The 134,745-nt window shown below is 33.8% G+C and overlaps 13 protein-coding genes and 2 pseudogenes across 17 annotated transcripts in view; 7 read left to right on the top strand and 8 right to left on the bottom strand.

The window, feature by feature from the left end:
* The first annotated feature begins 669 nt into the window (after positions 1-669).
* Positions 670-2,132, top strand: LOC110640793 (uncharacterized). The gene has a single exon (XM_021792284.2). It carries the CDS (start codon positions 795-797, stop codon positions 1,902-1,904), a length of 1,110 nt encoding a protein of 369 aa, XP_021647976.2. The 5' UTR covers positions 670-794; the 3' UTR covers positions 1,905-2,132.
* Positions 2,133-15,714: 13,582 nt separating this feature from the next.
* LOC110640795 (uncharacterized) lies at positions 15,715-24,984 on the bottom strand. 2 transcript variants are annotated; one of them, XM_058130859.1, is made up of 20 exons: positions 24,555-24,984; positions 24,062-24,325; positions 23,792-23,979; positions 23,612-23,716; positions 23,413-23,484; positions 23,038-23,185; positions 22,120-22,202; positions 21,776-21,831; positions 21,181-21,317; positions 20,968-21,058; positions 20,805-20,870; positions 20,466-20,688; positions 19,496-19,597; positions 19,094-19,179; positions 18,877-18,999; positions 17,995-18,064; positions 17,812-17,903; positions 16,411-16,515; positions 16,202-16,327; positions 15,715-16,091 (listed from the first exon to the last, which is right to left on the bottom strand). In XM_058130859.1, exons 1-19 carry the CDS (start codon positions 24,605-24,607, stop codon positions 16,214-16,216), a joined length of 2,178 nt encoding a protein of 725 aa, XP_057986842.1. In that variant the 5' UTR covers positions 24,608-24,984; the 3' UTR covers positions 15,715-16,091; positions 16,202-16,213. The 2 variants fall into 2 exon arrangements, with proteins under 2 accessions (XP_057986842.1, XP_057986840.1); XM_058130857.1 differs by lacking the exon at positions 24,555-24,984 and having other exon boundaries at positions 24,062-24,504.
* Positions 24,679-27,321, top strand: LOC131171469 (uncharacterized; annotated as a pseudogene).
* A 2,772-nt stretch (positions 27,322-30,093) lies between these two features.
* LOC131169212 (uncharacterized) lies at positions 30,094-39,004 on the bottom strand. Its single transcript, XM_058130860.1, has 19 exons — positions 38,049-39,004; positions 37,779-37,966; positions 37,599-37,703; positions 37,400-37,471; positions 37,025-37,172; positions 36,106-36,188; positions 35,773-35,828; positions 35,180-35,316; positions 34,967-35,057; positions 34,804-34,869; positions 34,465-34,687; positions 33,411-33,512; positions 33,009-33,094; positions 32,792-32,914; positions 31,908-31,977; positions 31,725-31,816; positions 30,737-30,841; positions 30,528-30,653; positions 30,094-30,417 (listed from the first exon to the last, which is right to left on the bottom strand). The coding sequence occupies exons 1-18, from the start codon at positions 38,231-38,233 to the stop codon at positions 30,540-30,542; spliced, it is 2,046 nt and encodes a 681-aa protein (XP_057986843.1). The 5' UTR covers positions 38,234-39,004; the 3' UTR covers positions 30,094-30,417; positions 30,528-30,539.
* Positions 39,005-41,457: 2,453 nt separating this feature from the next.
* LOC110640791 (protein MIZU-KUSSEI 1) lies at positions 41,458-42,968 on the top strand. The gene has a single exon (XM_021792282.2). It carries the CDS (start codon positions 41,994-41,996, stop codon positions 42,684-42,686), a length of 693 nt encoding a protein of 230 aa, XP_021647974.1. The 5' UTR covers positions 41,458-41,993; the 3' UTR covers positions 42,687-42,968.
* Positions 42,969-49,024: 6,056 nt separating this feature from the next.
* Positions 49,025-50,189, top strand: LOC110640792 (transcription factor MYB73). The gene has a single exon (XM_021792283.2). It carries the CDS (start codon positions 49,349-49,351, stop codon positions 50,087-50,089), a length of 741 nt encoding a protein of 246 aa, XP_021647975.2. The 5' UTR covers positions 49,025-49,348; the 3' UTR covers positions 50,090-50,189.
* Positions 50,190-54,100: 3,911 nt separating this feature from the next.
* LOC110640794 (uncharacterized) lies at positions 54,101-54,436 on the bottom strand. Its single transcript, XM_021792286.1, has one exon. The coding sequence runs from the start codon at positions 54,434-54,436 to the stop codon at positions 54,101-54,103; it is 336 nt and encodes a 111-aa protein (XP_021647978.1).
* Positions 54,437-56,502: 2,066 nt separating this feature from the next.
* On the bottom strand, positions 56,503-68,426 carry LOC110640796 (CST complex subunit CTC1). 3 transcript variants are annotated; one of them, XM_021792289.2, is made up of 16 exons: positions 67,249-68,426; positions 66,988-67,106; positions 66,627-66,701; positions 66,442-66,520; positions 66,241-66,303; positions 66,072-66,149; positions 65,719-65,919; positions 65,084-65,188; positions 64,695-64,973; positions 64,111-64,539; positions 63,332-63,973; positions 63,145-63,236; positions 58,758-58,965; positions 58,479-58,590; positions 57,415-57,746; positions 56,503-57,121 (listed from the first exon to the last, which is right to left on the bottom strand). In XM_021792289.2, the coding sequence occupies exons 1-16, from the start codon at positions 68,365-68,367 to the stop codon at positions 56,948-56,950; spliced, it is 4,107 nt and encodes a 1,368-aa protein (XP_021647981.2). In that variant the 5' UTR covers positions 68,368-68,426; the 3' UTR covers positions 56,503-56,947. The 3 variants fall into 3 exon arrangements, with proteins under 3 accessions (XP_021647981.2, XP_021647982.2, XP_021647984.2); XM_021792290.2 differs by lacking the exon at positions 66,627-66,701; XM_021792292.2 differs by lacking the exons at positions 56,503-57,121; positions 57,415-57,746; positions 58,479-58,590 and adding an exon at positions 62,478-62,524 and having other exon boundaries at positions 58,864-58,965.
* A 319-nt stretch (positions 68,427-68,745) lies between these two features.
* LOC110640812 (mitogen-activated protein kinase kinase kinase 5) lies at positions 68,746-75,204 on the bottom strand. Of its 2 annotated transcripts, XM_021792316.2 has the most exons (12): positions 74,361-75,200; positions 73,253-73,689; positions 72,877-73,027; positions 72,705-72,792; positions 71,996-72,058; positions 71,730-71,893; positions 71,353-71,428; positions 71,171-71,230; positions 70,955-71,080; positions 69,895-70,104; positions 69,644-69,744; positions 68,746-69,517 (listed from the first exon to the last, which is right to left on the bottom strand). In XM_021792316.2, the coding sequence occupies exons 1-12, from the start codon at positions 74,759-74,761 to the stop codon at positions 69,286-69,288; spliced, it is 2,109 nt and encodes a 702-aa protein (XP_021648008.2). In that variant the 5' UTR covers positions 74,762-75,200; the 3' UTR covers positions 68,746-69,285. The 2 variants fall into 2 exon arrangements, with proteins under 2 accessions (XP_021648008.2, XP_021648007.2); XM_021792315.2 differs by having other exon boundaries at positions 72,877-73,689; positions 74,361-75,204.
* A 13,992-nt stretch (positions 75,205-89,196) lies between these two features.
* On the top strand, positions 89,197-91,900 carry LOC110640813 (protein OSB1, mitochondrial). The gene is made up of 4 exons (XM_021792317.2): positions 89,197-89,877; positions 89,968-90,106; positions 90,489-90,639; positions 91,182-91,900. The coding sequence occupies exons 1-4, from the start codon at positions 89,525-89,527 to the stop codon at positions 91,685-91,687; spliced, it is 1,149 nt and encodes a 382-aa protein (XP_021648009.1). The 5' UTR covers positions 89,197-89,524; the 3' UTR covers positions 91,688-91,900.
* A 4,116-nt stretch (positions 91,901-96,016) lies between these two features.
* LOC110640808 (probable disease resistance protein At4g33300) lies at positions 96,017-99,221 on the top strand. Its single transcript, XM_021792307.2, has 5 exons — positions 96,017-96,831; positions 97,047-97,447; positions 97,560-97,915; positions 98,003-98,208; positions 98,331-99,221. The coding sequence occupies exons 1-5, from the start codon at positions 96,144-96,146 to the stop codon at positions 99,155-99,157; spliced, it is 2,478 nt and encodes an 825-aa protein (XP_021647999.2). The 5' UTR covers positions 96,017-96,143; the 3' UTR covers positions 99,158-99,221.
* Positions 99,222-101,305: 2,084 nt separating this feature from the next.
* Positions 101,306-106,377, bottom strand: LOC110640800 (nucleobase-ascorbate transporter 3). Its single transcript, XM_021792297.2, has 14 exons — positions 105,642-106,377; positions 104,959-105,056; positions 104,686-104,862; positions 104,384-104,484; positions 104,185-104,260; positions 104,042-104,098; positions 103,777-103,961; positions 103,579-103,675; positions 103,244-103,330; positions 103,100-103,158; positions 102,304-102,395; positions 102,143-102,220; positions 101,872-102,032; positions 101,306-101,674 (listed from the first exon to the last, which is right to left on the bottom strand). The coding sequence occupies exons 1-14, from the start codon at positions 105,796-105,798 to the stop codon at positions 101,456-101,458; spliced, it is 1,644 nt and encodes a 547-aa protein (XP_021647989.1). The 5' UTR covers positions 105,799-106,377; the 3' UTR covers positions 101,306-101,455.
* A 10,111-nt stretch (positions 106,378-116,488) lies between these two features.
* LOC110640811 (serpin-ZX) lies at positions 116,489-118,851 on the bottom strand. The gene is made up of 2 exons (XM_021792314.2): positions 118,370-118,851; positions 116,489-117,485 (listed from the first exon to the last, which is right to left on the bottom strand). Exons 1-2 carry the CDS (start codon positions 118,757-118,759, stop codon positions 116,700-116,702), a joined length of 1,176 nt encoding a protein of 391 aa, XP_021648006.2. The 5' UTR covers positions 118,760-118,851; the 3' UTR covers positions 116,489-116,699.
* Positions 118,852-129,266: 10,415 nt separating this feature from the next.
* On the bottom strand, positions 129,267-131,667 carry LOC110636188 (serpin-ZX-like; annotated as a pseudogene).
* A 2,310-nt stretch (positions 131,668-133,977) lies between these two features.
* Positions 133,978-134,745, top strand: part of LOC110636228 (protein NRT1/ PTR FAMILY 4.5) — a 3,134-nt gene continuing 2,366 nt past the window's right edge. The window contains exons 1-2 of the mRNA XM_021785843.2: positions 133,978-134,088; positions 134,270-134,487. Of these exons, the coding sequence (XP_021641535.2) occupies positions 133,980-134,088; positions 134,270-134,487 (327 nt within the window). The 5' untranslated portion in view covers positions 133,978-133,979. The remainder of the gene's footprint in view (positions 134,089-134,269; positions 134,488-134,745) is intronic.

Here is a 134,745-nt window from a genome sequence, read left to right as displayed (position 1 = left end):
TATACAATTATTCACCAACTTTATAAATTAAACATAATTTCAATTTCATAAAATTATATCAATTCATCTAAAAATTTGATTTTTAATTGGGAAAGGAGAACTTAAATCACCCAGTCAATTAAGCAAAATTATAATACATTTGAGAGAATGAAAATTCAAAAAGAATTAGCTAAATTAAGCAAAAATTATAAATATAGAGAATTATTTTGATCTATTTGCTCCTGATTTTATAATATATTTGAGAAGTAGCTTTGTCTAAAAAAACCCATTAGCTTGCATAACAAATCATTGATGAAAAAAGAACCAAAAGGTTGACCGCAAGCCAATAATTAATTTTATTCTATAATCGAACGTGGGGTGGTCAAGAAATTATTAATTAACATTTAATTATAATTTAAAATATGACATAACAAGCGACGTTCACAGCTCTTAAATCTTACAATATTACCTAATTAGATATGTCAGCCTGTTCCACATTCTTCTCCTCCAAGGAAAATGGACACCTTGGGTGGCTCACCTTAACACTCAACCTACTAAAATACAAATTATCAACAAAAAAAAGCCCATGTGAAATAAGAAAAAAACAGTAAGAAAATTACATTAATCTTTTTATTAGAAGGCGGCTGCTCCTATCTTATATGACTTCAAATGGTCAACATTATCATCTTGCCCCATCTCTTTTCTGCTCTTTCCCTCTCCTTTCCTTGCTCTCTTCTTCTCTATATATTTATATTTATATTTCCCTCCTTCCAAACACAAATCTGCCTCTCCCCCATTTCTAAATAGTATCAAACATGTTGAAGATGGAAGTGTTAGTACCTCCACCTACCATGGATTTCGACTTCAATGATGCAAGACCTATGCCATTCTTGAGCGCTCCTTCTACTCCCAAACGTTTTGGCGATTGCTCCCTCAGTGCTCCCACTAGTCCTTCACGGGTCGCCGACTTCTATCGTCGTTTTGATGAATTCGCCTCGGATGCAAACTCTACACCTGTATCGCCCAAGGCTGCTGCTGCGCCTAATAATAGTGGTGGAGATGATTTCGCTTTTGATTTCAGGTCTGAACTGGAAGAGAATTCTCTCTCCGCTGAAGAACTTTTTGACGGTGGCAAAATCCGGCCCTTGAAGCCTCCTCCTAGATTACAGACGGAGGAGAGAAGTCCGCTTTTATCACCGAGGTCACCCAGATCACCTATAGCTCAAGGGAAAAGGATTATAAGTGAGGTTTTTTCTCCGAGAAAGAAGAAAGATTCAGATCCGTTTGCTATTGCTGTTAAAAATACTCGAAAGAGAACCGAGAATGATGGTCGAAGGAGAACTGAAAATGATAGAGGTAGAGAGAGAGGTCCAGCGTTAGCATCGAGTTCCAGCCGCAGAGCTACAAGATCGCTTTCTCCATATAGAGTTTCAGAATATCCGTGGGAAGAAGAAGAAAGAACGCTACGAGAAACCACCAAACAAACAGCAGCTCCCAATTCAAAAGCTTCACTGTCATCAAATTCTTCTTCTTCTTCTTCTTCTTCCTCTTCGTCTTCCTCATCTACAAAGAGTGCTTCTAGAAAGTGGAGGTTGAGGGATTTCTTGCTGTTCAGAAGCGCATCTGAGGGAAGAGCAGCGGATAAAGATCCTTTGAGGACCAAGTATCCATCTTTCTTCAGGAAACCCGAAGATGCAAAGAACACGAGCTTCCGGTCCACAGACAGCTCGGGTTCAGTGTCGGCAGCATCGAGGAGAAAGGGGCCAGTGTCGGCTCACGAGTTGCATTACACGAAGAATAAAGCAGCATCAGAGGATTTGAAAAAGAAAACTTTCTTGCCATATAAACAAGGTATATTGGGGAGACTGGCCTTTAATCCCACAGCTCATGCGCTTGTCAATGGCTTTGGATCTCTTGCCCGTTAACCAAACAATCTTGCTTGTTCTTTCATTGATATCGACGAAAAAGCTGTAGAGCCATATGAATTCTTTCGTTTTGTTTCGATTCTTGCAATTGTAAAAGGATAGTAAATATAATGATAGCCATATTCGATCAAAGCTCGGATGTACGCAATTATCATTTCATTCAGTTATTTATATCAATTTCCCTTCATTTGTAGACATCTCTTTGCCAATATATCAAATTTTTGTTAATTTGCAGACAGGTTTGGAAGCTATGATCAGCACAAATTAATTTCAAGAAAAAATATATATATTAAAGCATATGTTCTGAAAGCACCTAATCATTTCTTGTTTTCTTCCAGTTATTAGTGGAAGAATAAAGAGTTTAACAACTGGATTGTGATAAATAAAAATGATTAGAGAAATAGTATTAAAATAGGCAAAAATTAAAACAAAAAAAAGGGGATAATTTATCACGCAGTTGATACCTGATAATACAAAACTTTATTCAGGAAATGAAATTTGATAAAGAGCGCTAGTGGTAGATGAACAATGGAAAAGTCATAGCTAGTGCAACAAGACAACTGTTAAGCCTTTTTAAAATTGTTGACATCTGTCGTGGACCTTGTGGAGGAAACAGCTAAATGAGTCATTTATACAGAATAATATATATTGCAATTTACAAATGCATAATTCATTCTCTGTGAAAATAAAATAGAAAATTTATTATTTAATTTTTATATGTAATAAAAATATTTAATTTTAATATTTTAAAAAATAAATTTTTTAAAAAGTACTTAAATAATTTTTTTAAAAATATAAATTTAAATTTAATCTCTATTTAATAAAATTTTTATTTTTTTATTAAAAAATATATTTTATAAAATATTATATATTTCATAATATATAATTAACTAATAGTTAAATTAAATAGTAATATTTTTTAAAATATATAAATTAATTAATTAATTTTTTTAAAATAAAAAATAAATAATAATTTGACTATATCAATTAATAAAAAAATTTAGTGAATAAATTAAATAATTTAATAAAAATAAAATATAAATATTATATAATATATATTTTAAAATATAAAAATTAAATAATTAATTTTATTAAAATATAAAAATTAAATAATAATTTTTTTAATAAAATAAAGTACTAATAATTTTCTCAATAAAATAAAATACAGACAGTCAGTCAGAAACAGGAAAAGAAGTTGTCAACATCGAGAAGAGAGGAGAGGTTACAGGCGTAATTAAATACTTGACATCTGATGTTGCAAAGCGAACTATTTTTCTGAACAAAAATGCTACACACCTCAAATATTAGAAATTAAATTAAAATTTATTATTATTTTATTTTTTTAATATATGAATTATTTATAATGACTTGTGAACCATTTATCTCATTTATAAGCTATTTGACTATAAAATTTTTTCATTTAATATTTACTCATCAAACAATATTTTCTAATGTCAAATTAAGATACTAGCAGTTTTTGAAACTCTAAAAATTAATACTATGAAAAATATACAAATTTAGAGATATTGTATACTATAAGTTATTACATATAATATATTTATTATAAGATAAGATATATTGATTTTTAATGATAAGTTATACTATAAGTTATATATTTTTTTTTAACTTGAAATATGATATAAATTTGATATATATTAATTGAAATAAAGTAAGTAGCATTTCAAAAATAAAATTAAATATTATAACAATAAATATTGATATTAAAGTAAGTATCATATTAAAATTGATTTGAAATTTGATAGTAGTGTTAGAGTGATAATGATGGCGGTAGTTGATTAGTGTAAGTAGGGTGACAGTCAAACTAGTTATATTTATATTTTTTCAGTATATAAAATATTAAAATATGATATAAATTTCACTATATATATTTTAAATCATATATACTCCATAAACAATCAAATCACCACGGTTTACAATCACCACTATTATCGTTATTTAAATCATTTACTTACAAATTATATGAATATAGATAGATATAAATGTAAAAATAAATATTACTTAACATGATATACACTTTAACAAATAAAATTTATATTTTAGAAAAAAATATTTTACATATATATATATATATATATATATATATATATATATATATATACAAACACACACATTAGAGCTTGTTTAATATATATATTTCATGCAATAAAATGTTGGATGAGGGCAAGTAGCCTGATTGGCATAGAAGCATGCATCTCAGCGTGGTTCAAGGTTTGAGTCCTCTCTATATTAGATATTATTTTTTTCCATTTATAAGCACACCTAACGCAATACGTTCTTTATATATGTATATATATATTTTCGTTGATTTAAAAAGTGGATGAGGGCTAATAGCCCGATTGCACATGCTCCCAAGCATAAGGTAGAGGGTTCAGGATTCGAATCTTTCCTTTGCCCTTTTTTTTATTTATGATTCTTTATAATTCTTTTCATTAAAAAAATATAATATTAAACTGTAATAATTGAAAGTATTTTTAAACCCTAATTAACACTTTTCCTTAAAATTATAATATAACAAGTGTTTTGATTTTAAATTATAAGATATATATAAATCATTTACTTATATACATCTAGTTTTATAATATTAACATCACTTCACTACTATTAGAATAATCACCTATACAACGATCAATAGTTAAATCAGCACCACCGCTATAATCACCACGTATATAATATTACCACAATTATTATCATTAAATCATTGTTTTTAATTTAAATATAGAGGGAGATAGTCAAAGATATTTAGAGAATGATAGAAATAAAATGAATTATAGATAGAGATATTAAGATTATCATATATATATATAAAGATAAATAGAGGGAGAGAGAGATAAAGATGTGGAAAGAAATATATAGAAATGCATAAATCAATATATGTATTGATTTCAAAATCAACACATATATTGATTTATACATTTCTATATATCATATATATAAAGATAAATAGAGGAAGAGAGAGATAAAGATGTGAAGAGAAATATATAGAAATGCATAAATCAATATATGTTAATTTATTGATTTATGCATTTCTATATATATCTCTCTACATCTTTATCTCTCTCCCTCTATTTATTTTTATATATATGATAATCTTAATATATCTATCTATAACTCATTTTATTTCTATCATTCTCTAAATATCTTTAACTATCTCCCTCTATATTTAAATTAAAAGCAATGATTTAATGATGATAATGGTGGTAATATTGTACACGTGGTGATTATAGCGGTGGTGCTGATTTAACTATTGATAGTTGTATATGTGACTATTCTAATAGTAGTGAAGTGTTGTTAATACTATAAAACTAGATGTATATAAGTAAATGATTTATATATATATATATATATTATAATTTTAAATTTAAATATTTGTTATATTATAATTTTAAGGAAAAGTGTTAATTAGGGTTTAAAAATACTTCCAATTATTATAGTTTAATATTATATTTTTTAATGAAAAGAATTATAAAGAATCACAAAAGAGAAAAAAAAAAAAGGGACAAATGAAGGGATCGAATCCTAAACCCTCTACCTTATGCTTGGGAGCATGTGCCAATCGGACTATTAGCTCTCATCCGATAAATTTTTGTATATACACACACACACAAGAGTTATTTCAAAATTAACACATATTGATTTATACATTTCTATATATCTCTCTCCCTCTATTTATCTTTATATATATGATAATCTTAATATCTTTATCTATAACTCTTTTTATTTCTATCATTCTCTAAATATCTTTAACTAGCTCCCTCTATATTTAAATTAAAAACAATAATTTAGTGATGATAATCGTGGTAATATTATACACGTGGTGATTGTAGCAGTGATGTTGATTTAACGATTGATCGTTGTATAGGTGATTATTCCAATAGTAGTGAAGTGGTGTTAATACTGTAAAACTAGATATATATAAATAAATGATTTATATATATCTTATAATTTTAAATCTAAAAATTTGTTATCTTATAATTTTAAATCTAAAATTTGTTATATTATAATTTTAAGGAAAAATATTAATTAGGATTTAAAAATACTTACAATCATCATAATTTAATATTATATTTTGGAATGAAAATAATTATAAAGAATCACAAAAGAAAAAAAAAGGGACAAATTGTCACGACCCAACCTATGGGCCGGACCGGCACTAGGATTTGAGCCAGCCTAAAGCCCCCGAGACCCGTAGTAAGCCTAACTTTTCATTAACTCAACTCTAAGGCCCATTTGGGCCCAGTTTCAAGAAATCAACCGGACAGAGTCCGACCATAAAATGGACATTTCAACGGGGAGTTTTTGACTCACCTAACCTGTAAACACAATATATAGTAAATTGGGGAGCCCAGCTCACCCTCCACATACTCATATCATCATAAAAATAAATGGGAGCTCAGCTCCTTCATCCAGTCCATCAACATGCATGTGATAATAATTTTACAGGTCAAAACTAACAATTTATATTACAAACTCAAATTAATTAAATACTTCTAACACATTCGGAAATTCTAGGAGTAAATAAAATTACACAAATATTGATAAACAACCTACGAAGGAGAAAAGCAGGTTAACCACAATAAAATCCTCCTGTAGCCTGAAAAAATATTGAACAGGAGTGAGCGTTCGACTCAGAGAGTAAAATATCAATTTTAACCATAATCTCTATAACTATCTAAAACTAATGCACCCTGTAGAGTGAAATGCAATAACAGCAATAATTTCACATCACAACAGCAAAAAGGTAATTTGGAGCACTCACACACCTAGTAATAGCAATCATAATATATGGAGTGATCCCTATCTGACTCTCTTAAATCCAACCTGTGCCAGAGAAGAACTCAGCTCGGACTTCCACTTAATAACCAAATCGGGGTCCCAGCGAAGAACTCAAGCCGTGTCTACCCCGAAGGACTGGGTCCCAGAGAAGATCTCAAGCCGTGTCTACCCGTCCTATCCATAGTCCACACACATCACACGCACGCCAACACACGCACACTGCTCCAAATTACCATAACAACATACATGGCACTTTCACAGTTATGAATGCAACATAAATCGTGCCTAGAGTTTATCTACATAGATATATGCATATAAGTGATGCATGGGCATGCTTGAACATATAATAATATCGAAATTACAATTAAAATTAATATTTTACTCACAGACTTGACAACAATCACTGTGACGGCTGGGCGGAGGAAGAAGGCTGTCCCGACTCACCTGACATTTACATTACAATTATTTAATACAATTGACTCAATACAAATCAAGAAAAGACCAAATACGTCCTAAGTCGTGCCCAAAATCCGGCAGAGTCTCCCCTATACCTAGGACCTACCCAACCTGCAAAAGGGCTCAAAACACACTTCTATATTCGCAACTCATATATCCACAATTCAATCACATCACCCAGCCCCTCCTGGGCCCATAAAAACAGTCATTCATCACAATATGTAAAATTTCAATTTAGTCCTTATAATTGATCATTTTTGCAAAAACTGCCCAAATAAGCTCTAAAAATTCTAAAACTTTGCCCCGCGGTCCTTAGCAATATTACTAGGCTATTGCAAAAAGAATCATAATTTTCTAAGCTATCATGAATATTTTATGAATTTTTAATCCTATTTAAGCACTAGAAAATTATGAAAAAGCAAGGTTCGGGTTTACCTTTGCCGATTCCGACTCCTGGGACGCGCTCGGGACGTCTGACAATATGGGGGTAGCCACAACCTCGGTCCAATTCGGAGACTTTTTCCGGTAGCCAGTCTGTCTAGCTGGAAATTCACAGACCTGGACAACTGTCGAATTTCCGCGAATTGAAGATACCTACACGAAGCCCATAACACGGGGGTTAGTACATAAATTTTACGAAATTTTCTAAGCTCATTAAATACTCGAAAAAATACTGCGAAGTTCCGTGGGACCCACCGAAAAATAGTGTCCGAAAAATTTGAAATTTATTTCGCCGCGAAGCTCTCGACGAGTGGAGCGCTCTGGTACTCTCGGTTTTCTCATGGGTTTCACGGTTTGCGAGAAATCTAGCCCAAAAGTCAAAATGGGCTAAAACTTCTCGGGCAAAAATTGCACAAACCGCTAGATTGATTTCGGTGTTCTTGGTGTCTGTGGAAAGCCCTCGACGAGTAGATGAGTTTAGATACAAGACCCGGTCTGATTGGTGGCCGGATCGGCAGGATTTCTGCCGGGAAGACGAAGCGACGAGCGGCGCGGCTTGCTGCGTCGCCGCTCGAGCGCCGCTTTCGGCATTCCGTGGCGCGTGGCTGGGACGGCTGGGGATGGGCGCCGGCGAGCTGGGGTGGCAGGGGAGGCAGCGACGCGGCAAGGGGAGGAGGGAGGAGAGAGAAAAAGGGAGAGAAGGAGAGAGGGGTCGGGACGCGCGCGGGGAGGAAGAAGAAAAAGGAAGAAGCCGGTCCGATCCGATCCGGTTCGATTCGATTGGTTCGATTCAGAATACAAAATTTTTGAATTTTTACTCTGCCTCGGGACCGAAAACGAGGTCCAAAAATTCTGAAAAAAATTCAGAAAACTCAGAAAAATTCATCAACTCCAAATATATTTTTAGTTTTGCCACGTGGTCTTTAAATTAATTTTTAAAAATCATCAAAGTTTATATTTTGGAAAAATCGAACCCGATTTTTAAAATCCGAAAAATCTCAAATAATTTCTTAAAATTTAAATAAAATTAAAATATCAATATTACTCATAAAATAATGAATTTAAAATTTTTGGGGTGTTACATTCTTCCTCCCTTACAGAAAATTCGTCCTCGAATTTTTACACAAGGCAGAATAAAGTACATGATTATACATTGGACAGATAAGGGTACTTGCTACGCATTTCCCGTTCTGACTCCTAGGTGCACTCTTCCACTGACTGGCTCCTCCACAAAACCTTCACCATACGGATCTGTTTTGATCTTAGCTGTCTCACTTGGTAGTCCACTATGGCTACAGGTTGCTCCTCAAATGTCAAGTTTTCTTTTAGCTCTATTACATCCTGCTGTAGTACATGAGAAGGATTTGGAATGTATTTCCTGAGCATGGAGATGTGAAATACGGGATAAACGTGAGAAAGGTTGGGTGGTAGCTCCAACCGGTAGGCAACTGCTCCAACTCTATCAGTAACCTCAAAAGGTCCAATATACCGAGGTGCCAACTTGCCTTTCTTTCCAAATCTCATGACTCCCTTCATTGGAGAAACCTTCAGGAATACATAGTCGCCTACTGCAAACTCCACATCCCTCCGTCTAGGGTCTGCATAACTCTTCTGCCTATTGAAAGTCGTTTTTAGTCATTCCCTGATTAAGGGAACCATCTCTGAAGTGTACTGTACCAGGTCTACATCATGCACCTTCGCTTCTCCCATTTCCGTCCAACACAGAGGAGACCTACACTTTCTTCCATATAGTGCCTCATAGGGTGCCATCCCTATGCTGGAGTGATAACTGTTGTTATAGGCAAACTCTACCAAAGTCAGCTGATCATCCCATTGACCTCCAAAATCCAAAACACTCATGCGAAGCATGTCCTCCAGTGTTTGGATTGTCCTTTCGGGCTGTCCGTCTGTTTGAGGGTGAAAAGCAGTACTAAAGTTCAACTGTGTGCCAAGTGCCTCCTGCAACTTTCTCCAAAACCGAGAAGTGAACTGGGGTCCTCTGTCAGATATTATGGAAGCAGGAACTGCATGCAATCTGACTAGGGCGTACTGTGCAACAGAATATATGATCTTCACTGGCAAGAAGTGAGATGATTTAGTTAAGCGGTCTAAAATTACCCATATGGAATCATATCCTTGCGTGGTACGAGGCAACCCAGTCACAAAATCCATAGTAATCATTTCCCACTTCCATTCTGGGATAGGGAGCTCTTACAGCTTCCCTGACGGCCTTTGGTGTTCAAACTTCACATTCTGACAAGTCAAGCACTTGGACACAAAATCTGCTATGTCTCTTTTCATGCCATTCCACCAATAGCTATCTTTCACATCATGGTACATCTTGATGGAACCTGGGTGGACACTGTACAGTGTATAGTGTGCCTCTCACATGATTTCATTCCTGAGGTTGTCCACATCGGGCACACATATCCTAGAACCTTGCACTAGGGCGCTATCATTGGCAAATCCAAACTCACCACCTTCACCCTGCTGTACTCTTTCTATGATCTTCATCAATTGTTGATCTCTGTGCTGGGAAACTCTAACTCTGTCTCGCAAGTCTGGCCTCACTGAAAAATGAGCCAACAATACCCCTCATCTGAAAGATCTAGGATTAAACCTTGATCCATCAACTCCTGTACTTCCTGAATCAACGGTCTCTTCTCTTCTTTACTGAAATGTGCGCCAAACTGCCAGAAGATTTTCTACTCAAAGCATCTGTTACAACATTGGCCTTCCCAGGGTGGTACTGGATGGTGCAATCATAGTCTTTCAGAAGCTCCATCTATCTCCTCTGTCTCAAGTTTAAATCCCTCTGTTGGAAGATGTACTTCAAACTCTTATGGTCGGTGTATATCTCGCACACTTCACCATACAGGTAGTGTCTCCAGATTTTTAGTGCAAAGACCACAGCCACCATTTCCAAATCATGGGTGGGATAGTTCTGTTCATGCCTCTTCAGCTGTCTTGAAGCGTAAGCCACTACTTTTCTATTCTGCATCAAAACACACCCTAAGCCAACTCTGGAGGCGTCACAGTACACGGTGTATCCTTCACCACTCATAGGTAGTGTCAACACAGGGGCAGTGGTTAAACACTCCTTAAGTGTATGGAAACTCTTCTCACAGTCATCTGTCCAAATGAATGGAACGTTCTTCCGAGTCAACTTAGTTAGGGGAGCCGCTATCTTGGAAAAATCTTGTACAAAACGCCTATAGTAGCTAGTTAGACCCAGAAAACTTTGCACCTCAGTGACTGTTGTAGGCCTAAGCCAATCAGTTACAGCTTCAATTTTCTTAAGATCCATTTTAATACCGTCACTAGAAACCACGTGTCCCAAGAATGAGATGCATTCTAGCCAAAAATCACATTTTAAAAATTTGGCATATAGCTGGTGCTCCCTCAAAGTCTGCAACACCATTCTCAAGTGCCACACGTGTTCTTCCTCGGTCCGAGAGTATACCAAAATGTCATCTATGAATACGATGACAAAACAGTCCAAAAATGGCTTGAACACCCAGTTCATCAAGTCCATGAAGGCTGCTGGTGCATTAGTGAGTCCAAAAGACATCACTAAGAACTCATAATGACCATATCTTGTCCTGAATGCCGTTTTGGACACGTCCTCATTCCTGATTCTCAACTGATGGTAGCCTGATCGCAAGTCTATCTTAGAAAAGAATCTAGCCCCTTGGAGCTGATCAAACAGATCATCGATCCGAGGAAGTGGATACTTGTTCTTCATAGTCACCTTGTTCAGCTGTCTGTAGTCGATACACAACCTCAATGACCCATCCTTCTTTCTCACAAATAGAACAGGAGAACCCCATGGTGAAGTACTCGGACGTATGAAACCCTTGTCCAAAAGCTCCTGTAGTTGCTCCTTCAGCTCTTTCAATTCTGCTGGTGCCATCCTGTAAGGCGGTATTGATATGGGGTTTGTACCCGGCACAACATCAATGCAGAACTCTATTTCCCTTCCTGGTGGCAATCCTGGAAACTCCTCAGGGAAGACATCCATGAATTCTCTGACAACAGGAACATTTTCCACGTTGACACCTTCTACAGATGTATCTCTCACCAATGCCAAATACCCTTGACATCCACGCCTCAACATTTTTCTAGTACTAATTGCTGACACCAAGTTATATGGAGCCACGCTCCTGTCACCATCAAAGCTAAACTCTTCCACACTAGGTATGTGGAAATACACCTTTTTGTTCCTGCAGTCTAAAGTGGCATAATGAGTTGCCAACCAATCCATCCCCAAAATTACATCAAAATCCATTACTGGTAGAGGAACCAAGTCTGCTGGGAGGATCTTTCCATCCACTACTACTGGGCTACCCGGAAAAAACTATATCTACATCTATGTTGTCACTAAGCGGGGTAGCTACAGACAAAGGGCATTCTAACGTTGTAGGGTTTCTACCCAACCTCATGGCAAACACAGGGGAGACAAATGAGTGCGTAGCACCCGGATCTATTAAAACACGAGCCTCATAGGAACAGACCAGAAGAATACCTGCCACAACTGCATTGGAAGCCTGTGCATCCTGGTGGGTCAGGGTGAAAACCCAAGCTTGACCCCTACCCTGAGTGGCAGAACCCTGATATTGACTTCTACCTCCTGATCTGCCTCCAAATCCACGTCCCCCTTGTCCTCGGCCCTGTTGGCCACTGAACTGACTACCTGCCATGCTGGAAGTACCCGGATACAACTGACGAGGAACATTTGCAACAGAACCCTGTGACCCCATCTGTGGCTCGCTGAACACGGGGCATTCCCTAGCAAAATGACCTGGTTGGCCACACCTGAAACATACTCCTGAACCCATCAAACAAGGTCCTAAATGTCCTCTTCCACACTGTGCATAAGGTGCCAAGGAGGATCCTGAACCAGACTCAGAACTGTTGTACCCCGAACTGTGACCACTGCTGGATCCGTACCCTGGTCTGAACCCTCGGGATTTGTGTCTAAAACCACTCCTCTTATTTCTGCTTCTTCCTCTGTAATTAGTTTGGCCACCACTATCCGTAGTACCCATGTGGGGAACACCTGAAGAACCCTCTGCTCTATTTTTCTTTGCTCTTCCGCTGTCATCCACAGCATAGCTAATCTCTATCTGTCTGGCTCGATCAACTACCACATCAAAAGACTGATTAGACATCATGGCCAGGTTTGCATACCTCCTGTCAAGCCCCTTTAGGAACCTCTTCACCTTCATAGTTTTTGTAGCTACTGCTGTAGGGGCATATCTGCTCAATTCCAGAAATTCTGTAGCATATTCATCTACAGACCTGCCATTCTGTCTTAAGGCCTCAAAGGCCCACTGCTTTTGATCTCTGAAGCTTTCTGGCACAAACCGATTGATGAATAGTTCCACAAACTGAGTCCACAACAAACCCTCCATCCGAGGTAATATGTAGTCATTCATCCATTGTCTAGGCATAGGCCCCATGACATGCTGCATACACTCTATAAGTCTTCTATCACCAATCAGTAACTCGCTCTGTTCTGCACATGTAGGAATCCAAAAACCGATATGCATCGTCTGACACATCATAAGTACCAGGCACCAACTTCTTGAAATTAATTATCTATTTGTAAGGTTCCCCTCTTGGTGTGGTGGACTGCTGTTGCTGTGGAGGGTGAACCATATACTGCGCCATCATGTCGATGGTTCTCTGCAACCCAGCTAGAGTAGCTGCCATTGGGTCCATGGGACCCTGTGCCATAAAAGACTGATCATGAACTAGCGACAGCTGCTCTTCTACTTGAGCAGCTTTAGGCCTCTTACCCCGCCTCCTCGGGGCAGGCGTCTCATCCTGTGCTGACACCTCGTCAGGCACATCTGGTTCTGATGCAGTGGCAGCTCTCCTGCTTCTACGCATTTTCCTGAAATTCAGCAGCATTAGCCCACAAAATTCAAAACTGCACATTACACAGCTCTATAGACTCATATTTATACACAATATATGAAGTAGAGACTAGAAGCAAAGATAACAATGCAAGACGAATGTAGACCCTTTTTTCCGCATGTGGACCCTGATTGGGTTAGTATATAAATTTTACGAAATTTTCTAAGCTTATTAAATACTCGAAAAAATACTGCGAAGTTTCGTGGGACCCACCGAAAAACAGTGTCGAAAAAATTCAAAATTTATATTGCCGCGAAGCTCTCGACGAGTGGAGCGCTCTGGTACTCTTGGTTTTCTCGTGGGTTTCACGGTTTGCGAGAAATCTAGCCCAAAAGTTAAAATGGGCTAAAAATTTTCGGGCAAAAATTGGACAAACCGCTCGATAGATTTCTGTGTTCTTGGTGTCTATGGAAAGCCCTCGATGAGTATATGAGTTTAGACACAAGACCCGGTTCGATTGGTGGCCGGATCGGCAGGATTTCGGTCGGGAAGATGAAGCGGCGTGCTTGCACATCGCGTCGCTTCGGGCGCCGTTTTCCGGCATTCCAGGTGGCGATCGGTGGGCTGGGACTGCTGGGGATGGGCTCCGGCGAGCTGGGGTGGCAAGGGTGGCGGCGGCGCGGCAAGGGGAGGAGGGAGGAGAGAGAAAAAGGGAGAGAAGGAGAGAGGGGTCGGGACGCGCGTGGGGAGGAAGAAGAAAAAGGAAGAAGCCGGTCCGATTCACCAGTCCGATCAGGTCCGATTCGATTCGGCCAGTTCGATTCGAAATACAAAATTTTTGAATTTTTACTCTGCCTCGGGATCGAAAACGTGGTCCAAAAATTTCGAAAAAATTTCAGAAAACTCAGAAAAATTCTTCGACTCCAAATATATTTTTAGTTTTGCCACGTGGTCTTTAAATTAATTTTTAAAAATCATCAAAGTTTATATTTTCGAAAAATCGAACCCGATTTTTAAAATCCGAAAAATCTCAAATAATTTCTTAAAATTTAAATAAAATTAAAATATCAATATTACTCATAAAATAATAAATTTAAAATTTTTGGGGTGTTACACAAATATAGGGATCGAACCCCAAAACCTCTATCTTATGCTTGGGAGCATGTGCTAATCGAACTATTAGCCCTCATCCACTTTTTAAATCAACGAAAATATATATATACATATATAAAGAATGTATTGTGTTAGGTGCGCTTATAAATGGAAAAAAATGACATTTGACATAAGAGGGCTCAAACCCTGAACCACGCTAGAATGCTTACTTCTATGCCAGTCGAGCTACTTACCCTCATTTAACATTTTATTGCATGAAATATATATATTATACAAGCTCTAATGTATATATATATATATTATTTTTTTCAAAAATATAAATTTTATTTGTCAAAATTATATATCATATCTAGTAATATTTATTTTTATATTTATATCTAATTCTTCTCCGCAATCTAATTCATTATACTAGCTCATCACTGCTGCATGTAGTAGCTCATATGTGCATGCATTAATGCGATAGACACACTTCTCGAATCATCAGTTCTTAAATGGTGTGCATAGCTATAAGCAATAATAACTTATTACATGCACACTTTCCTTTGTATATATGCCATTAAATAAGCTACCTCACCAACTCTAAGCTTTGAAGTTATTTTTAAACTGTTTTCTCTCTTTCTTTTAAAGGTATAATAGTAAAACTATATACATTAGTGCTATTTGAGCTAGCTCAAATTGAACTATTTAGCAGTGCACTTTCCTGAAATGGGATAATAACAGCGGCCACGCTATGCAGCCAAAACTTAAAAGCTGGGAAGTAGGAACCAAGGCACCTGGCAGAGAGAGACTGTTAAACATGTCACGCATGACAAATCCCACCACCTAACCAAAGACATTATACCGTGCATAACACACACAATCTGCATGAAGCGGACATTAAGGTTGAAATTTAGGTTCCCTCGTCCTGATGATAGCATTCAGGGAAGAGGCCAAGGAGCACCGTGAAATGGAACTCCTCCAATCAAGCCAAACAGCCATTACAATATTCTATTCGAGATGGCCAAATGGTATTGTAATTGACCAAATGACGCGTGTTAGCCCTTCAAAACTCAAAGCATCCAACACCAAACAAGAAATTAGACCGTCGATTAATTCGTTCAACGATAGATATAAGTCTACGATTACTCGATTGCACAGGAAAACATACAAACTTGCAAGAATCAATAATGACTTGCGCAAGAATTGATAAACATGGCTGCAACACAAACTATTTCTAACACGAGTCTTTTCCTGTCGGCCAACAAAAAAGCAATACATCATGAGGTGACTGTAATCCTAGTACAGTGTATGTAAGCTCTTATGGTAAATATCACACAGATAATTTGGCTGGGAGTAGAGTAGTAGTGTCTAATCTGGTTGTTGACAACAGAAAACATAAAATAAAAATAAAAATAAAAATAAAAATAAAAATAAGCGCTCAAGAAAAGAAAATGTAAGATATTGCCCAAGCTAGTGGCCATGAACCCGTCAAGTTCATTCAATTTATTGCTGTCAAATTATAAGAGCAAATCCCTTAAGTTCCTGCAAAGGAGCAAATTAATTTCCCTTGTCAGATAGCAGAAAATATTCTTTACCAATAACAAGCAATACTCACAAAATATCAGATACTGAAAATCCCAGAAACCAGATACCTTGATACATGATCAGTCAAAATTGTCAATTTTGATTGGATTAATCTCATCTGCAACATTGAAGTTTCCAACCAATCGTGCAAAAAACACCATTTCTTGTTCCAGCGTAAATTTAATATTTTCAGCCTGTAGACAATCAGATATCAAGCCGATGTAACCTTCTCCAATACAAATCCCGTGGTCAGGTGTTGCATAAAATTAGTGCATACCTTACGAAAACCATGCTGTTCCCCTTCATACTCAACAAGAGCAACTGGCAAACCCTTCTTCTTCAGTGCCTGGTATATTGTACGAGCTTGATCAGGGGGTACAACCTGCAGCACACCGAGAAGATGTGTTGAACTCACCTTGGAAATTACAAAATATAGGATGACATATACTAAGATATAAAGAAAAACAAAATGAATTGCATCGTTATTTTATGCATCAATCCAAAAAGTGAAATCCTACTTTCGCATTAAAACAAATGGTCTGCTGCTCAACTTGGAAGCATGAATTATATCTCTGTTCTGTAAAAAAAAATTCTCTAAATCCTAAAGGCTAATATAAAAACCTAAATGCTTAAAAACAATAAAGCATTCATCATATCAAAGATAATTTAGAGTTATCTTCAAATGGATGCACTCAATTCCAAGGGTTAATCAATAACTGCAAGACTAACAAAGGAGTCAACAACTACCCCATGTGCAAGGTTTCCAACATAATCAAAGAACAGTTAAATGGATGTAAAAGAAGCGGCCACCAAAACACATCACTTCAGATGACACTGACACAATAACCACATTGTTTCAGGAAAAAGAATAACCTAAAATTTATAAATTCAGATTCCCTGTATAAATGGTATTTGATCATAGATATTAAAGGCTCAAGGCGCATTAAGGCGCCAAGGAGTCCTAGAGCCTAGGCGCAAGGCGCAAGGCTCAGGCGCAAGGCGCAAGGCTCAGGCGCGCGCCTGAGCGAGGTGAGGCGCAAAAGTAAAATTTTTAAAAAGTTCATAAAAATCAAATAAATGTGATGCTTTTCTTTTTTTTCCTTTGGCATATATATTGAATTGGGTTTGCTGGTTTGAGTTTAAGTGGTTGTCCTTTTTGCCAATAAAAGTGCTCGCTAAAGATAGAAATAAAGAAAGTATGCCTTTCTAGAATCTTGTGCCTGGAACAAAGGCGCACACCTAGGCGCATAAGGCGCTAGGGTTCGAGCCTGGTGAGCCTTGAGCCTGAGGCGAGCCTGAGGCGCGCCTTTAATAACTATGTATTTGATGATGAAGAATTCAGATTAAGTACCTGTCTTAAGTTTGCTAAAGATATACCACGTAATTTAATCAAATAGCCACATTACATTGACCAAGAAAAAGAAAAAAGTAAAATGACCAAGGCACCCAAGTAAATAACAGATGATAACAAATATTTCTAAGTAAAGTTGAACTAGGAAAGCAACTGCTATTTTTCATCTATTAATAATGGATTATCACTAGTTCCATGTATAACAGCACTCACAAAAGTACTAACAACTTCAACAATACATTTCTTGTTTTTGGTCCAAAGCTTATTAATATCATTCAACACAATTCTTACATCCAAAGAACACGAAATAAAAAATGGTATTTGTACCTTATCTTCTAATCCTTGGAACAAAATTATGGGGCAAGAAAATCTATCAACAAAATTTATTGGAGACCTCTCATAGTAATCCTTTTCATCACCTGCACTCAATTAAGGATTTCCACACCACTAAATGAAATAAATGGAATGTATACAAACTACTACATAAATGAGACATTTTATTGAATTTACCAATAAGATTATCAAGGTAATGAGACTCAAATTTGTGAGTTTCTGCTCTTAACATGCTTAAGTCAGCCACCTGTTCATAAACCAACACAGCATGAAAATATGTCAGGTCCCAGTATTGCGGAGAAGGAACTTATATTCTAAACTTTAAATCTATATAAATTAATATTTTATGAAAGACCAAAGAAAACGAGTTTTGGGAAAGAATAACACAAGGAATGGGAGAACACTCAAAATTTTCATAAGCATAAGGAAAGAAGCTTCAAAGATGTTCTTAAATTGCCGCAGAAAAAAAAAATAATAACAATAAAAATGTGCAAATCTTTTATATATATTGGCATACTTCAGATAATTATATAACCATTCCCTAAAAGGACCTATCATATGCTCAAAGTCAACTTCAGCAAATGATTAACAAACTCAAGGCTCCAACAGCAGTTGACATCTGATTTTCAATCATTCTTAAATAAGATGATGGCATAATTCTACATCGCCATTGATACCAAAAACAAAGCTGACAATAATAGCATCAATGAGTAGTAACAGTTTGATTCACCTAAAAGCATATATCTTCTATTTCATCTGCAAATGATCTCAACCAGTATACCATGTCACTTCTAGTACGTAAGAAACTCATAGAAATCTTTCTTCACTAGAAATACACAATAATTCTCCACAACTAATAATAGAGAAAATTTGGGATGAAAACTAAATGCAAGGATTACTCCAAGAACCGCATTAATTTCTTGAAACAAATATCAGATACATCCATTCAGCGAGCTGCATTCAGTAACCAAAAGAACAGCCAAAGGCTTCTACCAATATCTTTTGACCATACTCGAGTCCATTTGAATTAAGTATAGGATCAAACAGACAGGCACTCACACCATACAATGAAGCTCCAGCCTTAAATGTTTCTTTAAAAGCAAGGGCAGCTAAGGTTGTATAACCGCCGGCTGAGCCACCAGTTATACACAGTCGGCCACCATCTGCCTTTCCACTATCCACCTTAAAGAAAATAGTGTACATTATTATGACTTGGTAAATATTATTGCAAGCATATCCAACATAGAAAGCACAGAAAGAAAGGATAAACATTTACCAAAAATTTTGCACAACTGCAACAGTCATTAACATCAACAATTCCCCAGTTTCCTAATAAGCGTTCTCGATATTCTCTACCATAACCTTCAAAACAACATCCACGCAAATTTTAGCAAACAAATGTAATCATATAAATCTAATGTTGCTGTCCAACAGGTAACCACAACAGTAACAAGGCCCAGATTCTTACTTTTTTCCTGATAATTCATTCAGAAAGAAAGGTGCAGAATGGGCCAAATGTATTTGTGAACTGATACCAAATTCCTTTGAGTAAGGAAGCACAAGCTAGATCTTAGATCAATGAACATGAACAGGTCTTTCCCCAATTTATGCATTCTATTGTTGAGATTGTATGAAAATGGAATTCAGAATATAAACTATAGACAAGTAGAGGATGTACCAGTGCTTCCACCATAATTTACATCCACAAAAGCCCATCCACGACTTGTCCAATACTGGATACTCAGATTCAAAATTCCGCGCGTTTCACTTGTAGGTCCTCCTGCAAAATATCACACACCTCAGAAATTATTATATTTCTACTAGTAAAGCAAGTTATTTATTCAATGGAAAGCACAAAGTAAAAGGCAGTCCATCACTTAACAAGTTCAGCAACTAGCAACTTGGTCCAACTACTTCCAACTTCTGAGAATTATTCCACTGAAATGTTCTCTCATCTTATCAACATGATAATGGATTTATACAAGTTATTAATTACACAATTCCTACTTCTCAATGATTTGTGATTTATTTGAACACAAAAAAAAAAAGGTTTGATGCACAAGACAAACTGTTGCATACTATCACCACAAAAATATCCTGAATAGAAATCCATAAGTGTCAAATTTTGATATTTTCTTTCATGCCACTTTTTGATATTTCATATTTTGCTCAAACATTATCTACTAAGGGGCTTCTTTTAAACCTTTTCTACTTTTTATGTCTGTTGGCCGGAGGAACAAAGATCTGAGAGGCAAGTTCCAAACCTAAGCCAGGTACTTGATAAAACTTTTAAATTTAGAGCCAATTAATCTACCTGTTTTTCATTTTTGGGTCTACTAATTGGTAGGATTATAGCCTTGGAATAATAGGATTAATTCTTTCTAAAACCAATGCAGATACCATGTCACAAATTATTGGTTGCTTAAAATAAACCCTAATTTATTTTAAGAAGGCTATAATATATCACCATTGGAAGTGATTAATTTGGAGAGATTTGGCCCACTCAATGTAGTCAATCCCTAAATCAATTTTCTATTTTTCTTTAATTTTTATCAACCGATAAAATGTCATATCACTATTCTGTGGTACACATCAATTAGGCAAACAAGACATGCATACAGCCAGTGAGATCAATAACCATAACATACCATGACTTTTCAACAACAATGGAGGCTTTTCTTCTGGACTAGCATGGTAAATGGGATTCAAAGGTGGATAAAAGTATGCATATGCATTTTGACCAGGAACTCCAGTAGGGAATTCAATCAGCTCTGGCAAGCTGAAATATGACGTATACTTTAAACTATCGGGTGATGATGACCAAACAACCTTGAAATCAACTACTTTGGATCCTTGGTCATCCAAATTCACCTGAAAATACCAAAAACGAAATGACTAATTTTGACTACTATGCTCTACTAGAATTATAATCACCGGTATTTATTGAAAAGAAATAAGCAATTCAGTAAAAGAGCAGTCCACAGAACCTTAGCCACTGATGATGGATGAACTGCAGATGCGCCCTCGACGTATAGACAACGGTGCCCTGAAGTCTGTTTGAGAAAAGATGCACATCTTAGAATCATTATAAACCTATTTAAGGGATTTGTTCATGCTTCATCTTAGAAAGGATAAGGTTTCCGAAAATACAATATTATCTATGTCTGTGAACGGAATATCAAGCAGAGAAAGTGAGCTTTGAGCACAGTCCAGAATACCAAGATAGGATCTACCCTTCTGCCTGCAAGCAACCATCGAAAACTTCACTTACAAGACGTTCAGCATTTTCACACATGGTACTCAACAAAAAGTAACAAAAAAACAAATTTGAAAAATTCAAGTGCATAAAGAGCACAAAATTACCTGTAGCTGCAAGCAATTAAGTTCTTTCCCTCTTTGTTCTGAATAAGCTCATAAGAGTTTATGCCGAATACCCATAATGGTCTTGAGAACTCAGCATCCAAGGAATAGAGTGCTTGCACATCATTTACAGATTCAATCTGTTTTCAAATTTTAGAAATAATCAATTCACTGGATGCTGAAAAATGGATGACTGACCAGATAACCAAATCCAAGCAATGCGCATGAATAGCAATGTCCAAGTAATTCAACCTTCCAAAATCCTGCTTATTTTACGTCTCTCTCTCATGTAAAAGAAAAGACATTCTATGGCACTTGCTAGCAACATGCTACATTCTACTTTTCATTAGAATTTCCATGCTAACTTGTATAATATTCAACTGCTTCAAATGAAAAATAAAATGTCCCAATATCCAGCAGACTGTTCAAAATTTGCTCTCTCATGTAAACGAGAGGTATCACCATTAAGTTGCCACACAAATATATTCTACGTTTCATCAAAATTTTATGACCAATTGTTACATAAGCATTCCATGTGTGAAGGAAAGCACATTTTGAAACTGTGTCACAATCCAAAATATTCAAGTATAGAACTTACCCATTTGTATAGATTCCAAAATCCATTTTTTCTGTCAGTGATAAAGAATAACTCCCCTGCATGAATTTAAATAAAAGCATTACCATACAGAATAATTTGAATTTTTAAAAAAAAAAAAAAAAAAAAAGATCAAGTCTTTAGCTTCCAATGCAATCAAACAAAAAGCCTTGAGAACCAAACTGGGTTCCAGGATTTTGTAGCTTAATGTCCAGGTTGCTTATCCAGTAGCTACTTTCAGTCATACTTGCTATATGTTTGATCTTTGATCCCTTTTTTAATTAGCATGATAGTTTTTAAAATGGCATTTTATATAAAGTTCATTAATCACCAAAAGAAAAGAATACCTGTAGAGGACCACTTGGGTTCAGTTGGAGATTCAACAATTGTATTATCATTGCCAGCAACACAGGTGCGTTTACAGATATCTCTGCATGACAGAATCAAGAAAACTAACACCATCAACCACAAATATAAGAGGGAAAAGACAATCGGCAAAACTAATGTCAGCACCCCAAGGTGACCAGCCAAATTTAAAACATATAGAAATCATCTAGGCTGTCTATTGAACTAAATAACCAAAAAGCAGAATCAAAGCATGTAGAATTCAGACTACAGGAGTGATCAGTGAGCACAAAGCGCATACATGAACAAAGGATCCAGAGTCCTAAGAGTGCATACATTCAAATGTATAAAAGTACGTATATGCATGTCTATTCATTTTTATATAAGTAAATCTGCATATGAAAACTCAAAACTAGATAAATGCACAATTCAAAAAATATATATATAATTCTGTCTCCTAGAGATTGGTGACAAGATATGTTAGTTGTGTTACAAATTTAAACTCCAAAAGTTCAGCACGTTCAGGGAAGCAGAGAAGATTAGCATAGTGGACACTTTATAGTAGCAAAATAATGGAGATAGGTCAACTTGCACTTTACCAATTTATGGATTATAGCACCTCTTGATTCATATTTCAGACAATAGTTTTTAAACACTTTCTATGGACATAAGCTCCAAGACAATTCCACCAGAAAATTTTGCAATTCAAAGGAAATGTGTTCTGAAGAACAAGAACATTGTGGCAAGACCAATATAACTAGATTCAGGCATCAATAGATTTCTATAAGACCAATTTTTCCTACATAAACAATGATATTGTTTGTATGCAATCATACCATTTGCAGCCTAGCAAATCAAAGTGAGAAAAGAATATCTGATAAGAAGTCCTAAAACGCAAATCATAAACAGATTTTGCTTACCCATTCTCAGAAATATAGCCAACCCAGAGTTCCGATTTATCCCATGGCATGTTAGGGTGACACCATTCTATCCATGCTATCCGTTCACCTTTCAGGTCCACACGAGGGAATGCATAGAAGTCATTGCCACTAACTAATACTTTTGGTTCTGAATCTCAAGACATACAAGAAGGAAACCAAAAATAAAGTTATTTCCTCCACATATAGTGCAAAATCCAACGGAAACAGAAATGAGAACACCAGCGCACCAAGAGAATTATAAAAACCCTTGAAATACTTAGGTCTATTCTTTAAGTACCATTATTACAACTGTGGGCAAAAAGAAAAAGAACAAGAGAAAAGAGAGAAGAATAGCATATTCCAGTAAGCTCATACCCTCTATTGACGCATCATTGAGACCAATTGCTACAATCGTTGTAATTGCATTTATGCTGCTTACACGGCGATCTATCAAGTTGCATAAAGAAAAGATCAAACTCATAAACGAAAGGCTAACATGAATGGGAACTTCCAGCCCAAACAACTTCTTACAGCCTAAAAATGTAAATTAACAGAGATATCCATGATAGTCTACCTTCCATTACAGTGACAAAACGGTTAAAGCGTGAATCAAAGACTCCATCGGCATAAGAGACAACTGGTGAGCCACAATCAGGTGTAATTGGAACAGGAGTAGAATCTGATACCACACCAAATACAGAATATATCAGCAAACTGCCATCGAACATTCAACACACAATAACACATGTTTTACCTATGGAATCGACAGATTGCTTGTACAGTCTTTGGTCCTTGTAATTTGCGAAGATGACAGTATCCCCTGATATCGTAAACGCGCCTCCTCCATACTCCTGGGCAGTAGTTCGCACCGAAAATTCTTTCGGGGTGACATCGATAGCTTCCTCTCCAGCTTTCTCTTCTCCCTTAACCAGAACCGATCGCCTAAGCAAAATTACCACAATCCAGAATCAATAAAAGGTCTCATAGCTTAAAATCACAAAGATAAAGACGTAATAGTGCTTACCCTGCTTCAGTGGGTCGGGATTCAAGCCAGAAAAGGCGACCGCGGCCGTCAATGGCGGTACCGTCGAGTCCCTTGGATGCGCCAGAGACGATATCGGCGGTGATTGGAGACTTCCAAGAACCGTAAGGAGCAGTGACTTTATCTTGTCTAGCAGCTGATTCCACTGGCCGTACTGAAGAAGCCATCGTTCTACAGCTACGATGATGCTGCCTCTTGGGGTAGATGGTACCGGTGATTACACGAATATAGCTAAATTTGAAGAGACTACAAGAATGAGAATAAGATGGAGCAGATAAGCCAGCGAAAGTGGCTGGAACTAAGAAAATCATCGAGTTGACTGTAAGTGATAATATAAAATATAGACATGAGAGAGGTTTATTCGACTGTTTGATGAGGGAACCGTTGTTGGGACTTGGGACAAATATCCACCGTTCATTGTGACGAAATCAGGATTCTTCCAAAGTGGCAATCATAGGAGGTCTAAAAAACTCACCTTATCCCAAGCAACGCTAGCAGCATTGTATTTGTATTTCTTATGGTTGGCATGGACACTATGTTTCAATGGCAGATGCATTCTGAATCTTGCCTGGCAATTCAATCATTCACTCAGGCTCTAGATGGCCAACGTCACCCCAGGTTTTGATGGTCCACCCTTCCTCCCCAGCTATTTGAAAGATGTTTATAGATGCATTCTGAATCTTCCCTGGCAATTCCACTGTTGGAGTAGCAAATTTGTGAAATGCTCTCAAGACTACACCATCAGTGACCAATATTATTGTTTGTCCTGAAATGGGAAACTCTCAGGGTAACTGAAATGAGATCCCTTCATCTGCTTTTGATGATAATGCGTCGAGCTTAAGTTCATCTGCTTCATGCAACACAAAACTTCGAAGATCTCCTAGATAAGTCCGGATCTTCAATAATCTGGAAAAAGAAAAATTATAGTAACATTGAAGCTAATTTGAGGCTGCAAATTATTCGAAGAGAATTTTGATTCTGGATTTTAGTTCTTCTAGACGCTAGAGCTTCTGGCAGAAGTAGCTGTTTTGGAAGAGGAAGTTGTTCGGCTTGAAGAACAGGTGGTGCATTTTAGGCAGGACTTGTATCAAGAAGCTGTCTACATTTCGAGCTCGAAGAAAAATGTGGAAAGTTTAGCAGATTTGTATGACCTGTCCGCAAATAAAAGTTCCAAACCAGAAAATGCCAAGACAATAGCTCGAAATTTAGGGGAATCCACAACATCCATAATCGGACATTTGCCAACTCTTTCCGGTAAGTTGCAGGTCTCAACGAAATATACGTGGTTGCCAATATTGAAATTGCAACATTAACTTACTTTTTTTGTTCATTTTTTGTTGTTTTTATAGAAGATGGACAAGGGAAAGATAATCAGTTGTGTACTAATTCGGTGAAGCAGAACAAAAGTTCCTCAATCCATAAAGCTCAAAGAAGCAGAACTCCAGTGAAAAGACCTCCTGTCGACAATAAACCAGCTGAGAAGCATTTAAACCCTCAGAAATTGGAGGTCATTTATCTTGTAATAATCTCACCAATTTAATTAAAGTTGCAATTCTAAATTAACAAGAGTTTTATAATCATCCAGGTAGATTGTAAAGCGAGAGGCCAAGAAAACGCTGAAGCAAGAAGTGTTAGCACTGCAGAAGAAAGGTTATCTGGAGATGACAACCCAAACAAGATTTCTGAGGACATTTTGAAATGCTTATCAACCATTTTCTTACGAATGAGCACAACAAAAAGTAGGCGTACTGCAGAGAATTTACCTTTCTTATCGACATTAGTGTCCCAAGAAAATGGTGAAGAAACTGAATATCGAGATCCTTATGGTATGTGTTCACAATTTGGGAAGAGAGATATTGGTCCATACAAGCATTTATTTGCTACAGAAGCTGGCACAATTAATCCAAACTGAACATCGAACTCTTTATTTCTACTTCATAGGCTCAAGTAAGTTCTCTTCTACATAAAATTTTATTGATTTCTTGACTTCTTTTCATCATGATATTCACAAATTGTATTTATGGTCAATCAATTTTCTGAATTCTCAGACTTCTACTTGGGAAACTTGCCTCTGTCAACTTGCAGAAGCTCACCCATCAAGAGAAGGTTGCGTTCTGGATAAACATTTACAACTCCTGCATGATGAATGTATGTGATGCCCCTCTTTGTATAGTTTTGGTGGCTTGTTATCTATCAAATTCCATATGATTTAGCTTCATCTATATTTGTCAATATATCTTTTCTTTCACATAGAAGCAAGTAATGCTATATATATGTTCTAATATTGATAGAAAGGACCACTTACCTTGCTATCTTGGTTCAGGCATTTCTAGAACATGGAATACCAGAAAGTCCTGAGATGATTGTTGAACTAATGCAACAGGTATGAAATATTTTCTGAATTGCAGTGAATTTGGCCTAGAAATAAATTAGAAAATTGAAAAGCAATATTCTCAAGTTTTATTTATAGCTTATACATTGTTGGTGATTCCATTTCTTAATATTTAGGCAACAATAAATGTTGGGGGACACTTGCTAAGTGCAATAACCATTGAACATTTCATCCTCAGACTACCTTATTACTCAAAATATGTCAGTGGTGCACGCAACAACTTGTTTTGCTAATTTCTACTGTAAGTAATTAAAGACTTTCTGAGCTTAACTCTCTTTCTTGATTTAACATCAGACCTTATCAAAAGGAGCAAAAAATGATGAAATGACAGTGAGGAGCAAATTCGGATTAGAGTTATCTGAACCGTTAGTCACATTTGCACTTTCATGTGGAAGCTGGTCCTCCCCTGCTGCAAGTTTATGCAGAATTTCCATTGGTGTGATCTATTAATCTTCCAATTGATTTTATCACCATTGCTGTTACTGATCAATGTACATTGCCAAATGAAGGTGAGAGTGTACACTGCATCTCAGGTTGAGAACGAACTGGATGTGGCAAAAAGAGAGTATTTGCAGGCTGCAGTTGGAATTTCAACCAGAAAGTTTGCAATCCCAAAGTTGTTGGATTGGTATTTACTTGATTTTGCAAAGGACATGGAGTCATTGCTCGACTGGATCTGCCTTCAATTACCAGGCGAATTAGGGAAGGAAGCAATTAAGTGCCTTGATAGAGGTAAAATCGAGCCTCATTCCCAGCTTGTCCAAATTATGCCATATGAGTTCAGTTTTAGGTACCTTTTGTACACACAATGAATTTCCTTTTTTTTTTTTTAACATTATTCTGGGGGAGTTGGTGTCTCATTTAGTCAAATTTTGTACACATCCTATAGGATAATATCAAAATTATATCTTGTTGTAAGTACTTTGTAAAGAAAATCCATTATTCTCTCCAACCCATAATAATTTCATCTAACAAATGAAAAGCATATGCTATTGTTTTTTCCTAATCAATACGTATCAGCACAGCAGTTAGCAGGAAGGAGTTATTAGAGTTAGTAGGGTTTCAGTCAAATAATCCATGGATAATTCTCTACCTCTTTGATGGATGAAAAAGTTTCGAATTTCCAAGCGTGAGTGATAGGTTGACATGTTGCTTTTGTATTGATGTAGGGAAAAACAAACCTGGAAAGTGACTTGTTTGTGGCCCCATTTGGCATTTGTTACGCTGAAAACTGCAATAACGACATTGTTTACTTCAAAAACAGCGTCATGTTAACCGAAAACGCCTTCCAATCACTCTTCTTTTCTTCAATGTCTCTTCTACTTTACCAAAAAGCGCATGGTCGAACTTTCTCCTCATAATTGCTCACTTGCCCAGAACCCTCCTTAACCCCAACTCTCTAACCACCACCAAGTTCTCTGCCATCACCACACCGTCCCCAGCTGCCAATATATATATATATATATATACACTATTCATTACCCTGAAGCAAAATATTATCCGGTTTAAAGTTTAAAAACTGGAATTTGAACTGTAAATTTTTTTTTAAATTGATTTTAATTTTATTTTAATATTGATTTAATTTCGGTTTTAATCAATCTAACATTTAAATTGTTTTCAATTTTTTATTTTTAAAATTAAAAAAAAAAATCTTATTTTAATTCAAAATAGAACAGAATTAGTTAGTTCCAGTCTAATTTAAGGCTGATTTTGATCAATTAAATTTGAATCAATTTTAGTTATATCTGATTTTAAATCAGACCATGTCTGGACCATATCTGATTTTAACAACTGGATTATGATAAATAAAAATGATTAGAGAAATAGAATTAAAATAGGCAAAAATTGAAAAAAATAAAAAGGGGGATAATTTATCACGCAGTTGATACTTGATAATACAAAACTTTATTCAGGAAATGAAATTTGATAAAGAAATTGTGGCTTGGCAACTTGGTCAAGCAAGCGCCCCTGGTAGATGAACAATGGAAAAGTCATAGCTAGTGCAACAAGACATCTATTAAGCCTTTTTAAAATTGTTGACATCAGTCATGGACCTTGTGGAGGAAACAGCTAAATGAGTTATTTATACAGAATAATATATATTGCAATTTACAAATGTATAATTCATTCTCTGTGAAAATAAAATAGAAAAAAATTATTATTTAATTTTTATATGTAATAAAAATATTTAATTTTAATATTTTAAAAAATAAATTTTTTTAATCCATATATTTTATTTTTATTAAATTGTTTAATTCTCATTAATCAATACTAGACTATTACAATTTAATTTATATATTTTAAAAAAATTAAATAATTAATTTTTATATTTAAAAAATCATTAATTAATCCTTATTATTTGATTCCATCAAACATTCGGTCTTATAATTTTTTTTATAGCTAAATTATCATAATCTTCTCTTTTTATTCTTTTCTTATTTCTCTACCTGTTTCTTCTCTCCTCCAGCATTTTTTTCCCTTCATTCCCTATTTCTTTTTCAATTTTTAATAAAAAATAATACAAACTATTTGTATAAAAAATTAATAAATTCTTCCTAAATTTCTAAGTAGTTAAGAAAAATTATTTTTCAGAAAAGAAAATATAAAAAGGATGTTTAAAGACTTAAAAAAAAGTACTTAAATTAATTTTTTAAAAAAAATATAAATTTAAATTTAATCTCTATTTAGTAAAATTTTTATTTTTTTGTCAAAAAATATATTTTATAAAATATTATATATTTCATAATATATAATTAACTAATAGTTAAACTAAATAATAATATTTTTTCAAATATATAAATTAATTAATTAATTTTTTTAAAATAAAAAAAATAAATAATAATTTGACTATATCAATTAATAAAAAAAATTAGTGAATAAATTAAATAATTTAATAGAAATAAAATATAAAAATTACATAATATATTTTTTAAAATATAAAAATTAAATAATTAATTTTATTAAAATATAAAAATTAAATAATAATTTTTTCAATAAAATAAAGTACTAATAATTTTCTCAATAAAATAAAATACAAACAGCCAGTCAGAAACAGGAAAAGAAGTTGTCAACATCTAGAAGAGAGGAGACGTTACAGGCGTAATTAAATACTTGACATCTGATGTTGCAAAACGAATTATTGTCCTGATATGGGATAATAACAGCGGCTACGCTATGCAACCAAAACTTAAAAGCTGGGAAGTAGGAACCAAGGCACCTGGCAGAGAGAGACAGTTAAACATGTCACGCATGACAAATCCCACCACCTAACCAAAGACATTATACCGTGCATAACACACACAATCTGCATGAAGCGGACGTTAAGGTTGAAATATAGGTTCCCTCGTCCTGATGATAGCATTCAGGGAAGAGGCCAAGGAGCACCGTGAAATGAAACTCCTCCAATCAAGCCAAACAGCCATTATAATATTCGATTCGAGATGGCCAAATGGTATTGTAATTGACCAAATGACGCATGTTAGCCCTTCAAAACTCAAAGCATCCAACACCAAACAAAAAATTAGACCGTCGATTGATTCGTTCAACGATAGATATAATCTACGATTACTCGATTGCACAGGATTACATACGTTGCAAGAATCAACAATGACTTGCGCAAGAATTGATAAACATAGCTGCAACACAAACTATTTCTAACACGAGTCTTTTCCTGTCGGCCAACAAAAAAGCAATACATCATGAGGTGACTGTAATCCTAGTACAGTGTATGTGAGCTTTTATGGTAAATATCACACAGATAATTTGGCTGGGAGTAGAGTAGTAGTGTCTAATCTTGTTGTTGACAACAGAAAACATAAAAAAATAAATAAAAAAAAAAGCGTTCAAGAAAAGAAAATGTAAGATATTGCCCAAGGTAGTGGCCATGAACTAGCCAAGTTCATTCAATTTATTGCTGTCAAATTATAAGAGCAAATCCCTTAAGTTCCTGCAAAGGAGCAAATTAATTTCCCTTGTCAGATAGCAGAAAATATTCTTTACCAATAACAAGCAATACTCACAAAATATCAGATACTGAAAATCCCAGAAACCAGATACCTTGATACATGATCAGTCAACATTGTCAATTTTGATTGGATTAATCTCATCTGCAACATTGAAGTTTCCAACCAATCGTGCAAAAAACACCATTTCTTGTTCCAGCGTAAATTTAATATTTTCAGCCTGTAGACAATCAGATATCAAGCCGATGTAACCTTCTCCAATACAAATCCCGTGGTCAGGTGTTACATAAAATTAGTGCATACCTTACGAAAACCATGCTGTTCCCCTTCATACTCAACAAGAGCAACTGGCAAACCCTTCTTCTTCAGTGCCTGGTATATTGTACGAGCTTGATCAGGGGGTACAACCTGCAGCACACCGAGAAGATGTGTTGAACTCACCTTGGAAATTACAAAATATAGGATGACATATGCTAAGATATAAAGAAAAACAAAATGAATTGCATCGTTATTTTATGCATCAATCCAAAAAGTGAAATCCTACTTTCGTATTAAAACAAATGGTCTGCTGCTCAACTTGGAAGCACGAATTATATCTCTGTTCTGTAAAAAAAAATTCTCTAAATCCTAAAGGCTAATATAAAAACCTAAATGCTTAAAAACAATAAAGCATTCACCATATCAAAGATAATTTAGAGTTATCTTCAAATGGATGCCTTCAATTCCAAGGGTTAATCAATAACTGCAAGACTAACAAACGAGTCAACAACTACCCCATGTGCAAGGTTTCCAACATAATCAAAGAACAGTTAAATGGATGTAAAAGAAGCGGCCACCAAAACACATCACTTCAGAGGACACTGACACAAGAACCACATTGTTTCAGGAAAAAGAAAACTTAAAATTTATAAATTCAGATTCCCTGTATAAATGGTATTTGATGATGAAGAATTCAGATTAAGTACCTGTCTTAAGTTTGCTAAAGATATACCACGTAATTTAATCAAATAGCCACATCACATTGACCAAGAAAAGAAAACAGTCAAATGACCAAGGCACCCAAGTAAATAACAGATGATAACAAATATTTCTAAGTAAAGTTGAACTAGGAAAGCAACTGCTATTTTTCATCTATTAATAATGGATTATCACTAGTTCCATGTATAACAGCACTCACAAAAGTACTAACAACTTCAACAATACATATCTTGTTTTTGGTCCAAAGCTTATTAATATCATTCAACACCATTCTTACATCCAAAGAACACGAAATAAAAAATGGTATTTGTACCTTATCTTCTAATCCTTGGAACAAAATTATGGGGCAAGAAAATCTATCAACAAAATTTATTGGAGACCTCTCATAGTAATCCTTTTCATCACCTGCACTCAATTAAGGATTTCCTCACCACTAAATGAAATAAATGGAATGTATACAAACTACTACATAAATGAGACATTTTATTGAATTTACCAATAAGATTATCAAGGTAATGAGACTCAAATTTGTGAATTTCTGCTCTTAACATGCTTAAGTCAGCCACCTGTTCATAAACCAACACAGCATGAAAATATGTCAGGTCCCAGTATTGTGGAGAAGGAACTTATATTCTAAACTTTAAATCTATATAAATTAATATTTTATGAAAGACCAAAGAAAATGAGTTTTGGGAAAGAATAACACAAGGAATGGGAGAACACTCAAAATTTTCATAAGCATAAGGAAAGAAGCTTCAAAGATGTTCTTAAATTGCCGCAGAAAAAAAAATATAATAACAATAAAAATGTGCAAATCTTTTATATATATTGGCATACTTCAGATAATTATATAACCATTCCCTAAAAGGACCTATCATATGCTCAAAGTCAACTTCAGCAAATGATTAACAAACTCAAGGCTCCAATAGCAGTTGACATCTGATTTTCAATCATTCTTAAATAAGATGATGGCATAATTCTACATCGCCATTGATACCAAAAACAAAGCTGACAATAATAGCATCAATGAGTAGTAACAGTTCGATTCACCTAAAAGCATATATCTTCTATTTCATCTACAAATGATCTCAACCAGTATACCATGTCACTTCTAGTACGTAAGGAACTCATAGGAATCTTTCTTCACTAGAAATACACAATAATTCACCACAACTAATAATAGAGAAAATTTGGGATGAAAACTAAATGCAAGGATTACTCCAAGAACCGCATTAATTTCTTGAAACAAATATCAGATACATCCATTCAGCGAGCTGCATTCAGTAACCAAAAGAACAGCCAAAGGCTTCTACCAATATCTTTTGACCATACTCGAGTCCATTTGAAATTAAGTATAGGATCAAACAGACAGGCACTCACACCATACAATGAAGCTCCAGCCTTAAATGTTTCTTTAAAAGCAAGGGCAGCTAAGGTTGTATAACCGCCGGCTGAGCCACCAGTTATACACAGTCGGCCACCATCTGCCTTTCCACTATCCACCTTAAAGAAAATAGTGTACATTATTATGACTTGGTAAATATTATTGCAAGCATATCCAACATAGAAAGCACAGAAAGAAAGGATAAACATTTACCAAAAATTTTGCACAACTGCAACAGTCATTAACATCAACAATTCCCCAGTTTCCTAATAAGCGTTCTCGATATTCTCTACCATAACCTTCAAAACAACATCCACGCAAATTTTAGCAAACAAATGTAATCATATAAATCTAATGTTGCTGTCCAACAAGTAACCACAACAGTAACAAGGCCCAGATTCTTAATCTTTTCCTGATAATTCATTCAGAAAGAAAGGTGCAGAATGGGCCAAATGTATTTGTGAAATGATACCAAATTCCTTTGAGTAAGGAAGCACAAGCTAGATCTTAGATCAATGAACATGAAGAGGTCTTTCCCCAATTTATGCATTCTATTGTTGAGATTGTATGAAAATGGAATTCAGAATATAAACTATAGACAAGTGGAGGACGTACCAGTGCTTCCACCATAATTTACATCCACAAAAGCCCATCCACGACTCGTCCAATACTGGATACTCAGATTCAAAATTCCGCGCGCTTCACATGTAGGTCCTCCTGCAAAATATCACACACCTCAGAAATTATTATATTTCTATAAGTAAAGCAAGTTATTTATTCAATGGAAAGCACAAAGTAAAAGGCAGACCATCACTTAACAAGTTCAGCAACTAGCAACTTGGTCCAACTACTTCCAACTTCTGAGAATTATTCCACTGAAATGTTCTCTCATCTTATCAACATGATAATGGATTTATACAAGTTCTTAATTACACAATTCCTACTTCTCAATGATTTGTGATTTATTTGAACAAAAAAAAAAAAGGCTTGATGCGCAAGACAAACTGTTGCATACTATCACCACAAAAATATCCTGAATAGAAATCCATAAGTGTCAAATTTTGATATTTCTTTCATGCCGACTTTTTGATATTTCATATTTTGCTCAAACATTATCTACTAAGGGGCTTCTTTTAAACCTTTTCTACTTTTTATGTCTGTTGGCCGGAGGAACAAAGATCTGAGAGGCAAGTTCCAAATACTCTTGTAGAAACCAACATCATTGACGGAGGCAAGCCAGAAACAAGGGCCAAAATTGGATCTCAAAACCTGAGACAGGTACTTGATAAAACTTTTAAATTTAGAGCCAATTAATCTACCTGTTTTTCATTTTTGGGTCTTCTAATTGGTAGGATTATAGCCTTGGAATAATAGGATTAATTCTTTCTAAAACCAATGCAGATACCATGTCACAAATTATTGGTTGCTTAAAATAAACCCTAATTTATTTTAAGAAGGCTATAATATATCACCATTGGAAGTGATCAATTTGGAGAGATTTGGCCCACTCAATGTAGTCAATCCCTAAATCAATTGTCTATTTTTCTTTAATTTTTATCAACCGATAAAATGTCATATCACTATTCTATGGTACACATCAATTAGGCAAACAAGACATGCATACAGCCAGTGAGATCAATCTAATAGGATGTGAATAACCATAACATACCATGACTTTCCAACAACAATGGAGGCTTTTCTTCTGGACTAGCATGGTAAATGGGATTCAAAGGTGGATAAAAGCATGCATATGCATTTTGACCAGGAACTCCAGTAGGGAATTCAATCAGCTCTGGCAAGCTGAAATATGACGTATAGTTTAAACTATCGGGTGATGATGACCAAACAACCTTGAAATCAACTACTTTGGATCCTTGGTCGTCCAAATTCACCTGAAAATACCAAAAACGAAATGACTAATTTTGACTACTATGCTCTACTAGAATTAGAATCACCAGTATTTATGGAAAAGAAATAAGCAATTCAGTAAAAGAGCAGTCCACAGAACCTTAGCCACTGATGATGGATGAACAGCAGATGCGCCCTCAACGTATAGACAATGGTGCCCTGAAGTCTGTTTGAGAAAAGATGCACATCTTAGAATCATTATAAACCTATTTAAGGGATTTGTTCATGCTTCATCATAGAAAGGATAAGGTTTCCGAAAATACAATATTATCTATGTCTGTGAAGGGAATATCAAGCAGAGAAAGTGAGCTTTGAGCACAGTCCAGAACACCAAGATAGGATCTACCCTTCTGCCTGCAAGCAACCATCGAAAACTTCACTTACAAGACGTTCAGCATTTTCACACATGGTACTCAACAAAAAGTAACAAACAAACAAATTTGAAAAATTCAAGTGCATAAAGAGCACAAAATTACCTGTAGCTGCAAGCAATTAAGTTCTTTCCCTCTTTGTTCTGAAAAAGCTCATAAGAGTTTATGCCGAATACCCATAATGGTCTTGAGAACTCAGCATCCAAGGAATAGAGTGCTTGCACATCATTTACAGATTCAATCTGTTGTCAAATTTTAGAAATAATCAATTCACTGGATGCTGAATAATGGATGACTGACCAGATAACCAAATCCAAGCAATGCGCATGAATAGCAAAGTCCAAGTAATTCAACATTCAAAAATCCTGTTTATTTTACGTCTCTCTCTTCTAAAAGAAAAGACCGTCTATGCCACTTGCTAGCAACATGCTACATTCTACTTTTCATTAGAATTTCCATGCTAACTTGTATAATATTCAACTGCTTCAAATGAAAAATAAAATGTCCCAATATCCAGCAGACTGTTCAAAATTTGCTCTCTCATGTAAACGAGAGGAATCACCATTAAGTTGCCACACAACTATATTCTACGTTTCATCAAAATTTTATGACCAATTGTTACATAAGCATTCCATGTGTGAAGGAAAGCACATTTTGAAACTGTGTCACAATCCAAAATATTCAAGTATAGAACTTACCCATTTGTATAGATTCCAAAATCCATTTTTTCTGTCAGTGATAAAGAATAACTCCCCTGCATGAATTTAAATAAAAGCATTACCATACAGAATAATTTGAATTTTTAAAAAAAAAAGATTAAGTCTATAGCTTCCGATGCAATCAAACAAAAAGCCTTGAGAACCAAACTGGGTTCCAGGATTTTGTAGCTTAATGTCCAGGTTGCTTATCCAGTAGCTACTTTCAGTCATACTTGCCATATGTTTGATCTTTGATCCCTTGTTTAATTAGCATGATAGTTTTTAAAATGGCATTTTATATAAAGTTCATTAATCACCAAAAGAAAAGAATACCTGTAGAGGACCACTTGGGTTCAGTTGGAGATTCAACAATTGTATTATCATTGCCAGCAACACAGGTGCGTTTATAGATATCTCTGTATGACAGAATCAAGAAAACTAACACCATCAACCACAAATATAAGAGGAAAAAGACAATCAGCAAAACTAATGTCAGCCCCCCAAGGTGACCAGCCAAATTTAAAACATATAGAAATCATCTAGGCTGTCTATTGAACTAAATAACCAAAAAGCAGAATCAAAGCATGTAGAATTCAGACTACAGGAGTGATCAGTGAGCACAAAGCGCATACGTGAACAAAGGATCCAGAGTCTTAAGAGTGCATACATTCAAATGTATAAAAGTACGTATATGCATGTCTATTCATTTTTATATAAGTAAATCTGCATATGAAAACTCAAAACTAGATAAATGCACAATTCAAAAAATATATATATAATTCTGTCTCCTAGAGATTGGTGACAAGATATGTCAGTTGTGCTACAAATTTAAACTCCAAAAGTTCAGCACGTTCAGGGAAGCAGAGAAGATTAGCATAGTGGACACTTTATAGTAGCAAAATAATGGAGATAGGTCAACTTGCACTTTACCAATTTAAGGATTATAGCACCTCTTGATTCATATTTCAGACAACAGTTTTTAAACACTTTCTATGGACATAAGCTCCAAGACAATTCCACCAGAAAATTTTGCAATTCCAAGGAAATGTGTTCTGAAGAACAAGAACATTGTGGCAAGACCAATATAACTAGATTCAGGCATCAATAGATTTCTATAAGACCAATTTTTCCTACAGAAACAATGATATTGTTTGTATGCAATCATACCATTTGCAGCCTAGCAAATCAAAAGCGAGAAAAGAATATCTGATAAGAAGTCCTAAAACGCAAATCATAAACATATTTTGATTACCCATTCTCAGAAATATAGCCAACCCAGAGTTCCGATTTATCCCATGGCGTGTTAGGGTGACACCATTCTATCCATGCTATCCGTTCACCTTTCGGGTCCACACGAGGGAATGCATAGAAGTCATTGCCACTAACTAATACTTTTGGTTCTGAATCTCAAGATATACAAGAAGGAACCCAAAAATAAAGTTATTTCCTCCACATATAGTGCAAAATCCAACGGTAACAGAAATGAGAACACCAGCGCACCAAGAGAATTATAAAAACCCTTGAAATACTTAGGTCTATTCTTTAAGTACCATTATTACAACTGTGGGCAAAAAGAAAAAGAACAAGAGAAAAGAGAGAAGAATAGCATATTCCAGTAAGCTCATACCCTCTATTGACGCATCATTGAGACCAATTGCTACAATCGTTGTAATTGCATTTATGCTGCTTACACGGCGATCTATCAAGTTGCATAAAGAAAAGATCAAACTCATGAACAAAAGGCTAACATGAATGGGAACTTCCAGCCCAAACAACTTCTTACAGCCTAAAAATGTAAATTAACAGAGATATCCATGATAGTCTACCTTCCATTACAGTGACAAAACGGTTAAAGCGTGAATCAAAGACTCCATCGGCATAAGAGACAACTGGTGAGCCACAATCAGGTGTAATTGGAACAGGAGTAGAATCTGATACCACACCAAATACAGAATATATCAGCAAACTGCCATCGAACATTCAACACACACTAACACATGTTTTACCTATGGAATCGACAGATTGCTTGTACAGTCTTTGGTCCTTGTAATTTGCGAAGATGACAGTATCCCCTGATATCGTAAACGCGCCTCCTCCATACTCCTGGGCAGTAGTTCGCACCGAAAATTCTTTCGGGGTGACATCGATAGCTTCCTCTCCAGCTTTCTCTTCTCCCTTAACCAGAACCGATCGCCTAAGCAAAAGTACCACAATCCAGAATCAATAAAAGGTCTCAAAGCTTAAAATCACAAAGATAAAGACGTAATAGTGCTTACCCTGCTTCAGTGGGTCGGGATTCAAGCCAGAAAAGGCGACCGCGGCCGTCAATGGCGGTACCGTCGAGTCGCTTGGATGCGCCAGAGACGATATCGGCGGTGATTGGAGACTTCCAAGAGCCGTAAGGAGCAGTGACTTTATCTTGTCTAGCAGCTGATTCTACTGGCTGTACTGAAGAAGCCATCGTTCTACAGCTACAATGATGCTACCTCTTGGGGTAGATGGTACCGGTGATTACACGAATATGGCTAAATTTGAAGAGACTACAAGAATGAGAATAAGATCCAGCAGATAAGCGAGTGAAAGTGGCTGGAACTGAGAAAATCATCGAGTTGAGTGTAAGTGATAATTTAAAATATAGACATGAGAGAGGTTTAGTCGAGTGTTTAATGGGGGAACAGTTGTTGGGACTTGGGACAAATATCCACCGTTCATTTTGACGAAATCAGGATTCTTCCAAAGCGGCAATCATAGGAGATCTAAAAAACTCACCTTATCCCAAGCAACACTAACAGCATTGTATTTGCATTTCTTATGTTTGGCATGGACACTATGTTTCAATGGCAGATGCATTCTGAATCTTGCCTGGCAATTCAATCATTCACTCAGGTTCTAGATGGCCAACGTTGATGGTCCACCCTTCCTCACCAGCTATTTGAAAGATGTTTATAGATGCATTCTGAATCTTCCCTGGCAATTCCACTGTTGGAGTAGCAAATTTGTGAAATGCTCTCAAGACTACACCATCAGTGACCAATATTATTGTTTGTCCTGAAATGGGAAACTCTCAGGGTAACTGAATTGAGATCCCTTCATCTGCTTTTGATGATAATGCGTCGAGCTTAAGTTCATCTGCTTCATGCAACACAAAACTTCGAAGATCTCCTAGATAAGTCCGGATCTTCAATAACCTGGAAAAAGAAAAATTATAGTAACATTGAAGCTAATTTGAGGCTGCAAATGAAAAATATCAACATAAAAAACAATGGAAAATAACTTCACAATCTCATGCAACCATGCCGAGCCCACTCCTATACTAACAAAACAATCGCAAGGGAGAATTTAATTAATTAAAATTTAAATTCAAAATCTTATAATTTTAAAAAGAATTTAATACTATTGAATCAAAGTTGATTATCTCAAAATCAATCCAATATTATTTAGAGATATTTACTTCAATTTATAAAAATCAAATAATATTTATAAGTTTTTTTAAAGATAATTTACAAATTTTTAAAATTTAAACAGTAATTTATAAATATATTTATTATTAAAATAATTAAAAAAATATTAAATGATATCTATAATAAAATTTTAAATTTCAATTTATTTTTTTTATTTATAAATTTAAAAAAATATTATAAATAAATAAATAAATATTTTTAAAATTTATAAATTATTTTGATCAGCTTATAAAATAAAATTAAAAAAAAAAATCAGCTAATTCAAAGTTAATTAAAATATTTCGATCTTCTTTGCTGAAACATATCTTTAGACGTATCCTCAATATAGGCAATAACAGAAAAACTAATATTTCCTCTTGTAATAATTATATAATAACATGCGGAAGATTAGAGAGTATGATTTTATTAAAAATAAGAATTGCATGGCCTCTATTAAAAACTCAATAAATTCTTTGTATTGAGGACCAGAAATAAATAAACCATTTAATATTGCTGTTAAAAAAATTAAATATATTAATTAAAGAATATTTAATATTAAATTTAATATATTTTAATTATAAAAATTCAAAATAACTAAATTATTTTTGTTTAACCTAAGTTGATAAGTGGGGATGGCGAGTACGGGCTCTCTAGGGGCAAGCAGCCTATTGTAGTTTGGGCTGTGGATGGGCTCAAGCATGTCCAGGCTTAACCAATTTTCCAAACACATTTAAGACCCAAATCCAACTGTGAGTCTGTGACCGCAATTGCCCAAATAAAAAACGAAAGGGTTAATTACAAATATTCCCTGAAATTTGTTTGAAAATACACTTTGAGCCTATTTTTTCTTTTATTTACAATCAATATCCCTAAATATTCTTTTTTTTTATTATTAGACTTTTAAAATGTGGTAGCCCTAATCCTATAAATCTCCATTAATAAATCTGACTCGTAAGTGTCATACTCCAGTCTCCACTTTCCCAATTCTATATAAAAAAAAATTATTATTAAAAATTAGTATTATAATTTTAATATTAAATTAAATTGTAATTATCAATAATATAAAGAATGATTTTATTATAATATTGAAATTTATTTCTTTCTAAAATAGAAAAAAAAAACGTAGTAACTTTTTTTTAAAATTTTTTTCCAATTTGGATTTATGAAAGCTTTAGATGCAATTAGATTGGTCTTCTTTCTCTCTTAAATTAAATCTATTAATTTGCAAGTAAACAAAAAGCAGTTAAATGTCACAGAGATTGAATCTTTTAAGTGAAACAGGAACAATCAAAGGCAATATATATCCCACCACAGGCACAATAATTAGAAGGCAAACGACAATTATAGAAAACGAACGATAGATATAAAATAATAATAATAAAAAAGTGTTGAAATGGAGAACTTGCAAGGCAAAAAGATCAAATCCATCATTTCAAGTTACTAACTGAACAGTGTTAAGTAGGATTAAAGTGAGATTGATTGCTGATTTATCCTCAAAAAAAGTCAGGCTTTGACACTGTTTTAAGTCATTGGATCATGGGTGTGTTTGCAGCTTTATGTTGCATCAATGAGGAAATATGACTTCTATGAAATGGAACCCTCAGCTGCTTCTTGGTGATACATGGTAGGTCTTACACGCCATGTATGATTTGTGCAAATCTAACCTTTTGTCCAATCAATACATGTGCTTGATGTTTCTCTATGTTCAGTAAGGGGGACCAGTTCAGGAAATTAGAATGTTGCGGATGGTTCAAACCATTTGTAGACAGTACCATGGCAATTCTAAACCATCTTCTTATCAATCATTTATGTACAATTTTAACCCATGTTCTTATCAATCATTTACGTCGTCGTGTTCGAGGCAAAGAACCAGTAACTTTCTTTATTTATTTATTTATTTTTACAGAAATCATAAGAAAAGTTTGTCAAAACTTTCATGGTGATGCCGACAATAATATCCTTCCTGTTTCTATTAAGACCGCATCTTGCACCCTGGTTTGTTTTTGTTTGGACATTTCTGTCTGCATGTGAATTGGAACTTAAGGACCGATAGTTAATTCATTAATTAGATCAGAAATTTTAATGCGATGATTATGATTTCCCAACTACTAGTGCAACCACTTAATTAAAAGGTGAAACTAATTAAAGCATACGAATAGATATGCTCTAAGCAATCCTGTTGATGGAAGATGAGATTATGGTTGGCTCTTGACACAAAAAACAGAGTAAACTAAGAGAGGGCCAAAAGGAAGAGGGAGTCACCCACAAGCAAAAGAAAGGCAAAATTTCCAATGGAGAAGAAACTGTATAGGAGGAAAGATGAGCTGCACCTAAACAATTAGTGAGAGTTTGGGATGGGGTTTGGCAAAGCATAAAGCAAGTGATGTTGATGCCCTTAGTAATGATCAGAGAGTCACATGCCCATGCCAACATTTAGCAGTCCTTTCTTCTCATCTTTTTGAGTTATTTTTCCACATTATGTGGTCCGACCTCTCTTATCTTATCACATTCAACCCCCGTCTCTTTTTTCATCACTAAACTAGGTCACATCAAACCATTACTACTCATGATTCTTCCTTTTCTCTCAGCCAACTTGGAGGGTCTCTCCTTCTTTCCCACTTCAATGAGTTTCCAACTCTAACCACCTTCTCTAACTCCTCTTCTTAATCCCTCCCTTTATGTGTATCTTATAGTTTGTCACTAGCTCGAATACACCTTTCTTCCTTGATAATTTTTCTTTGTTATTTCTTGAATTTCAGACCCTTTCCAGAATTCCTAACAATGCCACCTGTGCACTCTAGCCCTTACTTCCAAATGAATAATCCAGCTATATTGTCTTTGCTCCGGCTAACCGCCGGCGAGAAGCGCTCGAAATCTAGTTCCGGCGGGCTTCTTAAAATGTTCAAACTCTTCCCCATGTTAACCTCGGGTTGCAAGATGGTTGCACTTCTAGGTAGGCCTCGAAAACCCTTACTTAAAGATAATGCTACTACAGGTACCATTTTCGGTTATCGCAAAGGGAGAGTAAGTCTAGCCATACAAGAGGATCCTCATTGCGTGCCTATGTTTGTTATAGAACTACCCATCCATACGAGTGCGTTTCACAAAGAAATGGCATCTGATATAGTAAGAATCGCGCTAGAGAGCGAGACCAAGACTCATAAGAAGAAAGTGCTGGAAGAGTTTGTGTGGGCTGTATATTGTAATGGAAGAAAGATTGGCTACTCTATTAGAAGGAAGCAAATGTCCGATGATGAGCTTCATGTTATGCAGCTTTTGAGGGGCGTTTCGATGGGTGCAGGTGTTCTTCCAAGCCCAAATGACAAGGAAAGTACAGCAGATGGTGAATTGACCTACATAAGAGCAAGGTTTGAGAGAGTTGTGGGTTCCCAGGATTCCGAAGCTTTGTATATGATTAATCCAGATGGTGCACCAGGGCCAGAATTGAGTATTTTCTTTGTCAGGGCTCATTAGAAATTCTAGGCTCTATGTCTAAACTTTAATTTCTTGTTTATTCGTAACAGGAAACGAGCTGGTGTGATTTTCAGATTTCCAGTCCCATCCCATGGATTTTTCAGGGTTGATCAGTGTTTGCAATACCTTAAATTAACACAATTCCATGCCAATTACCTGGAAATTATTTTCTTTTCATAACTGTAACCAGGATAGTTTACTGCTGTTACATTAAAAAGCCAATTTCACAGGTGAATTTCTGAAGTATCAATATAATATAGCTCGTAAATTTTCATACATGTACATCTGCAATTTGCCGTGGGAAAACAGAAACAGAGGATAACAAGAAAACTCTCTTCCAGGTTGATTCTTGAATTTAGTTGTTGAGAGAATAAGTTTCCCATTAACTACTTCCACCTTAAAAGACTTTCTGTCTAAACAAACAAAATTTTGTTCGGTAGAATGATGAGAATTTGCCTAATTTTACATATCCGACATGTAAGATTGTGAAAAAGTATACTCTTTTAATTTTTCCCTCGCATATTTTCTATCAGGAAAATTTTACTGATCCATCATGCACGATGAAGACAATCTGAGGTGAAACACCGAAAGCAAAAACGCGGGAACATTGTTTGGTTTTAATTGAATCGGCAAATCAAAAGAGTTGGCAGCAGCTCATTCAATATCAAAGCTTGGTGTAGGGCAATGAGCCGAGATGTGGAAAATTTTACCCAAAAATAAATGAAATGTCGAATGCTGTTCCGAGTCTCCATCGATCCTTATCTAGAGAAATGAAGGTTGTAACAACTCAACAAGAGGGTCACCATCCCAGAGAACATGAGTGTGGAGTATGGACCACCATTTTACTAGAGCAGCTTCTACTGCGCCCTCTTGATAGTCACCACCACAATGTTTGTATCCATCATGTACCTTCATTCTTACCGTCATACTCTTTCATCCACTTTCTATTCATTTATGTTGGATATTCCCACACTAGTTTACACATACCAAAATTAAATGGTGAAATACAATTTGATCCCTAAATATTATCATATTAAAAAGTCAATCTCTATATTTTTAGAAACTCACTAAAATATCTTCGTGTTTTGATTTTGTCAAACACTTTCATCCCTCCATGCATTCCATGCATGTAGTTATTAATACTTAAAAGAAAAGATCAAAAATACTTTTCTAAAAGCCAACAATTATAAAATTTGATCGACAAAATATGTTGAAATATATATAGAAAACAAATATAATGATTAAAGTGTATATGAAAATTGAAACTTGAGAACGTTTTAATAAATTTTTAAAAATATAGAAATCAACTTATTAATAATAATAAAATTCAAAGACAAAATTGTAAATCACCCAAAATTCAATCTCCTTCACTAAAGATGATAACAAGGGGCTATTGATAGTAAAGATTCTTATGTTTGTAAGTTTCAAGATATATAAATGAAGATATTCAACTGCACATTCACCACAATCGGCCCAATATGCAATAATTTCTCCATTTACATAGGTCATCTTCTCAATCTTATTGCTCTTCGACGGAGCAGTCGTCCAAGCAAAGGCCACCTATAAAGTGAATGAAAATGAATTCAGGATCAGGAAGTCTGTTGTGTTAAAAAGTAAGCAAAAGCCCCTTTTTGGTTTTGGGTTAAAACTTTGAAAATGAATCACTTGGAATGGGTTGCTCAAATTAGCTGTAGTGTTAGATGAAACGGCCCAATTTAAGCCACCCATCAGCCCAATCAAGAATGTTCCCAATATACCCAACAGTATCCAACTAGTTGCAGACGCGCACACCACACCACTGTGGCGCCACTAACTATAAAAAACACTAAAATAAAATTAAAAATAAATCCAGCCTCGCACATAGACATTATTGAGATGAAAAAAAAAAATTTAAATACATTTAGCAATTACCATTAATGTTTTAAATATTGAGATAATTAACGAAATAAAAAATAATAATTTAAAAGAAATTAACTAAAATATGTCAAACTTAAATTCTAAATTAAATTTCAATATTTTAAAATAAATGTAATAGAGATCTCAAGTTGATAACGAAATTTAGAATGTCATCGTCAAAGCCAGTTGGCCTAGCAGTTGGTACGTTACATTTACATAGCTTGTTTGAGTGGGAAAGCGACGCCAGGCCCCAATGAAAATAAAAATTCACCCACACAGTCTGCATTTTTGTTGTCTAATTTTAAAAGAAGCTAATCAAGTCTAATTATGCATAAGTTGACAGAAAATTTTGGAATTCTATTGGCTACTAGTGATTTATTTGGATTCTTTTTTTTTTTGGACACTTGACTGGATTGATGGTTTTGAGCATTGGATAATTTTTAGGATATAGCCAGTCAATTAATCTAATCAATTAGAGCACTTCATCGTTGCTTACCAAAATTTTTAGGGAGATTTATAATTTAGTCCCTACATATTTTTATTATTTATAATGAGCCTTTATATTTTGAAATTTTTATTTAAATATCTCTATCATTTGCCATCATTAATAATTTAGTCATTTTATCCATTTTCACTCGATTTTTCACTTAGAGTAATTAAAAAAAAAAGGTTGCTTTAAAAGAATAAATTTTAAAATTCCTAATTTCTAAATTGCATGAATTGACAACAATTAAATCTATATTTATGTTTTAGTTCATGAATCTATGATGATGACTATGCAAAGAGAAGAAAATCAAAGAAGGGTGCTGACTAATGGAAGCATACAAAAATGTGGACTCTTTTATGAGGTGATGAAGTTGATAGATAGTATTACCCAAATATGGAACTGGGAGATGGACTGATATAAAGAAATTTCTACTTTCATCATATGCATATCACACAATTGTAAATCTGAAGGATAAATGGATAAATTTTCTAAGAGGCTAGCTTTGTGCAGAAGCAGAAACTAAAAGAGAATTGTGATTTTTCTAGCGTTTCCACGGCCCCACCTCCAATGGCAGCAACTCTTCTCATTCCAATCATAGCAAGATCACGGCTCCTACTTTATGAAGCTTGATTGAGTGGCAGTGCTCACCAATGCTTGGGGCTCCTTGTCTGTCGATTGTGATGGAAGAGGAGAACGAGCCTACTTTGCTAAACAAAATGATGTTTGTATGAAATTCTATGAAATTGATTTTTAATTGATATTGTTTGTATATGATTTGAGCTATACTTGCAAGTTTCTATTAGGACCTATGAAGGATTTTCGCAAGCATCAAATAGAATGAGATGTTTTTAATTTATTTCAAATCACCTCCAAGATTACTGCTCTAGCAAAATCAGATTGTATTATACACGCTCGCAAATCGTTCAATGAAATGCCATACAGAGATATGGTTGCTTAAAGTTCAATGCTTACCAGCTATCTTCTTATCACTTCATCTTCGCTCCAACATCAAGTTCTTGACACTAATTTCTTCACAATTTGGAGGACAATTTTGATTACTCCAACATTGATCTTTTTGGTCTGTTTGATTGGAAGGAAAAAAATTTAAAAGGGTAAATTTAGATTTAAAAAAATTTATCATTCTTTTGTTATTTTTTTAAACGATAAAATATAAAGACTAATTTATAAATAACACAGAGACTAAATTATAAATTTTATGAGTTTTTAGTGCTTAAAATTCTCGTAAGATGTATCTTAATTTATTATAAAGGTATTATATTCACAATTATAAAGTAACAAAAAATAATTAGTTTAATTTTTATGAATATTATTAATTATTTTTGTTCATTATAGATTTATAATATAATAATTTGAGATGAGAATGAATTAAATATTTAATTAATTAAAATAAATTTAAGTCATATATAATTAAATTTATGATGATTTAAATTTTTTTTGAAAAGTATTCATATTAAAGTCTAATTTGGTTTATTAAGTATCTATTATCTAAATTATTTATATAAATAATTAATTAAATATAAAATAAATATTTATAAGATTATTTATTTTAAAATATAAATTATTAATAAAATACAATTCAAATAATGATAAAGATTTTTAAAGTGTACACGTATAACTTTAAACGAATTTTAATTAAATTCAAATAAGTTTAAAAATTAAAATTATAAATTAAATTTAAATATAAATAAAGTGATTTTTAAGATATTTTATCTATTAATATCCTTAATAATAAATTTTAAGAAATAAATAAAATATTAAATTAGTATTTTAGTGGTAAAATATGAAAGGGTAATATTTAAATTCTGACAACACTGATCCTTTTTAAAAGTTCTTCAAAATACAAGATACCGAAAAAAAGGACAGCGGTTGACTAGGTGACAAAACGACAAACAAGCCATTCTGAGCGGCAGTGAGCTACAGTGCAATGGCAGGACCAAACCACCGGCAAATAGGTTGGAAGGGAACTGGACGGACCCTACTGATGGCTACAAATCAAGCGGCTAAATATATCTTAATCAGAAATTCAGGACATCTACTGAAATATCTTTTGACAATCACTGTCCAGTTTCAGGTCCCATCGTGCAACTGCCAGCAGACAATTATTCAATTCAAGTCCCGTTTTCATTGCCTGTTGGAAAGCTTTAGAAACCAGTCGGTGCGTTAGGGTTTTGATGCCAGCTGTATCATCAACTGCCCAACTGCTTCTCGCTAAACTTACTTCATAGCTCCACCGTATGATTCCAAAATCCATAAATGTTTTGCCACGTGGGCGGCTAGGATGTAATTATGATAACGATTCGTTTCAGATGATAGCTTTGTAAAATCCCTGCCATTGTAGTGCGCGTACGCTACAATCCCTGCTGCTGCGCGGGATAGGATCTTAGATGTTCTCGTATTCATCTTCCATTGAGCCAAATTAATAATTATAAATTGTATATTTAAGTATAATATTTTAATAATATTTTTCAAAATTAAAATTACTAAATAGATTAATGGATTGGCATTATCATTTTTTCTAAGTGAATAATTTGCTGTGAACCATGATTTAAAAGCAAATAATCACAAGTATATAGGTGTAATCAATCCTACTTACTAGATTAAATCAATTGAGTGATTTTTTAATATAAATAATTGAATTTTTATTTTTTTTAAAATAATTGAATTCTTCTTAAACCTCTCTTAAAATTTAAAATTATAATTATTGCTTTTTTTAATAATAATAAATAAATCTGAATTATAAATTAATTTTGATCAAGTATATTAAAATATTTTAAAAATTGTAATATATACTAAGAATTTTTAATTTAATAATATTAAAATTATTTTTAAAATTATAAAGTCTTAAAATTAAATACAAAATTTGAATTTTATTAATTAAATCCAAAGGAAAGGATATGGAAATAAAAAGGCAATCGCCAATTATGAGCAATAATGTGTGTTTTGTGAAACACGCGCTCTTAAAAGGAGAGTGAAATGAGTGGGTTTATAGGATTAGACTAGAAAGTCAAACGGATTCAACTCGAATCACGTGAGATTCGTACAGGCTGGGAGTGGGCCCTTCCTACGTGGAAGAGGTTGAAGTCATCTTCAAAACCAGTTATTTTAACGGGGGCGCTTTTGGGACGGTTGATTGAGGCCGTTGATTGGAGTGACTAAGGCTATGGATTTGGACTTACAGCTGTAAATCTGTCCGAGTAGTCAAAAAGAATTGGCCCCACTTTCCCGTTTTTGAAACGCTTGTTTTTGTGTTAAACAGCTCTGCGTTTCCTGTCATATTTTAAACGCATATATAGGAGTTGTGGGAGTACGAGAATGATTTTATTATTATCATTATTTTTCCTGTCTCAAGATCCTTTGGTCTCTCTTTATTCCCTTTTTTGCCCCCTCACCAAAACTTGATCTCCTGAAAATTTTAATATTATTATGTATTAGTAATTAAGGAAAGGAAGGAAGTCTTACATAAAATTATTAACAAACAATGATAAAACTGGCAAGAAAAAATTAGCAAAATAAACTTGTATTATGGCACTAATCTAAGACTACAACTTTACATTTAAATCATATAATTGTTCCCAACAACAATAAGCATCCTAGTAATTACTTACAACCCTATTTTAATCAAATTCATTCATATAAAATATAAATAGACCTGGTTATCAATTCAGTTCATACTAATTTTGAAGTAAAATCGACGGTTTAATTCATAAAGTGAGAGTAAATCAAAATTAAATTAGATCAATTTAGTTTTATCTGGTTTTGATTTATATTGCGGTAACTGAATAAATAATTATCATATATTTTAATTGTTTTAGATTTAATAAATGAAAAATTAATACATAATTTAATTATTAATACATTAATTTGGTAAGCTATACTGAAATTAACAAATGATTTTTCCTATATAGTTTAATAGAATGAGAAAGGGCAGGCAAGGGAAAACCAGACTGCCACAAATTTTGCTCGCAGAAAGGAAAATCATGAAAAGAATAATAGTAACAGCGCCCAAGGGGGGCGTAGCCACCAACTTTACAAAAGCCAGTTTCCAGGAAGACGCCCTTTGCTCTTTAAAAGTTAAAAACCGCCACATTGGGCGCCCAGCCAAGTTCATGCACCTCTTCCTTTCTCTCTTTCTAATCATATATAAACGCATCCACTCATCTTCCTCATTCTATCGTATCTCTCGTTCAAACCCCAAAACCTCTCTCTCTCTCTCTCTTTCTCCTCCCTTTTCCTTTTAAAAGCTCACTTTTTTATTGTCATGGAAGCAATGAACGTGTGTTCTACTTCTTCAGAATCTTCTTCTTCCGAGTCTTCTTTTAATGGCGATTCTACACCAAGAAACGCAAACAAACAGGAGCGGATCAAAGGTCCGTGGAGTGCAGAGGAGGATCGGATTCTCACCCGCCTTGTTGAGCGACACGGGCCCAGAAATTGGTCCCTAATAAGCCGATATATTAAGGGGCGATCGGGTAAATCTTGTAGGCTCAGATGGTGCAATCAGCTAAGCCCAAACGTGGAGCACCGTCCGTTTTCTCCAGCTGAAGATGAGACCATTTTGGCCGCCCATGCTAGGTACGGTAACCGGTGGGCCACCATTGCCCGTTTGCTACCGGGTCGAACTGATAATGCTGTGAAGAACCATTGGAACTCGACGTTGAAGAGAAGGGCAAGGGAACAGCAGCATCTAATGATGATGGAGGGTAATATTGATAACAGCAACACTAATGAAGGAGCTGTTGCAGCAGCTGCAGCATCAGGTTCTACACCGCGCATGGCACAAGCAGTAGAAGAAGAGGAAGCGTTGACGGCGTTGACTCTGGCTCCGCCGGGGTTTGGTGGCGGTGGTGGTATTTGTAGCAATAGTAGTGGAATGGAGGAAGAGAGGAGGGGGGATCGTTTGCCAGCTGGGTTTTGGGATGTGATGAGGAATGTGATAGCGAGAGAAGTGCGAGAGTATATGAGTTCTACTGTAAATGAGACTACTTGGGGTTTTCATTAGCTGAAAGAAACAAACAACTGGTGGTGTTGTTTTGGTTGGGGTTTAATTAATTTCATGTTTGTTAATAGGAAAAATTTTCTATTATTATTATTATTTCCAATCCTTTTCCTCAAGTTGAAAATGCAAAGATTACGTGGCCCTGAACTCTAGGGCTTGGACAACTTTTTTACTTCATGTTATAGCCTGTCACCAATGGGAAAGGAGAATGAATTGATTTAATATGGATTCCTAATTTATAATTGGCTATTCATAGTATTTCCCCCTTCTTTATCATGAAAAGAGAGAAGATGAATGGTCTTAACAAGGGCCTTTTTTTAAACTAGGACTTCCAACTTCAAGTGTAATGGTGGGTGAGGCAACAATGGTATACTCTTTTAGGTTTACTAGCTTAGATAGAACACATGGATAGCTTTCCAAGGTTTTTCTTCTTCTTCTTCTTCTTCTTAAAAGAAATCAGAAAGTAAAGCTAATTCCATTAGAATCAAGCAAGGAGATTGAAATATTAGAAATTAATTAAGGTACATTTCAAGCTCCAGACAAACTTTATATGTTTGAAAGCTGATGAGCCTTTGGATAAGTATAAGTGGGATTCATAATATTTAATTTTTTTCATGTGCTCAAAATAATTTTTTTAAATAATAATTACCTATTATATTTAAATGTCAATTTTTAACTAGTTTGCTGTTTCGTGTATTAATCTCACTAGATAGATTGGAAATTGGAGAGACTTGGACTTGGGCTTGGACTGGAGGGGGCAAGCCGGTTATGATTCACTCCTTGAATCAAAACTGAAACCTGTTTAGCATTGCTGGTCTGATCTGTTTCGATTTCCATTCAAAATTAATTTTTAAAAAAATAGAAAAACTTAAATTAATTTATTTCGAAAACTATAGAATTCAATTTATTTCAAATTTAAAATAATTATTGAACGTTTGAAGATATGAGTGTGGTTTGGGGACTAAGACTTAATCTCTGCCGTGTTTGATTTGGAAGGCCTATTTCAAAATTGTTGATCAATTTGAAGATGGTTTCAGTTTTGATTCAACATGCAATACAAAGATTGAAATCCTTTTAAATTTTTATCTTTTTTAAAGTGATTTTAACAGGATTTGATCAGCAAGTTGGGTCACTAGTTTGAGTTTGACTCAGTTCAAGAGTCAAGGACCGAGTTGAGCTCCGAAGATTTTTGATTTTTTATTCTTCAATTGTGAATTTTTGAATTTGGAGGAGATGGATTAGTAATGGAAATCAAGAATTGATTTCATCAAAAGAGTGAGAGATGGAGTGAATATTAACATATATGTCTTACGTATATTGACGAGAAATATTAACGTATATATAACAATACATTCATATATATATATATCTGATTACCCCTTCCTCAAATAATAATAGGGAAAACCCATATCTTGAAAAAAAAATTAAAATTAAAAGCTAGAAAAATGGGATGAATTTGCAAGTGTGTGATTGCAAAAATAATAATTATTTAAATTTAATAATATTTTATGATAAGATTTTAAAAACAAATAAAAAAAAGTGTAAATCATAAAAGATGAAAGAGGTTCAAACGCGGGAAAGAAAAGGGAAGTTGATGGAAGGAAGGAAGGGAAAACCAAACGGCGTTCTTCTTTTGTATATTTATATTATAATTCAACACCATGCATGCGTTTGATTTGCATATGCTAAATGTGCTTCACTTTATATTTTATCAATCACAGTAGTCAGGCTTGGATTTATCTCTAATCAACTGGATTAATTATTAGCTTAATTAAATTAAACTTGTATATTTTTCATGAGAATTGCATGCGAATTCTTATAGTGGTAGCTAATGTCAACGTGACTTGTCTTATCCAATGTCATATCAACATTCAATCAAGGGCATGGCCCCCTGAGAGAGAGAGAGAGTTATCTATTTATTTCATTTTGTTTTCTTTCCTCTGTTTCTGCCTAACATTTTTAGTCCCTAAAGCTTACATCTTTTTCTTTTTTCCATCTTCTTGTTGTATTGATGATGATGATCGTCCATTATCACGTTTAAATTAAATTTTAATATTTTTTAATTAATATATTTTTAAAATATTTTTAAAATATTTTTAATAATAACATCAAATAAATCTTTAATATAAATATAATCACGGGATAATTCTCGGTTATAGTTGCCATAGCCTAATCTAGATCATTGGGCTAGATTCTCAATAATTTTTTTTTTTTATAATTTCAATTTGATTTTAATTTCAATTTTGATTCAACATGTGTTAGAGAAAATCAAATGCTTCAATTAATTTTTGAAATTTAAAAAAAATTGACAAGTCAAATCAGACCGAATTTTTGAATCGAATTATAAATTTCAATTTAAGATTATAAGAGGTAGGAATTGGGATAACTCCAAGGCAATTTTGATTAGGTTTAAAAATGTGAACAATCAATCAACTCCAATCCTAAATTTCATTGAGCCCATTTTAATCCAAATCAGACCTTGATTGAGTCCAACTTAATAGCAATTTTTATCCTATATAATAAAACATTTGAATAAGTGTGTTTGAAAGCTCTGCAGTTAAGTTGGTTAAAGCAACTGTTTAGTAAAATGTTTGTACATATATTTCCTCTGTTCGTAGTTTCTTAGTTAATCAAATCCAGTTGCAGATATAAATGACATTGAAAGTCCTTGTTTTTTGGATTTAAATCTTTGCATAATCTTGGCTCCATTGCTTTCAATTCATTTAACTCTTCCAAATCCCCGAACTCTTGGATCCATACCTCTAATCCCATCAAATTGGATGCCAGAGCCACCCATAATAGCGGGCTTCACTCCTGAAATGCAAGAAGAGGCAGAGCAAATCACATTTGCCTAACCACTGGCATTTACTTGTTGAATTTGTCTCATTTGACTCATATTGAATTTGTCTCATTTGACTCATATTCAAACTCAAGACTTTATAATTTTAAAGACAACTTTAATACCACAGAGTTAAAGCTTATTGATTGAATTTACTTCTTGGTTTAGCTGTTATATTTCTGTTTTTACAATATGTTTGCTTCATCTTAGGCTCTGCTTGCTTCAACTTCTTTGTTCTGAAAATATTCGTCTTACAAATTTTGATTTTGCTTAATGAGAGAAATACAAGTTCTTTTCTTGGAAAGGCTCATGAAATGATGGGAATGAACTGTTAGGATGTGATAAACTATATATGTTCATCCCTCGTTTTCTCATGCAATTGAAAATGCTCTGTGAAATTAAATCTATGTAATCAACATTATAAGTTGTCAATAAGACAATTTGGTAAAGCTCTGTCCAATAATTTGAGAGTAATGAATAATGTCTGATAGCATGATTGTGGACAAGTATAGGATTTGTTGTTCATACAAATCTGACGCCCTTTTCTTGCTGGAATCAAATGAGAGATGTTGGAGTTGGACCATTTACTTTGAGAAGAACTGTGCATAAGCACATGACCCTAGACAGGGAGTTTGATTGCCTACTATAATCGGGAAAGGGCAAAGCTCAATGCCCCGCTTGAAATTGATGGGGCTAACAATGCCCTTTTCAAGAATATGTGTGGTTGATTTGATCCATCAGATGGTTCATGGTTGAAAAGGTAGGCTACCTTTATTTTCTCCCTAGTGACTTGTGTCTTATGGGCAAGGATTTCACTCATCCACAGAGATTTATTACCTTAGAAAAATAGTTCTCTCATTCCATAGGACCAAAAAGGTTTGAATTTCAAAGCTTACGCAGGAATGTTGATTCCAGGATATTTAAAAAGGCATCAAGTAATTCACTTAAAAGAAAATAAAAGAAAACTAAAATGCAAATAAAACAATGGCAAATTTACTTTAAGCCATCCATGATAACTTCACCTCAAAATGCACAGTAGCAACAATGGCCTAATACGCTAGGAAGCAAACATTTCAATCAACAAGAACGATGTGAGAATGGGAAATCAACAGAGAGCGCTAAGTCCAAGAAAAAAAAAAACCCAAGCTCAAGAATCAAAGATTTTCAAGTGGCAATTAAGGAGATTGCTCTTCCTGCTTTGTTTCTTGGGGGGTTTGTGCAGGCATCGGTGGCGTACCAGATGTGGCAAACACATTAGACCTTGGAGGTGGGCTTATCCTTCCATCAATGCAAGAAGAGCATTTTGTCTCTGCCCAATTCTCTATATCATACTGGCCATAACCCAAGATTCTCCTTCTAGAGCAGAGCCTTCCAATCGTAACAGCGAGTAATCCTAAAATCATGATCACTGCAAGCACTGCAATAACTGGGCCAACTGAGCTGTGGGTTGAGTGAGTGTGAAAATTTTCCTGTGCTATAGTCACTGCCGGTGGTTGCTGGCCTAGCGGCATTGACATTTTAGCCTTGGAGGGTAGAGCGCTTCTGATGAAGGTAAAGAACTAGCTTACGAGTAAGTTGTGCCGGTTTTTGCAAGATTCATCTTGAAAATGTGAAGGGAAATGGAGGAAAATAGAGTAGAACTGAAAAGGATGAGTTTTGGATGTGTTTCTTTAAAGCAACTTGAAAAGTAACAAAAGCCAAGTCATTCTGAGTTTTGCAGTAAAAACCCCACTCTGCCAGCAAATGAATGGGAGAAACTAGTACATTTGCCTTAAAAAGATTGGAGAGAGCAAGGTTCTGCATCAAGAATTCAAATAAGCAAGGCTATTTTACAATGTAGTCCATAAACTTTAACGAAATACATATATCAATTCCTATATTTTTTAAATCTAAGGTTTAAATTCTCTAATAAATTGATTATTTTGTTCAAAATAAAGATTATTTTTTTTAGGAAAATTCAATTATGTTGGACATTGTGAAATTGATAAAAATACCCTTATTCTCATATATTTTGAATAATCAGCATTAAAAGAAAACAAAGAAAGGTATATAGTTTAATTTAATTCTTTAGGACCTAATTGACACTTTACCTTTTTTACTCAATTCGAGTAATTTGTGATAAAAATATTTTTTAAAAATAAAATTTTGTTTTTACCAAATAATTTTTTTAATAATAAATATTTCAAAAAATTAAAAAAGAACCAATAACATCTTAGAAAATTAAAAAAAATTGTGATTTTTATTTTAATTTTTTAAAAATTAAAAATCTCCATCTCCATTTTCCATTTATCGTGTTGTGCATTTAATTTTTAAAAAAATTTTTGAAATAATTGAAAAAATGTGAAGTTTACTTGTTATTAATTTTGTATTTTTAATAATAAAAACTTATTATTATAGCCCTAAATTGAAAAAAAAAAAATCAGAGAGAGGGGCAAAGATGAGGAAGAGAGAAGAAAAAGACGTTAATAAGGACAATTTTGATATTTAATTTCATAAAAGGATTTGACTTTTGTTCTCTTTGATTAAAAAATTTGATTAATTTTAGATCGAATAATTAATTTGTTAACCAAATCAAAATTTAAAGGACGAATTATTTAATAGGAATTCAGCTATTTATTAAATTTCAGGCACTAAAATTGCAAAATACTTAATAATAAAAAAGGCATAAAACGGGAGAAGGTAGATATTTTAATAATAACTATGAGGAAGAAACTAAGGACAGTAAAAGACGAAAGGAAAGGGGAGGAAAGTAATCAGAAAAGCAAGGGAATCCAAATGGACTAAACAAAAAGTACAAAAACTTTTCGTACTGAAGTCCTTTTTGAAAAACGCCCATGACTAGGAGCTTTTTCAGGACTGAGCTGCCACCGCAAGACACAAGGTACGCGAGCGAAACAATCCTCAAACCATTTTCAATTTCAAAGCTCAATGTGAATTGGGAATATGCATATTATAATATTATTATAAAAGTATTAAACTTTAAAATATATATTTTTAATAAAAATAATTTAGATTATTAATCAAAATTAAAAGAATTTAATATTATTTGAATAATAAAAATTGAATTTAAATTTAAATAGGGTTTGATATTAAAAATACTAATATTTTTATAAGTATCCTGTTACCATCCCTACCTGTGCACCACGGCCAATAATGATTTTAAGTTAATTTACGGGCTTTCTGTTCTTTGTCTTCACAATATATATATATATATATATATTGCTCCAAGTTTATTCTTTTCTATTTTTTACATTTAATTTTTTTTTTTTTTATAATTTGACCGATTGGAGTATGGTCCACCTAGTAATGCTTTGAATATCTAATCTTGTAGAATGTTTCCCTATGTTTTTTCATGATCTCCACCATCTAAGGTCATAAGAATCCAAATAAAATGTAAAAAAAAAATATATATATATCTTATGCTGTTAATACCAATTAACATGAGATTGACTACGCTGAAACAGAATGATTAAAAATCATACTATTCTGAAATACTGATAGAAGGAAAACCCGGTAGTTTATAAATACCGATTTTAAGTGCATATTGTTCCTAGGGCTGATTGCATAGCTAATCTCATTTACCAAGATATAATTTGAAATCTTATTGGCATTCATGCACGAATCATCATGAAGCAAGTACAAAGGGATGCCACATTTGTAGCACATTTGTACATCTACTCAAGCATGCCTCAGTGACTAGGACCCATAAAAGTTGAGGTTGGCTGATCATCACTCAGCTTTGTTTTCGGCCACACACATGTATATTACATGAAAGTTTAAATCTGTATGGTGTTACCCTAAAGATGTTGCATATATACAATTTACTAGATTTATAGCCCAGCTGAAGAGGACTTTATGGATGTGGGAAGCAAAAGGCCAAAAGGTCATAGAAATGCAACAGGAGTTTACACTTCCAGCTATACCACCACATCGTGTTGGGGAAAACGGCATGGGCGTAATATTTAGAAACATCCATACTTTCAAATTTAGCAGCATGAATAATTACCCGTCTATATGAATAATTACCTGTCTATCAGTTGTTCAATAATGTTCCTCGCCTCGCTGAGAGTATTCATGTATTGAACTTCCATAGCCCACAAATTCTGCATGGAAAGCACTGTCGTCCCCATTTGTATAAGGTGCTCTTTCTCCAACTGCTTAACAGCATTTGGATCCATCAAACCAGCAATCACAGTCTGCCAATGAAAAATAAGGATTACACAGTAGCAGGAGTTCATATAAAAATAAAAAACTTTTATATATATTAATATATGAGCATGGAAAGTTAACTCCTCCAGATTTCATGTTACTGCTCTGGAAATGTGGGCAAACTCTACACTTTAATTCATTAACTAGCTGGTAAGTTCAAAATTAAATGGCTTTGTAAACTTGAATTATTTCTTCTGCATAATTTGCTATCCAGATGCAATGTGAGTCCTTGCACAGAATTTTTCTCCATAACTCTGTTCCTTTTAGAATGTACACTCACCCAAGATGTGCCAAAACAAGCATTGAAGACTATGAATTTCAGGAGATTCTCATCTGAGCTGCTTAGGGCATCATCCGAACTGACAGAAACAGTATAATCTTGATAAGAATCTATTATTGGTCCATCATTTCTCACAATAATTCTGCCATGCTTCCTCAAAATTCTTTCAAGATGAAACATAGTGCTTTTCCAGCAATTCTTGTCTATCCCCAACCACTTTAATGTGCAGCCACTGCTTTCAAAAGCCCTCATTGGAAGTTCTTCATGCAGCCTCATTAGAGTTGCTGCTCTTTCAGCATTGGCCCAGCAACAACATGTGGATGATCCATCATCTATTCATGTAATGGGGAAAAGAAAGTTATTAGAACATCAGAAGTAGGAAGCAAAATCTTCCCAGAGACAGCTCACGTAGGTGAACTGAGAGATCATGCAAAACAGACAAATGACTTCTAACCAACAGGAAATTTATTAATAGTAACACACTAATAAAAGAACCAAACCCAAGAACAAAATCCCTAGAAATCGTAGTACCATAAATGGTATAAATGTACCACACAACTGTCTTTATGTATATGCATGGACCACTTCTTCATTAATGTGACTAAAACATAGTTTGCTGAACCTTATCATCAAGTAATTCTAAACAAACACATCTTTAGCCTAATGACAAAATGGAATTGTTGCTTTCAGGCTCTCAGATGAATTCTGAGATATTGCTATAATTGGTAAGAAGCAGTTTCACACATATATCATAAGGCGTGATCCTGCTGATTCATATTTATTGTATTCTATCTTTTCTCAAAACGCAAGAGAGAGACCTCCAAACTGAAATTTGACTGAATCTGTCCCACAACACCACAAACCCAAATTTTCAACATATCTAATGAGAGATATGCAAAGAAAGAGGCCAAAGAATTAATTTAAAACATGCATGTGCATAAAACTAAAGCAAGTTCTAGATATTGGCTAGCATGAAGAAGTCATTACTTCTAAAACCCGATGACCCTACCCCATATGTTCTACCATGATATTAGCATGCCTTAGATGGATGAAAAATAACTCACCCAACACAAAACCCACAAGCGGAATGTCAACGAAGTGTCCAGCCTGGACTTCAGAACGTAAGCCATAATATTTTATATTCTTCTCCAGAACCAAGACATGGACAGCAACAACCTATCACCACCACAAACAGATAAATTGCAGTTAGCAGAATTCTGCACTGTCAACATTGCTGTTACCCATGGGGAAAACTAGCACATTAAAAAAAAAAAAAATTAAACTTAGAAACGAATTAGGCCAGAATAGGAACCCTGTAAATTAATATATCTAACACAACTTACCCTGCAATTAAACCGCATTGGCTTGCAATCTGAGCACTGAATCAATTCAGAAATCATACCAGAAGAAACATTGTCCAAAGAGGAAGCAGATGGCATACACAAAGTAGAGCAGAATTTAAAACATTTATCATCGTATTGTTCATTTGCAACCCTTATGGAGTTCAAAACGATAAATGATGCAGGTGTCAGCTGCAATTTATTTGTCACCCTGGAAAATAAGAAATAGCCATTTATATTAGCACACACGCTATAACAGTTTAGAAGACCATAAATGGATCAGCATGGAAGCAGTTTGGTAACGCCCTCACTTTAGATAGTCCGTACATTATACTGTTCCGGCGACTAACGTCTGTCCGGACAGCTAGGATGTCTAGAATTACAGTTAAACTAGAATGAGGAAACATAAATTGACTAAATATAGACTAAGAAAAATTAAAGAAAAGTAAAAGAAACGAAGTAGGACTCGGTTAAACGAGCCAGAGTCACAGCGATGAGTGACCAGATTAGGAAGCGACTGCAAAGGCAGTTGCTGATCCCAGACCTGTAGGGATCCCTAGGAAATAATTCTTGAAACCTAATTAGAGGTTTATTGAAGTGTAAATGACATCAGAAAGGTCAAAAAAAATTCAGGGGAATTTATTTATTGGTACAGAACAAAAATAAACCGACAAGCATTATAAGGGCATTTTGGTCATTTTAACCCCAGAGTTAAAATTTGACCTAAATGTCAATTAAAATAAGAGAAATTAAACGACATAAAATAAATAAAATTAAAATTTATGAATTTAATTATGGAAATAAGAAAAGAAGAGAAAAGAAAAGAAAAAAAGAAAATTAAATGAAATTAATAACATCATAAAATTCTCTAACCAATAGGAATTCAACAACCAATTAAGAAGAGATAAGAAAAAGTTAAAAAGAAGACAAATTGAGTTAATTAATAAAAAGTTATCTTCTTCATTTCTTCTCCATATTGCTGTCCACCATAGCCAAGAAACCTTCTCCATTTTCTTTTTTTTTTTTAAGCTCAATTTTCCTAAGCTTTCTCTATCTAAAACCCTAAACACCCTTCACAAAAATTAATCCCTACATCAAGAGGAATATTTTAATGATCAAAAAGTGAAAAAATTTCAAAGATTGAGTAAGCTCAAGAATTGTTTAAAGGGGTTAGTGCACTAATTCACTTCTATTTCTTTTCTAAGCATGACAAGCTTACTAAAATAAGTTAGATTGATATGAAATTAAAAGAAATTCATAGGGATAGGAACTTACTAAATTTCGGCAGCCATGATAAGAGTTGTGGTTTGATGGTTTTGATGAAATTAGTTGTGTTTATTAGTGATATTGATAAGTAATTGTGATGAACAAATTGATTGGCTCGTGTTTATATGAATTGAGGAATGTGAGTTAGGGATTTTGACCTAACTTTGGGGAAATTGTTGTGTGACTTGAAATTGATGATGTTGAGATGATTTAATGACCATTAGAAGTGTCATGTATGTCAAATGAAGTTTGTGGTGTTGGAAGAATTGAATTTGGGAGTGTTGATTTTTATGCAGGAAATTCGGACCTTTGAGTCCAGTGTATTGTTTGAGATATAACTAGAGTTGTATTGCTCCAATTAGTGTAAGGCCAATTGGAGATGAAACCTAGGACAAAATGCCCATTTTTCATGAAGAAACTTTGCCCAAATTCTGTCAAAATCTTGGTCAATTTACTGTCCCAATCCAGATATCCAAACACTGAACCCAGAAAAATGACCAAATGTGTTCATTTGATCATAACTCCCTCTAGACAAGTCCAAATGACCTGAATTTTATACCATTAAAAAGCTTAGACATAGGACTACAACTTTCATTGAGAACACCAAGCCTAGAAATGTCTCAAACCAAATGAAATTGTTCTCTCAAGTTAAGACACCAAACTAACCTACACCATTCTGCCCAGAATTTCCTGGATTAGAGCTCACCCGACCAGTTTTGGCAAAATAGCCATAACTTGGTCTACAAAAATCCAAATTCAATGAAACCAGTGAAAAAATTTCTATAAGACATAGATCTACAAAATTGGTCTTTTGACCCAACCCCAGAAACCAATGGAAATAGGTTAATTGACTAGGTTAAGTTAATATATAAATTCTGAAAATTTTCAAAAGAACCATTTGACCCCAGAACACACATTTAGCTATATCTCCTACTAGAAACTCCAATTAGGTTGAGCCATACTGATCTGGAACCCTAAAAAACAGGGCTTCAACTTTGTTTTAGATTTGGTCCTCAAATTATGAACATAAGAACCCTAAAATGGGAGTCAAAGTTTCTAATCTTAACATGAGTCCTGGTAGAACAGGGTACATGAGTCCAGGCCAATGATTTGGCCATAATTAATTCTACAAAACTTGAAAAATTGTAATAAAAATTTTTAAGTGACTATAAGACATAGGGTAACAACTTTTATGAAGAATCTTAGGCCTAAAAATGACTATGACATGATCAATTAATTAGACAAAAACAGACTCTAGAATTTGCCAAATTCTAAACCTTGAGAAAGGTTCATAAAATAACTTAGCCTATGATATGAAACAAAATGGAATAAGCTGTTAAGTATAAAAATAACATGAATTAATAAAACTATAAGTATGAAATAACACTATTATGCCCAAAGTACACCTAGACTCATTTATATAGTTTAGATCGATTGGTATACCAATTAGGAACTACATATTGCAGCACTGCCCACAAAATTAATCATTAACAGACAACATATGTCTAAAATGATTGTTCTACTGGCTTTATGCCTGTCCGATGGCCATAGTACCAATTTTCATTATTAATGGCTTATGCCTGCCCGCTGGCCTTATGTGTAACATGACCGTTGTATACTGGAAAGGCATACGGATGTCTAACTAATATACTCCCGTGTATCCAATCTTTATAATTTGTCATAGGTTACCTGAGCACAGATGAAAGCAATAAGCCATAAAATTTGAATAAGTACATGAGAAAATCATTAATATAAATTTTATAAGACTGAATATAAGGTACATGCACAGTAAAGATCCTGATTAACTTATTTACTTCCAAAGCTTTCTAAACACGCAAAAGACTATGAATTTATAATATTTTATATTTTATTATAAGATTATATGTAGAATAATTATTTTAGTTGTTTAGATTATTTTTCCTTTATATTATACACCACTAAGCGTTATACTTAACGCGTTGGTTTTTTCAATGCGTAGGTACAGAAGACCCACAGCAGCAGCAGTAGAGTTTAGTCTGAATTTGATCAGATCTGCTACAGGGTAGATTGTCACCTCAACAGTCCATTTTGGTAGGGCTCATGTACATATTAGATTTTGCATTTTGATATTGTATGTAATTAAACAATGATGTAAATTATTTTTAGAATGTAAATAAAAGTGTAAATTGTTGTATATGAATTTTATATAAATGAATGCAATGCAGTATTTTATTTTCTTGAAAATTGATATAAGTATGAAGAATAATATGATGAATGAATAGATGTAAAGGATATGAATTGTTTTAACAGGTAACATGAAAATCACCATGCACTAATAGAACAGAGGAGACTATGTCTGGGTCTCCATAAAAATGAAATGTGATAAAAAAAAAAAATTTACACGTAAGACAATATAATTAAAGTAATATTGTACATGACAAGACAGGATAGGGTGCTCCGGCACCGAATGTAACGCACCTTGCTCGGCTACACTGTAGACCGGTGAGGGGTGTTATAAGTTTTGACTGAGTCCATATGTGAAGGAGAAGTTGGTAGATGAGAATTTTAATAGATAAAACAGCACATCATTACAAGGATAAATGAGCCACTGCTACACAAGTAACAAATATATACAGAATCTCACTGTACAAAACTCAAGCTTTAAATAGCAAGCATGATCAATGATTGGATGCATCAAAATCACGTTATTCAATGCTCTGTGATCAATAGCAAAAAAAACACAGCATGCCTACCAATAAAAAAGATGGCTTTTAATGCAATTGTTTTGCTTCTTCTGATCCAACGACAGATAGTTCCCCCCATCCCAATGGTTTGAACCATTTGGTGTTGAATATATTAAATTTCTAATATGCAATCTCATCATCACTTTGTAACCCAGCCTAATAGCTTATTGAATTTGAGAGTCCCCCTCACCCATTTGGTGTCCACAATGATCCAGCCCAGACTTTTTAATGGTTCAAACCATTTGGTATTCAATATATTAAATTCAATGATATAATAAAATTTGCAATTTTCAAACATGGCAGCATTGGCAATAGCATCAATATGTACACAACAAGTAGAAGGTAGAAAAAAAACTCAAATATTAAAGTTCAAGCATGTCACTCAAGGATAGCATGCATACCTCAATTTAAGAATTCGATGAAATGTTGCATTTACACCAGGTCCAAATCCAACAGGATATGCATGTTTGCTAAGAGAACCAAAAATGCTTACCTAATGAATTAACACGATTCAATAAAATGAAACATTTATGTTCTAATAAATAAAGAAATAGGAAACTTGATGCACAAAAACAAGTGGGAAATCACCATTTGATCATCCACCAAAACATGGATGCAAGAAATGTTTGTGCTTTCCTGAAAAAATTTCATGTGAAGACCATCATCTAATCTTTCACAGCTTAAATGGGCATTGGCAGCAGAATTGCAGTCAAAACCATGAATGTCTACCACATCTCCACACACAGATGTTAAATTTCCCTCAGGAAAAAGGCAAGTAAAATCAAGGGATCCAGAAAAGAAACCAGTTGAAGATATCATGGTCAAAATATCAGAAGAATCACTTAAAGTCTCTTCTGGGGTCATAATTGGCTCAGTGTGGGCTTCTTTATTTTCATTAAGCTTTACTTCCAAAAAAGCCTTTGCATTTGCAGAGAGATGAAGACAAACATCCGAAGACAATTCTGGAACATTACCAGTGGACCTCAAGAGTAGTTCAACCTGATCTCTTATAGGAAATTCTCTACAACTGATAGAAGAATCACTTTGAGAAGGAAGATTTGAAGATTTATTATTTGTTACTCCCTCATCAGAAGAGAAAGAAAGGCTCCACATGTGTGTTCTGGAAGAGATAATAACTCTAACACCGCTAACATTATCATAGTCCTTAATGCTACAAAAGGATTCTTCTGGATGGTGCTTTATGATGTAATAACTGCCAATCTGCAACGCCTGGAATTCATATTAAAGAGAATAAGCCATACATTGTAGCTCTTTTTTAGAAGACCACTATTTCATTATCCTTGCATTTGGTAAATTCTAAAAAAATGGGGAAAATAGAAGAAGAAGAAAAGAGAATCCTTACACACCGGATACTTGAACAAATTTTCAGAGTTGAATTCTAGCAACACCTTCTCTGCACTCAGTTTACAGTCAGCATCAATCTTTACCTTGGATTTTGTGAAGCACAGTTTTCCTGAACCACCTAAGTTTTGCCTATTAGCAGTTCTAACAGTGGCCAGGCATGGAATTTCGAGAGAACTCAAGTTTCCACATTCCCCCTCATTGGATCTCTTTAAAGCCTGGCTTGATGCCTGATCAATTTTACGCTTCTTATTGGACAGACGCTCCTGGTAATTTTCAGTGGGATAATGTGCCAACGATTCATTAAGCCAATCCCCTGAAATCTTAAATGGAAGCATAGCTCCATCTTTCACTCCAAGAAACAGATCCCAAGGCAAGATAATGGCCTCAGCAAACATAGTACAACAGTCTGTTATCACCGGATCACCTTTAAACTGCAGAGATAGATATGTAAATAAATAATGTGTAAAAAACAATTGCCATACTTTAAGACCAAAAAAAAAAGGATTTCAGGTTACAAAATAAGTAAAATTAGTTAGAGAAACTTTACAAACATTCACAAAAACTAATAATGAAGATGCAGCCATACCTTTTGTAGCACAGGATATTTGTGTGTTACACATATCAGATGAAATCTTCCACCTTGAAGTTCCATAAATTCATTATTCCAGTCCACACAAGGATAAAACGGAAGATTTCTGCAAGTTGCATTGCCTAAGCGAAAACTGATATAAATTGTTAATTTCATCTCTCTTGCCCAAGGGGTGTGATAAAAGATATGCCTGCATGACAGTGACTCACTGTCAGGCAATCCTGTATGATCCACAAGGTCAGGTGTGCCTTCCACAATTAGATTATAGTCAACAACCTGAAAACCAAATACAAAATAAGTAATTAAAGATGAAAAAATTTTCACACATTCAAGCAGCTTGGGACAAGATAATGATTAGAAGTTTTTGCATCGTCATTTGATATAACCTCATAGATGCAATTGGACTTCCAAGTGGATGGAAAGTTGGGTATTATAACATCAATGCTTCCTGTTGCATCAACTAACTGCAACCTTCCAGAATATGGAGAAATCTGGATGACCAGATCAAATCCTTGATTAATTCAGAGAACAGAATTTCGCCCAAACCAACTTGAACACTAAACCACCAAATAGCAATTAAAAAACCTCAAAATCAGAGTTTTGATATACACATGTGTGTATGTTGTGTGTGTGTGTGTGTGTGAGAGAGAGAGAGAGAGAGAGAGAGATTTGATTTACAAAGAAAAAAGAGGAGTACAACAGGGAGTTCAAGCAATCCTCCTAATAAACACAACATAAAATTAAAAACAAAAACATAAAAAGAAGCTAGAGAAGTAATGTCCTTCAATAAGGTTGGATAACACTCAAAGTGCCCTAGAGTAAAAAAAACTTGAACCTCACTTGTATCAAAGAGCCCCACAGCCTCCCCTTAACATTTTCATAAATTCCTAGAATCATATAGCTAAAAAATCTTGATTCACTTTCTTAAGCACATTAAAATGATTCACATTTAACCAAAGTAGTACAAGTGGTTGCATGGACAAGTTAAGTAAAAATAATGTGATGAAGTTAAATCACCAACCTTTAGACTTCCAAGCAAAGAAACTCCTATATCTTCACTATGAAACATCCTCCTCAACGTTCGACTATGAGATCTTCCTTCACACGACACAAGATCAAATTGAGATTCGTCACGCAAGATGTAAAAGTTGCTCTCCATCTGCAAGAGTGCTTTCATCCACATGACCTCACAATGATGGAGAAAGGTAGAGATAGGTGCCACCTAAGAGAAAAAGAAAGAATTGGTAATTTATTCTCTAACTTTCATTAAGACTATCTACTAAAACATATGACAACTTTATACGGTCAAACTAGATATGCCCTTTGATGGGATGAAGCAAGGCGTAGTAAAGATATTATAAATGCAGAACTAACCAATTTCAGGTCAGCACAATATGGTTCACTATCACAACCACATGAGTTATGCTTGCATAGTTCTGTAAGTATTCCACGCTGCAAAAAGGATCTTGTTATAGATGATAACAAACAAATACAACATAGTAGACTTGTATCGGTTCATCTAACAGTGAAATTACCAATTTACCCGAGCATGAATCACTGAAGGGGGTAAATGTGAATTAGAAAACATCTGAGCCAGTCCTTCCTTCTGGTTACACCTTGCAACCATCCAAATCAAGTTAGAAGATAATTACAAAAGCACAACTGTGGAAAAGAATATGAAGGCTTAAAGTAAATAAGAAATTCTATTCAGTTTGTACACAATCGCAAGATTAAAGAAAATTACATGTTTTGATCCCAAGATCTCCTTTTCTGATAAAATCCCAGCAAACTTCTTGCGAAAACTTGAAATGATAAGTAGTGCCCTGAAAATTCAACCGTCATATCAAGTAAACGAATTGAGAATGTTATATGTTTGAATCATCCTGTGAAACCATTAAATTTCCTAGAAGTATGTTCAAAATTCCATACCATATTCTGGCAGAAAAAGTCAAGGAATTAATAAACTTCCCCAACTGACTTTGAGATTGAAAAACTATATTAGACCTGCAGTACAGAATTTGATCGCTATTATACATGCCATGCATGTTTAGATGTCCACCAAAAAATGAATAAGTTCCAAACATTTTTGCATAAGCAGCAAAGGGACAAAATCATTACTTCAAACAAGGCCATTAGAAAATATAAAGGCCACCAACCAAAATTAGCACAGTACTAGTGCCAGATCATTTTCTGGAATAATCACTCAATTTCTAGAGGAAATCAACAAACCCATGATAATTTTGGCAAGGATGCAAGAGGCATAAAATAATAAAATATCTTTAGCCCATACCCCGTTTCCAATGGTGAGAATGACTCTACAGTAATGCTAGTCTTTAAGCAAGTCCCAAGTATAAGCATTTGCGTCCAAGTGAATTTTGGATTAACAAAATGCACATTTCTCAAAGAAATCTACATCAAAAGCAAATAATGAGAAAAACAAATGTGTTGCAGACTCATCACCTGGCATGTTGAGAAAAAAATTGTAAGCATCAAAGCTTTTTTTTTTTTTTTTTCTTCCAACTAACATGGTAGACAAATTAATTATACTTACAATGGCGCCCACCCTTAAACTATGTGGTGCAGCAAGTAGCTGATCAGTTAGTACAAGCCATACTTCTTTGTCCAGCTCAATGACCATTCCTTGCATGTATACACCCTTGACAACACCAGTATAAGCACCGCATTCTCCTTTTCCCACAATAACATTTCTCAAAAATGGTGACCATTTCTTGGATAACCTAGGCAAATGCAAAACAGAATTTTCTGTAGTTACAAACATCAATTGAGACTTGTCTTTCCCTATAAAAACCAACTTCTTTTTCAGCCCCGATAGCCTGACATCATTCCCTACAAGCTTGGCAATCACAGGATGCCAGCTCCAAGAAGAACCAAAGAAATATATAAACAAAGGTTTTGTAAAAGAATGAGGATGCTGTCCTTGAGCTAAATTATGTAAAACTGTAACAGACTCCTTAGAATTACACAATTTACACTCACAAACCATAATTCGTACAATAAACCCGCGAAGATTGTTTGTCTTGCTATCACCACTTAAACATGGTACAAGTGAAACAGGACTTGTTGATTCAATTGGGCCGTGAACGCTAAAACGAGCTTTGGAATCGTCTGCGATAGTGGGAGGAGGAGGAGGAGGAGGAGGAGAAGAACCTGAAACTATAGGAAATGAATCCATACTGGAACAGCGGGAAAAGGTACTAGTACTTGAATCTGGAAAACTCCATTTGATAATCTCTAAAAACCCACCACCAGAATGTTTTAGGGGAATGAAATTCCAAGCGAGGACCTGAATCTTCTTTCCAATTACACGGACACTAAAATCGAGAATATCGCAGCAAATGGTAGATGAACAGTCCGAGAACTGAAAGCAATTCTTATTCGGGCATTTTAGGGTTTCAGTAGGAAGAAGTAGGGTTCCCACGAGCATAGCCGGTTGACTCAAAGGAGCGAGTATTTTAAGGTTAGGGTTTGAGTTAGTAGTGAGACCAGGAGGTGGTGGTTGGGATTGGGAATTTTTATCCATGGATTTTGATTTGGAGGAAGGAGGACGTACAGAAACGCTGGGAGAGGAATTGAGAGAGGATGTGGCCGTAAATGGCCGACCACGACGGAGCAGCTCTGATATTGTCAGTAGCTCCACAGCTTCTTCCATTTTGCTAGAATTTTCAAGCGAAATTAGATTGGGATGTGATAGGCGAAGAGTGAAGCGTGAAGACTGAATGGGAACATAGCGGGAACTGGGGCTTTTAAATGCCTTTTGTTGCCCGCGTAGTCGCCCTGGGGTGGCGTTCACATACCAACCCAAACTTAGGCCCCTTTGTTGAGAGAGGCCCAATAGACTGTAAGTCAGGCCCAATTTTAGTTTTAGGGGAAAATTATTCAATTCTTCGGAAGCATATTCGTCAATACTGATATAAAGTTCAGAGTCCATATTTTTAAAAAGATTCCCATATTCAAGAGTATACGGTGTAATATTTTATATGTGAAAAGAAATTCTATAATTTGATCACAAATAATTCTGGAACAATAATAGACAAGCAACAAGTCAAATGCCATTTCGATAAAAAAAAAATTAAAATAAAAAAGTCAAGTGCAATCACATACATAACTGGTTTCTGAAAAAGCAACCAGCTGAAACAACATTTTCTATGTTATAAATGAATCAAATGGTGGAGAAGAAAGGGTTCCTATATTTACAAGTTCAACTAGAGTTTGTCATTCTTTTCTAGCATAGGAACAAATAACTTATTTCCATTCCTTCTCACTCTTTCCATCTTCCTGAAATCACTTGCTTAAAGCGCCAACCCCTTTCTATTTGCACAAGCTATAGCCAAGACGATGAAGATGGAAATGACCAGCGCACTCATCCCAGCTAATTAGATGTCCAAGTTAAGAAGTCCTCTCTGTATTTTCAAGAGCATAGAAATATGATACACTGAACATCAAGATCATGAGGGTCATGAAAGCCTTCAAAAGCAATATGAACATCTCCACTAGTCAGTTGCTAGCTTCTACCTAGCTGTACACAAAGAATTGCTTCCTGATCAACCAATGACAATCAATCGATATTTCAGATATTTGGAACTTCCCTTCCATGACTCCTCAAAAGAGCCAAAGGATGGTAATTCACAGCACCAAGCGGCATGTTGCTGGAAACATTTGATGAAGAGGTGAAATTATGTGAATCATAAACCAGTTGGGATGTAGATAGACAAGGAAGGACTTCAAGTGGGGAACATGGAGAGTGATAAGAAGTTGCAGCACAATTGAATGTTTTGACACAACTTTGTTGGCCATTTTCACTGTGGAGGAAAAACAAAAATAGGAATATTTATAATCAAGAAACCAAATAGATAGTCGTATAACTAAATGGAAGGATTAAAAAGTATTATCTGAATAGTCACATTAGTACATGCTGATATATTTACCTATTGCTGGGCATTTTATCATTCATAATCCATGCGTCTGGAGAGGTTGGCATCAAATCAATTTTTTGTGCAGCACAATCTCTGGAACTTCGTGATTTATCCTGTAAAATGGGAACATAAGTAATTAGAACACTAATCATATACATTTCTCAGGGCAAAATGAATCACTTTGGAGCTCATCAACTGCCGAAAGAATGCTGATCTGCAGGCTGACCATGCCTGTGAGGTTTATTATATTACTCAACACTTGCCTTGAGGTTTATGGCTGATAATGTCTGTCTGGAGGCCAACGCATTGAGTTCACTTGAATTTAGCACAAAAGGATGCTCGAGTAGCATACTAGCTGATGGTCGCTCTGCAGGATTTCCTTGAAAGCAACAGTTGAGAAAATATTTTGCCTCTGGAGACATTGCTTCTGGTATAGGTGGACTTTTGTTCAAAACTTTGAACATTGCTTGAGGCTGATATGTAAAAGAGAATTAGACAACTAACAGAAGAAATAGAAAACCCACAAGCATGAAAACCATTATGACAGAATTATCGAGCAAAAACATACATAGGGAGGCAAAGATGATAAGTAAACTTAGCTGAAGAAAAGAAAAATGCATAAGCCCCTACTTTCATTTTCAATTATTTAATAACATAAAAATAAATCAATAATCAATTAACAACCATGCTGTGTTATGAAAAACATACTGATATAATTTGAGGTTCATCTGTAAGGGTGAGTCAATAACACAGCAAACAAAGATGCTATTGTCAAATTACAAACAGTAGAAAATAGTGACATTTTTTCTTAAATTTCCGGCAGCTGGTATTTCATTAGCATGATCTAAACACTTTTATTAAATGCACAAAAGAGGAGTTTTTCATTCTTCAAGAATGGGTAAGTGTTTCCTACCAAAAGAATTGACAAAAATAATGAGAAAGATGGGAGAACCAAGGCTGAGTCAGTGTTGGGGAACTTGCAATAGTTTCCAGTTACCTCACAACTTAGTTGTGTGACACAGATCTCCTTCCTACTGCCAGAATTTAGATTTCTCGATAAGGAATTTATTTCAAGAAACTAGATCATTGAATTGCTTAAGTGAGAGTTTTCTCATTAAACCCGCTTAGCAGAAAGCTAATTCAGGTAGGGGAGCCCTTTGATTTGGATGATATTATGCCAAATCAACAGATTGCACACTATCACATAGCCTTTAAAACGCATGCTCAGGAAATGGTTTATAAACATTAAGCACTCTAAACAGTAGGCATTTAACCACTTTATTTGGTTATAAATAAATGAGCACAGTCTAGTTATGAGCTCACCCCTTGAAGCTCGCCCCAGGGAGGTTTGCCAGTAAACATCTCAATGACAGTACAGCCCAAGCTCCATATATCAACAGCCAAAGCAAGATCAGGATTGGCATCCTTCTGCGTCACAGCATTTATGACCTGCAAAAATGTAACCAGGTTACAAGGCTACACGCTGAAAATATAGAGAAAGGCCATCAAGTGATTCACATATGGCTAAACATGTAGTACCTCTGGAGCCATCCAGTGTGGACTGCCCTTCAAAGACAATTCATACGATAGTCCAGTAAGCTGAAAAGAAACAAAAGTTAAAATTAAATTAAATTAAAATGCACACAGACAGGGAATAACACTACTGAACTTCCATTTTTATAAGAACCACAAGAAGGTGTTCAAAGATATTCAAAACGTACACATTTTGCCATCCCAAAATCTGCTAACTTAACAACACCTGACGAATCAACAAGCAAATTTGCTCCTTTAATGTCCCTGTGGAGCATGATTTTCTGAATCACTAAAACTTCACAGTTGGAAAATGTAAAACTTTATGACAAATAAATACATTTGAGTTTCCACAAAAGGCAAACCCAACCATTGGGATAATGTAAAGTACAATAAGTACAGTTCTACAGTTCTACTCTTTTACAACATACCCACTGGTGACAATGGTATTACTTTTTACAAGATACTGTATGTTCATTTATGAAAGATGATGTTAGGCAACGGTATAACAAAGCAAATGCTTGCTAATGGAGAAGTTGGCTTTTCCTCTTTATCACACATCAATTACCTGTGGATTGTCTTTGTACTGTGCAAATAATCCAATCCAGAGAGAATGTGGCAGGTAAAATTACGGACTATAGATTCTGTCATGACTCCACAGTGTTCATGGACATATTTGCTGATTGATCCAGGATACACGTACTCCAAATATATGTAAAAGTGATCATCAACCTGAACATAATAAAATTATCCCCAGATAAATTCAAATTGCAACAATTGATAAGCAGTTAGATTCAACAAGAACATTATTAGAAGAACCAAATGAATACTTACTATTTCACTGCCATAATACTGCACTATATTTGGATGCTTTAGATGTTGGAGAAGTCTAATTTCCTACATGCAAACAGCATGAATAAGAAATTCATAAAGCTTCCAATCAAATTCTCATTCAATTCAACGTGAGTCATATATGGCTTCTGCATTTAAATATAACAATTTAAGGGCTGAGAACATGAACTGAAGCTTCTATGAGATCAATGAAATTGTTAAAGGGTATCGACACAAAAACAGTCAGATATAGCATTGTTCTTATCCTGGGCAAGGAAAAAGGTATTCTAGTAGCATTCTCATTTTAGTTTACGTGATGCATCAAGAATCAGAATTAACCAAAAAATTTTATAACGAAGTCAAATCACAAATTCATGCTTTACAAACCTCCTAAGATGTATAAGCACCACAATAAGGATATGTAAATAATGCCACTATTTAAAATAAGATAAGGCTACTTGCAGAAAATGGAATAGAGTTGACCAGCAAAATTGGGCAAATTTTCCAGCAACCATTGTCCTAGTTTTTAACTGGACCTATATGAAGCCTTTGTTGAGAAATACAGAGATTATATAGTAGGGCTGTTGAGCATGATTCTAGACCCTCACACTCACAACCAGTAGGAAACCAAGTTCAACATTTTCCTTAAGTAGCTTGCCCTCAAGGTTATCACACGATGACATCAATGCTTATTAAGGACTACTGGATATACCTGCTCTAGCTGCTTTATGCATTCAGCAGATTTGCGGTCATCAGGGATGATATCAACTTCCTTCATTGCGCATAAAGCTCCAGTCTCTCTGTCAAATAAAAGCAAAAGTATTATCGACCACTGAAGAAATTCAAGAAAAAAGAAGCATGAAAGCTTCAGAATACACGCATACCGGTTGGTTCCAACATAAACACTTCCATATGTACCACGTCCAATAAGTTTTCCTTTCTGCCACTGAGTTATTCTAGATGATACATCTGGCTTCTCTATTGTCTGATGGAGAATAGCTGGCGGGGATGGCATAGATGACTGTGGTGGTGCAGCTCCAGGAGGAAGGGGCAATGGATGAACACTGAAATAACTATTAGTTTCAGGCCACTCCTTAGAATTCCCATGAAGCAATTTATTATGCAATGTAAACGAAAACTTATTGTGACTTTTGGGGTTGAGGCAGGGACTTTGCAATGGTGGGCTATGAAATGGAGAATGATCAGAACCATGCACTGATTTCAGTGGTGACACTTGTGAAATATGAGCAACGTGCCTACCTAAGTCCAGAACCTCCAAAGTTGTCCTCTTGTGACATGCTTGTGAAGCTACAAAAGATGGTAAAAAGTGCCCAGTGTTTGATCTTTGTGGGCTAACAGCAGGGCTAGAGAAACCACTAATTGGAGCACTCCTGGGAGAAGCATTCCGACTCAACTTGTGCTTAAAACTTTCAGCATTCAGATCTAGAGGTTGTCCCTTGCAACATTTGCTTGAATATTTAGTTGAATCAGTGACATCGTGAGGAAAGAGTTCCTCCACATTTGATCTTCGTGGGCTAACCATAGGACTTGAGAAACGACTTGTAGGAGCACTTCGAGCAGCAATATTCAGTCTTAAGTTGTAATTAGCACCATCAACATTAGCTTCTTGAGAGAATCTCTGATGACAATTGCTTGAACATGTAGCAAACTTTGTGACAACACGATCTGCACCACTCCTAATAGTTCATAATGGCAAAAACACAAAGGCAGATCAAAATAGCCCAATACACATGCACATAATTTAATAGCCAATCATTACAGAAATTGCAGCACAAACTGATTGCTTTATGTGTACAGAATCTGATGAAATAAACACGCGTTTGAGGTGAGTTTCCATGTTAATTTCACCTAGAAATAATTCAACAGGAAAAACTTATGCAGGCATGGACTGAATCTCACTTATTTTATATTCTAATAATGTGCATCAGAACGTGAATCTTACTTATGAATGGTAGAGATTAATGAGTAGGCCAAGGGCAAGAGTCTGAGATGGGCTTACTTAAAGCTAACTTAACCAGCCCTCCACACTTATAAGCCGCCTTATGTGATACTCACTCTTGACAATATTCCAACAATGTGCCTTAGATCCATATGAGAACTTGCCTAGTTGGACACCAATTTTGGTTGAACTTGCCATACGAAATGTAAATAGCATACCAAATATAGTTATGGCTTCCATTTTATGTATTATTTATCAATTATCAATGTTTACAGGCTATTTCAATTCGTAGTTATTAATCGTTAGCAGGGGATCTGGAACTTTTCTTTTTCCTCTGTTTCAAGGCACTAAAACAATAAATAAATAAAGTTACAATAGATGAACAAAATGTGAAAGTATCTTATTGACCTCCTTAAAACAGAGCTCCGCCCTTCTTCTGGTGATCCTGAAAGACCCTGTCCGAAAATGGAACCCAATGACTCCGGTCTTTTGGTCAAATGCCATTCAGGAAGCGGCAATGGCTGCGGCACGGCGGACGACCAGCGATCGGAGCAGCCCAGATACCGCTGCTTTCGAGCGGAATCAGGTGAACTGGGAGGCGAATTCAAAGGGTCGATGAACTGGAATCCAAGCTCACGGTCACTGACGTGCCTCAGCTTCCTCTGCCGCGTGAGCCTCCTCTGAGTAAAGGAGGATTGCCCGCGATTAATGACGATATTGCAAGCATTGGCACTGCTGTCTTTTGAAGAAACAGAGGGGGCAGACGGCGAAGCGGAAGAAGAGGAAACGGCTTTTTGAAAGAAATGCATTTGATTCTCGATCGGGAGAGAAAGGAAAGTGGACTTGTTGAAGGCTTCATGAGAAAGAATATGGGGTCACTGCTGCCATAGGAAGGGAAGGCCTCGGTTACTTCTTAGTTATTGCATCGCTTACTTGAAAAACAAAAATTTTTTTCTAAGTTTTGAATTTGTTTAGTCAACAGTGAAGGTTGGAACATTGGAATCTGATCTCAAGCCTCTTAACGAGTCTTTTCAACCTAACTCATCCGTTGATTAAAAATTAAAAGATAAATTTCAAAGGCGGCATTTTTATTTGTTCGAGAAATTGGAGTCAGAAACTCGAAGCCCTCGCTCTTCCTATAGCTGCTACGAGGTCAATACGTGACTCACGCTTCAGACTTGGTTTGATGCGGGCGGCTGTGTTGGTGGAGACTGCCTCTGAAGAATGGAGAGAGGATATTGGTTTTGGAATGGCAGCAATGGCAGCTGCCGGAGAAAGTAAAGGTTGACCAAAAAAATATATAAAAAAGCTACGTCACACGCCGTGAACGTACGGCAGAAGTACGTTTTGCAAAGCCTTACAAAGAATTTCCCCTGCATTGAATTTTTCAAACAGTTTATCATATTTGTGTAACAAAGGTTAATTATTATTTAAGGTTTTGTCATATCCGGGCACAAAGATTATTGTTGGTACTAGCTACAGCTACGAACTTGTGAAAGAAAGTGTCCAATGGTAGGGGGCGGATATCGTCGCTCTCTGTCCTAGCGTTGAAGCCAAAGCCCAAGAGAGCAAATCTATCCATAGCCGCCTCAACGGTCAGTTTTGTGAACACTAAAAATCCTCATGTATAATTTTAGTTAGATTCGTATTTGAAATAAATTATAATTTAATTTTTTAATTATTTTTATAAATTAAATTATTTATCTTAATAATTTATTTGATTTATTTTTAATTTTTAATTTTTTTTTAATTTTTTAAAAATTAAATATTTAATTAAATTGGAAATACTTTAAGAATTTACAGGCATGCAATTACATGCAATTTTTCTTTTTCTTAATAAAATTTTGCCTTTAGTTCTGCATTTTCTGTTGTAATTCGTCCAAAGGTAGCCACAAAACTTACAATCCAACCCCTTCAGCATTTCGGATACCCTCCCCCAATGCCAATCCGCTGCTTGAGGAGAAAGCGAGGGTGGTGGCATCCACCTGCCAGATGCAGGGCAGCTAAATCTAAAATATCTTTTAGTTTTGAATGTTAAATAACAAATTTGTATGTTCCAATTTTAATTTAAAAAGGTTAATAAAAGGAAGCTATTTTTTTAATAAAAGAGGAAAAGCTAATCAAAATAAGAAATATTATAAAACAAGAAAAATGACTTCCATCATTTAATAAAAAATAGAGAAATTTTTTGTAACACCTCAAAATTTTAAATTTTATTATTTTATGAGTATTATTGATATTTTAATTTTATTTAAATTTTAAGAAATTATTTGAGATTTTTCGGATTTTAGAAATCGGATTCGATTTTCTGAAAATATAAACTTTCATGATTTTTAAAAATTTATTTAAACATCACGTGGCAAAACTAAAAATATATTTGGAGTCTACAAATTTTTCTGAGTTTTCTAGAATTTTTTCGAAATTTTTGGACCTCGTTTTCGGTCCCAAGGCAGAGTAAAAATTCAAAATTTTGTATCCTGAATCGAACCGGCCGAATCGAATCGGACCAGATCGAACCAGTCGAATCGGACCGGCCTTTTCTTTTTCTTCCTTCTTCTCCCCGCGCGCGTCCCGACCCTCCTCTCTTCCTCTCCCGTTTTCTCTCTCCTCCCTCCTCCCCTTGCCACGCCGCCGCCACCCCAGCTCGCCGACGCCCATCCCCAGCCGTCCGAGCCCACCGGCCGCCGCCTGGAACGCCGGAAAACGGCGTCCGAAGCGACGCGACGCGCAAGCGCGCCGCTTCGTCTTCCCGATCGAAATCCAGCCGATCCGGCCACCGATCAGATCGGGTCTTGTGTCTAAATCCATCTACTCGTCGAGAGCTTTCCATAGACACCAAGAACACCGAAATTCATTGAGCGGTTTGTCTAATTTTTGCTCGGGAAGTTTTAGCCCATTTTGACTTTTGGGCTAGATTTCTCGCAAACCGTGAACCCCACGAGAAAACCGAGAGTACCAGAGCGCTCCACTCGTCGAGAGCTTCGCGGCAACATAAATTTCAAATTTTTCTGACACCGTTTTTCGGTGGGTCCCACGGAACTTCGCAGTGTTTTCCGAGCATTTAATGAGTTTAGAAAATTCTGAAAAATTTATGTACTAACCCCCGTGTTATGGGCTTCGTGTAGGTATCTTCAATTCGCGGAAATTCGACAGTTGACCGGGTCTGTGAATTTCCGGCCAAACAGACCGGCTACCGGAAAAAGTCTCCGAATTGAATCGAGGTTTTGGCTACCCCACCATTGTCAGATGCTCCGAGCGCGTCCCCAGAGTCAGAATCGGCAAAGGTAAACCCGAACCTTACTTTTTCGTAATTTTTTAATACTTAAATAGGATTAAAAATCCATAAAATATTCGTGGTAGCTTAGAAAATTATGATTCATTTTGCAATAGCCTAGTAATATTGCTAAGGACCGCGGGGCAAAGTTTCAGAATTTTTAGAGCTTATTTGGGCAGTTTTTGCAAAAATGATCAATAATAAGGACTAAATTGAAATTTTACATATTGTGATGAATGACTGTTTGGATGGGCCCAGGAGGGGCTGTGTGATGTGATTAAATTGTGGATATGTGAGTTGCGAATATAGAAGTGTGTTTTGAGCCCTTTTGCAGGTTGGGTAGGTCCTAGGTATAGGGGAGACTCTGCCGGATTTTCGGTACGACTTAGGACGAATTTGGTCTTTTATTGATTTGTATTGAGTCAATTGTATTAAATAATTGTAATATAATTGTCAGGTGAGCCGGGACAGCCTTCTTCCTCCGCCCAGCCGCCACAGTAATCGCTGTCAAGTCTGTGAGTAAAATATTAATTTTAATTGTAATTTCGATATTATTATATGTTCAAGCATGTCCATACATCACTTATATGCATATATCTATGTAGATAAACTTTAGGCACGATTTATGTTGCATTCATAACTGTGAAAGTGCCATGTATGTTGTTGTGGTAATTTGGAGCAGTGTGCGTGCGTTAGCGTGCGTGTGATGTGGTGTGGACTATGGATAGGACGGGTAGACATGACTTGAGATCTTCACTGGGACCCGGTCCTTCGGGGTAGACACGGCTTGAGTTCTTCGCTGGGATCCCGATTTGGTTATTAAGTGGAAGTCCGAGCTGAGTTCTTCGCTGGCACAGGTTGGATTTAAGAGAGCTGTTTAGGGGAATCAGCTCCCATATAGTGTGATTGATATTACTGGATGTGTGAGTGTTCCGAATTACCTTTTTGCTGTTATGATGTGAATTTGTTGCTGATGTTACATTTCACTCTACAGGATGCATTAGTTTTAGATAGTTATAGAGATTATGGTTAAAATTGATATTTTACTCTCTGAGTCGAACGCTCAATTCTGTTCAATATTTTTCCAGGCCACAGGAGGATATTTTTTAGGTTAACCTGCTTTCTCTCTCGCAGGTCGATTATTAATGTTTGTATAAACTTATTAAATCTTAGAATTTCTGCATGTGTTAGAAATATTTATTTGATTTGGGTCTGTAATATAAATTCTTATTTTGGACCTGTAAACTTATTATTTTATGCATGTTGATGGACTGGATGAGGGAGCAAAGCTCCCATTTATTTTATGTTGTTATGATTATATGGAGGGTGAGCTGAGCTCCCCGAATTTATATATATTGTGTTTACAGGTTGGGTGAGTCAAAAACTCCCCGTTGAAAGGTCCATTTTATGGCCGGACTCTGTCCGGTTGATTACTTGAAATTGGGCCCAAATGGGCCTTAGAGTTGGGTTAATGAATAGTTAGGCTTACTACGGGCCTCAGGGGCTTTAGGCTGGCCCAGGTCCTAGTGCCAGTCCGGCCCATAGGTTGGGTCGTGACAAATGTGGTATCAGAGCTTAGGCTCTAGATTCATAGGGAAAAATTATCTAAGTGTTGGGAAGAGTCTACTAGGAGTCACATGCGGAAAATAGGGTCCACATTCGTCTTGCATTGTCATCTTTGCTTCTAGTTTCTGCTTCATATATATTGTGTGTAAATATGAGTCTATAGAGCTGTGTAATGTGTAGTTTTGAATTTTGTGGGCTAATGCTGTTGAATTTCAGGAAAATGCGTAGAAGCAGGAGAGCTGCCACTGCACCAGAACCAGATGTGCCTGACGAGGTGTTAGCACAGGGTGAGGCGCCTGCCCCGAGGAGGCGGGGTAAGAGGCCTAGAGCTGCTTAAGTAGAAGAGCAGCTGCCAATAGTTCAGGATCAGTCTTTCATGGCACAGGGTCCCATAGACCCCATGGCAGCTACTCTAGCTGGGTTGCAGAGAACCATCGACATGATGGCGCAGTATATGGTCCACCCTCCACAGTAGCAGCAGTCCACCGCACCAAGAGGGGAACCTTACAAACAGATCATCAATTTTAAGAAGCTAGTGCCTGGTACTTATGATGTGTCAGACGACGCATATCGATTTTTGGATTCCTGCAGACAGGCAGGAACAGAATTGCAGTTGACTGATAGAAGACTTATAGAGTGTATGCAGCATGTCATGGGGCCTATGCCTAGACAATGGATGAATGACCACATATTACCTCGGATGGAGGGTTTGTCGTGGACTCAGTTTGTGGAACTGTTCATCAACCGGTTTGTACCAGAAAGTTTCAGAGATTAAAAGCAGTGGGCCTTTGAGGCCTTAAGACAGAATGGCAGGTCTGTAGATGAATATGCTACAGAATTTATGGAATTGAGCAGGTATGCCCCTACAGCAGTAGCTATAGAAACTATGAAGGTGAAGAGATTCCTAAAGGGGCTGGACAGGAGGTATGCAAACCTGACCATGATGTCTGATTAGTCTTTTGATGCGGTAGTTGATCGAGCCAGACAGATAGAGATTAGCTATGCTGTGGATGACAGCGGAAGAGCAAAGAAAAACAGAGCAGAGGGTTCTTCAGGTGTTCCCCACATGGGTACTACGGATAGTGGTGGCCAAACTACTTACAGAGGAAGAAGCAGGAATAAGAGGAGTGGTTTTAGACACAAATCCCGAGGGTTCAGACCAGGGTATGGATCCAGCAGTGGTCACAGTTCAGGGTACAGCAGTTCTGGGTCTGGTTCGGGATCCTCCTTGGCACCTTATGCACAGTGTGGAAGAGGACATTCAGGACCTTGTATGATGGGTTCAGGAGTTTGTATGATGGGTTCAGGAATATGCTTCAGGTGTGGCCAACCAGGTCACTTTGCTAGGGAATGCCCCGTGTTCAGCGAGCCACAGATGGGATAACAGGGTTCTGTTGCAAATGTTCCTCGTCACCAGATCCGGTGCTTCCAAAGATGGTAGGCGATCGATGGGCCAACAGGGCTGAGGACAAGGGGGACGTGGTTTTAGAGGTAGATCAGGAGGTAGAAGTCAATATCAGGGTTCTGCCACTCAGGGTAGGGGTCAAGCTCAGGTTTTCACCCTGACCCATCAGGATGCTCAAGCTTCAAATGCGCCAGGTGTATTCTTCCAGTCCTGCTCCTATGAGGCTCGTGTTTTAATAGATCCGGGTGCTACGCACTCATTTGTCTCCCCTGTGTTTGCCATGAGGTTGGGTAGGAACCCTACAACTTTAGAATGCCCTTTGTCGGTATCTACCCCACTTAGTGACAACATAGAAGTAGATATGGTTTTTCCGGGTAGCCTAGTAGTAGTGGATGGAAAAATCCTCCCAGTAGACTTGGTTCCTCTACCAGTAATGGATTTCGATGTAATCTTAGGGATGGATTGGTTGGCAACTCATTATGCCACTTTAGACTGCAGGAATAAAAATGTGTATTTTCACATACTTGGTGTGGAAGAGTTTAGTTTTGATGGTGACAGGAGAGTGCCTCCATATAATTTGGTGTCAGCAATTAGTGCTAGAAAAATGTTGAGGCGTGGATGTCAAGGGTATTTGGCATTAGTAAGAGATACCTTTGTAGAAGGTGTCAACATAAAAAATGTTTCTGTTGTCAGAGAATTTATGGATGTCTTCCCTGAGGAGCTTCCAGGGTTGCCACCAGAAAGGGAAATAGAGTTCTGCATTGATGTTGTTCAAGGTACAAATCCCATATCCATGCCACCTTACAGGATGGCACCAGCAGAATTCAAAGAGCTAAAGGAGCAACTACAAGAGCTTTTGGATAAGGGTTTTATACGTCCGAGCACTTCATCTTTGGGTGCTCCTGTTCTATTCATGAGAAAGAAAGATGGGTCATTAAGGTTGTGTATTGACTACAAACAGCTGAACAAGGTGACTGTGAAGAACAAGTATCCACTTCCTCGGATCGATGATTTGTTTGATCAGCTCCAAGGGGCTAGATTCTTTTCCAAGATAGACCTGCGATCGGGCTACCATCAGTTGAGAATCAGGAATGAGGACGTGTCCAAAACGGTATTCAGGACAAGATATGGTCATTATGAGTTCTTGGTGATGTCTTTTGGACTCACTAATGCACCAGCAGCCTTCATGGACTTGATAAATAGGGTGTTCAAGCCGTTTTTGGACCGTTTTGTCATCGTATTCATAGATGACATTTTGGTATACTCTTGGACCGAGGAGGAACACGTGTGGCACTTGAGGATGGTGTTGCAGACTTTGAGGGAGCACCAGCTATATGCCAAATTTTCAAAATGTGAATTTTGGCTAGAAAGCATTTCATTATTGGGACACGTGGTTTCTAGTGAAGGTATTCAAGTGGATCCCAAGAAAATTGAAGCTGTAACTGATTGGCTTAGGCCTATAACAGTCACTGAGGTGCGAAGTTTTCTGGGTTTAGCTGGCTACTATAGGCGTTTTGTGCAGGATTTTTCCAGGATAGCAGCTCCCTTAACTAAGTTAACTCGGAAGAATGTTCCATTCATTTGGACAGGTGACTGTGAGGAGAGTTTCCAGAAGCTTAAGGAGTGTCTAACCACCGCCCCTGTGTTGACACTACCAATGAGTGGTGAAGGATACACCGTGTATTGTGACGCCTCCAGAGTTGGCCTAGGGTGTGTTTTGATGCATAATGGAAAAGTAGTGGCTTATGCTTCAAGACAGCTGAAAAGGCATGAGCAAAACTACCCCACCCATGATTTGAAAATGGCGACTGTAGTCTTTGCACTAAAAATCTGGAGACACTACCTGTATGGTGAAGTGTGCGAGATATACACCGACCACAAGAGTTTGAAGTACATCCTCCAACAGAGGGACTTAAACTTGAGACAGAGGAGATGGATGGAGCTTCTGAAAGACTATGATTGCACCATCCAGTACCACCCTGGGAAGGCCAATGTAGTAGTAGATGCTTTGAGCAGAAAATCTTCTGACAGTTTGGCACACATTTCACCAGAGAAAAGACCGTTGATTCAGGAAATACATGAGTTGATGGATCAAGGTTTAATCCTAGATCTTTCAGATGAGGGGGTATTGTTGGCTCATTTTTCAGTGAGGCCAGACTTGTGAGACAGAGTTAGAGTTTCCCAGCACAGAGACCAACAATTGATGAAGATCATAGAAATAGTACAGCAAGGTGAAGGTGGTGAGTTTGGATTTGCCAATGATGGTGCCCTAGTGCAAGGTTCTAGGATATGTGTGCCCGATGTGGACAATCTCAGAGATGAAATCATGCGAGAGGCACACTATACACTGTACAATGTCCACCCAAGCTCCACCAAGATGTACCATGATGTGAAGGATAGCTATTGGTGGATTGGCATGAAGAGAGACATAGCAGACTTTGTGTCTAAGTGCTTGACTTGTCAGAAGGTGAAGTTTGAACATCAGAGACCGTCAAGGAAGCTGCAAGAGCTCCCTATCCCATAATGGAAGTGGGAAATGATTACTATGGATTTTGTGACTGGGTTGTCTCGTCCCACGCGAGGATATGACTCGATATGGGTAATTGTAGACCGCCTAACTAAATCAGCTCATTTTTTGCCTGTGAAGACTAAATATTCTATGGCACAGTATGCCTGACTTTACATTCGAGAAATAGTCAGATTGCATGGAATTCCAGCTTCCATAATATCTGACAGAGGGCCCCAGTTTACTTCTCGGTTTTGGAGAAAGTTGCAGGAGGCACTTGGCACACAGTTGAACTTTAGTACTGCTTTCCATTCTAAGACAGACGGACAGTCTGAAAGGACAATCCAAACACTGGAAGACATGCTTCGCATGAGTGTTTTGGATTTTGGAGGTCAATGGGATGATCAGCTAGCTTTGGTGGAGTTTGCCTACAACAACAATTATCATTCAAGCATAGGAGTAGCACCCTATGAGGCACTATATGGAAGAAAGTGTAGGTCTCCTCTGTGTTGGACGGAAATGGGAGAAGCGAAGGTGCATGATATAGACCTAGTGCAGTACACTTCAGAGATAGTTCCTTTAATCAGGGAACGATTGAAAACAATTTTCAAGAGGCGTAAGAGTTATGCACTTGCACGGAGGGATGTGGAGTTTGCAGTAGGCGACTATGTATTCCTGAAGGTTTCTCCGATGAAATGAGTGATGAGATTTGGAAAGAAGGGCAAGTTGGCACCTCAGTATATTGGACCTTTTAAGGTTACTGATAGAGTTTGAGCAGTTGCCTACCGGTTGGAGCTACCACCCAACCTTTCTCATGTTCATCCCGTATTTCACATCTCCATGCTCAGTAAATACATCCTAGATCCTTCCCATGTACTACAGTAGGATGTAATAGAGCTAAAAGAAAACTTGACATTTGAGGAGCAACCTATAGCCATAGTGGACTACCAAGTGAGACAGCTAAGATCAAAACAAATCCCTATGGTTAAGGTTTTGTGGAGGAGCCAGTCGATAGAAGAGTGCACCTGGGAGTCAGAACGGAACATGCGTAGCAAGTACCCTTATCTGTTCAATGTGTAATCATGTGCTTTATTCTGCCTTGTGTAAAATTCGAAAATGAATTTCTGTAAGGGGGGAAAAATGTAACACCCCAAAATTTTAAATTTTATTATTTTATGAGTATTATTGATATTTTAATTTTATTTAAATTTTAAGAAATTATTTGAGATTTTTCAGATTTTAAAAATCGGGTTCGATTTTTCAAAAATATAAACTTTGATGATTTTTAAAAATTTATTTAAAGACCACGTGGCAAAACTAAAAATATATTTGGAGTCTACAAATTTTTCTGAGTTTTCTAGAATTTTTTTCGAAATTTTTGAACCTCGTTTTCGGTCCCAAGGTAGAGTAAAAATTCAAAATTTTGTATCCTGAATCGAATCGGCCGAATCGAACCGGAACGGATCGGACCGGTAGAATTGGACCGGCCTTTTCTTTTTCTTCCTTCTTCTCCCCGCACGTGTCCCGACCCTCCTCTATTCCTCTCCCGTTTTGTCTCTCCTCCCTCCTCCCCTTGTCGCGCCGCCGCCTCCCCTGCCACCCCAGCTCGCCGGCGCCCATCCCCAGCCGTCCCAGCCTACCGACCGCCACCTGGAACGCCGGAAAACGGGGCCCAAAGCGACGCGACGCGCAAGCGCGCCACTTCATCTTTCCGGCCGATCCGACCACCAATTGGACCGGGTCTTATGTCTAAATCCATCTACTCGTCGAGAGCTTTCCATAGACACCAAGAACACCGAAATCCATCAAGCGATTTGTCCAATTTTTGCCCGGGAAGTTTTAGCCCATTTTGACTTTTGGGCTAGATTTCTAGCAAACCGTGAACCCCATGAGAAAACCGAGAGTACCAGAGCACTCCACTCGTCGAGAGCTTCGCGGCAACATAAATTTCGAATTTTTCCGACACCGTTTTTCGATGGGTCCCATGGAACTTCGCAGTGTTTTTCCGAGCATTTAATGAGCTTAGAAAATTCTGAAAAATTTATGTACTAACCCCCGTGTTATGGGCTTCGTGTAAGTATCTTCAATTCGCGGAAATTCGACAGTTGACAGGGTCTGTAAATTTCCGGCCAGACAAACCGACTACCGGAAAAAGTTTCCGAATTGAATCGAGGTTTTGGCTACCCCACCATTGTCAGACGTTCCGAGCGCGTCCCCAGAGTTGGAATCGGCAAAGGTAAACCCGAACCTTGCTTTTTTGTAATTTTCTAGTGCTTAAATAGGATTAAAAATCCATAAAATATTCGTGGCATCTTAGAAAATTATGATTCTTTTTGCAATAGCCTAGTAATATTGCTAAGGACCGCGAGGCAAAGTTTTAGAATTTTTAGAGCTTATTTGGGCAGTTTTTACAAAAATGATCAATAATAAGGACTAAATTGAAATTTTATATATTGTGATGAATGACTATTTGGATGGGCCCAAGAGGGACTGTGCGATGTGATTGAATTGTGGATATATGAGTTGCGAATATAGAAGTGTGTTTTGAGCCTTTTTGCAGGTTTGGTAGGTCCTAGGTATAGGGGAGACTCTGCCGGATTTTTGGCACGATTTAGGACGAATTTGGTCTTTTATTGATTTGTATTGAGTCAATTATATTAAATAATGATAATATAATTGTCAGGTGAGCCGGGACAGCCTTCTTCCTCCGCCCAGCCGCCACAGTGATCGCTGTCAAGTCTGTGAGTAAAATATTAATTTTAATTGTAATTTCGATATTATTATATGTTCAAGTATGTCCATGCATCACTTATATGCATATATCTATATAGATAAACTCTAGGCACGATTTATGTTACATTTATAACTGTGAAAGTGCCATGTATGTTGTTGTGGTAATTTGGAGCAGTGTGCGTGCGTTAGCGTACGTGTGATGTGGTATGGACTATGGATAGGACGGGGTAGACACGGCTTGAGATCTTCCCTGGGACCCGGTCCTTCAGGGTAGACACGGCTTGAGTTCTTCGCTGGGACCCCGATTTGGTTATTAAGTGGAAGTCCGAGCTGAGTTCTTCGCTGGCACAGGTTGAATTTAAGAGAGTTTTATAGGGGAATCAGCTCCCATATATTATGATTGACATTACTGGGTGTGTGAGTGCTCCAAATTACCTTTTTGCTGTTATGATATGAATTTGTTGCTGATGTTGCATTTCACTCTACATGATGCATTAGTTTTAGATAGTTATAGAGATTATGGTTAAAATTGATATTTTACTCTCTGAGTCAAGCGCTAACTCTTATTCAATATTTTTCCAGGGCACAGGAGGATATTTTTTAGGTTAACCTGCTTTCTCCCTCACGGGTCGATTATTAATGTTTGTATAAACTTATTAAATCTTAGAATTTCCGCATGTGTTAGAAATGTTCATTTGATTTGGGTCTGTAATATAAATTCTTATTTTGGACCTATAAACTTATTATTTTATGCATGTTGATGGACTGGATGAGGGAGCAGAGCTCCCATTTATTTTATGTTGTTATGATTATGTGGAGGGTGAGCTGAGCTCCCCAAATTTATATATATTGTGTTTACAGGTCGGATGAGTCAAAAACTCACCGTTGAAAGGTCCATTTTATGGCCGGACTCTGTCCGGTTGGTTACTTGAAATTGGGCCCAAATGGGCCTTAGAGTTGGTTTATTGAATAGTTAGGCTTACTATTGGGCTTGGGGGCTTTAGGCTGACCCAGGTCCTAGTGTCGGTCCGGCCCATAGGTTGGGTCGTGATATTTTTTAAATTTCAAAAAGCTGAAAATGACAGCACTAATTATCTTGTCTTTTGTCATTTTAATAACAGCTTAATAATATAATCTAATAATTAAGATATAATTAGCTAATAGTTCAAATCAAATTTCATAATGAACTCAAATGATGTTATTTATATGATCAGTTGCATAATTTATACAAAAACAATTAACCGTGGCAATTTTTTGCTTCTATTTGAAATTAGAAGCTTCTAATTTAAACTACTAACTTTATCCATAATTATGTGTCTGGTGCATGGAATTGTTCTAGTAGCTATTTGAGAATAATACAATTTTACATCAAAGAATAATCATGGTCATGCATTTAAAAAAAAAAAAAGTCATGGTCCAATATTTTATTAGTTGTGGACACTCACATGCTTAGACAAAAGAGATTTAGTATATCTTTTAATTACAATAATGTTTTATATAGTATTTAACCCATAAAAATATTGGCTCTTGAAAAATCAATTTCATCATATAATTTTTCGTAATATATATTATTAGTTAGCACTCACTAACTTAGAGATTATGTTATATTATGTTTAGTTTAAGCGGTTACTTTTTCAAAAGGTAATTAGGATTCTTTTGCAAACAAAATGTTTATATCTAAATCTGGATAACAGAACTCACATTCCTTATATTGGGCTATATTCTTTTCATTTGTAGTTTAACAACTTTAGAAGTGTCAATGCAAACATGTGATTGAAGGTTCTAGTATTCAAATAAGCAGATTGATTGAATGAATTTATGGCTTGGCTATAGCCTTTCACAATAGCTATGCTTCTTTCTTCTTCTTTTAATGGTTACTTTTCATGGATTGAAAAACTCCTCCAATAGATTAAATTAAATTCAGTGTTGATGGAAAGCGTGCTGGACAATCCAAGACCTATAAGTGATGGGTCTCTTGTTCAAGGTAGCAAAGTCCAAAGGCTTAAGAGCTTGTTTGGGGGGAAATTTTTAGAGGTAAATGATAAATTTTTAAAGTATAATATTTATTTAGGAGGAAAGTATTTTAAAGAAAGTAGGATTTTTAAAGATTTCAAAATATCTAAAATTCTCACTTTTTTAATCTATTAAATTAGATAATTAAAAAGATTTTACTATTTTACCTTCTATTACCGTCCATTATCTTATTTTATAAAACTTTCTTTCGCACCATCCAAACACACTAAAGGTTTTATTTCAAGTTAGGCTCTTCCTCTGTTATTGTGCTTGAGCTACATGCCATCAGATGTGGGCTTTGATTAGCTGGGAGGAAGGCTAACTGTTAGCAATTTATCAAATTCAATAGTGGCTATCAAATCAGTGTATTATTCGCCACAAGGTGCACAAGACAATCTTTATTCTGATGCTTTAGCCCATAAGGGTCAGTTTATTGACTATGATGGGAAGTTTTCTTTCTTGAATGGTTGGTTTTTTGAGGCTAGGGTCTCTTGTGGTATCGATTCTAATGACTGTCCTCTACCCTTCTCGACTGAGGGGTGACTCTCCATACCCTACCTGAATGTGGGTTTCCTTCCCCTCCTGTAGGTGGGACAGTAAATGGGTTTTTTGGGTTAAGTTTTCGGCTTTCGGGCTGTTGTTTTCATGGTGAAGGTAATCTTGAGACCTGCAATGAAGATCTATTAGTGTTCTCTGTCTTCCAAGTATCAGTGTTTGAGTTACATGTAGGGGTGAATCTTCTCCTTAAAGGTTCTTCTGGCATGCGGTGGGTCTGCTACACAGAGATGCCTTGAGCTCTTTGTTTCTCAACTAATGGGAGGGTGCATTTCAGTTTTAGGCCGTGAGGAAGACCATCTTTGGGGACCCATAGCCAGTTTCTTACTTGATTGCTTGTTCCTTGAAAGCCCTAAAGTTATAGGAGCTCTGATCGTTGACTCTCTTATGAATCACTAGATTCGGTGATTTCTTATCTTGTGGGGGCCTTCCTTTGTTTCCTTGCAGGGATGTTTTCTTGAGTGCAAAAGTTGTTGCTAGAGTTCCTAGTATAACTCGAAAAGCCTTCTTTAGCGAAGGATGAGTGGGAGAGGGTGGTGACACTGCTTAACCCTCTCTCTTTCTCCTTCAATTAGCTCTAAGGTTTCTTGATTGGGCCTTGGGCCATTGGCGTAATAAAGTTTAATTAGACCCTTTGTTTTTTTAATCAGTGATTCTTGATTTTTACTATGTTATTTTTTAAACCCATTCCATATTAACCCATTTTTATGAATGAAAGTATTTGTCTCTTAAAAAAAAAAAAGAGAGTCTATTGACCATGATATGATTAATTGTTCTTCACGTTCTTGAAGATTACTTTTTTGATTTATTGTTAACTTAGTTTGATGCTATTCCTTAGAGCCTAATTCTCTTCTTTTTTTTTTCTTTTTTTTTTTTTAACTTTTTGGTGCATTAAAAAAGAAATCAAATGTAATATATAATTATTAATTTCTTTATTTTTTAATATTTAGAACATTTAAAAAAATAAATTAATAAAAAATATTTTTATTAAAAGAAAAAGAATTATAACGTTTGTTATTAATTTAATATTATAATTAAATAATAAAAAATATTTTTATAAAAAATATTACATACATATATGTATAAATTATTTTTCATAAAATAAACATAGGACAGGTGCCCATTAATATTTACTTATCATTGAACTAGTAGACATGATTCGTAGCCTCTTCCTTTTTTTTCTCAAAAAAAAAAAAAAAAGTTATATATTAGCGGCTTAGGGGAAAAAAAAAAAGTAGTTGTTATGCATTCATCGGGCATAAACAGGCCCACCACGCCTGGAAAAAGCTGGGCTGGAAAGCCTCGAAGCCCTTAAACCCTAATCCCTTGCTATTCCCTGCTAAAAATGTCATTAACGCTAGTTTTACGTTCCAATTATATTAAGCAGATTGTCAGAATTAAGAAACCCTGGTGACGCGCCACCCAAATCCTGCCAGAGAAATTCGGTTCTTGTAGCCGGACAATTTCTCAATTATCAAACCGTGCACATCATTTATCATCTGTAATTACACTTTCAATGCATGAAGGCGTCGCGTCCTTTCCAATTCCTAATTAGGAACGTTTCTCGATGTTCACTTCAGGGACTAGCTTCCTTCTCCTCGTATTCGTCTGCAAACCCTAGATCACTCAATTTCTCTACTGACGAAGATGATGTTGATGTTGAAGTTGAAGAAGGCGGCAGCTCCGTTTATCGACATGCTCTCCGACAGCAGCGGCCAACCACCATAAGATGGCAACCTCAGCTGGAGAATTCTGTCAGCTTTATTGGATGGGTTGATCGGCCCCTGGAGGTTTACAAGACGAAAAACGACCACTTTGGGGCTTATACCTTTATCAACGTGAAAAACCCTGATAATTCAAATCGCACGTTTAGGTTTGCTTCCACTGAAGCCTGCTTATTTTTGTATTTATTCTTTTGCGATATCTATCCTCGGTGAACCAAGATTTTAGAATTTGTGAACAGGATGCAAGTGGAGATGTGGGATGATATGGCAAAAATGGGAATCCAACATCTTAAGCAAAATGATACTATATATGTTTCGGGCCATTTAGGTTCTTATAAGAAGGCCGATGGGAATGGAAATCACGTATCATGTTACAAGGTAAATAACACGAATTTGTTTATTATCCCTTAAAATCTTCAGTCATGTAATTTTGAGATGTTTTATTTTCCTTCTATATGTGTTCATTATATTGCTTTCGTCTTTCCATTGTTTGCGCGAACATGTCATTCAACTCAAATTTTAACGTAGTCCATAACATGATCAACAATTTATGTTTTATGCATAGGGTTTTTAAAATTTTGTGGACCTGTCTGTGAAGATGGGGTTTGCAGGATGCTGTAAAATTAGTGGTTATTTGTACCCTTAATCATTTAAGAGGACTACAATGGATGCGCAGCCTACACATTTGCTCATTGACTGCTCTAACTGCATAATTATATTTGGGACTCCAGAAATTTGCTGATTTCATGCGTTTCTGTAGATAATTGTAAAAGACTTGTGCTATGTTGCACAATGTGATCAAGGCCCAGTTTGCCAAAAACGTGAGGAATCACAATCAAAAGCCTTCCAAAAATCAGCAGAATCACAATCAAAGCCCAGCGAAAGAACAAAGGAATCAAAGTCAGGGAGAGGTATCAGCTTTTAGCTATTTGTTGAAGTATATTCTAATGCAAATGTCTATCTCCCTTTTGCCTTGCTCATGTAGTTGATGTGAGGATTCAAATTAGAAACAATTTGCAGTTCAACTAACATAGGGGATAACTTTAGATGGAGTGAGTATATGATGTGTGTTACTGACAAGTGATGAAATGTTAGATACAGAAAAGGAGAGTGAGAAGACTATCATAGTAATTATTATCCATTTTCAGGGCTTTACTGTTTCTTTGCATATGAACATATAAGTAATTAGGTCAGTAACTTTCCTGTCAGAAATGTTGCCTTTTGCCCAACCTTAACAAGTAATTTGAGCCTCAATATATATGTGCTAAGTATGTTGGGATAGGCCAAATTGCCCAACCTGAACCTATGTGAATCGAGCTTGCTGTTTTATTGGGTTGGTTTGACATTATTAGTAATATAGGCTAAAGTCTTCTTTATTGCCTTTCTCTTAACAATTTTGAATTCTCTTTTTTCTTCCATCCTTATCTCTTTGTGTCTCTTGCAATAAATTCAGGTGAACTTGGCTTGGAAAGTCGCAAAGACCTTCTGTACTTGTGGCAATTGTTCTTTTGCAAGCCATATGAATGGTGGGATAAGAGGAAGAATAAACAAAATTCATCTTCACCAGATTTTAAGCACAAGTATACTGGTGAAAACCTTTGGCTGAGGCCAGATGACCCACCATGGGTCAAAAGACAACTGCAATTGCTTGACTTGGAAATGGCCAAGCAAAGGCATGCACTAGGTGTATGTGAATTTGGCATGGAAAGAACAAGCCAACTCCACTTGTGGCATGTCTTTTTCAGAAGCCCACATGAATGGTGGGATAATAGGCAAAATAAGAAAAACTCACGGTTACCAGATTTTAAGCACAAATTTTCTGGTGAAGCACTTTGGATGAGTGAAGATGATCCACCATGGGTCAAAAGGCAGCTCCAGTTTCATGATTCCAAAATGGCAAAACAATGCCAAGCGGAAAATATCTTCAAATGGAATTTTGATGGTGGGGAACTAATCTAGAGGATCTTTAATATTAATGGAGTTATAACACAACGTAGTTGCATTTCCTCTTGTTTGTACATATTGACTGAATACAATGTACCAAAAATCTCATTGATTGCTTATGACTAGACGCCGGAGCTGATTTATATTAAGAATGATATTGTTTTTGTAACAGAACGTAAGGAAGCCATGTATTGTGGAATGTGAATACAAAGTTGCGTCATTTTCTAAGGCAAGTTGTCCCTTCATCTCATTCTTGATGAACAGGCCTTGGGCTTTTATGCGATAACGCTAATGCTTCAAGACTCAGTTCATAGAAATGAAGGTCAACTATCATGTTTAGAAGGGGAAGTAAAGAATTAGCAAAACATGTTGAACTTCATAACCTAGCCTATTCATCTCTACTTAAACGTGCTAAAAAACAGGGTGCATGTGGTTCTGTTAAAAAAAAAAAAAAAAAAAAAAAGCAGTGCATGTGGTTGGGTTCTTTCTTTTCTCTCTCTCTCTCTCTCTCTCTCTCTCTCTCTCTCTCTCTCTCTCCTGTTTTCAATAGAATTGTAACTTGAATTTTGTAGGACTTAATTGATTACCTGAAAAATTGTCAATTTTAAGAGAGAATTACCAGCATGATTAGGGAGTATAACTGTATTAAAACAAAGACTTGCTGCTAAGTCAACAAGAACTGTCTTGGATTGGTTTCTGACCCAGCGCAATCTGTGGGAGTTAATGGATTGTTTAATCATTTATGTCACAAAAGTCAAAAGATCTATTCCGGTGAGTAGTGGCAGTTGAATCATAATTTATTAAAATTTCAGTATTCAGTGTAATTTTACCTCCTTTAGTGGTTGTATCATTAGTGAACTGTTACTGTGCATGTCTACCGAGTCTTCTCTTTGCTCGCTCCCTCCATATTGTGAGTGGGATAGTCGACGAGGATACAGTGGTAATTGGGCAAGTCAATGAGCCTTCATCTTTGGTTGGCAACCTTCGTCTCTACTTTTGAATAATGGCCATCCTCACTTTCTTAGTCAATGATTTTGATAGGCAGAATATATGAATTAATTTAATTTTCAACATAAATATTTACTGGTATCTAGAACCGACCACCAAACCAGTTTCGATTTGAGCTGGCATGAAATCACAGGTTTACAGTTCTCCAAAGGGGTGAACCTGAATTGGCCTGAAACTCTCTTTGGTTCACTATGGCTCAGTTTAAATTTAATGGTTTATTTTTAAAAAAATTTTTAATTTCAAAAAAAAAAAATTTAATTTAGCTTCAAACCGGATCAAATAATTTTAATACATTTATGATTCGAGTTAAATACAGTTAAACCGATTTTTGTTCCCATGACCCAGTCTAGTGGAAGCCAAACATTATTTTTGAATTATTGTAATTTAATAAATTTAAAAAAGTTAAATATACAAATTAATATTTAGCTTTTATAAATAAAAAAATTATAGTGATATTTTCAATTAATTTAATTTTTTTTTTGGATTTTAATATTGACTAAAATTGTAAGATTAACTTAATTTTACTTTCTAAAAATTTAAGCAGAGATGAAACATTTTTTAAAGTTGACACTAAACTTATCAAATAAAAGAAAAATTTTTAATATATATTTTTTGATAATGTTCTTGCAAATGCCTTTTTGAAAATCATTTCCAAGTTTAATTACAATTTTTATTTGTACAAGCAATATATACATCACTGGCACTTGCAGTGCTCCAGGCTTTTAGCAGCTGCCTGCTGTAAAATATAGTTTTTTTTTTTTTGAAATATTCCCCATGTGGCATGACAAGATTGAAAGGTGTGCACATTTTAATTTGATACAATTTGGGATAGAATTTTGAAATACTTTTTCTTGATGCAATCATTGGCAAGTAGAGTTTCACTTTTTTTTTATTTGATTAAAAATATTTTAAATAGAAATTTATATAATACAAGCCATCAACTTTAAAAAAATAATTTTTATTTTTCAAAAATTAAATTTTTACTTTTCATAAAAAATAAATGAAAATATAGAAAATGTATTTAATGGTTAAAAATAGAAAATATATATTTTTTAATTTAAGAAATTAAAAACTATTTATATATTTCATAATTAAAAATAAATTATTATAAAATATGTTTAATAATTATTTTACTATTAATTTTTTTTATATGTATCATTCATTTATTTTATAATAATATAATTAATTTTTTATATCATAATAAATAATTATTTTAAAATAATTATTATTTTAATTTAAAAAATGTATATAAATGTATCCAATGGTTAATAATAGAAAATAAATTATTTAATTTTCAAAATAAAAAATTATTATATAATTAAAAAAAATAAATTATTATAAAATATATATTTTACTATTAACTTTTTTTTTCGTTGGACTTTTACTATTAACTTTTTTTGATATGTATCATTCATTTATTTTATAATAATTTAATTAAATATTTTAAAATAATTATTAATTTAATTATAAAAATCTTATAGTGTATTTTTAAATATAAAAAACCATTGTTTTTCATTAGAAAAGCAATTGAAAAAGTATAACTCTTATTATAAAGGAAAACAATAGAAAACAATTTAAAATTATTTTTTAAAATTTTAATTAAATTTTAAAAAATTGATATATTTAAACATAAATTTTTATTTTTAAATTTTTTAAGAAAAATTAAAAAAATACCCTAATTTTTTCACAAATGAACAAGCTTTCAAATCTTCAAAACACTATAATAATTTCTCATTGTGGATAATTATTAGCAATAAAAATTATTAGATTCACCGAATAAAAAGAGCACTATTTTTATTACACACGTAGAATATTCTATAATCTTCCTTATTAGCCGATGACAAGAAGTTATATCAAATTAAGTTATAATTGCAATAAAAAAAATGTTATAATATTTTTTAAAGTTAATAAGTTATTATTTATTTTATGAGTTTTATTACTATTAACATTTTCATATATTTATTTTGAAAAATAAATTAAAATGTATATGAGATTTAATTTCATCTACAAAAATGGTTGCTTCATCCTTTTTTATTCATTTAATAATTTAAAATAAATAAAATTAATGTTTTGTCCCTAAATTTTATCATTATTTACACTTTACACCTCTTCCTCTTTTATTCCCTTTTGTCTATATACTATTGACAAAGTCCAATTCATTAACTTGAAATTAAAATCAATACAATAAAAATTAATGTAGTTTCCACTTAATCTCCCTATCCATCCAACCAACTGCAAAGAGAGGGACGTAAACTGCATTCATTTTAATTTCAAGGCTGATGAATTGATTTTCTCAAAGAAAAAAGAGAAAATTAGAAAGGAAGAGAAGGAGATTCAGTGAGATATAGACACAAGGGAGAGATACGTAGGAGAGAGAGAGAGAGAGAGAGAGGCAAAAATTGAGAGAGAGGGAAATATATAAAATTAAAGACAAAAAAATATCGAAAGAGAGAGGGGCAGAGAAATAAGTGGGAATTAAGCATATAAAAAGAGAGAGTGAAATAACTAAAGTATTACTCTTTTTGTCTCATGTTAAGTGATTTTTTTTTTTAATTCACTCTATTTATCATTTTAAAAAATTAAAAAAGAATTATTATATTTTTTTCAATTTATTTATATCTTATCACGTTTTTTTATTTTAATTAAATGTAAAAATATTTTAATTAATTATTAATAACTTTTTATAAAAATGAGGTTATTCAATTTTTACTTTAATTCTTTTGAAAATTTTTAAAAAGTACTTAAAATGGGATGAAAGTAATAATGAAGATAAAACTCATGGATGAATTAATAATTTAATTTATTTAAAATTATCAAGTCAACACAAAAGATCAAAATAAATTGCTCGATAGCTATGTTTGGATTGAGCTATTTAATTATATAAATTTAAATTTAAATTAAATATATTATTTAAATATTTTAAATAAAAATAAAATTAAATTTAGTACAAATTTTATATATTCATAATAATTTTAAAAACTAAAAATTTAAAATAACTACTTTTAATTTATTATTTTAAATCCATCCAATTCTACGTACATTTATATAGAATTTTTTTTTATTAGTCAAATAAAATATTTATAAATTTATAGATTTTAAAATTTAAATTAAATATTTAAATTTAAATTTAAATTTTAAAATCTAAAACACAACCTTAGTTTTATTTTTTAAAATTAAAAATTAATAACATTAAATAATATCAAAATTAGTAAACGAAAAGCTTATTTGGTTTAATTTAAAATACAAAATATTGTGAAATTAAATTGAATTTCATGTTTTATTTATTTAAAAAAAAAAAAAATCAATCTTTGGAACAAATTCTTTCTCAGGAGCCAATTCCATACCTTCCCCTTCTCGGACCATATATTGCACTTATGTGTTACAGCGTTAGCTTTTGAACCTCCGCGACACAACTCCCCCGCTATCAAATTCCTCCAACACCGCCCGATCACCACCGACGGCGATGACAGATTTCTTCGCCGGCGAGATAGCCACCGAGCTTCTCAAAATGCTATTTAAAATATCGCACAAATCCTGCATGTGTAAAACGAGTGCGGACTCGCTAATAACCAGCATAAATGAACTTCTCCCTATCATTCAAGAAATCAAATTCTCCGGAGTCGAACTCCCCGCCATGCGCCAAGTACAACTCGACCGCCTCTCGGAGAATCTCCGCGAGGGCCTCGAGCTGGCCCGCAAGGTCCTCGCCTCCAATCGGTGGAATGTCTACAAAAACCTTCAACTTGCCAGAAAGATGGAAAGGCTTGAAAAGAATGTTTGGAGGTTCGTTAATGGACCGATGCAGGCACATGTTTTGGCTGACGTGCATCATCTGAGGTTTCAGATGGCGGAGAGTTTTGATAGGCTGGAGAATTCGGCGAAGCGAGTGGAGCAGAGGCTTGGGGCTATGAATATTGGGGTGGGGAGTGGAGGGTGGATGGAGGAGACAGTGAAGAGAGTCGAAGTGGAGAAGGAGAGGTGGGAGACTAGTTTAGTAAATTTATTGGGGGTGGGCATGGAGGTGGGGAAGAGGAAAGTGAAGGAGATGGTGATTGGGAGAGAAGATTTAGGGGCTGTTGGGATTTGTGGGATTGGTGGCTCTGGGAAGACCACTTTGGCTAATGAAATTTGCAGAGATGATGAAGTTAGAAGTAAGTTCCTTTATAAATTATCAATTCAATTTAGAGGAATTAGATGCTGTGATATAAATTACTTTCAAGAAGCTTTTCTAATTGCTTTTAGATCGGGTTTTCTGAACGACTAGTTATTAAATAGATGATGATTCATTTATGGTCTTATATTCCAGAATTATAAGCCAACTTATTCGCATAGCTTTCTCATTGACTCTGTTTATCTTGATTTCCAGGTCATTTCCAGAATAGGATTTTGTCCCTGACAGTGTCACAGTCTCCAAATCTGGAACAATTAAGGGCAAATATATGGAGATTTGTTTCAGGAAGTGATTTTGTGGCTGAGGGTGTCAATGATGTGATCACCAAATGGAATCCACAATTTAATCTGAGAATTGGACCTCGAATGTTGGTTGTTTTGGATGATGTGTGGTCACTTTCTGTACTTGAACAGCTAATTTTTAGAGTACCTGGATGCAAAACACTTGTGGTTTCGCGATTCAAATTCCCAACAGTTCTCAGTGATACTTATGAAGTAGAATTGTTGAAGGGAGAGGAGGCAATATCCCTCTTCTGCCTCTCTGCTTTTGGACAAAAATCTGTTCCTCCTGCTGCTGATGCCAATTTGGTCAAGCAGGTTATATTAAATCTCCTCTGGTTTCTGTGTTTGTGTCTGTCCCTTACACAGTTGACATTGAGTTATGAATGTTAATGACACTAATTAAAGAATTGTATATGTTCTTTGACAGATCGTAAATGAGTGCAAAGGACTTCCTTTGGCTCTCAAAGTGATTGGAGCTTCACTAAGGGACCAACCCGAAATGTACTGGGCGAGTGCAAAGAAAAGATTGTCAAAGGGTGAACCTATTTGTGAATCCCATGAAAGCAAATTGCTTGATAGGATGGCCATAAGCATTCAATTCTTGTCTAAAAAGGTTAGGGAGTGCTTCTTGGATTTGGGGTGCTTTCCTGAAGACAAGAAGATCCCTCTTGATGTTCTCATCAATATGTGGGTTGAGATACATGACCTTGATGAGGAAGAAGCTTTTGCTATCCTTGTTGAACTTTCAGACAAGAATCTTCTCACTTTGGTGAAGGATGCACGGTATGTTCATCAAACTAAGTAATCTAAGTTGCTGTTATTTAGAAGAGATATAGCTTATCTAATTCTTTTGATTGGCTTATTTGGCAGAGCTGGAGATCTATATAGCAGTTACTATGAGATCTCTATTACTCAACATGATGTGTTGCGGGATCTTGCTATTCATTTGGCTAATCATGGAAATGTAAATGAACGCAAGCGATTACTAATGGCAAGAAGAGAAGCAGAGGTTCCAAAAGAATGGGTGAGAAGTGCTGATCTGCCATTCCATGCTCAAATTGTTTCAATTCATACAGGTCTCTCTCTCTTTCTCTCTCTCACTTTTCTGTGAGTTTGCTTTTAAACTATGTCTATGTAATTCAAATGAGGTTCTAGCTCTAATTTCTTCGTTTCTTGTTGTCTTAATCCTGATATACAGGTGAGATGGGAGAAATGGAATGGTTCCAGATGGATTTCCCCAAAACTGAAGTCCTGATCGTGAACTTCTCAGCTAATGAGTACTTCTTGCCTCCCTTCATTGATAACATGCCAAACCTTAGGGCACTGATAGTGATAAATTACAGTACACAAAATGCAACACTTCACAATTTTTCAGTCTTTTCTGATTTGGCTAACTTGAAGAGCCTTTGGCTTGAAAAAGTTTCAGTTGCTCAATTGACAGAATCTACCATCCCCTTGAAAAATTTGCAAAAAATATCTCTCATCCTATGCAAGATCAATAACAGCCTCGATCAATCTGTCATAGACCTAGCCCAAATCTTCCCTTCCCTCTCGCAGCTCACAATTGATCACTGTGATGATTTGATAAAGTTACCTCTTAGCATTTGTAGGATGCATTCTCTGAAGAGTCTTAGTATAACCAATTGCCCCAATCTAAAAGAAATCCCTACTAATTTGGGTAACCTGAGATTTCTACAAATTCTAAGGTTGTATGCTTGCCCGACTCTGAAGATGCTTCCGTCAAGCATATGTGAGCTGGTGTCATTGAAGTACCTAGACATTTCTCAATGTATTAATTTAAAAAGTCTTCCAGAGAAGATGGGTAAATTATCAATGTTGGAGAAGATTGACATGAGGGAATGCTCAGAGATTTGGAAACTACCAGCTTCAGTCGAGTCTTTAGAATCTTTGCGCAGTGTAATTTGTGATGAAGAGGTTTCGTGGTTGTGGAAGGAAGTGAGGAAGAATAATCTTCATGTCCAGGTTGCAGAGGAACAATTCAATCTGGACTGGCTTGATGAATGATTACATTGTATTGTACTCTGTCGATACTGGTAGAAATCAATGTAAATAATTATTTTTTTTCTCATATTAACTCTTTGTTTTGGTTCCAATTATAATTTAAATTTAAAATTTTATAATTTTGAAAACAACCCGATCGAATTAAGGACGAAATTGCAAAGGGATAGACTTTTGTTTAGCTAATCTTATTCCAAATATTATACAATGATTTATTTCCACCATAAATTAACTTCTGAAATGAAAACTTGATATATGAATTCTAAGAATATCTAAATAATTAGATATCTTTGGATTCATAAAAGAGAGATTTGCTATTAGTTCTGAGTTTAATAATTTTTTATTTAAATTTAAATTTAGAAACTAAAAATTCATATTTTTAGAATAATTTAATTCCTTGCAATAGCTTTAGTCAAAAGTCAAAACTAAACATATTCTTAATGATGAAAAAATATAATTTTGACCAAAATAGAATAAAACAAATGTATACGCGGTGAGGGTTTGTTGGATTTAAATCTTTCTCTTTTTTTTTACCATTCTGATGACCTCCTTGGAAATTTCTTATACCCATGCACTCATATAAATTAATTTATAAATTAATCAAATAGAAACTATAATTAAATTAGTTCTTATCATAATTTTAAATTAGTTATCAATTTCTAATTGCATGAGTATATACCCGGTGTGTGTGATCCGCGCCTTTATTAGATTCTTGGATGTGTGGGTCCAATCCTTTTCATCAGTTTTTGTGATTTTAAAGAAAGCGCGGCAAGAGATAGCTCTGGCTGTGTGAATGCACGGCTAGAGACAGCGGGAGCCGTGTGGACCCTGCGTACAACGCTGCCGCTGAGTGTTGACTGTGGAGTGCTGAGACCCAGTCAAGGAGCCTTCATTGGTCAACTTTGGCATATGTGTTGCCTGGCGTCCTACTGGTTGAGTGCACATTTTCAATGGGACTTCATTGCATCAATTAACATCTCCCTCATAGGAGTTTGTTTAGTGGTTTGGGTACATTAAAAGAATAGCAACGTTGTTGTAATTTTTTTTATTGCAATTAGTGCAAGTGAAAATTGACTAGTGAAAAAACACTTACATAATCGATTCAATTAGTTTGAGATTAAAATTTAATTATTATTATTATAATTAATATAAATAAAAAAAATAATAAAATGATAAATTACTAAATAAGAAAGTGATGAATAAATTGTAAAACAATAAATAAAAAGGGGTTAATTGCAAAGCAAAAAATATAAGATCGAGGAGAAAGAGAAATGAAGAATTGATTGAGGAAATATATCAAATAAAATTAGATGAATAAATTAAATTATGAATAAAATTAAATATGAAAAACTCAATTATTGACTTTGTAAATTATTGAGACCGAATTATTTATTATGACAAATTACAAGATGAAACAATAATTTACCAAATTTTTAGTTCAAAGAAAATTTCAACAAGCAACTACTTATTTAACGTTTTAATTATATGATTTCCTTTAAAATTTAGTTAAAAATAAATGAAATTATATGTGATGGATAAAGAATTAATTTATAATTAATAATTAAAAACACTGAGGAGATCAACGAAAATTTGGTAGGTAGATGTCTATATATCGTTAACGTTACGAACACGTTGTGCACTACTCATCAATAATTTATTTTTTGAAGCAATCATAACCTAGAGTTATACTCATCAACCTTTCAATATCGTGATGTAGTCACTAGCGCAGTAGAAATTGTTTTAAGGGGTCATTTTTTATGAAAACCATTAAAGTGACGGTCCCAATGTGACACCACTGAATTAAAAATATAATAAATTAAGGGATAAAGCATGGACATGGAGTGGTATAAGTGGGAAACTTAGAAAATTCGCATGGATTTTTTTTTTTTAATAAATGAAATTAGATTCCATTAATTTGAGGAGATACACAGAAGGTAGGCACATGGGTTTCTATTCGAGAAGCTAATTTCTCCAATAGTTTATTTGACTTTCGAGATTTAATTTTTTTTATTCTAAAAAAAATGAAAATGATTCACATTTTCATTCTCTCTTACAACTGATAAATTGCAAATCACGTCAGGATCAACCTTCATCTCAAAAATTTATTTAAAAATTTATTGGAATCAAAGATTCTATTTTTTCAGTCTAAACGACTTAGAAATAAACGATTTTGAGATCAACCTTTCAGTACAATAAAATAAAAAACGAACCTTCACCAATTGTTACAGCTTTGTCTTATTAAGATTTAAGAACATGAAATTTGCTGCTTGTATGCCTACTATACAACGAGGTGAGTTTTTTTCTTCAGAGATATCTAGAGGGTAACCACTCGTTTATCCGGAGAGGAAGACTGTAAAACTCCTCAGTTCGAACATCCCCCTTGTGGTGCTGGAAAGGTTTCCACCATGGAATTCCTCTGTCATTAATGGTATGCCTTGCATCAAGTGTGTTATCCAGCAACGTTCCAATGATCATTGCCACGGTCGGAGGTGATGAGAAAATTGTGTTCAATATGTCATTGAACTGCAGATTTTTACAAAACATGCACATCAGATAAACTGGCACAATGGGAAGACGCTTTTTTTTCAGTGGGTTACTCTTTGTTTCCTACTGAGAAACAAAGGGATCTGAATAGGACCACGACTCTAGTGGATGAACAGCCAAAAGGAATCAAATGATAGTCCAAAGAGAAAAGTATTGTCTTTTTTTATGCAACTCACCCATCCACCATCTGTTTTAACTGGTCCATGCCCTTCCATGGTGGTGTTGCTGACAAAATATTGAGGTATTGATATCCCAAGGAACAAAGACAAGCCCAAGATGTAATGGTTTCTCATGGAGTTATTGTTAGAGAACTGTATAAAGGAAATCCCAATAGCAGCTGAAGGAAGGAAAATAGAGAAAAAATTCGCATTAAAAATTGCATAACATATTTATATAACATTATTAGAAACAAATAAAATTATCGAAAATGATAAGAGAATCACTGACCAACAATTCCAAATAGAACACAATATATAGCAGCAAATATTGGCAGAGGAATAGACGCAAACAAGGCACCAAACTTCCCTGAAATAGGATCAGAACACGCATAAAATTACAAGCCCAGGTCAAATATCTATGGAATCTATGAGGGATACACAGAAACAAACCAAATATGGAGAAAAAGATCATGAAAGCAGTTGATATCTGCACCACTCTTCGGCTCCCAATGTGTGTAAGTCCAAGAAGGCCAACATTTTCACTGCAACACCATCAGATGACACAAATTTATATACCATTGAACAACAGTATGGTTTTTTAATATATGGCATATTCACCACTCCACTGAGAATCAAACTTCTTTTCAAATTAAATAGCTCTTATATCTTTCGGCAGCAATCTATAAGACAAGCCAATTCTAAAGAGATTTGCCACAAAGGCATCACATCACAAAAGTCAAAATAAGAATAAAGAAAAAGCTTAGCAAATTGAAGGTTCAACGTTTGAGTTGGGAAGTAATCTGCTAAGTAAAATATATAAAAAAATAAATAATTATGCCACTTAAGATAGCTGTGCCATTATCAGAGGTGCACATGCAAGCATGTGAAATTTGCACAAGTACATTTAATTAACTTCAGTTTTTGTTTCCCATGAGAGTATTTCACAATGAACAAATAGTGGGTGCCTTCACTAACTCTGACAACCTCACTTGCTTTGTCCTCTGAAAATGGTAAAACTCAGACAAAGAGAAATCCAAAAGAAAGGGACAATGCATGAATGGCCATACATTGTTAAGCTCTTCCATGGGAAGCTCCTTATCCAGGATAAGATCAGTTATCTCTGCTAGCCTAGATAATGTACTTGTGATGGAATGGGAAATTGGAAATAGCTGCCTGATAGAAGCATGCAGCTGCAGAATCTGTGGCATTAATATAACTTGAGGTACCTAAAAAGGGCCAAACTTACACAGAAGCAGTGTTGCCAACAGCAGCACCAAAGATTCCTTCAAGCAGCATGCCAACACCCTATATTGTAAAAACAAAACAATCATATCTCCAAGTGACAACATGTTATGGAGGAAAGTGAGTGGATAACTATAAGAAACTTTACCTGCAGACCAATACTTCTGGTAAGAACATGTGCTGGAGGGTGTGTAGCACCTGCAAGCCTTGCTGCGGCAAAATATGTTCCGGTGGACTACATCAGAAGTTCATAAATTGGTTAGGATAATAAAAATCTAAACAGCAAAATTCCGTGCTCCATCAAGGAAATGAAATAGAGGACAAAAATTGTATCCATGAAATATATATATATATATATATATATATTAATTATTTGATATCTAATCAAAACTTAGTTAATTTGAATAGAAGGTGCCACAAGCTGCAATTTCAAATTGCATCTACATTGATAAAACGTTAAAATTTTGCTGGCAAGGATTGAACCTCTGCAGATGAAACAAGCGCTGCCCCCATCATCCCAAAGACATGGCTTGCTCTAAATATGGGAGCACCCCACTGAAAAGGGTATGGGACTCGAACCCTTAAAACAGGAAAGAATTGTATTATTATAATAATGTACTAAATCAAAAGGGGAAAATGAATAAATTAAACCAACAGAAAGATGGGTCATCTGGACGATACCATGGAGCAGATGATATAAGATAGGATCGATCTGTGCGACAACTCATTTTAGTTTGTTCTCCAACATTGTTGTAGGCACCAGCAACAGTAAGGATAGCAGCAAAAGCCCAGACAATTCCAACACAGAAAAGCAAGCCAAACCTTTCAAGTATAGGACGGCTCCTTGGATGGAGATGCTTCAAATACTACAGAAAACACAAGGCTTTATTACAATCACATGGAGTAGAATTTTCGTAGTTAACTTGATATTTTCAAGAAGTATTACCTGGCAAATGACTAGTATAATCAGCATAGGCAGGCCAATCTCCACGCAGTTAGCAAGCTGAATAAAATGCACAGGGTGAAATGTGGTTTTTATTACTAACTTTCAACAGCACAAAAATTACAGTCTTGTCAAAAAGAAATTACCAGTGGGAAGCCCCTCATGAACAGACCAAGCCCCACCACACAAGCCACTGGTACTATAACAATGGGGGTAAATAAGCTGGGGAGATTAAAGCAAATGGAAAGAATTTTAGGATCTCATTTTTTTTAAGAAAATGGAACTCACAATAAAGATGAAGTACTATAAGAATTAGAATAAACTCACAATCTGAAATTAAGTTACCATATCAAATTGGCCCATGCAAAACTAAACCCAAGGATGATATTGACGAAGGAAGAAACAATTAACGATCCTTGAATAGTTCTCATAGTGTGGGTAAATCTCTGCGACCGCCATACCAATGTGATCAAAAGTTTTGGAGAATAATAAAGAACAATAAGGATATGTTGGTAGAAAACCAAAAAAAAGGCAAGCTGGTTTACTTTGGCCAACCCAAGCATATGAAATTTACTACCACTTGCAAAAAATGCAGGAATGAAATTTTTGTTTGAGTTTCAATTATATCTAAGTTTAGTACTTCATACATCATGCTCATCTGCAAAGTTTTCATCGGACAAATCCTTGATGATCGACAACACTGGTAAGGTGAATGCAACTGATGCACTCATCACAGTGGGAAGCCTTGTTCCAATGAATGTTTGAATCAGTGTATTCACCCCCGCCATGAAGAGTAATGTTTGAATCACACGGGCTTTATCACCCTGTTCATAGTAATACCAAATTCAGATTATTAGATATTCTGTGGTCCATCAATATGTGAGTAGCTAAGAAATATTCTGATGGTGGGTAAAACCTACATGGTCCCCACCCATTCGCGGCACAAGATTGCTGGCAATTAAAACTATAGTTCCAAGCATCACAATATAGTGTTGAAATGCCAGAAAAGCTGTCTGAGCTGCAAAATTCAATAGCTTAATCGGGATTAGCTGCAGATGAACATAAAGAAAAGCATAGCAAAGAATCGAGATCAAAATCTTTTACAATTTAAAAAATGGCATTTCAAAGGCAATAATTTAGCTCGGAAATGTCAACAAAAAGTACATTAAAAAAAGTTCTATTCATACTATCATTGATTCAGATTTGCTCTATTATAGGAATACCATGGGATCAGCCACGGGATCTACATATACCAATGGCAGAGAAAGCACCGAGTTTTCAAAATCAAAAAAGGAATCAGAATCCAGTATATAAGTCACAATAAAAAAAAAAAAAGAAAAAAAGATAAAGCATATGATAAAATTTCAAGATCGATCTCCAAGCGTCAATCCCATCAAAAAGATGGAGACATGCACAAACTAGGATAGATATATTCTATCCCACTCTATGAAAAGCATCCTCCTTTCACATAAGCCTAAACTTTACCCAAATTTTTTCAGAGGATTGAATAGCCGAATATATATATATGTTTGAAGTATTAAACTATCAAAAAGGAATCACCAAAAGCAATAAAGACAGTAACAGAGGGAAAAGAGATACTAACGCCAGGAAGGGTTGGAATGGATGCAGTACTGGAGCTGCTGGAGCTGCTCGGCCGGAGTCCAAGTGGGACCCCTTGAAACGGCAAGAGATGGAGGTGGAGGTGGTGGGGCCGCCGCTTGAGGTGGAGGTGGCTGTTGGTTGTTGGCTGTTTCCACCATATTTATCGTTTATTTATTACTCTTCGCCTTCCCTGCTTAAGTAGATAAACTATGCAACTTCAAATGCTCTCTCTTGTCTACACTTCTCTTTATCTACTGAAAAGCTAGAAACAAATCACCGACCGAAACAAGAGAGAGATAGACAGACCAAAACCAAGAGACTGAGAAAGAGAAAGAAAATACAACAAAAATAGAGCAAGAAAAGGAAAGAAGGGGAAGAGAGAGGAAAGCCTTCCGGAGATGTTCCAAGAAACGAAAACAAATAAATGACCTGAGAGAGAGAGAGAGAGAGAGAGAGAGAAATTAGATCAATGGGTTGAGGTCATTCATTTTTCTATTGGAGAACAGAGAGATGAGCTATAGAAGATAAATGGGTGATAATTAAAAATAATACTAGTAGAAGAAAGGAGCGAGTATTGGATTTGCGTTAAGGTTGTCGTGTACTGAGAAGCATAACATAACTCTGCATAAACATGAACGCTTTGGTTTTTGGATAACGTATAAGCAGAAGAACGCGTGATCCTCGAGTTCTTTGCACTTGTTAATAAACAAGCTTTTGCTCTTTACTTGCAATGGCTTTCTACTTGCATTGTATTCACCATTATGCCCTTTGTTTTATTGGCATGGCCACTGTTTTTAACGACTCTTTAAACTCTTATCCTTGTCAGGACTTAAGAGTCGGTTACGTCCCCTCCGTTTCCATTCCCATGCCATGACAACCAAATCACTATTTCTTTACGTCTTCATGAGGAAGAGGGGAAACCCAATTGCCATTTCGCCAAGCACATCACTTTAACTTATTATTTTTTTAATTTTAAAAGTTTAAGAGGATTTTGCTGAATTTAGTGAAATTAATTAATGGCAGTGGCGAAGCTACGCCATAGACATGGGAGGCAATTGCCTCCCTTACTTTTGGCTAGAGAAAAAAAATTATCAAATTTTTTGTTAAATAAAATTGTTCCCCTTATTAAAAAGGTTTGCCCCTGAATTATTCTTGCTTTAATAAAAATTTAAATACTGAAATTAAAAAAAGTGAAATAAAAAAAAATCATTTTGTTTAGAACAAATGTTATAAATTTTTGTTATGTGAATTGTAACATTAACTCATTTATTTACCTTTTTTTTCCATATTTACATCATTTTTTCTATTTTTTTTATTTTTAACCCCAATAAATTTTTTATAATAAATTTATTCAAGGAAAGAAATTAAATTTTAATAACACACATATTTTAATTTATTAAAATCATGGATAAAATATGTGATATCAACAAATTTTAATTGATATTTTGTTAAAAAAAAAAAACTGACACTGAGTATATTTATGAAATGAAGTCTCAAATTTAAGTTGTATTCAAAGCCAAATAAAAAGAAAGTTAAATTTGTTATTAAAAATTTCTCAATTTTGCAATTATCTAATATTATGTTATTGATCCTCGTAATAATTTATAATTATTAATTATAAAAATTCATGAAGTAGGAGTAAATTGAAGTATTTTATATATTTTATTATTTAAATATTTTATTTTTAAATATTATTATTGAAATCATAAATAATTATAAATCTTAATTTAAACTTTCAAATAATTTTATTCTCTTAATATGGTTTTCGATCGTGAAATTTGTTTTGGATTTAATTGTCAATATAATAAATTATAATTTAATATGTTCATGATTTATAAATTAATATATAAAATATTTTTATAGAAAAATGTTAAAATAAGATCAAATCATTTAAAGTATAATTCAAATACTAATTATTTTTAAGAATTAAATACTTAGAGAATTATTTTTGTTCCCATTTTTAAAATTATAGCTTCGTCATTGATTAATGGGTAATTAGGAATTCGCCATGTTTTTGTTTTATTTTTCTCTTCTTCAGGAATACCAAAGCGAATTCAGCTTTAAGGCATTGATCCAAAAGCAAGTTTTCCATATGGTCCACTGTAATTTTATAAAAGAAACAGTACTTGCTTTCCATGCCATGACCAAATTCTCTTTAATGCACTTTGATACTCCATGATTGCAGTGAACCAAATGATCCATGCCTTTTTTTAATGAAAGGACTTGGCCTGCCTTCTTTTTTATGAAAGGACCCATGGTTTATTCACATTCATAAGCCGCTGTTTCTTAAGGATGTCGCCAATGTATATTCTCATGGAAAATGCTTCGCCATACCAACCTGGCAAGTTGGCGACCTCACTTCCTGATTATCAACAGAGGTCAAAATCCAACACCCTAATCTTATCCAATTAGTCCCCACTTAAACTAATTATACATAATTGATAAGATTATTATCTTTTGAATAAAGGAAGGACAGACAATGGTCGGCACCCTATCCAAAACATTGCTGCCTGCCTACAGATGTAGTCATGCCAATGTCATATGTCACGATTTAAAATTCTGAATTATGATCGATACATAATTTAAGTATTCTTAAATCATGCAAGTCTTATCAAAGTATCTTAAATTAATATATTGTCACTTACTAATCCTAAAAAAAATAGACAAAATTCAAATAAACAAAAAGTTGAATAAACATCATAAATATCTTATAAGTAAACTATAGAGTCTCTACAGATTTCAAATAAAAACTTAAACTGTTCAATAAACTAAAATAATTATTAGCTCGAGAAAACATGAATTTGGGCATACCATGAGAACAAATCAAAGATTGTCACTCTCCAGAAAATGGACTGAATGTAACATCCCCATTGCACGTGTTCTGTACGTTCAATTGCTCCAGTAGTCAAATAAACTACACTTCGGTGATAGTGAACAGACATATAACGATGAAATAAATAAAAATAAAATACAAGAAAAATGAAACAAAAATGAAAGAGAGAAAATGATGCTAAGTTAAACGAGCCGGCACCATAGCGATGGGTGACCGCACCGAGAAGGCCATTACCGACACCAGGACCGCGGGGAACCCTCTGAATATAATTTTGAGACATAAATAAAGATTTATTGAAATATAATTGACACTAGAAATATCAAAAAAAAATTAATAAATTAGTACAAAGAAAAATGAAAAATCGAAAGCAGACAAAAAAAAAATCAGGAATATAAACCGAAGTGGGGTATTTTGGTCATTTGACACATAGTGTTGCCTTTTGACCTCAATCTCCATTAAAAATAAATGATATTACACTTAGAAAATGTCATGAAAAAATTAAATTGTAATACATTATAAGAATAGTGAAAGAAATGGGGGATAAAATCCAATTTATGAAACTTTGAATAATTAACATTAAAATCCAAGTTAGTGCTCCACTAACTTGGATATTGGGACCCTTATCACAGCCTTGGGACAGCAGATAGCACTCACCATCATCTTCTTCATCAGCCCATTTTACTTTGCCGTAATGAATTCCACCATGGAAATCACCATGGCCACCCCACATGCAATCTCCATGGGTGCATGATCAAGCCATCCTTTCCACTTCTTTCCTTCATTAAAGCTTGCCTACTTACCTTGGGGAAGATATTGGCAACAAGAAAAACCAGATTTGGTGAAGTTTTGATAAGCATCAAAAGTTGTAAGTGTCCAAAATCCCTCCCTTGCTTTGGTAAAGCTTGTGTTTAGGTTGAGGTGAGTGTTTTGGTGAAGAGAAATAAAAGAAATAGTGAGAAATGGACTTGTCCATTTTTGGCAGCCATGAACCCTTGTTGAGCTTGAGTTATTTTTACTTCTAATGAATGAAAATGAAGGTTGATTGATTCAAATGAAAGTTAGAGTAAGTTTGTGCATAAATATGCACATGTAGTGTTTAGATTTAAGGTGTGAAATAGAACCTTGAAGCCTTGAGCAAACTGCCATGTTTGGCAGCCCCTAATAGCATGAATTTGTGTGTGAATATATGGTTATTAATGATATATGTTAATGTCAATTTGTGGGCAGCAAGTGTAAATGATATTGAAGTATGAATATGTTGAAGTATATGTGTAATATTAACATTGAAGTATGTTGAATTTGGGTGATGTAAATATTGAAGTTTAATGGTGTATTGTGTGCCTTGTGGACTTGAGTATTCTGCCCAGAATTTTTGATGGAATTGTGTACAATATATGTATAGAAGTGTTATTGATTGAATATTGTAGTAATGAGGAGGAGGAGGAACATTAAATTGGAAGTGTATGAGCTTTGTGCAGGTTGTGTATTGAAGGTAGCACCTAAATGAGGCCATAAGTGCCAAACTATGAACCCAATTGGTATGAGGCCAATATGGGGTGAAACTAGACACCAAATAGGCCAACTTTCATGTAGAAAGGTTGCCAAAATTCTGCCTAGAAACTGACCTTAAAAAGTGACCAAATCCGGATTAGTGCATTTGAGGCCTGAAAACTGACCATTTGGGCAGCAGTTAGTGTTTAGGCCATAACTCACTCAAAACAGGTCCAATTGATCTGAAATTTTGACCATGAATAGTTAAGACCTATATCTACAAGTCTTATGAAGACACCAAATCCCAGAAATGACCAGAACCAAGTCAAATGGCTTGCAAAGTTTGGGCACAAAAACTACCGAACCAAAAGTGACCTAAAAATTGACCAAATTGTGCACCAAAAGTGCAATCTGTCCAGCTTTAGCAAATTGACCATATTTTGGTCTACACAACTCGGAATGACCTGAAATTTTGCCCCACGTGCAATAAGACATAGAGCTACAATTTTGCTTCTTTGACCCGAAGCTAAAAACCAAGGTAAATAGGACTTTAACCTAGACCAATCTAGCACACAAAAATAAAGAATGTGACATTTTGCATACAATGATGCTTGAAGCATTTTGGCAATGAATGCCAACTTGTAAAAATGGTAAATTGCACTACATTGGCAGCATATTGAGATTTAAATTGTGACATATTGATGCTAGAAACAACTAATCCATATTACCTAAAAATGTCAACACATGCATTGACTTGTGAATTATATAATAGTTAGTAAACTCCAAAGATTGAAGAAGTAAACAATTAATTTATAATGTGCCCTAGTTTGCCTAGTTGACTAATATGGATAGGTTGGCATGCCAATAGGATTCTGACAGCTATTCTGTAAATGGCTTTTATGCCATACTGTGTTTTTACGGCCTATTATGCCGCACTGTGACTTTAATAGCCTACGGCTATACATATTGTGTATTTATTTTTGGCTTATCGCCAGATTGACTATAAGGCTTTTTAGCCACGCTATTTGCATACCGGGAGACACTTTGTGACCGATGGTGTGACGGCCCGAGGTACTAGGTACTCAGTGCCAGTATATCCGTTTATCCAGTCTGGTCAGTATATAGGCTACACGGGCAGTAATTCAAGTACTATTAAATTCAAATACCTAAATTCAATCTACTGACATACAACACCACCAAAAATTTGTAAACACTTTATTTACCTTATTTTAATGTATATTTCTTTACATTTATCACCACTAAGTAAAATTGCTTAGCGCGTTGCTTTTGTAATGCGTAGGTATTGGAGACACAGCTGGGGAGCCCAGCAGACCTACTATCGGGTAAGACATCAGATCTGCACAGGAGTCCAGAGTCATCTGCACTGCATTGCATACATGGTAGGACTTAGGATATCTTGTATTTTGTACTTTTGTTGTATATTTGAAATTTGGCCTTGTATTTTGTAATATTATGAAAGCTTTAAAGTTTGTAATATTTTGTACATATTAAATAATATGGAGATTTTCTGTATATATTTAAATTATTATGGACTGTATTATGGAACTGTTTAATGACTGTAAAAGTCTATTGACTTTATTGAGAAATAGGGACTGTGAAATATTTGAGATTTTGATATCATAATATTAAATTGTTTTCAACAGGTTTGGAAGGACAGTTAGTCCTAAATATAAACGGCACCTTGCCAAATTTTTATTACCAGTCTTGAAACACTGATTTTAACAAAGTATGATAATAGTATCAACATGATATGAATATTTCATAAATGACTTCTTAAAATCAAATTGAGTTCAAGAAATGAGATAATCACAGACTAGGTGTTCTGGCACGCCGTGTAGCATGCCTCGCTCGGCTATCTTTGTGCGGGTGAGGGGTGTTACGAATATTTGGATCAGCAGAATTCTCACGATCCAAAGCAGATAATGACAGATAAAACGTGGTTTGAGCTAAATGCTCAGTGAATGATAATTATAGCACACAACGGAATAGGAACAGACAGACGCTTGATTAATTTCACAATAAATTTTCTATTCAATAAAATCATGTTAATGCTGTCAAAATCATTAATAAAATAATTTCATAAAACATATATATAAAATAAATTCATTCAATAAAAATTTTATAGTACAGTGCACCAGGGCGATGATACTCCACATCATCAAAGGCCAGATGGTAAGCGCGCTACCAGATATTAGATACCTTCCTCCTCCTTCACAGATATCAATGCATATGATACTAATGCAAACCATAAACTACAATGATGCATGACTCGACAATGCAACCTAATATCGTGATAGTCCATATGGCGGGGCCAGATAATAGAAACAAATACTGGGCATAAGTACCAATTCAAAATAGAAAATTAATTTGTACAAATAAATCAAAATCAATAAAAAATTTCAGATAACAAATAATAACTGATAGTGCAATTCTAATAGTGTATTTCAATAGTTTCAGAGAGTCAATAAGATCAAATCAATATCAAATCAATACAGTGTAACACATCGGTAAATTTTATAGTCAAATATCAATCAATATAAATACATTAAAAGGCTTATTCCCGGAATCCTAATGGGTCTAATGCAGAGATAGTTGACAAAATCAATTATTTAATCAAAATCGAAATAAAATTCAATAATAAAATAAAACTCTAGAAATCACATAAAAAATAATTGTTAAAATATTGATTTAAAATTTTTTTTAATAACAAACTTAATACTAAGAATTTTTAAAAGGGACTAAAACGGTGTCATCTACTATAATTACCACTCACTTGGAACCTCTAAAATAATAGCTAGATTCAATAAAAGAGAGACAATTTCAACTGACAGAATTAATATTTGAATATTCTACATACCCAGAATATAAAAAAAAAATAATAATAAAATAAAATAACTTAAATATATGTATATATATATTTCCGGTGGAGGACGAACAACTATACTTTATTTTCGGTGGGGGATGAACAGTTTTATATATATATATATATATATATATATATATATATATATATATATATATATATATATATATTAATAACAATTAATTATTGTCTAACAGTAATTATGATCAACCCAATTTAATACCAATGATCAAAGAAAAAAAAAATTTATAGAGTAGTTGTAATAGATCAATGAAAGAAAATAAAATTAGATTCATCCATTATTGAATAAAGAACGTAAATTTTTACCTTGAAAACAGAATCAAAGGTGATGAATAGAGAAGTAAAAATTTAGAAATTCTCTGTGCACATCAGATTATAAATCGTATATATATATAACAATAATTAAAAGATAATGAAAATACCTGTTGAGAGTATTTGGTAGAAAAATGAGGTGACAAATAGGTTTTGAGAGCAAAATTTAGCATAAGAGATGATTATGGTGTATATATATATTTCAACAGTTCTATTAGGTGTAGAATGAGATAAGAATTATTATTAAACTGGGTTGTTCAGATTACAGATATATATTTAATTTTAAAAATAATATATATATCTAAAAATAAATAAGCAGACTATCCAATAAAATATATATTTTTTATAAATATATTAAATTATTGTTAATAAATTAAAATAAAATAATAATAAATAATAAATATATATGGGTTTCCACATCATATCTCATCTGTCTTTTTAAATCTCCAAAAAAATTATGAGATATATTATTGATTATCATCAACATCTACTGTTTTCTTTTTAGAATTATCATGATTATTAATTCTTATAGAGGTTAAATTAAAAATGGAGTTAATATTTTATAGTATATGATATCTAACTCGCCCTTTCAGCAATGGAATTATTTTCTGCCTTACAATGGAAGAATCTTGGTAGCTGCTGTAATAATGCATCAGGCGAAAAATCCTGCACTGTAGAAGATAAGATAAGGTGATCATTGTAGTAGATATCTTATACGAAATGAAAATTTATTAATAAGTGAGTATATAAATTTATGTAAGTCTCAATAAATAAATATGTATATGAGTGGATTTTACAATTTTATAACTATTTTATAATTTTTTTTAAATATGATTATATTTATATATTTATTTATCATTTTATATTACATATTGACATTAAATTACTGTAATAATACTATTCTGATAAAAAAAATTACTATAATACTATATAATTTCCCAAAAAATTGGTATGCTAATTTTGAACTGAGGCCAGCAGGGAGCCTCTTGTTCCTTCTTATAGGAGTAGAAATTATAAAGTATCATCATAATAAATAAATAACATTTAAAAATGCATGTAAATATGGTTATAATTAAAAAATAATAATAATATTAAAACTCATATATATATATATATAATTTTATTTATTTATTTACATATTATTAAATTACATAAAATACCTTATATAAATCACTGATTTATCCTATAATTTCTTCCAGAAATGGCGCCTTGCCGATCGTAATTTTAAATTGAAAACGGAGCTCCATGTGGCATTGTAAGTAATAGTAGTTTATAAAGGAGATGGAGATAAAAATTCGAGCCAAAACCCACACGGCGCGTTAGAACGAGTGCTCTAAATTTATTTTTTCTTAAAATGAAATCTTTTTAAACTTTTAACAATTACTTAAAATGAGTTGTTATCGATTTTAAGTATTTAATAATTATTTTTAAAATTAAATAAATTCTTAAATTAATTTATTTAAGTTTTTTTTATAATTATTATTAGAATTAAATAAATTTTTATTAATTTAATTAATCCATTTAAATTTTCAATAATTACTTTTAAAGTGAAAAATTAAAAATTTAGATTAAAAAGACCTAATATCTATCATGTGACTTACGTGTTAGATATATATTTAGTTGATATCTATTTTTGTTATATAATCTATGAGTTAATGTCTCCACTACTTTCTCACACACTCTCTCTGTGATTTAATTATATCAATAGAAGACAAATAATTGAAAATATAGATATTTTGCACTATTATCGCAATTCAATATACCAAATATTGAATTTAATACTTTTCGACATGTCTCGTGTTAGAAGTAAAAAAGTAATTTTATACGCCGTAAGATTCACTGGATATACTAAATTCATATTTAATGAAGCACAGACAGCGTCAAGTGGAGCTTATAAAAGTAAATTTTTTATTCATAAGAGTTTAAACATATCAATTAAATTGACATTAACTTATTTGATTCTAATAATAATTGTTAGGGGCTTAAAAGGATAAATTAAAATAAACAAGAGCCTATTTAATTCTAAAATAATTGTCAATGATTTAAAATAATTAATTAAATTGATAAGAATTTATTTAACTAAAGATTTAAAAAGGTTTTTCAATTTATTTTTTTTACTATAAATATGTTTTTTAAACTAAATGCACTCCATAGCATGTGTTATGCTGAATTGTGGGGGAAAAAAATTGCTGAATTATGTATTTTAGGCTTGGCCATGTAATTATCTTTATTTTTAATTTTTTATTTAATGAGAACACAATCAACTAATTATAAAGATAGATCTATTTCTTTTTCATTATAATAATAAATAATTTTAGAAAAATTATATAAAAAACTCAAATTTACCTCTTTATTTTTTACGCCTTTAAGACATATAAAGTTAATCAGATTATTTTTAATTAATTATGTTTATTTAATAAATTTTATCTAGAAAAAAAAAAAGAATAATTTCTCTTCAAATAGAGGCGTCGGCACTTCTTTTCCGTTGCACAAAAGAAGAAGGAAATGGGGCGTCGGCACGGCACCACCACGGAAACAAAGGGCCAAAAAACCTCCGCGCCACTCTCTTCAAGCACATAATACCCTAATAGTTGTAATCCTTAAAAATGACAGAAAAATTAAATAACAAATAAGAAAGAAATTTAGATTTTTTTATATTATTTAATAAATTATTAAAATAAAATATAAAACAAACGATAATAAATATTTATTATACTTTCATTTCATTATAAAATGATATTTAAGAATTTAGTACAAACAATACTAATTTTTCTCCATTCTCCTTTTTAGTTTTAAGAATAATATTTCAAGTTAATTACAATGAGTTAATAAATGAAAATTTTCTCATTTTCTTTATTTCTCTTCTCTATTTAATATCTAAATATATATATATATATATATATATATATATATATATATATATATATATATTTTTAAACTTTCCCTCCTTTCCATTTTTCTTAATCCAACAAAAGGCAACAAATCATATTTGATACAGTAGATGGCAAAAAAGAAGATGGAAAAAGTAAAAAAGCATCCAGTTCAAGATCTAAATCTTTAACATACGCTATAATTTCAGCCCAAAGTACATATTTCTCATTTCTCTCCGACCAGCATTACTATGTAGCTCTTTCGAAGCATTTGTTTAATAAGTACAATTAGCAATAGAATATTGTAATTGTGCCTAAAATAGTAAAATGTAGATCATATCCATGTGCCTTATAACTCTCCTGTCAACAGAGGACTGCTAACACAAATCAGGAACTTGGGGCTTTTTCGTGACTGCGAAGCTGTACAGAAAAAAAACTAATAAAAAATAAAATAGTACTTTACTTCAGAACAAGGTGGGAATTTCACTCTAGCAAGGGTAATTACACAAATATTAACGCCTCGCCGTAAACAATTCCCAAGTTACCATCGGAACAGCAAAATACAATACATCAACCAGACATGAGTTAACAAGACACCTTTATGTTTATGTTTTATCTACTTCACATGTGTTCTCCAGTACATGAGGCTTATTTGGCCTGTGAGGGATCAAGCACCTGGCCAATGAACAGCACCATTCCACTAATGTCTTCTCTGATCAGGAACAAGAATGGATGGTCAGCTACAAAGTCCAGTTTATCAGCAAGCGTAAGACTTTCCAAGTTTACAACACCAGCAGAAGCCGCTGCAGCTTCTGTGCCTTCTTCATTTACTTCGATGAAGGATTTATGGAATATGCTTGAAACATACAGGTTCTGACTAATGGAGGAGTCCACCATCTCTGTCAAGTCTCCTTTGTCGGAGAATGGCAACACCAGTCCTAATCCTTTTAGAGTTTTGGAAGCTTCAAATCCAAAGGAAACCTTAAACCTAGGAATCCTGAAGTCACCCACTTCCACTTTTTGCTGTGGAAGGTGGTGATCTAAAAACCCAGAATCAGAACCCACTTTCTCCACCAAAGCAGGCAGCCCATTTTTCGCATCTGGAAGGAAGAAGTACATGGAGAATTGGCGTTTAGCTTCACCTTGTTTGTAAGGAAGCCCTAGGACTTTGAAACCATCAAAGGCACAGATAAATTGCTTCTTCTTGCTAGTCATAAAGGACACATGAACCGAGCTACCATTCAAAAGGTAAAAATCATAGTCTTTTGTAGTTGATGCATTAAATTTTTCATTCCAAGCTCCTTTGAAGTAAAGTGCATTTGCAAATATAAGCCTGGTTGTATTGTCAACTGATCCAAAAGGAAGAACCTCTTTGATAAGGCCACTAGTCTCCTTCTCCGCCCATGCATTTACTTCATTAGTCACTTCAACAGCCTTTCATCACCAACACAAAATTAAAATCAGGGCTATGCCTATTAGCATCAATACTAAAGACAATTGTGTGCCATGCCATCAATACTAAACTGTAGATTCAAGCCATTGATGTTTATGAAATTATATATGGTGATAGCCTTTAATCAGAGACAATATTGCCATGGGGGAAGATATTACAGTTCTATGTTATAACAAAATAAAAAGCTATAAGAATTGAGAATTGAGAAATGAAGTGGACTCTTTTGATGCTCACATAAGCCTAAAGAACCTAGAAATGGAACAAATCCTAATCCACAACTTCACTATGCTCAAGCTCAAGAACATATAAGATATGAAGGTTCCAAGATATTGTTCTGGTGCAACAAAATTCAACAAGGTAGAAATTCATCTGCAAGAATGCTTTTCCTTTCAGGTGAATGTTGTGCATAGTGATAATTTGATATTATTAAAAACCTGTGCAAGTTTAAACAAAAATTAAATTCCCTGCACATGACAAAGGGGTATCACAATAATGTTTCATAGTTGAAATGTTCATATAGACTTCCATGGCTATTGTTCAATCATCCGTGCAGAGTGGTTCAAAAGTACGCATACTTTCAGAAACATTGCCCTGTTTTGTCTCTTTGCCTACAAAGCAGAGACTGCTATAAACTAGAAAAGCAATCTATATATTATGAAAATAGAGAAATTATTAGGTGCATCATGTACATATACATCTTCTCTTACATATATATACATCTTCTCTTACAATCAACCTACTATCTTAACCATATTATAAGGAGGGTTTTTCTGTGAGAGAATGAGCACCTTCTTAATTCTTTCCGGTGAATCTAATAATTAGCCCTGAAAATTAGTGGATAATCATAGAGTAGTGGAAAATATACCTTGTTTTGGAAATCAACTTGATTAGAAGCAGCCTTATAGACATTTTCCACAACCTGTTTGAAAGAGGGCTTAAGTAAGAGTGACCTGTCCACCCAAACGCCGTTGGCGAATGACAAGCGTGGACCACCGCTGGCACTTCCGTCCACAAAAACCACAGAAACGAGTTCGGAGAAGAAAGAGCTGAGGTGGTCATTGGACTTGGAGTTGAGGAAAGAAAGCAATTGATGGAGGGTAGGACCCTTAGATCCAGCAGCAATGAGGCCAAGCACCACCTGGATAGACAGCGGCGACAACACTGAATTAGAGGTTTTGGCTTCGGTTAAGAGCACATGCTTGGAAAGGCCCAAAGTGACGGCGTTTTGATTCCCGATCGATTCACGGAGGTCCATGTTTGTGGTATTGCGGAGAGGAAGCAGTAACTATGTGCCTAGAAATGCTACGGCTGCTTTTAATATTTGAATAAAGTGGAAGAACCGACAATAGATTTTGCCCTTTTTCATTTGTTTTGAATATTAGATCAATGAATGAGGCGGCAACTCTGTGGATAATCCCCAAAGCATTTTAATCGGTTACCATCATTTAAAGATTAAAAATATTTTTTTTAATTATATTAAAAAATAAGTTAATATATTTTAATCTTAATTATTATTATTATTATTATTATTAATGTTTAAAATAATTTTTTTCTAACAATCACTTTTTTAATTTTAAATCTCAAAACTAAATAGTAAATTTATATTATATATAAGTGTATAAAAGAGAAAGAATATTAGCTTTACTTAAAATATCATTCATTCTTAAAATTAATTATAATTATATTTTTATTATTTAAATTAATTTTAAAATTTATATAAATTTTAATTTTTTAATTTTAAAATTTATATAAATTTAAAATTTGTAATCTTACTTATACTTAATTTCAATTAAATATTAAATTTTATAAAAAATAATTAATTAAAATAACAAATATTATTACTCTACCTATTATTTATAAAATATAAAAAAAATATATTTATAGTGACAGATAAATAATTTATCGTTAATAATATATAATTAAATAATACATAACTAATATGCATTGCTAATAATTTTAATAATTAAATATTTTTTAAACTTTATCATCCCTAAAAAATTATCACTAAATCCTTTATGATACCGACTAATAAAACATAAAAAATATAATTTAATCGCATTACAGTATTAAGTAAAATACTTTATTAATATTTAATTTTTAAATTTATATTAACAATTAATTATTTATTATATATATTTAAAAATATTTTATTAGTTGCATATTATTTAAATTCAAATAATTTTTTTTTATTACAAATGAGACAATATATTAATATTTATAAAATTATGAATATTAATTAAAATTAAATATTTTAATTACTATGATTTATAAAAATAAAAATAATATAAATTATTCAAAAATTATTATTAATTTCCAAATTTATTAAATGAACAATTTAAAAATAAAATTATTTAATTTTAATGTTAGATCAATACTAATGAAAAAATCATTAAAGATAATTAAATTTAAACTAATTAATTTATTCATATATATATTTATATTATTATAAGCATAGTTTTTTTAAAATTTATTATTATAGAGCTAGATTGTATCACTTATAAAATATTATTTCTTGCATTAATAATAAATAAATAAGTAACATTAATAATATTTTAATTAATTATATTTCTATTTATATTATTACATTATTAGTGTTTTTCTATTTTTATTCTTTTTAGCATTGAAAATAACAGTATTCATACTTCTTAATTCTTTTAAATGAAAAAAAAAAGTTGATAAGAATTAAAATAAAAAAATATATTGATTTATTTTATTGTGTTGATATAGTTTTAATTTTTTATTAATAACTGAATCGAAATTATATTATACCCAATCATACTAAATATCAAATAAGTAAATAATTAAAGCTAAAATAAATTTTATAAAATTTTTTTTATCATTTTTTTAGAAACATAATATAATTTTAATATAATTAAAATTAAAACATGTAACACATATGAGGCGTTTATAATAGTAGATTATCTACGCTGTAATATATATATATATATATATATATATATATATATATATATATATATATATATATATATATATGAATAAGGGACTAACTTTTTAAATTAATAAAAATATTCTTATAAATATTAATAATATAAATTTATATACTTTCTTACAACATAAATTTTATTTTTTACAAATTATTTTACAGAAATTTTATTATAATTTTTAATTTAGAATTGAAAACCTATATATATATATATATAGTTTTAATTAGAACATACATAAGTAAATTTATATTTATATTTTAATCAATAATGTATTTATAACATATATAATATAATATAATATATAATTTAAAAAATAAAAATCCTTATTAAATATATTAAATAATTAAATAAATTTTAAAAATTTTTATATGAAACAATATGATAATATAAAATTTTAAGATATCTATGTAATAAAAATAAAAATTTTATAATGAGAATATATTAAATTAATAAAAAATTATTTCAAAAACTATTCAATTTTTTAATTTTATAAATAGTTTTTTTTCACACTAATCTAAATATTATGCAAGTTAAAATTATTTCAAATTATGAAAAATATATACAAATCAATTTAAAAAAATAGAATTTAAATAAATTAAATTTAATGTGTTAATTTATATTTATTATTGATTTATTTTAATTTTTAAATATTTTTAACTATTTATATTTTTAAAACTTATTATTATATTTTTTTATTATAATGCATTTAAGTTTATAATTAAGTTAATATTATATATTAATAATACAACACATAACTTTCATCAAAATGTCATCGAATAAAAAATAATTTTTAAATTATAAATATTTTTATTTATATAATTAATTAAAATAACATTAGAATTAATATTTTAATTTAAATAATTATACATAATATTTAGACTATTATGTAATAAATAAAAAATTATATGAAAGAAAATTAAATCACGAGCTTTTAAAATGAGTATAATGATGTGTTTTGAAAAACCTAGTAATAAAAATATATAAAAATTTGAATTTTATTTTTTTTTAAATATAATATGAGTTTGATTTATTTTTCAAATAGATTTATAATCATTTTAAATAGAGAGAGAAGCATTTATTTGCGTGGAAATTAAGCTCAATGTGGCTTGGGCTTTGGGCGTCTATTTCCTAACTCTCGTCTGGATTATAGGAGCATACTGGGCCTGGTGGATGGGTGTAGGCCTTTTGGGTTACAACAACAATCCATAAGGCTCATTCGATCATTAGGCGAAGTTTCAGACTCTTTTTTAACGAGTAAATATGAAGCAGTGCTCAAATGGGGTATCACCATACAAAAAGGCCTCCAAAGCTACGGAAGGATTAATTAAATCAAATAAAGAAAATTTTACTATTTAATTTTTATATTTTAATAAAATTAATTATTTAATTTTTATATTTTAAAAAATATATTATTTAATCTATTTATTTTTAGTCTATTAAAAGGTTTTTATTATAATGTCAGATAAATTATTTTTTAATATTTTAATTTTAGCAAAACTAATTATTTGACGTTAAAATTTTAAAAAACATATTAATTAATTTATATAATTTGATTTCGTTAACTCTTTAATTACATTATTAATTTTTCATACTTAAAATATCTTAATCCTCTTCTCTTATTTTTTTCTTACCCTTTCTTAATTATTTCTCCCCATACAAAATGGTATAAATTGTTTACACAAAAAGATTAATTAGTTCCATCTCCAAGTAATCAATGCATAAATCAAGGAAAATTATTGCATAATAAAGAAAATATAAAAATAATGATCAAGAAATTGAATAAAATTACTTGGACAATCTAAAAAACAAAGAGACAAATTTAGATAATTAGTCTATGCATACAAAATTTTTATTTTTACTTAAGAATATATTTTTAAAATATTATATTTTTTAAAATACAGTGACAAATTAATCAGTTTTATTAAAATAAAAAATTAAAAAATAATATTTTTTTAAATATATAGATCACTAATTAATTTTACTAAAATAAATAAATTAAATAGTAATTTGAATGATATTAAAATATTGACTAATAGAAAAAAATATACAAAGAATAAATAATATATTTTTTAAAATATAAAATTAAATAATTAAATTTATTAAAATATAACGAGTAAATAATAATTTTTCCTAAAATCAAATTTAACGCTTCAAAATATATAGCATGGCAAATTATAAAATGGCATCCCAGCCGGAAGCGTAACTCTTGTACAATTAAGTTCTAAAAAAATATTGGGCAATTAATTAACAATGAAAAATCTTGATTTGAAAATTAATTATCCTCATAATTTATAATTTGAATAAATTTTACACAGAAATGCTGATAAAATCAATTCAACTGGAGTAGTTGGAAGCTGATTTCTGTTGCAGAAGGAGAAAATATATTAATTACTTGTTTTTTTTATAAGATCATTTATATTAATTATTGGCTGTGTTAGGCAAAAATTTAATAAAAAATAAAAATTAAATTTTTATATTTAATTTAAATTTTAATATTTTATTTTATTAAAATCATGTCTAATATTATTTTTATATAATTTCATTATTAAAATTTATAGTATATAATTATTATTGTCACGACCCAACCTATGGGCCGGACCGGCACTAGGACCTGGGCCAGCCTAAAGCCCCCGAGGGCCGTAGTAAGCCTAACTGTTCATTAACCCAACTCTAAGGCCCATTGGGCCTAAAATCAAGAAAACAAACGGACAGAGTCCGGCCATAAAATGGACTTTCCAACGGGGAGTTTTCGACTCACCCGACTTGTAAACACAATAAACAATCCATTGGGGAGCTCAGCTCACCCTCCACATACTCATCAACATAATAATAAATGGGAGCTCAGCTCCCTCATCCAATCCATCAAAACAGACTTAAAATATTAAGTTTACAGGTCCAACATGATAATAATATTACAGACCAAATTCAAATAATTACTGCTAACACATGCGGAAATTTTAGGAGTAATTAAAATTACACAAATATTAATAAACAACCTGCGAAGTAGAAAAAGCAGGTTAACCCAGAACAAAATATCCTCCTGTGGCCTGTAAAAATTTTTGAACAGGAGTGAGCGTTCGACTCAGAGAGTAAAATATCAATTTTAACCATAATCTCTATAACTATCTAAAACTAATGCACCCTGTAGAGTGAAATGCAACATCAATAACATTTTCAAATCATAACATCAAAAAGGTAATTTGGAGCACTCACGCACCCTGTAGCATAAATCATAACATATGGGAGCTGATCCCCTATACAGCTCTCTTAAATCCAACCTGGTGCCAGCGAAGAACTCAAGCCGGACTTTCGCTTAATAAACCAAATCGAGGGTCCCAGCGAAGAACTCAAGCCGTGACTACCCCTCGAAGGATCGGGTTCCCAGCGAAGAACTCAAGCCGTGACTACCCGTCCTATCCATAGTCCACACCACATCACACGCACACCAACGCACGTACACTGCTCTAAATTACCACAACAACATCATGGCACTTTAACAGTTATCAATGCATCATAAATCGTGCCTAGAGTTTAACTACATAAATATATGCATATAAGTGATGCATGGGCATGCTTGAACATATAATAATATCGAAATTACAATTAAAATTAATATTCTACTCACAGACTTGACGATGGTCACTGAGGCGGCTGGGCGGAGGAAGAAGGCTGTCCCGGCTCACCTGACAATTATATTATAATTATTTAATACAATCTGACTCAATACAAACAAAGAAAAAGACCAATTACGTCATAAGTCGTGCTGAAAATCCGGCAGAGTCTCCCCTATACCTAGGACCTACCCAACCTGCAAAATGGCTCAAAACGCACTTCTATATTCACAACCCATACATCCACAACTCAATCACATCACATAGCCCCTCCTGGGCCCATCAAATCAGTCATCCATCACAATACGCAAAATTTCAATTTAATCCTTATAATTAACCATTTTTACAAAAACTGCCCAAACAAGCTCTAAAAATTATAAAACTTTGCCCCGCGGTCCTTAGCAATATTACTAAGCTATTGCAAAAAGAATCGTAATTTTCTAAGCTACCACGAATATCTTATGGATTTTTAATCCTATTTAAGCACTAGAAAATTACGTAAAAACAAGGTTCGGGTTTACCTTTGCCGATTCCGACTTCGGGGACGCACTCGAGACGTCTGACAATGGGGGGGTAGCCAAAACCTCGGTCCAATTTGGAGACTTTTCCGGTATCGGGTCTGTCTGGCCGGAATTTCACAGACCTGGTCAACTGTCGAATTTCCGCGAATCGAGGATACCTACACGAAGCCCATAACACGGGGGTTAGTACATAAATTTTTCAGAATTTTCTAAGCTCATTTAATGCTCGGAAAAACACTGCGAAGTTCCGTGGGACCCACCGAAAAACGGTGTCGGAAAAATTCAAAATTTATGTTGCCGTGAAGCTCTCGACGAGTGGAGCGTGCTGGTAGCCTCGGTTTTCTCGTGGGATTCACGGTTTTCGAGAAATCTAACCCAAAAGTCGAAATGGGCTAAAATTTTCCCGAGCAAAGATCGGACAAACCGCTCGATGGATTTCGGCGTTCTTGGTGTCTATGGAAAGCTCTCGCCGAGTAGATGATTTTCACACAAGACCCGGTCCAATCGGTGGCCGGATCGGCCGGATTTGGCGGGAAAGGCTAACACGCGCGTGGGGCGCATTTTCGCGTTTTTGGCCGTTTAGGCGGCCAGCAGGTGGCGTGCGGCCAGCCGTGAGAAGTGGGCTAGTGGGCTTCTTCTTTGGGGGTGGGGAGGAGAGATCAACGAGAGAGACACGGGAGAGGGCCATCGCGCGCGGGAGGGAGGAGAAAAAGAGAAGAAGACCGGTCCGATTCGACCGGTCCGATCCGGTCCGGTTCGATTCGGCCGGTTCGATTCAGAATACAAAATTTTGAATTTTTACTCTGCCTCGGGACCGAAAACGAGGTCCAAAAATTCCGAAAAAATTTCATAAAACTCAGAAAAATACGTAGACTCCAAATATATTTTTAGTTTTGCCACGTGGTCTTTAAATTAATTTTTAAAAATCATCAAAGTTTATATTTTCGGAAAATCGAACCCGATTTTTAAAATCCGAAAAATCTCAAAAAAATTCCTAAAATTTAAATAAAATTAAAATACCAAAAATGCTCATAAATTTTAAAATTTTGGGGTGTTACAATTATACCTTTACTTTAATACTTTATTTTTAATCTTTACCTATTCCATTTAAATTTTCAATAAAATTACATTTTCTTATCACTTTTTACAATTATTATATATATATATATATATATATATATATATATATATATATATATATATATAAGGCTTGTGCTAATGCATAAGTTTTTTTAAAAAAAATTAAATTTTAATATTTTACTTTTTATTAAAATCATTTCAAATATTTTTTTATATATTTTTATTATTAAAATTTATAGTATGAATAATTATCACTTAAATATTTTATTTTTTAATTTTTAAATATTTCATTTAGATTTTTCAATAAAATTATATTTTTTTTATCATTTTTATAATTCATTTTTTTATGAAAAAATAAATTAGTTAACATATAAAATCAAAATATATTACTCATGAAAATAGACAAATGAAAAATATTAAAAAATATAAAAATAGTCAAGATAATAAACAAGGGTTCAAAAATAAATTTAATTCAATCACTAAATAATTTTAATTAAAAAAAGTTACACCAGTAACTTTAGCAAGTTAAACTTTTCTTAGAAAGTAATATATTGCAGCCTCTAATGAATGTTTGACTTGATTTATCTATAAAAAAAAATAGATATATACAGCTTTTACTTTTTATAAATATAATTTTCAATTTTTTTTATTAATTTTAATATATATATATATATATATATATATATATATATATATATATATATATATATATATATATATATATATATATATATATATATAAATGAAATATTTTTACAAATTATAATAAATCATAAAATTTTAATTTTAATTGTATTTAATTATCTCATTTTAAATTAAATTATTAATGCTTCCAAAACTAGTTCAATAAAATATAATAAAAAAATATCCATAATACGCATATTATGAGATGCATCAGTATAAAAAAATAATAAAATTATTATTTTTGATAAACTAAAAATAATATAATAATTTTTTAAATAATTAATTTAATTGTGAAGGTTGTGAAATTTTACAATTAATTATTAAAAAAAAAGAAAATATTAATTACTAAGCATAAAAGATAATAACTACTATAATGATAAAGCATAACAATTTTTATATAGTAAACAACCAGTGACAATGACCACATAATAACACCTATAAAAAAAGTTGTCTACATTATATATATATATATATATATATATATATATATATATATATATATATATATATATATATATAAAAGCTTTTTATAAATTTAATTATTAATTTTTTTTGATAAAATTTAAAATTAATTGAGACAAAAAAATATATTATGTATTTAAAAATTTATTTACTTTTAAAATCCTATTGTAACTTTTTCAATAATAAATTTTATCAAAATAGAATGGTGAATGACTTTTGATTATTTATATATATATATATTTGTTAACATTAATAATAACTTTTTTTTTTTTTAATTTTTAAGGTATTAGATTTCTTTAAGTGTAATCATAAGATATTAATATTATTTTTTAAAATTTTTAATAATATTTTATTATTTATTTTTATTTATTGATCTGAATTTTTTTTTTTTCTAGATGTGCTATTGCTGAGCTCATAACTGTATGGCCATGGGCGGAGGGAGGGGAACTAGGGGAGCCTTGGCCCTCCAATCTTTTTTAAATTTTCCTATATATAAATATATAGAGAGAGAATATTATTTTATTTTAGTTATTAACTTTTTAAAAAAATAATTATATTATTTTATTAAAATATAAGTGATGTAAAATATTAAAATTATTTATTTCTTATTGTATATTTAAAAAATTTTTGAAGTAGTAGCACCCTTAAAAAAATTTTAGCTTAATTACATTTTATTGTGATATTTTTTTCAAATATATAATATTGATCATTTAAAATAATATAAAAAATAAAAAATATATAAGAAATAAGTGTAATTAAGTGATATATTAAATTATTTTTATGTATAATATTAATTTCTTAAAAATAATTTTCTGACTTCGCTCTATGTATGATCATTTAGAGCAGTACAAAAACTGTAATTCCTCAATGTCGTCTTCGCCATGGATTCATTTCTAGTTGAAATAAGCATCTTTTAATTACACAATGATAGCCCCTTGCCGTAAACAATTACCAAGGTACCATCACAACGAGTAATTATATAATATTCCTCCTATTATTTGCAAGATTAATATGTGAAATAATAAATTAATTAGAAAATAATATTTAAGTATGATAGTTATTATTTTAAAAAAATATATCTTGAACATATGAAAAAATTAAATATTATAAGACTCATTTGTATTTATTTATATAATTTTTATTTACTTATCCTTTTATGTAGGATAATTTATATGAAATTACTGCTATATTATATAATTAAATAAATATTTGTGCTTTGTATATGATTAATAGTAATTTTAATCTATAAGATATGTTTAAAATTAAATTAAAGAACAATTATATATTACAACCATTTAGAGAATTAAAAAAAATTTAAAGTTGATATATTTTTTTTAAATTTAAAAATTAATAGAAAATGAACTCTTTTAAATTGTTAAGGTTTTGAATTTCACCATTTGAGTTGTGAATAATTAATTTTAAGTTAGAAAAATATAAAGGAAGTAGTTACAATTCTCAATTTAGCAACAGTTACTGTTGCCATATGGCTCAAGAAGAGGATTATATATTTATAATTTTAATTGGCTGGTTATAGCGGTTGTCAATTTTTTTTAAATTAGTATAGAATCAATAAAATTAAAAGATCAATTATTAAAATTGAAAATAGATGTAAATATTTAAATTTTTAGTCATTATAATTATAATATATAAATTTTTATAACATAATTCTTTAAGAGATTGACCAAATTTTGATGAAAGTTTATATTTTTTAATAATTAACCTTTAATTAATAAAATTATTGTTATTTTAAGAAAGTTTAGATTAAAAAATTGTGCATTTTGAAATTTTGATAATTATTTTGGTAAGGAGACATTATATTTAGAAAGTAATTTTTACTTATAATATTTTATTTATTTAGTAAAATACCCAAAGTCACCTTGATATTACAATAATTAGACATCTTTAAAAAAAAAAATTCAAGTATTAATTTTCACAAAAATTTGAATATGTAATTTTCATGAATAAATGGTAAGATTGTTTAAATTTAAAAGGAAAAATTAATTAAAGAGTTATATATTAAAACTGTTTATGAAATATAGCAAAAATTTATCGTTGACCTTTCTTTTTTTTTTTTAAAATTTAAAATTAGTTAACACAATTTAATGTTGAAATTAGTAGATAGTCAACTAACAAAATTAAAAACAATGAACTCTTTTAAACTGTCAAAATTTCAACATAATTAATACTTTTTTAATATTTAAATTTAAAAGATTAAATTAATTAAGAGTAAAATTTAGATTATATTTAGAAAACTAAATTATATAACAACTATATATTACAATAGTTTAAAAAATATAGAAATAATTTATCATTAATTGGAGTTAAAAAATCAAAATTAATTTAAGAGTGATACTTAAATTTTAATTGACTAATATTTTCAATCATTTAATCATAAAAAATGAGGTAATAATGATAAAAATAATAAAAGATTATATAAAAAAAATTAAATACTTAACATAAAAAATAATAATAATTACTATATTTATAAAAGATAATAATGTTCCTTCAAGCGCCACTTGACAAAACCAAGAGAAAACTGACAGCAAAATAGCATGCATCCACCAAACATTATTTAATAAGATAGCTTCATGTTTATGTTTTATCTACTTGCAACATGCGACTTAATCGGCCTGTGAGGGATCAAGCACTTGGCCAACAAACAGCACCGATGCAGTAGTCTCTTCGTTGATCAAGAACAAGAATGGATGGTCAGCTACAAAGTCCAATTTATCCGCAGAGGGCACAGCACTCGCTATTGTAATATTAGCAACAGTAGATGTTGCAGCTTCTGTGCCTTCTTCGTTTACTTCGATGAAGGATTTTGGAATATGCTTGAAACATATAGGTTCTGACTAAAGGAGGAGTCCACCATCTCTGTCAAGTCTCCTTTGTCGGAGAATGGCAACACCAGTCCTAATCCCTTTAGTGTTTTGGAAGCCTCAAATCCAAAGGAAACCTTAAACCTAGGAATCCTGAACTCACCCACTTCCACTTTTTGCTGTGGAAGATGGTGATCTAAAAACCCAGACTCAGAACCCACTTTCTCCACCAAAGCAGGCAGCCCATCTTTTGCATCTGGAAGGAAGAAGTACGTGAAGAATCTGCGTTCGTCTTCACCTTGTTCGTAAGGAAGCCTTAGGACTTTAAAACCATCAAAGGCGCGGATAAATTGATTCTTATTGCTAGTCATAAAGGGCACATGAACCGAGCTACCATTCAAAAGGTAAAAATCATAGTCTTTTGTGGTTGATTCATCAAATTTTTCATTCCAAGCTCCTCTGAAGTAAAGTGCATTTGCAAAAATAAGCCTGGTTGCATTGTCGACTGACCCAGAAGGAAGAACCTCTTTGATAAGGCCATTAGTCTCCTTCTCCGCCCATGCATTTACTTCATTAGTCACTTCAACAGCCTTTCATCACCAACATAAAATTAAAATTAGGGCTAATAGCATCAATACTAAAGACAATTGTGTGCCATCAATAAACTGCAGATTCAAGCCATTGATGTTTTATGAAATTATGTCAACAGCCTTTAATCAGAGGCAACATTGCCAAGGGGGAAAAATAAGAAGATTTTACAGTTCTAGCTTATAACAAAATAAACGGCAATGAGAATTGAGAAATAGAGTGGACTCTTTTTGATGCTCACATAAGCCTAAAGAACCTAGAAATGGAACAATTCCTAATCCTAATCCACAACTTCAGCATGCTCAGGCTCAACAACACATAAAATATGAAGGTTCCAAAATCAAAACTAAATGTTAGCACTTGGATCAGTAGTATTGCTTTGGAACAGCAAAATTCAACAAAGGTAGAAATTCAGCTGCAAGAATGCTTTTCCTTTCAGGTGAAGACTGTGCTGTGTATATTGACAACTTATGCAAGTTTAAACAAAAATTAATTTCGCTGCAAGTAACGAAGGGGCATCACAATAATGTTTCATGGTTGGAACAGTAATACACAATGGCTAGCAACTTCCACTGTTCTTGTTCAATCATCCACGCAGAGCGGTTCAAAAGTACACATAATTTCATAAACATTTCCCGGTTAGGTTTTCATATATATATATATATATATATATATATATATATATATATATACACACACGAGTGTGTGTGTGGATTAGATAAAAATCCTTCACTTTCTTGATACAAATAGAGGAAGAAACCTAATAAGATCTTAGCTTAAATGGTTTGCAAGATTAATTCTCGAGGTCCCCATCACCTTTTTCGGAATCCAACCATGCACATAACGGACTTTGGTGAAGCACCAGCATATCTTAATCATATTCATATATATAGAAGCAGAGATTCCATAGACAAAGCAGAGACTGCCATTAAACTAGAAAAGCAATCCATATATTCTAAAAATAATTGGATAATGGTAAGAGTAGTGGAAAATATACCTTGGTTTGGAAATCAACTTCATTACAACCAGCCCTGTAGAGATCTTCCAAAATCTCTTTGAAAGAAGGCTTAAGAGAGAGAGACTTGTCCACCCAAACGCCGTTGGCGAATGAAAAGAGAGGACCACCGTTGGCACTTCCGTCCGCAAAAACCACAGAAACGAGTTCGGAGAAGAAAGAGATGAGGTGGTCATTGGACTTGGACTTGAGGAAAGAAAGCAACTGATCCAGGGTAGGACCCTTAGACCCAACAGCAATAAGGCCGAGCACCAGCTGGATCGACAGCGGCGACACCACTGAATCAGAGATATTGCCTTCGGTTAAGAGCACATGCTTGGAGATGCCCAAAGCGACGTCGTTTTGGCTCACGATCTCTTCACGGAGGCCCATCTTTAAAGTTGTGTTGTTGTGGAGTTAAAGCAGTGAAGGGGGTAACTATATGGTAAGAAATGCAACTGCTGCTTTTAATATTTTGTTCAACTCGAAGAATTGTTTTAACATTTCGCCAACGCACTACGCGACAACTCGTCTATAATCTACAAAGCATTTTAATTAATTATGATAGTTTATTCGGTTACTGTTTAATCATTTTAAAAATTAATGATAAGAAAAATGGGAATTTAAATTTTTATTCCTTTAAAAATACAATATAAATCAACAATGTGGGTATAATACGCAAAGTATTTTAATTGATTATTACTATTTAAATATTAAGAATGTGTAGTTTGAGTTTCAATTAGGATTATTTATAAAAAAATATTAATAATATGTTTGAAAAACAACTGCATAATTTGCATGGAAATTAGGTTTAATGTGACTTATTGGGCTTTGGCGTCAATCGTTTAAACTTTCGTTTGACTTTTAATCACAAGGACTCATAGTAAATCCAAGATCAAGATGACAAATAATCAACAAGGAAAGAGAGGAAGATACCTCCCTGCAAGAGACCAAAAGAGAACTCCAACCCTTCTAGATCCCACGTTTTTCAGAAATCTGTAAAATCAATATTATAACCAACAAGAAGATTTCCTAAATCATGCTAACGTTTGACGTCCCTTTTCAATACCCCACATGTTGAATTCCATGATCCTGTGACCTATATCTTAGCTTTCGTGAAGATATTTGACAAGCACTTGGAGGTTTTCTTAACCAAGAAATTAATAATTTTTTACTATTCACGTCGTCTATCTATAATGACTTTGTTATAATTAAAACCGTCCTTTTAATTTAATCTTTAGTATAAATAATCTGGTCATATTTTTCTGATTAAAGTTCAAGAGAACCTGATAAATGTGATGATACATGAACAGCATTCTCAGCTGTCCCTAAAATTAATATATTTTTCTAGTTCCAAACCTTATGCCAATTCGTTTCTCAACATATACTTAGTACCTACAACCTCCAGGGAGCCCTGATGATGGTCGTTCAAGGATCATTAAATTAACTGCTAGCTTTAGACCTACCTATAATTTTCCATGATTTATAATCCTATCTCATAAGTTCAACTTAATTTAATTCATTGGGGGCCAGGACATGTGTAGCAACTTGGGAAGAAAAAAAAATAGACCAATAGATGTGAAGTAAACATAAAGGAAAATATTTATAAATTGAAAATATGGGAACGACATGACATGATGGACTCTTCTACAAAGTCAAAGACTTTCTTTTGTTGATATTAAAAGTGGCAATTGGCAAACCATGCATCGATCGATTCATCATAATTAAGCATGTTCCAATTAATGCAAGCCTTATATTACAAATTTCAATATTATTATTCTAAATATGATTAGAGTTTTACACTACGCTAAATAGGAGGACAAGGAGCTTATAGAAAATAATACACATGCATGTTGGACTTTAGGGGCGTAATTTATTATTATTAATTTATTAAGAGAATTATGAATTTCTTAGACGACACTTAAGCACGCCTTTGCAAGTTTTTAATTCAGGATTGTGATTGTATTGCTGGGTTGTTAGATTTAATGTAGAGTTTGTATTTTTAAAGTTATTGTTAACAAATTTGAAGACTTTTCTCCGAAAGGAAGCGATTAGGGTTATGCTTAATTAATATGAAGGATTACATTTTTTTTAATGGTGGTAAAACCAATGCCTGTAGGAGGATTTGATTAACTTGTTTGTTAGTGAGAATATGAAAGCACTTGTGCCACGAAAATGAACAAAACCAATCAAATTGTGTGCAACATTTAACTTATCCAGCTTTGATTCTTTATATGGCCATAAAATATTACAAATCGTTTGACTAGAATAATAAAGAGATAGAGAAGTCTCATGAGAAACAAACAAAAGCCACACAAATGAGGGTTAATTATTAGATATATTGGAAGTACTAAAATAATATTTTATTTTTTATAAAAAAGTCAACCCTCTTATAATATAGAGAATGAATTTCATATAATTGTGAGAAATAGTTGATGTGCATTGGGTGCACCTAATAATTTCTCCACAAATGAGTAAGACGCCATTTGATTCCTTCTCACCAGTATGTCTCTATATATACTCGTATATTTCCTTGCTAGTAACCACGCATACATACTAGCAACAAGCTTGGAAGGTTTTCTTCTCCCTTTTCGGGTCACAAGAGAAATAAAGCTCTCAACAAAATGGTAAACCCATTTCTAAATTTTTCTTGTGTTCTTTGGACCACTGAAGAAAGGCGGTGGCCGTATCCCCAACTTTCTCAGTCGACCAAAGAAGTTCCTTTCTTCTCAAACTCTAGTGTTGAATGCACCCTTTGGACTAATCAATTTATGTTTCATATGCTGGAACACCAGGGCATCTGCAGAGATGTTAAAACCGGAGGCGAAGCCAAGCAAGAAAAGAGGCTAGGTGGAAATAGAGCTGCACTTTTCGTATATGGTACTCTACTGATAGTTTCCTTTCTTTTCATGTTCATTATTATCTCCTATTCGGATTCAAACCCAAGACTCACAATTATGGAAACATTTGGAATACCATTGAGTTAAAGTGTGTTGGTTTCATTTTCTTTTTAGTGCATGCATATGATGAATTTAGGATCCGTTTTGGTGAATTTATGCAGCTACGGAGGGACTGGAGAACATGGCATTCGTCTCAAATGCCATAAGTCTTGTAACTTATTTCAATGGGTACATGAACTTCAGCTTAACAAAATCTGCCACTTCGCTTACAAACTTCATGGGGACTTCCTTTCTATTAACACTGTTTGCAGGCTTCATCTCAGACACCTTTATGTCGAGATTCAAGACTTGCTTCTTGTTTGGATGCATAGAATTATTGGTATGTTCATGTCTTGCCTTCTCCTAATTAAATTTCTAAAATCACAGGCTCACAGCTGCACTGATACGGCACCATGGCGGTGATATTTTTAAAGCCTTCCCAGTTACTACTATATAAAAGAGGAGAGTTATTGCTTGCAATAAAATGATAATATATATATATATATATATATATATATATATATATATATATATATATATATATATAATTCACAATATAAAGAATAAAAATAGAAAATGCTTACGATTCTTGGGCCAA

The sequence above is a fragment of the Hevea brasiliensis genome, chromosome 12, assembly GCF_030052815.1.
Source record: "Hevea brasiliensis isolate MT/VB/25A 57/8 chromosome 12, ASM3005281v1, whole genome shotgun sequence".
In the NCBI taxonomy this organism is placed as follows: domain Eukaryota; kingdom Viridiplantae; phylum Streptophyta; class Magnoliopsida; order Malpighiales; family Euphorbiaceae; genus Hevea; species Hevea brasiliensis.
This window is presented reverse-complemented; position numbering and strand designations above follow the sequence as displayed.

Excerpts from the sequence above, each read along its gene's own strand:
- LOC110640793 (XM_021792284.2), top strand. The coding sequence starts at position 795 with ATGTTGAAGATGGAAGTGTTAGTACCTCCACCTACCATGGATTTCGAC.
- LOC110640795 (XM_058130857.1), bottom strand. The coding sequence starts at position 24,390 with ATGATTTTCTTAGTTCCAGCCACTTTCGCTGGCTTATCTGCTCCATCT. Across the intron at positions 20,689-20,804 it reads ATCCATCATCAGTGGCTAAG|GTGAATTTGGATGACCAAGG; the intron begins GTTCTGTGGACT and ends TGGTATTTTCAG. Across the intron at positions 18,065-18,876 it reads CTGGAGCTTCATTGTATGGT|GTGGCTGACTTAAGCATGTT; the intron begins GTGAGTGCCTGT and ends GTTTATGAACAG.
- LOC131169212 (XM_058130860.1), bottom strand. The coding sequence starts at position 38,233 with ATGGCTTCTTCAGTACAGCCAGTAGAATCAGCTGCTAGACAAGATAAA. Across the intron at positions 35,829-36,105 it reads ACCCAAGTGGTCCTCTACAG|GGGAGTTATTCTTTATCACT; the intron begins GTATTCTTTTCT and ends AAATTCATGCAG. Across the intron at positions 33,513-34,464 it reads ATTGTTGTTGGAAAGTCATG|GAGGACCTACATGTGAAGCG; the intron begins GTATGTTATGGT and ends GATATTTTGCAG.
- LOC110640791 (XM_021792282.2), top strand. The coding sequence starts at position 41,994 with ATGCCACCTGTGCACTCTAGCCCTTACTTCCAAATGAATAATCCAGCT.
- LOC110640792 (XM_021792283.2), top strand. The coding sequence starts at position 49,349 with ATGGAAGCAATGAACGTGTGTTCTACTTCTTCAGAATCTTCTTCTTCC.
- LOC110640794 (XM_021792286.1), bottom strand. The coding sequence starts at position 54,436 with ATGCCGCTAGGCCAGCAACCACCGGCAGTGACTATAGCACAGGAAAAT.
- LOC110640796 (XM_021792289.2), bottom strand. The coding sequence starts at position 68,367 with ATGGAAGAAGCTGTGGAGCTACTGACAATATCAGAGCTGCTCCGTCGT. Across the intron at positions 65,189-65,718 it reads CTTTGCTTGGAAGTCTAAAG|ATTTCTCCATATTCTGGAAG; the intron begins GTTGGTGATTTA and ends CTGGTCATCCAG. Across the intron at positions 57,747-58,478 it reads GCTTGTGGGTTTTGTGTTGG|ATGATGGATCATCCACATGT; the intron begins GTGAGTTATTTT and ends TTACATGAATAG.
- LOC110640812 (XM_021792315.2), bottom strand. The coding sequence starts at position 74,761 with ATGCATTTCTTTCAAAAAGCCGTTTCCTCTTCTTCCGCTTCGCCGTCT. Across the intron at positions 73,690-74,360 it reads CGGAGCTCTGTTTTAAGGAG|GAGTGGTGCAGATCGTGTTG; the intron begins GTCAATAAGATA and ends ATGAACTATTAG. Across the intron at positions 71,429-71,729 it reads AGTACAAAGACAATCCACAG|GGACATTAAAGGAGCAAATT; the intron begins GTAATTGATGTG and ends CATGCTCCACAG.
- LOC110640813 (XM_021792317.2), top strand. The coding sequence starts at position 89,525 with ATGAAGGCGTCGCGTCCTTTCCAATTCCTAATTAGGAACGTTTCTCGA. Across the intron at positions 89,878-89,967 it reads AATTCAAATCGCACGTTTAG|GATGCAAGTGGAGATGTGGG; the intron begins GTTTGCTTCCAC and ends ATTTGTGAACAG. Across the intron at positions 90,640-91,181 it reads GGAATCAAAGTCAGGGAGAG|GTGAACTTGGCTTGGAAAGT; the intron begins GTATCAGCTTTT and ends CAATAAATTCAG.
- LOC110640808 (XM_021792307.2), top strand. The coding sequence starts at position 96,144 with ATGACAGATTTCTTCGCCGGCGAGATAGCCACCGAGCTTCTCAAAATG. Across the intron at positions 96,832-97,046 it reads CAGAGATGATGAAGTTAGAA|GTCATTTCCAGAATAGGATT; the intron begins GTAAGTTCCTTT and ends CTTGATTTCCAG. Across the intron at positions 98,209-98,330 it reads AATTGTTTCAATTCATACAG|GTGAGATGGGAGAAATGGAA; the intron begins GTCTCTCTCTCT and ends CCTGATATACAG.
- LOC110640800 (XM_021792297.2), bottom strand. The coding sequence starts at position 105,798 with ATGGTGGAAACAGCCAACAACCAACAGCCACCTCCACCTCAAGCGGCG. Across the intron at positions 104,485-104,685 it reads ACTTTGCAGATGAGCATGAT|AGATTTACCCACACTATGAG; the intron begins GTATGAAGTACT and ends TGGCGGTCGCAG. Across the intron at positions 103,159-103,243 it reads CCAGAAGTATTGGTCTGCAG|GGTGTTGGCATGCTGCTTGA; the intron begins GTAAAGTTTCTT and ends TTTACAATATAG.
- LOC110640811 (XM_021792314.2), bottom strand. The coding sequence starts at position 118,759 with ATGGACCTCCGTGAATCGATCGGGAATCAAAACGCCGTCACTTTGGGC. Across the intron at positions 117,486-118,369 it reads AAGTTGATTTCCAAAACAAG|GCTGTTGAAGTGACTAATGA; the intron begins GTATATTTTCCA and ends TGGTGATGAAAG.